General features: G+C 45.4%; 2 protein-coding genes across 5 annotated transcripts; one reads left to right on the forward strand and one right to left on the reverse strand.

The window, feature by feature from the left end:
* Nucleotides 1-39,330: 39,330 nt before the first annotated feature.
* On the reverse strand, nucleotides 39,331-86,980 carry CFAP58 (cilia and flagella associated protein 58). The gene is made up of 18 exons (XM_069978821.1): nucleotides 86,898-86,980; nucleotides 83,831-84,112; nucleotides 79,852-80,000; nucleotides 75,172-75,328; nucleotides 73,674-73,868; nucleotides 67,053-67,190; nucleotides 66,674-66,833; nucleotides 64,320-64,402; nucleotides 62,874-63,065; nucleotides 62,432-62,593; nucleotides 62,123-62,269; nucleotides 58,532-58,672; nucleotides 57,362-57,585; nucleotides 54,837-54,948; nucleotides 52,484-52,588; nucleotides 45,159-45,278; nucleotides 43,558-43,691; nucleotides 39,331-39,491 (listed from the first exon to the last, which is right to left on the reverse strand). Exons 1-18 carry the CDS (start codon nucleotides 86,904-86,906, stop codon nucleotides 39,371-39,373), a joined length of 2,631 nt encoding a protein of 876 aa, XP_069834922.1. The 5' UTR covers nucleotides 86,907-86,980; the 3' UTR covers nucleotides 39,331-39,370.
* Nucleotides 86,981-87,045: 65 nt separating this feature from the next.
* On the forward strand, nucleotides 87,046-108,711 carry ITPRIP (inositol 1,4,5-trisphosphate receptor interacting protein). Of its 4 annotated transcripts, none has more exons than XM_069978822.1 (3): nucleotides 87,046-87,125; nucleotides 90,949-91,104; nucleotides 106,716-108,711. In XM_069978822.1, the coding sequence occupies exon 3, from the start codon at nucleotides 106,723-106,725 to the stop codon at nucleotides 108,343-108,345; it is 1,623 nt and encodes a 540-aa protein (XP_069834923.1). In that variant the 5' UTR covers nucleotides 87,046-87,125; nucleotides 90,949-91,104; nucleotides 106,716-106,722; the 3' UTR covers nucleotides 108,346-108,711. The 4 variants fall into 4 exon arrangements, with proteins under 4 accessions (XP_069834923.1, XP_069834924.1, XP_069834925.1 ...); XM_069978823.1 differs by lacking the exon at nucleotides 87,046-87,125 and adding an exon at nucleotides 87,145-87,194; XM_069978824.1 differs by lacking the exons at nucleotides 87,046-87,125; nucleotides 90,949-91,104 and adding an exon at nucleotides 104,215-104,279.
* The last annotated feature ends 18,215 nt before the right edge of the window (nucleotides 108,712-126,926 follow it).

A 126,926-nucleotide genomic window follows, 5' to 3' on the forward strand; every position in this document is an offset into this window, starting at 1 on the left:
AGAGCTTTAATACAAATGTGATCCCTTCCTGAACAGAGATCCAGTGCAGATGTGATCACTCCCTGAAAAGAGCTCCGGGGCAGATGTGATCCCTCCCTGAACAGAGCTCCAGAACAGATGTGATCCCTCCCTGAACAGAGCTTCAATACAGATGTGATCCCTTCCTGAACAGAGATCCAGTGCAGATGTGATCCCTCCCTGAGCAGAGCTCCAGTACAGATGTGATCCCTCCCTGAGCAAAGCTCCAGTACAGATGTGATCCCTCCCTGAACAGAGCTCCGGGGCAGATGTGATCCCTCCCTGAACAGAGCTCCAGAACAGATGTGATCCCTCCCTGAACAGAGCTTCAATACAGATGTGATCCCTTCCTGAACAGAGATCCAGTGCAGATGTGATCACTCCCTGAAAAGAGCTCCGGTACAGATGTGATCCCTCCCTGAACAGAGCTCCGGGGCAGATGTGATCCCTCCCTGAACAGAGCTCCAGAACAGATGTGATCCCTCCCTGAACAGAGCTTTAATACAAATGTGATCCCTTCCTGAACAGAGATCCAGTGCAGATGTGATCACTCCCTGAAAAGAGCTCCGGGGCAGATGTGATCCCTCCCTGAACAACAGAGCTCCAGTACAGATACATACCTCCCAACCGTCTCGGTTCCGGCGGGACAGTCCCGGTTTTGGGGTGGTGTCCCGCTGTCCCGGAATGGCCCCTATGTGTCCCGCTGTCCCCCACCCCGGCCGGGCCCCAGCGTTCGCCCCGGCAGCTACCGCTGCCGGGTGCAGACTGGGGCCCTTTTACTGTGAGCGCTCCTAATGAGCGTATGCCGCTCCTGATGCTGAGGAGGCGATGCACAGGCTTCTGGTGCAGGCTTCCTCTCCCGCCCCCATCGCGGTAAGCCCCGCCCCCGGCATCCACCGCAGCGCTAACTAACCAGCAGAGTACAGCGGGCCAGAGGAGGAGAGACGCCATGGACAACTGGAAATATGGTAAGTGACTGACCCATTATACTTACCATATTTCCAGTTGTCCATGGCGTGTCTCCTCCTCTGGCCCGCTGTACTCTGCTGGCTAGTTAGCCTGGCAGTGAGCGCCGGGGACGGGGCTTATCGCGATGGGGGTGGGGCTTACCGGCTCATTCCCGGGACTGTTGGCAACTATGGAAGCCTGCACCAGCAGCGCCACGAGATTGAGTACTAAGAGGCATACTAAGGGGGTACTAAGGGGCATACTAAGGGGGTACTAAGGGGCATACTAAGGGGGTACTAAGGGGCATACTAAGGAGGTACTTAAGGGCATACTAAGGGGGTACTAAGGGGCATACTAAGGAGGTACTTAAGGGCATACTAAGGGGGTACTAAGGGGCATACTAAGGGACATACTAAGGGGTACTAAAGGGCATACTAAGGGGCATACTAAGGAGGTACTAAAGGGCATACTAAGGGGGTACTAAGGCGCATACTAAGGGGGTACTAAGGGGCATACTAAGAGGGGTACTAAAGGGGTACTAAGGGTGTACTAAGAGGGTACTAAAGGGCATACTAAGGGGGTACTAAAAGCCATACTAAAGGGGTACTAAGAGGGTATTAAAGGGAATACTAAGGGGTATTAAGCGGCATACTAAGGGGGTACTAAGGGAGTACTAAGAAGGTACTAAGGGGCATACTAAGAAGGTACTAGGAGGGTACTAAGGGGCATACTAAGGGGGTACTAGGAGGGTACTAAGGGGCATACTAAGGGGGTACTAGGAGGGTACTAAGGGGCATACTAAGGGGGTACTAGGAGGGTACTAAGCGGCATACTAAGGGGGTACTATGAGGCATACAACATACGGGCATGCTATATACCATGTGGGGGCTAAAAAGGAGGGGTTAAATTATGTGGGGGCTACAAAGGGGGCTATACTATGTTCTTTTTGGGGGTCCATTGCACAGGAATGGGGCCTATACTATATAGGGGCTGCTACGGGGGAGGGCTGTACTCTATGGGGACTGCTGCACAGGGGGAGGGGAGAGATGGCAAGAAATACAAAACTGTAGCAGAGAAGACGTCCCCTGTGAGTCACTGAATACCGGCAATACAATCACCTATAAGGTCAGCAGGTGCACAGCCTCATCTACCGCTATATGGTGACTGCTGAGGGAGAGAACTGCTCTGTGTATACTGGATGTTATGTAGTAATGGTATAAGGGGGATAAGTCACTATGTGGTGAAGATCTGGTGATATTATTTGTTTCTTATGTAATGGTAACAGGTGATGCGGTTATGAGGGGCGTGGCTACAGGGGGCGTGGCACATTGCCGTGACTGTCCCTCTTTCCTCCGCGCAAAACTTGTGAGGTATGCAGATGTGATCCCTCCCTGAACAGAGATCCAGTGCAGATGTGATCCCTCCCTGAACAGAGATCCAGTACAGATGTGATCCCTCCCTGAACAGAGATCCAGTGCAGATGTGATCCCTCCCTGAACGGAGATCCAGTGCAGATGTGATCCCTCCCTGAACAGAGATCCAGTGCAGATGTGATCCCTCCCTGAACAGAGCTCCGGCGCAGATGTGATCCCTCCCTGAGCAGAGCTCCAGAACAGATGTGATCCCTCCCTGAGCAGAGCTCCAGAACAGATGTGATCCCTCCCTGAGCAGAGCTCCAGAACAGATGTGATCCCTCCCTGAACAGAGCTCCAGAACAGATGTGATCCCTCCCTGAACAGAGATCCAGTGCAGATGTGAACCCTCCCTGAACAGAGCTTCAATACAGATGTGATCCCTCCCTGAACAGAGCACCAGTACAGATGTGATCCCTCCCTGAACAGAGCTCCAGAACAGATGTGATCCCTCCCTGAACAGAGCTCCAGAATAGATGTGATCCCTCCCTGAACAGAGCTTTAATACAGATGGGACCCCTCCCTGAAAAGAGCTCCGGTACAGATGTGATCCCTCCCTGAACAGAGCTCCGGGGCAGATATGATCCCTCCCTGAACAGAGCTCCGGCGCAGATGTGATCTCTCCCTGAACAGAGCTCCAGTATAGATGTGACCCCTCCCTGACCAGAGATCCAGTGCAGATGTGATCCCTCCCTGAACAGAGCTCCAGAACAGATGTGATCCCTCCCTGAACTGAGATCCAGTGCAGATGTGATCCCTCCCTGAATAGAGCTCCAGTACAGATGTGATCCCTCCCTGAACAGAGATCCAGTGCAGATGTGATCCCTTCCTGAACTGAGATCCAGTGCAGATGTGATCCCTGCCTGAACAGAGCACCAGTACAGATGTGATCCCTCCCTGAACTGAGATCCAGTGCAGATGTGATCCCTGCCTGAACAGAGCTCCAGAACAGATGTGATCCCTCCCTGAACTGAGATCCAGTGCAGATGTGATCTCTCCCTGAACAGAGCTCCAGTATAGATGTGATCCCTCCCTGACCAGAGATCCAGTGCAGATGTGATCCCTCCCTGAACAGAGATCCAGTGCAGATGTGATCCCTGCCTGAACAGAGCTCCAGAACAGATTTGATCCCTCCCTGAACTGAGATCCAGTGCAGATGTGATCCCTCCCTGAACAGAGCTCCGGGTCAGATGTGATCCCTCCCTGAGCAGAGCTCCAGAACAGATGTGATCCCTCCCTGAACAAAGATCCAGTACAGATGTGATCCCTCCCTGAACAGAGCTCCGGGGCAGATGTGATCCCTCCCAGAACAGAGATTCAGTGCAGCAAACTCTGTATGACCCAATCCTACATAGGAAAATCTTGCAGTGCCTAGAAATGGAGGAGGACACATTAAAGAGTTACATAGTAAAAGTTCTATACACCCCGGGTTACGGCCACATCTCATTGCACACGTCCGCTCCGCCGGTGTCAGTCCACACTGCTCTAGCTTTCTATTCATCAGTTCATATTCTGAATATGAACAATTTCTTTATGAAGGGACACGGTGGCTCATGGGTCAGCATTGGGATGGGCCTGCTGGGGGTTTTAGTTCTGCAGCCAGTTGTAGTCCCCCTCCCCCATCCATGCCCCCGGGCTTGGCTCCCTCCGTCCTTTTCGTAATTCCGGACAATTACAGTAACACAGAAGGTATAATCATTCCATCCAAATAAACACAACTCTAATGGCTCTTCCCCGATACATCCACCTCGTAAATGACTCATGGCCGCCATACGATAATGAATCGCCATGGCGAAATGTCTGCCGCTAATGAAATAGAATTGGAGCCTTTAGTGTTTCTGGGGAATGGATATTGTTCACTAATTATCCGGATTTGTGCGCGTCAAGATAAGAAACTAAAGAGAAATTGGAGAAAATGTCTATTTGTGCTTCTAAATGGCATTAAATGTGTCAAAGATCCCTCCGTCTTAAAGGGCCAGCGTCCCGAAAAGCCCCAAAATCTCCAGTAAGTAAAAGCGCTCATCCGGTAACGTGTTTATGATCTTTTCAATATTATATGACATCCAATAGTATATGAGTAGTCACCCAGCTTTCCCAGACCCCCCCATACATATAAGCCAGTGGTCCAGTCTTGCCTATACAGTAAGGGGCAGTATAGAATAGGTGGTCAGTACTGTATTAGCTGCTCTTGGGCTCCCCTAGTGGTCAGACCTGATCATTACTCCTCTGTTACTTTCTGTGGATTTGGCCCTGATATAATATTAGATTTATTACGGCTCGTTCATCAGGTAAATAGCAGATAATTCTGGGCACGACACGGGGATCAATGCGGCATCTCGGAGACGCGCTGGCACATCCTTTCCTGTATATTAGGAATACAATTATCTCTAAAAAGCAAATATACTCAGGTCGCATCTCATTTAGTCAGAAAGCGAGATCCCATTTATTCTACTGTGCAAAGATTCATTTCTCTTCCTTCCTGCATCTTATCCGCAATGGTCGCCCCATGGAAAGGATTTCTGTCATGCAAAGATCTGTAATTAGAGTCAGCAAATATCACCTCATGCATTGCATTGTGGGGGATGTAGTGAGGAGAAGGATGCAGTGCATTGTGGGAGATGTGGTGAGGACAGGGATACAGTGCATTGTGGGAGATATGGTGAGGAGACAGATGCAGTGCATTGTGGGAGATGTGGTGAGGGGAGTGATGCAGTGCATTGTGGGAGATGTGGTGAGGAGAGGGATGCAGTGCATTGTGGGAGATATGGTGAGCAGACAGATGCAATGCATTGTGGGAGATGTGGTGAGGAGAGGGATGCAGTGCATTGTGGGAGATGTAGTGAGGAGAAGGATGCAATGCATCGTGGGAGATGTGGTGAGGAGAGGGATGCAGTGCATTGTGGGAAATATGGTGAGGAGACAGATGCAATGCATAGTGGAAGATGTGGTGAGGCTGAGCCCATGTTGAACAGTAGAGTATCCAGTATTTCTGCCCCATTATAAAGCATTGGCAGTGTGTGGCTCCTCCCACTTCTGAGGTTCCACTACTAGACAAGCCTGAAGATTGGGCCCGATATGCTGGAGCAAGTCTGCACATAAAGAAGAACCCTGCCCTCTGCACCTCAGAGCGCCCCCATAAGCCATGGAGGTGAGTGCAGGTTATTATTTAATCCTCCCCTCCCTGAGGTTGTAGATAAAACCCCGCCTGCCCGGGGACTCCTTTAATTTTTTTGTCCATATATGGCTAAAAGTGCAAGAAAAGTGGTAGCACCGACCAATCGCCTTCATCTAAGCAGGAGTTTAGTTGGGTGTGGTTGGTAGAGGGGGTGAGTGTCCACACCAGGGCCTACAGTCTACAGGACAGAACAGCAAACCCAGTCTATTTCAGAATGGGTCAGAACATCCAAGTAAAACTTTGTTTTCAGCATAGTATCATCAAACTATGGAGTCTGTACTGTAAGAGCGGTCACACTATGGAGTCTGTACTGTAAGAGCAGTCACACTATGGAGTCTATACTGTAAGAGCAGTCACACTATAGAGTCTATACTGTAAGAGCGGTCACACTATGGGGTCTGTACTGTAAGAACGGTCACAGTATGGAGTCTATACTGTAAGAGCGGTCACACTATGGAGTCTATACTGTAAGAGCGGTCACACTATGGTGTATATACTGTAAGAGCGGTCACACTATGGAGTCTATACTGTAAGAGCGGTCACACTATGGAGTCTATACTGTAAGAGCGGTCACACTATGGAGTCTGTACTGTAAGAGCGGTCACACTATGGAGTCTCTACTGTAAGTGCAGTCACACTATGGAGTCTATACTGTAAGAACAGTCACACTATGGAGTGTGTACTGTAAGAGCGGTCACACTATGGAGTCTATACTGTAAGAGCGGTCACACTGTGGAGTCTATACTGTAAGAGCGGTCACACTATGGTGTATATACTGTAAGAGCAGTCACACTATGAAGTCTGTACTATAAGAGCGGTCACACTATGGAGTCTGTACTGTAAGAGCGGTCACACTATGGAGTCTATACTGTAAGAGCGGTCACACTATGTAGTCTATACTGTAAGAGTGGTAACACTATGGGGTATATACTGTAAGAGCGGTAACACTATGGAGTCTGTACTGTAAGAGCGGTCACACTATGGAGTCTATACTGTAAGAGCGGTCACACTATGGAGTCTATACTGTAAGAGAGGTCACACTATGGAGTCTATACTGTAAGAGCGGTCACACTATGGAGTCTATACTGTAAGAGCGGTCACACTATGGAGTCTATACTGTAAGAGCGGTCACACTATGGGGTCTGTACTGTAAGAACGGTCACAGTATGGAGTCTATACTGTAAGAGCGGTCACACTATGGAGTCTATGCTGTAAGAGCGGTCACACTATGGTGTATATATTGTAAGAGCGGTCACACTATGGAGTCTATACTGTAAGAGCGGTCACACTATGGGGTCTGTACTGTAAGAACGGTCACACTATGGTGTATATACTGTAAGAGCGGTCACAGTATGGAGTCTATACTGTAAGAGCGGTCACACTATGGAGTCTCTACTGTAAGTGCAGTCACACTATGGAGTCTATACTGTAAGAACGGTCACACTATGGAGTCTGTACTGTAAGAGCGGTCACACTATGGAGTCTATACTGTAAGAGCGGTCACACTGTGGAGTCTATACTGTAAGAGCGGTCACACTATGGTGTATATATTGTAAGAGCGGTCACACTATGGAGTCTATACTGTAAGAGCGGTCACACTATGGGGTCTGTACTGTAAGAACGGTCACACTATGGTGTATATACTGTAAGAGCGGTCACAGTATGGAGTCTATACTGTAAGAGCGGTCACACTATGGAGTCTCTACTGTAAGTGCAGTCACACTATGGAGTCTATACTGTAAGAACGGTCACACTATGGAGTCTGTACTGTAAGAGCGGTCACACTATGGAGTCTATACTGTAAGAGCGGTCACACTGTGGAGTCTATACTGTAAGAGCGGTCACACTATGGTGTATATACTGTAAGAGCAGTCACACTATGGAGTCTATACTGTAAGAGCGGTCACACTATGGTGTATATACTGTAAGAGCGGTCACACTATGGAGCCTCTTCTGTAAGAGCGGTCACACTATGGTGTATATACTGTAAGAGCGGTCACACTATGGTATATATACTGTAAGAGCGGTCACACTATGGAGTCTGTACTGTAAGAGCGGTCACACTATGGTGTATATACTGTAAGAGCGGTCACACTATGGAGTCTCTACTGTAAGAGCGGTCACACTATGGAGTCTATACTGTAAGTGCGGTCACACTATGGAGTCTATACTGTAAGATCGGTCAAACTATGGAGTCTCTACTGTAAGAGCGGTCACTCTATGGTGTTTATATTGTAAGAGCGGTCACACTATTGTACTGTAAGAGCGGTCACACTATGTAGTCTATACTGTAAGAGCGGTCACACTATGGAGTCTGTACTGTAAGAGCGGTCACACTATGGAGTCTATATTGTAAGAGCGGTCACACTATGTAGTCTATACTGTAAGAGCGGTCACACTATGGAGTCTGTACTGTAAGAGCGGTCACACTATGGTGTATTTACTGTAAGAGCGGTCACACTATGGTGTATATGCTGTAAGAGCGGTCACAGTATGGAGTCTATTCTGTAAGAGCGGTCACACTATGGAGTCTCTACTGTAAGAGCGGTCACACTATGGTGTATATACTGTAAGAGCGGTCACACTATGGAGTCTCTACTGTAAGAGCGGTCACACTATGGAGTCTGTACTGTAAGAGCGGTCACACTATGGTGTATATACTGTAAGAGCGTTCACACTATGGAGTCTCTACTGTAAGAGCGGTCACATTATGGAGTCTGTACTGTAAGAGCGGTCACACTATGGTGTATATACTGTAAGAGCGGTCACACTATGGAGTCTGTACTGTAAGAGCGGTCACACTATGGTGTATATACTGTAAGAGCGGTCACACTATGGAGTCTGTATTGTAAGAGCGGTCACACTATGGTGTATATACCGTAAGAGCGGTCACACTATGGAGTCTGTACTGTAAGAGCGGTCACACTATGGAGTCTGTACTGTAAGAGCGGTCACACTATGGTGTATATACTGTAAGAGTGGTCACACTATGGGGTATATACTGTAAGAGCGGTCACACTATGGAGTCTCTACTGTAAGAGCGGTCACACTATGGAGTCTGTACTGTAAGAGCGGTCACATTATGGAGTCTATACTGTAAGAGCGGTCACACTATGGAGTCCATACTATAAGAGCGGTCACACTATGGTGTATATACTGTAAGAGCGATCACACTATGGAGTCTATACTGTAAGAGTGGTCACACTATGGGGTATATACTGTAAGAGCGGTCACACTATGGGGTATATACTGTAAGAGCGGTCACACTATGGAGTCTATACTGTAAGAGCGGTCACACTATGGAGTCTGTACTGTAAGAGCGGTCACACTATGGTGTATATACTGTAAGAACGGTCACACTATGGAGTCTCTTCTGTAAGAGTGGTCACACTATGGTGTATATACTGTAAGAGTGGTCACACTACGGTGTATATACTGTAAGAGCGGTCACACTATGGAGTCTATACTGTAAGAGCGGTCACACTATGGTGTATATACTGTAAGAGCGGTCACACTATGGAGTCTGTACTGTAAGAACGGTCACACTATGGAGTCTATACTGTAAGAGCGGTCACACTATGGAGTCTATACTGTAAGAGCGGTCACACTATGGAGTCTATACTGTAAGAGCGGTCACACTATGGAGTCTATACTGTAAGAGCGGTCACACTATGGAGTCTATACTGTAAGAGCGGTCACACTATGGAGTCTATACTGTAAGAGCGGTCACACTATGGTATATATACTGTAAGAGCGGTCACACTATGGTGTATATACTGTAAGAACGGTCACACTATGGGGTATATACTGTAAGAGCGGTCACACTATGGAGTCTATACTGTAAGAGCGGTCACACTATGGTGTATATACTGTAAGAGCGGTCACACTATGGAGTCTATACTGTAAGAGCGGTCACACTATGGTATATATACTGTAAGAGCGGTCACACTATGGAGTCTGTACTGTAAGAGCGGTCACACTATGGTGTATATACTGTAAGAGCGGTCACACTATGGTGTATATACTGTAAGAGTGGTCACACTATGGAGTCTGTACTGTAAGAGCGGTCACACTATGGTGTATATACTGTAAGAGCGGTCACACTATGGAGTCTCTTCTGTAAGAGTGGTCACACTATGGTGTATATACTGTAAGAGTGGTCACACTATGGTGTATATACTGTAAGAGTGGTCACACTATGGTGTATATACTGTAAGAGCGGTCACACTATGGTGTATATACTGTAAGAGTGGTCACACTATGGTGTATATACTGTAAGAGCGGTCACACTATGGAGTCTATACTGTAAGAGCGGTCACACTATGGTGTATATACTGTAAGAGCGGTCACACTATGGTGTATATACTGTAAGAGTGGTCACACTATGGTGTATATACTATAAGAGTGGTTACACTATGGAGTCTATACTGTAAGAGCGGTCACACTATGGTGTATATACTGTAAGAGCGGTCACACTATGGTGTATATACTATAAGAGTGGTTACACTATGGAGTCTATACTGTAAGAGCGGTCACACTATGGTGTATATACTGTAAGAGTGGTCACACTATGGTGTATATACTATAAGAGTGGTTACACTATGGAGTCCCTGCTCTGCAGGAGAATATGTTGTGTTGATGGCCTTGTGTCTTCTTTCATTCTTACTATGTTACTATATAGGTAGATAAATGAGGATCTTAGTAAGATACATAATGAGGCTGGGTTCACACTACGTATATTTCAGTCAGTATTGTGGTCCTCATATTGCAACCAAAACCAGGAGTGGATTAAATGTGCATTAAATGGCGGCCATCTACTCAATTTCAACATTGTGTGAACAGAGCCTTTCTGTGTTTTTAATCCACTCCTGGTTTTGGTTGCAATATGAGGACCACAATGCTGACTGAAATATACGTAGTGTGAACCCAGCCTAAATCCCATACATTGTAGTGTGACGCGTTTTCCCCCTTTAAGAATCATTTAATCCACTATAAAGAATTCTTTCACAACAGAAAATATCAGCCCTGACTTATTCCGTAATCCACCAGAGTGTCATAAACCCCCTGAAATCCACGGCCATAAATCTGCGGAGATGTCTGGACATGAAGGTCAGCTGGGCTTCAGGGGACGCCTCTCTCCGCACACAGGTTATTGATTTCTTAACTTGGCCATGATGGTCTGATTTATCTCTTGTGTCGTTCTACTGTCCGGGATAGAAATCTTATTTACAGCATCTTGTTACTCACTCCAGGGATCGGGGTGTTGGCTGAGGAGCATTACCAGGAGGCACGGATTATAGCGGTCATAAGGATTGTGCCAAATATATGGCCGGACTGTATACAGGGGGACAAGTCACTGACACAATACAGAGATAGATAGATAGATAGATAGATAGATAGATAGATAGATAGATAGATAGATAGATAGATAGGAGATAGATAGATGATCAATATTTAACGTAGATTAAAACAAACCTCAGATCATATCTAAACTTATTCAGAACACAGACCAAACCCCTAAATACATATAAAAGACAAAATACAGACCCCAGAGCTTACCTTCTTACTAGACCTCCAGATTAAATGAGACACCGGACTACAGAAGTAATTGGCTCCAAAACTAAATGAGATGAGGCAGCCTTGACACAAACAATAATTTAGACCAAATACTACGGTAGAACTTAAAATTTATTCAGACCCCAGACCAAACCCCTAAACAAATACAGATAGCAGACCTAACAATAATTCAGACCTCAGGGGAAAAAAATGACTTATAGCAAAGCTGAAACAATGTAGTCAGACCTCATTCCAGACCCCAGAACTAACTCAGATCTTAGACCCAACCCCAGAACTAACTAAAATTCTAGACCAAAACCAAGAACTAACTCAGATACTAGACCAGACCCCAGAACTAACTCAGATCCTAGACCAGACCCCAAAAACTAACTCCGATACTAGACCAGACCCCAGAACTAACTCAGATCCTAGACTAGACCCTAGAACTAACTCAGATACTAGACCAGACCCCAGAACTAACTCAGATACTAGACCAGACCCCAGAACTAACTCATATACTAGACTAGACCCCAGAACTAACTAAAATTCTAGACAAGAACCCAGAACTAACTCAGATCCTAGACCAGACCCCAGAACTAACTCAGATACTAGACTTGACCCCAGAACTAACTCAGATACTAGACTAGACCCCAGAACTAACTCAGATCCTAGACCAGACCCCAAAACTAACTCAGATCCTAGACCAGACCCCAGAACAAACCACTAAATAAATTAAGACCACAGTCCAAACCACCAGATTTTTTCAGACCTCAGACCAAACCCCTAGACAAGTACAGTTACCAGATACAAACTTCTGAAAGCTGCATTAAACGAAAGATTAGGGCAGAGACAACAAAGTCAGACCCTAAACCAGACCCCAGACTATACCTCTAAATGAAATCAGACTCCAGAACAGACCTCTATAAGAACTTAGAACCCAGACTAGACCCCTAAATAAACTCAGATCACAGACCAGACCTCTTAAAGAAATCAGACCCCAGACTATACTCCTAAATGAACTCAGACCCCAGATCAGACCTCTAACTGAACTTAGACCCCAGAATAGGCTCCAAAATGAACTCAGACTGCAGACCAGACTATTAAATGAACTTAGACCTTATACTAGACTCCTAAATGAACTGAAACCCAAGACCAGACTGAACTCAGACCCCTTACCTCTAAATGATATCAGACCCCTGACCAAACTTCCAAATGATATCAGGCCTCCAAATGATATCAGACCCCAGACCAGGCCTCCAAATGATATCAGACACCAGACTAGACCTCTAAATGATATCAGACCCCAGACCAGGCCTCCAAATGATATCAGACACCAGACTAGACCTTTAAATGAATCCAGATCCCAGACTAGACCTTCAATGACATTAGACTCCAGAACAGACCTCTGTCAGAACTCAGACCCCAGACCAGACCCCTAAATGAACTCAGACCCAGAACAGACCCCTAAATGAACGCAGACCCCAGATCAGATCCCTAAATGAACTCAGACCCCAGACTAGACCCCTAAATGAACTCAGACCCCAGACTATACCTCTTATTGAACTTTGACCCCGGACTAGACCCCTAAATGAACATTATCTATTGCAAGTTATTGCATTTACTATTACTTACAAATAACATCTTCTTGCCGCCCCTCCTCCCCATAGGTGGCTGCTCTCTCTAATAGTCTAGCACATTCTACAGGAAGGCTATGTTCACACTACGTATACTTCAATAAGTATTGTGGTCCTCATATTGCAACCAATACCAGGAGTGGATTGAAAACACAGAAAGGATCTGTTCACACAATGTTGTAATTGAGTGGATGGCCGCCATTTAATGGCAAATTTTTGCTGTTATTTCAAAACAACGGCTGTTATATTGAAATAATGGCCGTTATTTACTGTTATATGGCGGCCATCCACTCAATTTCAACATTGTGTGAACAGATCCTTTCTGTGTTTTTAATCCACTCCTGGTTTTGGTTGCAATATGAGGACCACAATACTGACTGAAATATACGTAGTGTGAACCTAGCCGAAGCCTGTACGGGTGATTTCCAGTTAACATCGGGAACAGTAATCACTGCAGTAAATGAGAAAGAAAGAAGGAAACTATTTTCTTAGGAAAATTTTGTGAAATGAGGAGAAGCGGCGGCGATGAGGCGGCGTCTGCGGAGACGGATTCCGGACCGTTACTAATGAGGCTGAAATGATTCGGGGGGGGGGGGGGGGGGGGGGATCAGTGGAGATTGCTCATCAGGCCAGAAAAGCAGAAACTTCAACCATCATCATCATCCATAGAAGACAACAACCTCCATCATCTACACCAGTGTTCCCCAACCTGTTGCAAAACTACAATTCCCATCACGCCCTGACAGTCAAAAGTTATCAGGGCATGCTGGGAGTTGTAGTTTTTCAACAGCTAGAGAGTCACAGGTTATACTCCAATCACATCCAAAGCTGCATTTAGAATGGTTGAGATCTGTCAGGGCATGCTGGGTGTTGTAGTGCTGGTAAGGTGCAGGTTATACTCCAATAATAGATCTGTCAGGGCATGCTGGGAGTTGTAGTTGTGCAACAGCTGGAGAGACGCAGGTTTTACTCCAGTCACATTCAAAGCTGCAGTTAGAATGGGGAGATCTGTCAGGGCATGCTGGCATTGTAGTTCTGCAACAGCTTGAGAGTCACGGGTTAGAGCTATGACAGCATGACCTGTCCAAATTCAGGCTATTGTGAAATGTCAATTACCCACAATGCATATCAGCACTGTGTTCTGTATACAGACACTGAACCAGCAGCTGCAGGTAAGTGTATTGCCCAAGAAGACAGAACTATGATTGCAGCTCTGCAGGTGAACACTTTGCAAGCAGTTTCAATTGATCGTCTTGACTTTTATACTCCAATTACATCCAGAGCTGCATTCACAATTCTGCTGATTGCTAATGGATAAGGGTTTCAGTACTGCCCTGGCTTATTCCCATAACACTATGCTACCTGAATGACAATAGGGTGTGGCTTAGTGGAAATGGGTATGGCTTAAAGGGTTACTGCAATTGGTGTCACAAAGTGATATAGATTTGTGATGTACTTTTATTTAAAAATCTCCACTCTTCCAGTACTTATCAACTGCTGCATGTCATACAGGAAGTGGTGTATTCTTTCTATTCGGACACAGTGCTCTCTGCTGCCACCTCTGTCCATGTCAGGAACTGTCCAGAGCGGCAGCAAATCCTCATAGAAAACCTCTCCTGCTCTTTAGATTGGAAAGAATATATATATATATAATTTATTTTTTTCCCTGTACCCCCTTTGAGTTGCATCATGTTTTAAACTCCAGTCACATTCACAGCTGCAATCACAATTCTGCTATTGGCTTTTACAGTCAAGCTACTATAGAAACTACTATCTCTCACAATGTAAACCAGCACTACATGCCCAGTACTGACACAGGCCCAGCAGCTGAAATAGACAGGGAGTCCAGTGCAATAGCTTAATTTAATTGTAACATAGGCTATATGTAATTGTATACTCTAGTCACATCCAGAGCTGCACTCACATTTCTGCTGATAGCTAATGCAATCTTTTTATGTAGTTCTGCCAGACTCATACCTGACAGTTCAGCTGAGATTGCACAATAATTCACATTCTGGTGACACAGCATGTCAGACTTCTCTGGAGATCTGAAGAGAGCAGAACTGTGAATACAGCTCTGGATGAGAATAGAGAATACAGGATAAGTCATTTGTTATCAGTACAGGACGAGTAATTGAATTTTATTCCGGAATTACTTAACATTATATGTAGTTTATATATAGAAAGAAACTTCAGGTGTATGGAAACTTCATTGCTGTAATGAACACCCTCCAACAACTTTAACTGTCATTTCATATATTTAAATGATTTAAAGAGACAGTACATATTTTAGAGACTGTCCATGGCAGCCTTCCCCAGCCTCATCGGATCTTACACAACACGAGGGCGCACTTGCACTATTTTTAACAGGAAGAGTCCTTAGTGTAGTAGTCAAGGGGCGGAGTCAACATCTTATGGGTGGAGTTATACTAACACCGCAATATGAATTGAGTTCCGAGAAACCAATTCCTTCTAGAAATTAAACCAACTTGACTTAAAGGGGTACTCTGGCAAATAAAAAAAAATCTTTAAAATCAACTGGTGTCAGAAAGTTGTGTAATTCGCGTCCATTGAAAAATCTCCATTTCTCCGGTACTTATCAGCTGCTGTATGTGTGGTGTCCGCCGTGTAGGTACGGCTACAGTAGTAGTACTCGGCCAGTGATGGTATTGTCATGACGCCAGTACTTGTCCAGCACACAGGTGTGATGTTGGTTCCTGCTTTATGTGCACTGCGAGATAGGATACGTAGACCCTCTGGTAGCTTTGTCCTATCCAGGCTAGTTCCTCTGTGTATCAGAATACTGAGTAGAGTGGTTCTCGGTGTGGGCTGGGTTTATCCCCAACTTTTCTCCCTCTTGTAGTGTCTAGCACTGCATAGTGGAAATAGTGGATAGACTGGAGAAACTGGAGTGTTTCTGTATGTTTCATACACGTATGTCTCACCACCTCACTAACACACTCTATAGACTAGACTAGACTGACTTGTCCTGGCAGAGCCAGGTCCTGGCTTGGCTACAGCAGGGACGTCTGCTCTGTGTGTCCTCCTTCGAGAATCTGAGTAGAACTGAAGCTACACTTCCTCCCACCAAGTGACTACTTCCTACAGGGATGTGTAAGAGACCCTGTGAGTGGTGGAAAGGAATGTGTGCAAAGAAGAGAAGAGAAATGATAGAATAGAAGAGTATGTCCATTGGACAATAAGTACGGAGGAAACAGTAACCCTTTGTTAGCTACAGCTGTGTAATCCGTACAAGCTTACATACAAAACACTGACATCTTGTGGCGAAACTACAGAATGCTACCTTCATCCCCACTTAACCTAGAGAAGAAGCTTTTGCAACAGATGTGAAACACGAAACACCCGTGGTGGGACACCACATATGTCCTGCAAGAAGTAGTGCATTCCACTTCCTGCAGAACATTCAGCAGCTGATAAGTATTGGAAGACTGGAGGTTTTTAAATAAAAGTAGCTTACAAATCTGTATAACTTTTTGACACCAGTTGATTTGAAAGAAAAGAAAAAAAAACATTTTGCTAAATTACCCCTTTAAGCCCCACCCACTTCCACTAAGCCACACCCTCTTGTCATTTAAGGCACAAAAGTACCTAAAACACATAATATATGTGGTGCAAAGTATGAGCGCCAATTTTTCTAGTAATATATCCACCCCATTGCCCGCCATTAACTGCAACTGGTGCCAGTGTCACCTTGTTAACCCTTTCCCAACCGCAAGGTTTATGGTCTATGAAACGCGATTCATAACTGGGTTTACTTACTATCTGCAATTTTTGGCTTGAAAGGCGGCCAATTGCTTCGATGATCAACTACGATTGAAAAGTTCACTTAAAAACCACTTTCCCGAGCAGCCGAGAGGATTAATTTCTTGTTATGGCCGTCGTCAGAATCTGCTGTCAGATGGAGCCGCTCCATTAGGGTCGTCCTGAAGTCTCATTAATAACCACGGCGGCTTGGCAACACCTTGTGCCATCGGATGTGTCACCTCCTATTAAAGCTGTTTACTCATATGCTGGACATAATGAAGCTAAGTAATATTAGATTTGATTTACAAAGCGTCATAGAGCAGCACTGTAAACAACAGGACATCTCTTAAAGTGGGGGGGGGGGGCATTGGTTATGTTTGTGTCCTGAATCATTACAGGCTACTAGGTTGTGGTAAAATACTTAGGGCCCTATTCCACTGGATGATTATCGTTCGCATAATCGTTAACCATAAACGATCCAAACGATCGCTATTGCGAAAGACCTGAAATCGTTCGCCCATTTACATGGAAAGATAATCGTTGTCATCGCTATTGCGTTCGTCACTACTGCGAACGACTTCTTATTCAATGCGAACGAGCAACGATAAAAATAGGTCCAGGTCTTATTAAACGATCAACGATTTCTCGTTCGGTCGTAAGTCGTTAACTGCTATTCAAACGAACGATTATCGTTTAGATTCAAACGATTTAACGATAGTCTTGATACATTGATGTCTATGGATTTATTTTATCACTATCACTATCAGAGCAGTACTGGCGGTACTGCTGTCAGGGTACTGTTGAGTTCTCTCTACCAGTAACAATAGAACCATTTCTTGTAGAAAATAAATCTAGTGGAGGGGTAATGAGGGCAAATCTGGTTCCCAATATGGTGCCCTGTATTTCAATGACTGTTTACTACACTCTGATGGAAATTCTGTCACAAGATTCCCACTTGCCAATACTGGAGTGTAATGTGGGGGCTCTCCTCCGTATGTCCCATTCACTACAGTGGAGACTGACTGTACATGTGCAGCTATTGATGTGAGTCTGGACATGTTATAGTCACAGCTCCACCATTCATGGTTATGGACCCCTATCCCATCAGTGAACTATTAGCATCTATAGCTCTATAGATCGGACAGAGGTTCCCAACCACACAAAGCAAGAGAACCTGGTTTAAGCACCATGTACAGCGACCTCCCCATGTACCCAGACTGCCATGTCTTATAGACTGTCTTCATCTACTTTATAACTACCTGTTCCAATAGATTCTATTCACATCTTACCATCACCTTGTCCGATAACGGAGAGCAATAGACGGTAACCACCTGCCCACTGGTCAGTTCTTCCTGGCATCTTTACCAGTACAACACACAAGGTTTATTATTTGTCCATAGTATAGGTCTTATCTTGAGTTATATTACTATATATGCTGTATCAGTATAGGTGTTATATTACTATATATGCTGTACCAGTATAGGTGTTATATTACTATATATGCTGTACCAGTATAGGTGTTATATTACTATATATGCTGTACCAGTATAGGTGTTATATTACTATATATGCTGTACCAGTATAGGTGTTATATTACTATATATGCTGTATCAGTATAGGTGTTATATTACTATATATGATGTATTTTTATAGGTGTTACATTGTTTTAGGTTATTATAGACATTATATCAGTATATATGTTATATTACTATAGCTGCTGTATCAGTATAGGTGTTATACGATATATGCTGTTATATTGTTATAGGTTATTATAGACATTATATCAGTATAGGTGTTATATTACTATAGTTGCTGTATCAGTATAGGTGTTATATTACTATAGTTGCTGTATCAGTATAGGTGTTATATTACTATAGATGTTATATTATTATAGGTATCAAATTATTACTATATTAAACATATCTTAAATATATATGTTATATTAGTATAGGAGCTATATTATTATATATGTTATATTAGTATATATAGGTGCTATATTATCATAGATGTTAGTATAGGTGTTATATTATATATGTTATAGGTGCTATATTATTATAGATGTTATTAGCATAGATGCTATACTATTATATATGCTATGTTTATGTAGGTGCTATATTATTATATATGTTATATTAGTGTAGGTGCTATATTATTATATATGTTATATTAGTGTAGGTGCTATATTATTATATATGTTAGTGTAGGTGCTATATTATTATATTTGCTATATTTGTGTAGGTGCTATATTATTATATATGTTATATTAGTCTAGGTGCTATATTATTATATATGTTATATTAGTGTAGGTGCTATATTATTATATTTGCTATATTTGTGTAGGTGCTATATTATATCTGTTATATTAGTGTAGGTGCTATATTATTATATATGTTATATTAGTGTAGGTGCTATATTATTATATATGTTATATTAGTGTAGGTGCTATATTATTATATCTGTTATATTAGTGTAGGTGCTATATTATTATATATGTTATATTAGTGTAGGTGCTATATTATTATATATGTTATATTAGTGTAGGTGCTATATTATTATTATATATGTTATATTAGTGTAGGTGCTATATTATTATATATGTTATATTAGTGTAGGTGCTATATTATTATATGTTATATTAGTGTAGGTGCTATATTATTATTATATATGTTATATTAGTGTAGGTGCTATATTATTATTATATATGTTATATTAGTGTAGGTGCTATATTATTATATATGTTATATTAGTGTAGGTGCTATATTATTATATATGTATATTAGTGTAGGTGCTATATTATTATATATGTTATATTAGTGTAGGTGCTATATTATTATATATGTTATATTAGTGTAGGTGCTATATTATTATATATGTATATTAGTGTAGGAGCTATATTATTACACATTATATTACTATACTATTATCCAACCATAGTTAGGTCTGGTGACATGTTGTTCCTCCCATTAGCCACTAGGGGGAGCACTTCCCTATGATACTTATGAGAAGCTTTTAATCCCTCTCCAATGGATCTCCTGTCGCCTTAATTGAGATGTTCGCTTTTAATGTAACATCCTCGGCCGCTCTAATAAGGGTAATTTAGATAATTTAATAAAGATGCGGATTGAGATGAAAGTGGAAGGAATCCATTAAATATATAATAGTTTATTGTGTTGTTTATAAAGAGAAGAGGACTCCAATGTATGACATCACTAATCCGCAATGTGCTGCACAACAAGACGATGGGTGCCATCTCAGGTGAAGGACACAACGTTGTATCTCATATGAGGTGTATCCGGTGATTATAACTGTATTACACTCCCTAATGTACAGTGTATACCCCTGAGCTGACCATGACTAGTGGCCATAGGGTCACCATCCACCATGAATGGTCAGCCCCGCAGCAGCCTCTTACTCATTATCATTGGGGACCCCATGGCAAGTGAATGGAGTAGTGGCTGAGCATGGACACTGCCATTCCATTCCCTTATAGGACAAGGAATCTCCATTCTTGGTGGTGGTCCCAGTGGTCAGACTCCCACCGGTCAGATATATAATCAATCTTGGGATAGCCCCCTTAAAGGGCTCCTCTATTCACATCACTGCCCACAACTTTTACTATGGCTACTTTAAGGGTATGTGGCCTAAACCATCATTAGAGGTATACCCCGCCACCAGATGTGCCCCCATTATCAGTGTGACTAGAAACAGCTGGAGAGTGCTCCTTTAAATAACGCAAGCTGAAGAGTGTCCCTTTAAATAGTGTCAGCCTACAGAGTGCCCACATAAACAGTATCACTACAATGTAGCTGAGCTGCAATACCGCACACAAACAGAGGACAGCGGTGGCGCTCTTTTTGGAAAAAAGTACCCAGGGACAACTAATCCTGCATAAATGTGCCATTCCAAGTACATGTTATATAGTCAGGTCCCACACCTACTGTTATAGTCTCCTCAGGGTCCGGGTATAGACAGGTTGTCTCCTATCTACCTCACTGCAGCTCTTACTGCTGGATGGCTGCTGAATTACATGGTGGCCATGGTGACAGTGTACTCTAGGGTCGGTCATGTTCAGTCCTCCACAGGGCCGACTTAACAGCATTATGGGCCCCTGGGCAGAGGTGCAAATTGAATCAGGAGGAGGATGACTATATAATACACTGCTGTATACACTGAATGGAGATATATACACACTCAGGAGGAGGATAAGTATATAATACACTACTGCATACACTGAATGGAGAGATATACACACTCAGGAGGAGGATAAGTATATAATACACTGCTGTATACACTGAATGGAGATATATACACACTCAGGAGGAAGATAAGTATATAATACACTGCTGTATACACTGAATGGAGATATATATACACACTCAGGAGGAGGATAAGTATATAATACATTGCTGTATACACTGAATGGAGAGATATACACACTCAGGAGGAGGATAAATATATAATACACTGCTGTATACACTGAATGGAGAGATATACACACTCAGGAGGAGGATAAGTATATAATACACTGCTGTATACACTGAATGGAGATATATATATACACACACTCAGGAGGAGGATAAGTATATAATACACTGCTGTATACACTGAATGGAGATATATATGTATACACACTCAGGAGGAGGATAAGTATATAATACACTGCTGTACACACTGAATGGAGATATATACACACTCAGGAGGAGGATAAGTATATAATGCACTGCATGGAGATTATATACACACTCATACAGGAGGAAGATAAGTATATAATACACTGCTGTATACACTGAATGGAGATATATACACACTCAGGAGGAGGATAAGTATATAATACACTGCTGTATACACTGAATGGAGATATATACACACTCAGGAGGAAGATAAGTATATAATACACTGCTGTATACACTGAATGGAGATATAAATACACACTCAGGAGGAGGATACGTATATAATACACTGCTGTATACACTGAATGGGGATATATACACACTCAGGAGGAGGATAAGTATATAATACACTGAATGGAGATATATACACACTCAGGAGGAGGATAAGTATATAATACACTGCTGCATACACTGAATGGAGAGATATACACACTCAGTAGGAGGATAACTATATAATACACTGCTGTATACACTGAATGGAGATATATACACACTCAGGAGGAGGATAAGTATATAATACACTGCTGTATACACTGAATGGAGATATATACACACTCAGGAGGAAGATAAGTATATAATACACTGCTGTATACACTGAATGGAGAGATATACACACTCAGGAGGAGGATAAATATATAATACACTGCTGTATACACTGAATGGAGAGATATACACACTCAGGAGGAGGATAAGTATATAATACACTGCTGTATACATTTAATGGAGAGATATATACACACTCAGGAGGAGGATAAGTATATAATACACTGCTGTATACACTGAATGGAGAGATATATACACACTAAGAGGAGTTAGACCCCCGATCCCCCTCCCTCCCTGTTTACCAGTTCACCCAGGGCCCTGTCTGCATCCCTGCAGAGAGCACTCCCATGATTAACACCTTCCCTGCCAGCTAGGCTACCCCCTTGTATCAGCACATACTCACTCAAGCTTTGTGCTTCAGGCCTCCAGCTTCTCCTTCCTCTCAGGGCTCTGCTGGTGACCTCACTCTCCTGCTCCGCACGGGAATGCAGGGGGTGAGAGAGACCTCTAGTGACCGGAAGCAGAATGCAGCTTCCAGCCACAAGAGCGAGCTGTGCACAGCCCATATCTGCCATCGCTCATCAGGAGCACTCACGGTTAAAAGGCCAGGGAATATGTCACAGGGCAGGGGCCCCCTAGGACGCAAGGGCCCCCGGGCAGCCGCCTACCATGCCCAATGGGTAAAACGGCCCTGGTCCTCCAGGGGAAATGTCTTTCTCTACAATGACTCTATTTCCTAAATGGGTTAGTCAATATTAGAAAAACATGGCCATTGTCTTCCAAAAACAGCAGCCAGTTTGGGTGTGGGGTTTTTCAGCTCAGTTCCACTGAAGTGAATGAAATTGAGTTGTAATACCACACACAACCTGGGGATAGGGGTAGCGCTGTTTTTGCAAGAAAATATATTTTTTCCTCTAATCCTTGATAACCCCTTTAAAGTTATACAGGTGTGTAATTTACTTCTACTTTAAAGGGGTGCCGCAGTGGGGAAAAATCAAATCAACTGGTGTCAAAAAGCTATAAAGATTTGTAATTTACTTCTATTTAAAAATCTTCAATCTTCCAGTACTTATCAGCTGCTGTATGTCCTGCAGGAAGTGGTGTTTTCTTTCCAGTTGGACACAGTGCTCTCTGCTGCCACCTCTGTCCATGTCAGGAACTGTCCAGAGTAGTAGCAAATCCCCATAGAAAACGTCTCCTGCTCTGGACAGTTCCTGACATGGACAGAGGTGGCAGCAGAGAGCACTGTGTCAGACTGGAAACAATACACCACTTCCTGCAGCTAAAAAGTACTGGAAGACTGGAAATTTATAAATAGAAGTAAATCACAAATCTATATAACTTTCTGACACCAGTTGATTTGATTTTTTTCCCCACTGGAGTACCCCTTTAAAGGGGCATACCCATCTGGGGTAGTTATACCCTATCCACAGTATCGGGCATAACATGGGAATATCCCTTTAAGAAAAGATAAGCAGGAACATCTTGTGACTTCTGCCTGTGACAATGGACGTCCCCTCGATGAATGATTCATCTCTCTTCTCTTAATTGTGACACATGTAATCTCAGGACTTCTACTCTTTCTGGAAGTGACAGCTGCTTCTCGTGGCTCGGGCGCAGATCGGCGGCGGTGGCGGCGGGTTTACACAAGGCCAGGAGACGGCAGGAGGAGGAGGAGGGGAGCCTGTACTTGAATAGCAATAAGTAAGGGCGACGCAGCTCGGGGACTTTCAAAAGAAACTTTTCATGTTGCTCCCTGAGAAGCGGATGTGAAGTGATTCATGTGGAGGTGATTCCCGTCTTACCCGGATGGTGCCCATTCTCACACCTGTAAGAAACTTTTCTCTCCTCCGAGACGATGATGAGATTTGGAGAGCGTCCTTTAAGCGATCGGGGGCACTTCTTATCCGCTGACCCCGTCCTCTCTGTTCCCCTTTATTGACGTTCTCGGATGAATGTAACTCCATAGTCCGCTGGCTTTGTAGAGACTGATGTATAATTCATCCTATACTGAGGGTCAGTGAAAGAATGCAATCACTTAAAGGGAATCTGTCACTAGATGTATGATGCCTTAACTGAAGGCGGCGTAAACTAGTAACAGAAATGCTGAACAGATCGGTGTATTACTGACATCATTCTGCTCAGCCGTTCTCCTAATATGCAGGAGAATAGGATTCTTGCCTCACCCCTCCACCCACCCTCCAGACGCTGATTGACAGCTGATTGCCTATACACAACATGGATAGATAACTGCCAATCAGCAGCTGGAGAGTTTCTGCTTCTCATGAATATCGAGGACTACTGAGCTCGTGCACATAATGGAGAGGACTACTTATTGTCCATCTTATTCAGGAGGAGGTCTCTGCATCAGCTGCACAGAACAATGTAAGTGATACATCATTCTGTTCAGCTTCTCTGTCACTAGTTTATGCTACACTGAGATAAAGGGGAACTCCATAGCATCCTTGCGTATTCACCTCTAATTATCACGTTCTTGAATATTACACAGGAATGTGCTGGGTAACAGTTATAATCTGCATGGCTTTACACAGATGATGTCACCAACCAATCACCTGTGCTCCTACCTACAGTGGGTGGAGTTTGCATGCTGCCTGTGACACGCTGCATGCTGACGTGGGTAACCCTTGTCTATGTCTGAGATTCTTCATATCATCAGGACAGTGACCCCCCAATGAAAGGAAGAGGGACTGATCCCCAGTAGGACAAAGCTGCTAAGAGCCGAAGTATCCTACTGACTACGCTCGATAACCTTGGAAAATCTTGAGGATTTAGCTACGCCCAGAGACAGAGACCTGGGACTTGTTCTACCACCGAGCTGGTTAGGCAGAAGGTGTTCATATATACAGAGTCCCTATATATACATGCCTGTGGCACGCTGCATGCTGCTGCCTCTCCTGGGCCTCGCACCTGCGGATCTTCTACATCCTGATCATTCTTTTTTATGATTTGTAGAGTGTTGGCTTCTGATTTGCCAGGAGTTTATAGTAACTGAGTAATAGTGTTTGCTGTGATACAGATGTAGCAGAGCTGAATCATTACTCATCTGAATAGGTCAATGGCTCAATGTAATACAGGAAGCATATATAGCATTTCTATACCATATAGCGCTATTGTTACCAGCTGCGTGCCAAGTGACAAACTGGATATGACTGGTATTCAATGCAGAATACTAATGACAAATACACAATGCATCAGTTTTATCAGCTCAGTCAGCGTTCAATACACAAAGCGTTCTCATGACCTATGACCTGCAATACACATTTTATAACCAATAGGAAATGCATAAAATATTTTGATGACTGATACGCAATGCATATAGTATAATATACAATGCAAACAGTATACAATCCATGGTGTTTCTACCACCTAGGTAAAGTATCTGTGTCAGGTGCCACACACTCAGGGATGAAGCTGCACTTAGCACTCCTGCCACTTGGTGTCCCACTCTCTTTTCTTGTGTTAGGTGCACAGCTGCAGTGTATACAAGGTTATATGTGTGTTATGTTGACCAATCCTGGGTGCAGACTTCCTACCCCTGATCCACTCTCTATGGTCCTTCCTGTGACACAGCCCTATAGAGGAGGAGTTCCTGTTAGTAGGGTGGTTTTAGTCTGGATTCTATGTCTGGGATTCTTCATTTCGTCAGGACAGTGATCTCCAATGAAAAGAAGACAGACTGATCCCCAGTAGGACAAAGTTGCTAAGAGACGAAGTATCCTACTGACTATGCTCGACTACCTTGGGAAATCTTGAGGAGTTAGCTACGCCCAGAGACAGAGACCTAGGACTTGTGATACCTAACCTGGCTGTCACTGAGCTGGTTAGGCAGAAGGCGGTCATATATACAGAGTCCGTAAATATACGCGAGTACAAGGATCTTCTTCTTTCAAGTATCTACACTACAATCCTGGCAGAGTACTGCACTAGTTAGACAAGGGCCCCTACACGGGCTCTATACTACCCTCACACACAAAATCTTCCTTTTCTCTATCTTTTTTTGAAGTCTGTCTCAAAGTGTTCTATTGTTTGCACCAGCTGGACTGGACTCTGTTGCCGCCTTTGTGTCGCACCTGAACCTGCATCCTGACACTACACTTCACATTCTTAAAGGTCCAGTACCCAATTAATTGCCCAGAGCAACCAATCACAGCTCCCATAGCAACCAATCGCAGCTTCCATAGCAACCAATTACAAGTCAGTTTTCACTTTTAATGTTACTCTGACATGTGATTGGTTGCTATGGGAGCTGTGATTGGTTGCTATGGGCAGACAAAGCGATAATTCTTCGCCAATACACAGCGCACTCTATCACCGGTACACAATACACAGAGTACTCCCAGCAGATCGGTCAGAGCCCATGTGAACTCTGTCCATCCCCGATAGCATGTACAATGAGCAGCAGAACTGGAGCAATAGAGGAAGGTGTCACTCTAGTCTGATGGGTCACGTTCTCCATCATGTGGGCGGCCAGGTGTGTGAGGAAGAGATGGCACCAGGATGCATTATGGGAAGAAGACAAGATGGCGGGGGCAGTGTGATGGGCAATGTTTTGCTGGAGACCTTGGGGGAGATTTATCAGACATGGTGTAAAGTGAAACTGGCCCAGCTGCCGCTAGCAACCAATCAGATTCCACCTTTCATTCCTCACAGACTTAGGAAAATGAAAGGTGGAATCTGATTGGTTGCTAGGGGCAACTGAGACAGTTTCACTTTACCCCATGTTTGATAAATCTCCCCCCTTGTGTCCTGGCATCATGTAGATGACTCTACTTGTTGATGGCCCTTCACTATGGAAGCACCTACCCCTGAGGTTAGAGGAAAAGCCTGCTTATTTGATAGGCCTCTAACCAGGGCCGTCTTAACAGCATTATGGGCCCCTGGGCAGAGGTGCGAATTGCCCCCCCCCCCCCCCACCGGCGGCCGCCTCCGTCATCAAAACCCCTTTATCTGGTAAGGTATATTGCCTATAATAGTGATTGTCAAATATGTTGCACACATACAGTATATCACTATTATATGCAATATACCTTACCACCTATTTATCTACCATATAGATACAGGTATAAGGGTAGAGCGGTAGGTAGTTATATAGCCTATAATAGTGATATATGTGTACAACTATATATATATATATATATATATGTATATATATATATATATATATGGGGTACAGGTATATGTGGGGTATACAGGTGGTGGGTAAAAGCCTAAATAATATATATTGGTGCCCCTCTCTATATATGAGACATGTTGCTGTCCCTCTGCATATACGCCATGTTGTCTCCCTGTATACTGTATAATACTGGGAGTCTGTGTATACTGTATTATACAGTATACAGGGAAACAACACGGCTTATATATAGAGAAGGGCAAAACAACATGTCTTATATATACAGAGGGGCAACAACATGACTATTATATATGAGAACCATGTTGTTTCCCTGTATACTGTATTATACGATATACAGGGAAACAACATGGTTCATATATATAGAATAGGGCAAAACAACATGTCTCATATATACAGACGGGCAACAACATGACTATTATATTATATATGAACCATGTTGTTTCCCTGTATGTATACTGTATAATACAATATACAGGGAAACAACATGGTTCATATATATAGAGAAGGGCAAAACAACATGTCTCATATATACAGAGGGGCAACAACATGACTATTATATATGAGAACCATGTTGTTTCCCTGTATACAGTATACAGGGAAACAACATGGTTCATATATAATACAATAGTCATGTTGTTGCCCCTCTGTATATATGAGAAATGTTGTTTTGCCCTTCTCTATATATATGAACCATGTTGTTTCTCTGTATATTGTATTATACAGTATACAGGGAGACAACAATGGAGCGATATATACACACTCAGGAGGAGTATAAGTATATAATACACTGCTGTATACACTGAATGGAGATATATACACACTCAGGAGGAGGATAAGTAAATAATACACTGCTGTATACACTGAGTGGAGATTATATACACACTCATACAGGAGGAAGATAACTATATAATACACTGCTGTATACACTGAATGGAGATACACTCACCGGCCACTTTATTAGGTACACCTGTCCAACTGCACGTTACCACTTAATTTCTAATCAGCCAATCACATGGCGCCAACTCAGTGCATTTAGGCATGTAGACATGGTCAAGACAATCTCCTGCAGTTCAAACCGAGCATCAGTACGGGGAAGAAAGGTCATTTGAGTGCCTTTGAACGTGGCATGGTTGTTGGTGCCAGAAGGGCTGGTCTGAGTATTTCAGAAACTGCTGATCTACTGGGATTTTCACGCACAACCATCTCTAGGGTTTACAGAGAATGGTCCGAAAAAGAAAAAACATCCAGTGAGCGGCAGTTCTGTGGGCGGAAATGCCTTGTTGATGCCAGAGGTCAGAGGAGAATGGGCAGACTGGTTCGAGCTGATAGAAAGGCAACAGTGACTCAAATAGCCAACCGTTACAACCAAGGTAGGCAGAAGAGCATCTCTGAACGCACAGTACGTCCAACTTTGAGGCAGATGGGCTACAGCAGGAGAAGACCACACCGGGTGCCACTCCGCTCAGCTAAGAACAGGAAACTGAGGCTACAATTTGCACAAGCTCATCGAAATTGGACAGAAGAAGATTGGAAAAACGTTGCCTGGTCTGATGAGTCTCGATTTCTGCTTGAACATGACAATGAGTTCACTGTACTCAAATGGCCTCCACAGTCACCAGATCTCAATCCAATAGGAGCACTCCCAGTTAACGGGCCAGGGAATATGTCACAGGGCAGGGGCCCCCTAGGACGCAAGGGCCCCCGGGCAGCCGCCTACCATGCCCAATTGGTAAGACAGCCCTGCCTCTAACCTGTGTGACACCGATGCCCCTGTCAGTGCTGCTGACCTTTATATACTGATGAGCATTGGAGTTGAGCTGAGCAGATCAGGCATAAGCTATTGGCCCGGTCACAGCTGCGACCCTTGTGACTGCGATAGCGACGCCACTGCATGGAGTAGTCCCTATTTCAGGACAGGAGTGTAATGATATTATGGGAGTTACATAGTGGAAGAAGCAGCACAGAGTATTTCAGGAGAGGATTCTGCTGATCTTGTAGCGGGAAGAGACCTGTTTTTATTCAGTCCTCCTCTTGTTGTCTCCTTGCTGTGCGGCCCTGGATGAGCAGTACTGGCCCCCAATCCCTGCAGTGCAGCCCCGCTCCTTATCTGTGGTTCACACACACTCGTATACACAGCACACCGGGGTATTATTACAGCTGGAGCAGCCGGTGTATCCCCTGTGGCCCCCCCGGAGGGGCCCGGCGAGCACTCTCATTGTGCCAGTCATTCCTGTATATGTAATCACCGAGTCTGCGGGGAAGACGTCAAGGTGTAAATGTCGCTTATTTTTAGCGTCTTCTAATCCTTCTCCGGCATCTTCTCGCCTGCGTTCATTTATTCCCTATTTTAATGGATCATTAATTTAGCTGAGAATGTGAGGATCACCACTGCCAGCCACCGACCCCTTAACCCTGCGCTTACCAGGGACATCAGCATGGGGGTGAGGGACCCTGCGTCCATGGAGGATGGATCCATGCGTTATATAGACGGCTTGTAATCTGCAGGTTTAGCGCATTGCCACAATAACATCACTATACTATATATAATAATACGACCACACAGCAGTCACATAATTCCACCATATACCGCTAAATAAAATACCACTACACAATACTATCATCCTGTGCAAACATAATACTTTCTATAAAGTAATACCATCATGCAGTGCCCAAGTAATACCAATATATAGTGTCCAAGTGCTACCATACCGTAGCTAAGGAATCCCCCCATATACTGTTCAAAAATGTCTTCATATAGTGCCCAAAAAATACCACCATACAGTGCACACATAATACTGAGTACAATGATAAGATAATACCCCATGCAGTCCCAAAATAATATCATTATACGTTATCTAAATAATACCGTACAGGGGCCAAAAACTTTCCACTGCATTATACTGCTGATGCCATGCTACAGTGCTCAAATAAATAATACCAGCATGTAGTGGCCAAATATTATTAATAGTCTGTGATAAGAAATCATACAAGGACCTTATAATACCGTCACATAGCGCCCAAATGATTTTACAGTTCAGTGCACACATAATACAAACCCACAATAATTAAATAAACCACCAATTAATGTCCAGGTAATATCACAATACATTATCCAAATAGTGGAGATAAAGTATTACCATATAGTGATAAAGAATGCCATTGTATAGAGAGTAAATAATACCGCCACAGAGTGTCCAGATAATACTGCTATACAGTGATTAAAAGAGAAGTCCGGTGTCGGAGGTGGCTGAACATAACAACATGCACCTACCTCCGCCGTCCCCTACTCCGGTTTCCGGTCCCCCAACCGCAATATGGCCGCTGACTGGCTGAGCAGAGCTGACACGTCCAAGCCATATCCCCACTAAGACCAGAAAGCGGCCGGGGGACCGGGAACTGAAGCAGGGGACGGTGGACACCTGCGCTGCAGCCGGGGAGGTAGGTGCATGTTATGTTCAGCCACCTCCTCCCCGACTCCTTTGAAAAAAATGTCCGACACCGGACTTCTCCTTTGAGTTATACAAGTCTGAATATTATAGTATACAAATGATACCATTACACTGTGCTGATAAAGCACCATAACACAATGACCAAATAATACTGCCATATAGTAACAAAATAATATTCCCATACAAAGGGAAAAACACTTTGCCATATATTGCTGATTCGAGTAAATAGCAGCTCTATATACTGTAGGCTCTGCAGACCATACAAATGATCACAAGCCAGAGATCGCTCTTTTATTTCTTTTCCAACCGGCATTAACCACAACTTTTCTTTACAGAATCTGACAGAGAAAAAATGTAGGTTCCTTGCTTCAGAACATATAGTAGTTAGTCCACCTTTCTGTCCCCATATAGTAGTTAGGTCCCTCTCTGTCCCATATTGTAATAGGCCTCCTCTCTGTCCTATATTGTAATAGGCCTCCTCTCTGCCCCCATATAGTCGTTAGGTCCCTCTCTGCCCCCATATAATAGTTGGGCCTCCTTTCTGTCCCCATATAGTTGTTAAATCCCTCTCTGTCCCCATATAGTAGTTAGCTCCCTCTGTGCCCCATATTGTATTAGGCTTCCTTTCTGTCCCCATATAGTAGTTAGGCCTCCTTTCTGTACCCATATAGTAGTTAGGTCCCTCTCTGCCCCATATAATAGTTAGGCCTCCTTTCTGTCCCCCATATAGTAGTTAGGTCCCTCTCTGTCCTCATATAGTAGTTAGTTCCCTCTTTGCCCCCATATAGTAGTTAGTTCCCTCTCTGCTCCATTTTGTATTAGGCCTCCTCTCTGCACCCATATAGTAGTAGAGGCCTCCTTTCTGTCGCCATATAGTAGTTAGGCCTCCTCTCTGCACCCATATAGTAGTAAGGCCTCATTTCTGTCGCCATATAGTAGTTAGGCCTCCTCTCTGTCCCATATAGTAGTTAGGCCTCCTTTCTGTTGCCATATAGTAGTTAGGCCTCCTCTCTGCCCCCATATAGTAGTTAGCTGCCTCTGTGCCCCATATTGTATTACTAAACCAAAATTCTAAGGGCAAAAAGCCCAAAACACACCCTAGTTTGCTCTCCATAAAACATTACTTTTATTAGCTTAAAGTAAAATATAAGTAGGTACTTACATGTAGGTAGTTACATGTAGCTGCAGACTACTGACTATATTATCTAGTAATAAGACTATTGGTGATCTGATATGTTAAAAAAAGCACCGCATAGCCCCTCGACTAGTTTCGTCCAGTCATGGACGTCATCAGGAGGAGGGCAATCATTGTCATTGCCCTCCTCCTGATGACGTCAATGGCTGGACAAAACTAGTCGAGGGGCTATGCTGTTCTTAGACACCACCACACAATGCACAAGTGATACAGCCGTACAGTGCTTAAATAATACCGCCATTTGGTGTATAAATTGTACCACAATACAACAACGCCCAGGTAACTATCACCCAGAAGCTTTGCCTCTTTCATCCTCTGGATCTGACTACCTGTGTCTCCAGTCACTGTATTCTATGACAATGCTGAAGTAAGTGGCACGGCATGGCGGTATTAGTCTATATTTATATGTAAATAGCTGCTATGTAGAGGTCTTCTAGTGCATCTATGTATCTATTACCGTCTTCTATCATATCTCACATTTCTACTTTTCTGTTCTTTTTCTTCTTAGCGAAACCTGAAATAACCGTCTTGACTCGGATTTTCCTCTCCGTCAGGTGTCACTTATGTTTCCTTACTCGGCAATTGTATCTGTCGCCGTTTCCTCGCTCCTTATCTGACTCTCATGTCTGGCCCCCAAATCTATTTCTCTTGTCACTGGAGTTAATATAGTCAGAAAGAAAAATGAGCGCGACATCGGGCAGACGGCGGCGGCGGGCAGGCGGCGCTGACATTCAGCCTCGTGTAGAGCGCGGTTTATGTAATCGGCACAAGGAGACGCGACACCCAACAGATGGTTTATCAAACTTTTGTCTGTGACAGACAGGAGCCGAGCCGACCGTGTGACGGGGAAGGTGGAGAAAGACGGATTGTACCCAAAAACTACAAGGAGGTCGGGGGCCGAAAATCATGAACAGGGGAGCAAATAAGACAAAGGGGTAATTAAGGGGGTGGATGAGGTGCGAAAAACATGGCCACTCCCAAGGTCAAGTGGGTGGAAAGTGGGGCGTCCTTAGTGTTAGAAGTACTTATCAGCAGATGTATGTGCCGTGGCCCAGGGTGCTGTGTGATAGTATGCAGCAGGTGGGCTGGGTGTTTGATGGCTGGAACACTTGGGCACTTGTCATGGGGGCCAGGAGTGGTACGACCCACCCTCAGACACACTGCACTTGAAAAAGGGTGGCCCAAGGGGCAGGTGCGGCAACACAATAGCAGGAGTCCATCAGTTAATTAAAGGCAGATTTGACTAAGGAACTTCAGTGTAGAACTTTACTCTGACGGGATTAGTATAGAAGAAGGTGTAAAAGAAGAAAACTCGTACTCATGTATAGATATGTGTAGATATTTGACCGCCATCCGCCCAACCAGATCAGAGATTTCCAGGTTGGGTAGCACGAGCCCCAGGCCTTTACAGCTGGCTAAGGCAGACTTCCTAAGACCTCCCAGGATACTTCAAGATACTTCAGCTTGCTGCTCTTTGTCCTTCTGGGGATCAGTACCTTGCCTTGGTAACTGTCCAGAGAATATTGGAGAAGGCTCCCTGGTGTGGACAAGGTTTACCCTAGAGGGCGGTTACTCCTCCAGTGGGTTTAGCATTGCATACCGGAACAAGTTTTTCTCATCAGAAGAATCTCTCTCAAGGTGTCTGGTCCCTGGAATTACTGTAACTACCCTTTTTAAGGGTCACTGGGACTAACTCCTATTGGTGGGGCTGTGTAAGAAAGGAGAAGTGTGAGGGGCTAGAGTGGTGTGAAGCAGCTGCACCTGTGATTGGATAACCAGTGACAAACAGCAGCAACAGTTGACCCATTAGCTTCAGCTGTGCTCATACAGACAGTATAAAGGAAAAGTGAGACATCTAGTGGGGAAACCATAAATTACACCTTCATCCCCTTTGTGCGATAGCTGACAGAGGTACTTTACCCAGGTGGTGACTACATGTAACTGCAGCTCAGCTCTTGTCCAGAGAGGTCATGGCTGAATCCGGTGCTATAGACCAAGTGAACGGTACTGAGCAGGAGGCACAACAAAACTTATGGCACTGTGTCTAGAAAGCAAAAGACTCTGTAAGCGCCAGGAGTTTTTCATTCAACTTTCTAATGGGGGACGTTGGAATTCCCACAGATCAGGTATTGACCCTAGGCGTGCCATTGAGCATTAGTAACTCGGGGGCCCACGTCTATGTCCAATCTGATAATCTTATATGCAAAAGAACACTGCAGAGACCCCATCACATGTCTCGACGTCAGTGAACTAGCCAGACCTTACTCTGGGAGGGAACAACCAAGCCAAGGAATGTCTCCAATCAAGGAAACAACCCAAGCAAGGTATCCATCCACAGACAGCTGTTTTGGGGTATTTGCCCCTCATCAGTGTGGAGTAGGATTCTGGCTACTCAATCTGATAATCTTATCTGTAAAGATAATTATTAATCTGGATTCTTCTTAATGAAGAATCTCATAAGGGCCATATTAGATGGCCCGATATTTAGGAGCAAGCGAGCTCCAACCTGTCAGGTCAGCTTTCGCTTGCTCCTTGTTCCCCGCTGGGTGTCTGTGCTATTACATGCAGAGACATCGAGCGGGGAGGAGCGGAGGGAGGGGCTGCCCAGATGATCTTTAGATTGTTCGGGTGGCCCACAGAAGAGAGCAGAGGTCTGCTGCCACTGATCCCATTACTTGGAGTGACCGTCACTATCGTTATCAGGATTTTAGTTCATGCACAAAGCAACGATCCGCCGGCAGCGGGCATGTCGGATGATTTGTGCCTTTCTGCATAAGCTATTACACCAAACGATTATTGTCCAGAACGGTGGGTAATCGGCCAAGTACGGACAATAATTGCTTTGTGTAATAGGACCCTGAACATTTGTTGGCCGTTGTGGAGGAGACATCATGAAGTTGTGGCCGGGATAGAGCGACCCTAGCAGGCGGTATACGCCCCGGGCTTCCTGTTCTGCGTTCCGTCTCCCCTGTGCTCTTCTCCAGAAGTTGCAGAAAGTCTTGTGGATTCTTTTATTCCTGTGTAAATGTAATAACCGAGTCTCCGGAGCCCCAATTAAATGAAAGTCTTGATGTGGCTGGTGAATCCTCAGAAGCGACGTGTCACCTCATAAACATACAGCCCGACTTACATAATCCCTATTTAATTAGGTAAAGACCACATCATGCGCCTGTGATGGCGGATTTATCCTCTGACGCCTTTGTTTCCGTGTTCTGAGGATAATTAGAAGAATTTTTGTTTTATTTCGGGGCATCTGTCGCAGAGACTGAAGTCGCAGTAGACGCCTCCCGTTGTATTGTTATAGAACGGAGCTATGTTTAATAACCATGGCCTCCTATGACCCTCATCTCCTGGTAATGTTTTCCGGGGACTTAAGGTAGCCGTACACCTTCAATAACTGGCAGCCAAACAGTTATCTCCTACTAGGTAGCAGATTAGTCAGTGACTGGATTCTGATGTCACATGACCAGTAAGGTGAAGTCATACATTCTATCTAGCAGGTGACTTATTATTGGCTGGATAATAAATGTACATGAGACGCTTGATTTATTCTGCATAGAGCTGTGGGGTCACCCCGGGGTCACCCTGTGCGGTAAAATAAATGGGTGGCATTGACCATAACGGGTAAATCCACTTTCCTCCATTCATTTGCCGGGAACATTGTGTGATAGAGCCGCGTCCAAAGTCAGACACCTGAACTACACGTGAACCTTCTGCTAATCTAATGAAATCCCGGGGGAAAAGGACAATTATGAGCGGCCGGTGATATGAGTGGTGGTGGGCGAGTGATGGAGTAACACAGACGGAAGCCATGTGACTTGCTAAAAGCCGCTGCATTATTGTGAGGAAAAATGAGGAGGCTGCAGCGCTCTGTGAGATTACCCAACAAATCACGGCCGGTGACAGCCTCTCCACACCGCACCGTCTCAGGCTTCCATCCCGCTGTCTCTCCAGCGACAGCTCCAAACTACAAGATTTATACCTGGAACTTCTGTTTTAAAGGGAACGTGACCAATAAGTGGCTGGTGCTACAGGCCCCTCCCCCTTCCTGTGTATTAAGGGGAGGGGCAGAAGCATGTATTTGGTGATGTATGTGGGTGCGGGTGCAGACAGATTTGAGTCCTGTGCGTTCAGTGAAAAATAAAATACTTTACTGAATAAGGCTTGAGTTTAACAGTACACGTGATACAGTAGTGCAAATCTTAACACTGAAACATTGCTGACAGTAAGGTAGAACCAGTGCTTGTAAACGTAAGTGCTTTGTAGAGAGAAGGAAGAGGAGAGGAGTTGCCAGTGGAGCCATGCCCAATGTAGTATATGCGCTGTGCCGGAACAGGTGAAGAGGTAGAGATAAGAAGATACTCGTACTCACGGATGCCAGTTGTGTCTCTGAACCGAGTTACGAGATACCTGTCCTAGGTGGGTAATACGAGCCCCAGTCGTCAGTTATCTAGGTGTAGCAGGTTGCCAAGGCTTCCCAAGTCATCTTGTGCTGCGCAGTAGGATACGTAGACATTTTCCCTGGTAGCTTTGTCCTACCGGGGTCAGTTCCTCTTATTTCAGGAGACTGCCCTGCACGTTTTAGAAAGGTTCCTGGGGTGGCCTAGGCTTATCCTAGGTAAGCTTAGCACTGAATCTTTGTTCTAGTGTTTATTTGGAAAACTTTGCAAAGAGCTATTCCTTCACACATCTGTCCGTTGGGACCTCCGATTTCTAACTCTCTAAACTTCCTCCCACTAGGAACTAACTCCTCCTACAAGGGCTGTAACTAAACCCTCCTGTGAGTGGTGGGGCTGAGTGTGTGTGTGAGAAAAGAAGAGATAGGTAGAAGAGAACCAGCACCTCAGAGGGGTCAGCACAAAGCACATGGTACAAAAAATGAACCCACTAACTACTTCAGTCGTGCAATAAAGTTGATCTCCCACTTGCAAACCTGAGAGAACAACTTACTTGGGTGCTCTAGACAGCACCAGTGGTGGGACACCACACGGGGGTGGTGCTGTTCTTGCAAGAAAGCAAGTGGAGAAGTTGGATGCTGCCCTGCTAGGAACGCATGGCCTACAACTGTATTTATGTTTTCCAGGACTCCCTAAAGTGGCTTCCATCTTCTCCAGCCACCAGGAGTCATATGCTGAGCGTTCAGGTTCAGAGAACGTTGCCAAACCCAAACAGTTCTGCATGTCTGCACTAGTACAATATAAAGCTAAATAATTATGTAAAAATAAATATGGACTATACCAGAAAACAGCTATACCACCATATGCAGTAGAGTGTACTGTGTCCAGCTGTACTGTTTGTGCTGTGAACACTCCAGGGCTCCTAACCTTATAAATGTCCACAACAACGTAGTGACAGCGCGGATATAAACATATAACGTATAACTATGACTGAAAGCATCTGACCGGCGGCCATGACTGCAGCGCCAATAACCTGAAGACTTTATAGCACTTGAAGGGAAGATCTTACAGTGTGATGGACTATTCAGCTGAGCGGCCATCAATATTCTAAGACACGCTGAATCCTGGATGTCTCCTGTATATAGTGATATGGAGCATGCTGGTATAACCTGGGTATCTACTGTATTTAATTAAATTATATATGTACAGCTGGTATAACCCGGGTATCTCCTGTATATAATTATATATGTACAGCTGGTATAACCTGGGTATTTCCTGTATATAATTATATATGTACAGCTGGTATAACCCGGGTATCTCCTATATATATTTATATATGTACAGCTGGTATAACCTGGGTATCTCCTGTATATAATTATATATGTACAGCTGGTATAACCTGGGTATCTCCTGTATATAATTATATATGTACAGCTGGTATAACCTGGGTATCTACTGTATTTAATTATATATGTACAGCTGGTATAACCTGGGTATTTCCTGTATATAATTATATATGTACAGCTGGTATAACCTGGGTATCTCCTGTATATAATATACATGTACAGCTGGTATAACCTGGGTATCTCCTGTATATAATTATATATGTACAGCTGGTATAACCTGGGTATCTCCTGTATATAATTATATATGTACAGCTGCTATAACCTGGGTATCTCCTGTATATAAGTATATATGTACAGCTGCTATAACCTGGGTAACTTCTGATATAGAGTTTCCCAGCACTTTGCAGGTCTCGCAGTACATTGTGTGTTTGGAGTCTTGTGAGCTCTGATGTCCTCGGGTGTCGGCAGATGGAGTCACCCGCTGCTCATCCACCATTTCAGTCAAATTGCAGAGTAGTTTCAGCGTTTATCTCGGGGATGGTGACACCGCTCATGTCCTCTGTCGCTGACACTATGTATCCACAATTGCTACAAGCGCTTTGTGTTTATCTGCCCGCTCGGCTCCAGCCTCACAATGTAATGGTCGCACTCATTTAGATCTCAGCCGAGCAGCGCGTGGTGCAGATGTCTCGAGGTGATATCACAGTCTGCATCCAGCTGCTAACATAAGGAATCCCTCCCAGGCCTTAAGATGCATCTAAAACAGTATATACTTAATGGGATAATACAGCATTCAAAGCATACACTCAATTTCACTTTTTCCATAAGACTCAGGAAAAATAACATCCATCTTCAGGCGGCTGCAGATGTGTCTCAGATGTAGTGGAGCCAGAAATGTTGTAGGGAAGCTGCACAACTACACCTCTTCCTGAGGTGATGTCTTCCCCCTGCAGCTCCCCCTCCCCTCTCACAGCATGCAGTCTCACACACACAGACTGAGGGAGACATATTGCAGCTGCACACCCCCCCTCCCCCCTCTGCTGTTTTGCTGGAAAGTTGGTTGAAAGTTGCAGATGCATCCCTCTATCCTCCATCTAAGGCAGGAGCATGCCACTCCTGCCAATCCCACTCCTCTCCATCTAATGCAGCTGCATCCTTCTCCTCACCCTTCCATTTAATACAGTTGCACCCCCCTCCTCTCCCCTCCATCTAATGCAGATTCATTCCCCTCCCTCCCTCAATCTAATGCAGCTGCATCCCTATCCTCTCCATCTAATGCAGCTGCACCCTCCCCTCCATCTAATGCAGTTGCATCCCCCTCCTCTCGATCTAATGCAACTGCACCCCCCTCCTATCCCCTCCATCTAATGTAGCTGCATCCTCCTCTCCCCTTCATCTAATGCAGCGGCATCCCCCTCCTCTTCCCCCCATCTAATGCAGCGGCATCCCCCTTTATTTTCTCAATAAAAAACATGCTGCAAAATGAACAATTACCTTTATTTCTTTGGCTAACATAATTTTATTTTTTGCATTTTAGACTTTGTACAGGTCATAAATAATGATATGAGATTACCCAGCAGGGCGGCGACAAAGAGCAAACTCCGCTCAGGTTAAACAACATATGAGATCTATACTCTGTCCTGAGGCATGATGGGAATGACATTCACAGTAAGATTAAGGTAGTTAACAAAATCTAGATGGAAGACGGTAAGGAGTCCTCTGCTCTGGATTCTTGGTTCATCGTTAGTGTTAAGCGGAGATGCCAAACTGTTCGGCAATGTTCTCCAAACCTGCATGCTCAGCATATGACTCCCAGAGGCTGGAGAAGCTGGATGCCACCCTAGCCCTGCCAGGAAAACATGGGTACAACCTATGGCTCTATTTATGTTTTCCAGGACTCCCTAGAATGTCATCCAACTTATCTCTACAGCGCCACCACAGGAGAAATGAAGAGTAACACAATTCTCAGTGAAATCTATAGGTTGTCCGTGTTAAGTCCTATTACAATAGAGTGTAATGGCCTTTACCACAGAGCAGCACAAACTCCACAAAGCGAGGAGGAGTCCGATATAAGGTCACACAGGTATTTATTACATACAAATGAGGGATATTAGGCGGTAATCTTTGGGGCGTGGCTTAGAGGGAACCCGCCTCCTGTAAAACGGGGCATGTCTGATCGCTGCTGATTCAGAAAAGCCGCGTCTGTGTCCGCCATGCTTCTCTCCTTCTCCCTAAACAGAGACACAAGCACAATAATATCAGACAGCATGAAGCTTATAGGATATGGGTTTCCATGAAGTATTGTCCATTACAAGATGTCTCCTCTGCCTGCTGTGGCTACTACAGGGTGATGGAGACCTAGTCTATTATGCCCACTCATTTTTCTCAGGGCACTTCCACCAGGGACCCTGTAGCTGCAGCGGCAGCGCTGGACTGGGTGCAACTAGATGGATGAGCATCTTTTTTTTTTTTTTTTCATTCCTCATTTTCTGCTATACTTGAGTCTTAGTCCCCTGGTCCTTAGGTCTATAGTGTCCTGGTCCTGAGATGTATAGTCCTCAGGTTTTCTCATCCCCTGGTCCTCAGGTCTCTTGTCCTCCGGTCCTCAGGTGTCTTGTCCCCCGGTCATCAGGTCTCTAGTCCCCCGGTCCTCAGGTCTCTAGTCCCCAGGTCCTCAGGTCTCTTGTCCCCCGGTCCTCAGGTCTCTAGTCCCCCGGTCCTCAGGTCTCTTGTCCCCCCGGTCCTCAGATCTCTAGTCCCCCGGTCCTCAGGTCTCTCGTCCCTTGGTCCTCAGGTCTCTCGTCCCTTGGTCCTCAGGTCTCTCGTCCCTTGGTCCTCAGGTCTCTCGTCCCTTGGTCCTCAGGTCTCTCGTCCCTTGGTCCTCAGGTCTCTCGTCCCCTGGTCCTTAGGTCTATAGTGTCCTGGTCCTGAGATGTATAGTCCTCAGGTTTTCTCATCCCCCGGTCCTCAGGTCTCTTGTCCCCCGGTCCTCAGGTCTCTTGTCCCCCGGTCCTTAGGTCTCTTGTCCCCCGGTCATCAGGTGTCTTGTCCCCCGGTCATCAGGTGTCTTGTCCCCCGGTCATCAGGTGTCTTGTCCCCTGGTCTCAGGTCTCTCGTCCCCCGGTCATCAGGTCTCTAGTCCCCCGGTCCTCAGGTCTCTTGTCCCCAGGTCCTCAGGTCTCTTGTCCCCAGGTCCTCAGGTCGCTAGTCCCCCGGTCCTCATGTTTCTAGTCCCCCGGTCCTCAGGTCTCTTTTCTCCCGGTCCTCAGGTTTCTAGTCCCACGTCCTCAGGTTTCTAGTCCCCCGATCCTCAGGTCGCTAGTCCCCCGATCCTCAGGTTTCTTGTCCCCCAGTCCTCAGGTCTCTAGTCCCCTGGTCCTCAGGTCTCTATTCCCCCCGGTCCTCAGGTCTCTAGTTCCCCAGTCCTCAGGTTTCTAGTCCCCCAGTCCTCAGGTTTCTCATCCCCTGGTCCTGGCATTTAGCACCCCAGGCCTCAGTTCTATTCCCCCGGTCCTCAGGTTTCTCGTCCCCCGGTCCTCAAGTTTCTAGTCCCCCAGTCCTCAGGTTTCTAGTCCCCCAGTCTTCAGGTTTCTCATCCCCTGGTCCTGGCATTCAGCACCCCAGGCCTCAGTTCTATTCCCCCGGTCCTTGTCCTGGCCCTGCAGAGACATAACACTCTTGTTTCATGGCGCACTGATGCAGCATTGCAATGTTTTATGGATCCATCCAGCATCTTCATTTGCTGTGTTTCTGGTGAATACATTAAAGCCGCTGCCCCAGACTGTGATCACATAAGTAACAATTTGCCTTCCCGGGGTTCATTAATCTCAGCTAATAATCCCATGGTTTCCCTGTGAGCAGATGCTTTACTGCTGCCGCTGAGCACAGACTGGCGGATTCAATGGCTCCTCTCCCTGTGTAAGTGCACCGACTGCTGCACATCTTTCTGCAGCGGACACAATCTGGAGAACGTTCCTAGTATAGTGGATGATTTCTGACAGACTATTTCCCTACATACACATGTACAACCTCCATTGCTTCTATCCACTATTTACATCAAGAGGAACCCATAGAGCTGTATACAGGAGACCACACTGCCATATACAGGGACATATGTACAGGCAGCTTTAGCTGTGATTCCTCTATTGCTTAATCTGCTATGACATGTTCTGTGTCCTCCTGTTATCTCTTTAGGTCCTCCTGTCATCTCAGCGGGTCCTCCTGTCATCTCAGCGGGTCCTCCTGCTTAGCTTTTTCAACATAACTCCTCTTACTCTTTTTGCCCTGTCCTGCGCTAGGAGGAGCCACATTCTAAAGAAACCTTAAAGGAGAAGTGCTGACAATCTGTTGGTCACATGGCCTTTTGGTGTCTTTTTGAAGACCCGGCATTACTCCGCCCATCTGATTTATATTCTAACTTCCCAGGCTCCATTATTTTTACCTCGGCTACTCCACCCACCCGCAACTATTCCTAGATATGTACCAGGGTAATTTGGTTGAGAGTTCTACAATCTATTATGAGCGGTGGTCCCCTATACTGAGAATGGGAAGAAAGAAGATAGAAGGGTCAAAGAAATAGAAAAAAAAGGGTCAAAAGAAAGGGTGAGGCTAGAAAGAGGAAGAAAGAAGGGAAGAAGAGGAAGAGGCAAGGCAAGGTAGGAGGGACAGTGGAAGGAAAGAGAAGAGGGACAAGGAAAGAGAAGAGGGACAAGGAAAGAGAAGAGGGACAAGGCAAGGAGGAGTAACACAAGAAGGGAAGAGATAAATGACATAGGAGGGGGGAGGCAAGAAGGAGAAAAAAGAGGCAGAAGAAGGAAGAACAAAGCAAAAGAAGATGGACGATGGAAGGAAAAAAAAGCCAAGGGAAGAAAGAAATAGAAAAGGGAAGAAAGAAAAGCAAAAGGGAAGAAAGGGGGGACCAGGCTAGGGAGAAGGGTCTAGGCGATGGAAGAGGGCCTAGAGAAGGAAAACAAGACAAGGCAAAGTTGTAGGACAAGAAAAAGACAAGGAATGAGGGACACTGCTAGGAAGAAGGGGGAAGATGTAAGAGAACAGGGCAAGGGAGGAAGAAGGGGCAAAAGAAATGGACAAAGCATGGAAGAAGGACAATGGAAAGATGAAGTGGAAAGAGGTAAAAGACTAAAGGCCCAACACCTGGTGTCAGTATACAGTGCATGGGGGGGGGGGGTTCTCTGTAGTTTGGGTGCGATGGATTTCACTTGCCAACCCCTTTGTACTCTGAGAGATAAGCCAGTGCTAGAGTTGTATGGCTGCAGCTTACGCCACACCTCCCCGTAGGGAACACAGGAAGGCTCTGCCATATTTAGCCTCCATGTGTATGGAAAGGACCGAAGAGATTACTGTTGGCTCAATGACCATTGAATTATTGAAGGTGTATGGAGAGTACAAGGGAGGAAGGATATAACGAAAAGGAAAGGAGGAAGAAGCAACAGAAGGAAGACAGGTGCAAAGACAAGGTAAGAGAAGATAGACCATGGCGGGATGAAGGATAGGGCAATAGAAGGGACAGTGGTAGAAAGGAGGGGAAAGGGAAAAGGAAGGGGAAGAAGGGTAATCCTCTGCTCCTCCCCATACTCCAATCTGATCATCTACCCTTCCGTGGTTTTGGAGCATCTTTGTGCAGTCCAGGACAGGGTTAATCTGGTGATGACGTCTTCCCCTGCTAATTCTCAGCAAGCACACGTAAACTGCTATTAGTACCGAGAAGAACCTTAAGAGCCATATACGAGAGAAACTTCTCAGAAAGTGGAACAACATCTGCTGCCATTGTGCAGGAGCAGCACTAATGTTCCTGAGTGATGTTCTCATTGTGCCGCCATGTCAGCGCTTTCTGGCTGCCCCCATCTTTTCACAATCAAAAATGTTGGATTAAAGAAAAAAAAGAAGAACAAAAAAAATATAACAACAAGCTGAGGTTTTGTAGCGGTTCTCCTGGGCGCCGACGCTGAGCGCTCAGGCCATTAAACCCTTTAATCTTAGGGAAGATCAGTAGCGGCAGCTTCTATGTAACCGGTAGTGACCAGGCGGCTTCTGCTACCTGCACATGTAGGGAATTGAGGAAAATAGACTGGAAACTGGGAAATAAAGTGATCCAGGATATGTGATAATCTATAGATGCCAAGCTGAGTGACTGGTACAGGTTGTGGCTGAGAACACATAGGTGACCTGTAACATGATGATGCTATGGCAAGTTCAGGTGATACATGTGCATTTACCGCGGCTTGGTTAAGTGGTACAGGCGGCTTTTATATCTGACACTATGTGGACCCCCGGTACCTGGCCTGCTGCTCTTTCCTCTTCTGCGTCAGGTATTTCTTCTTCACGTTCTGCAGCTCGTTGGCCAGTCTCTCCACTTCGTACTTGTATTCCTGAGTCTGGGACTCGTACATGTTCAGTTCTGATGACAGAGCCTGCGAGGAGAGACAGACAGAACATGCAGGGGATAGCAGGGATGGCAGCCTGCAGCACCAAATGCAGCTCCACACTAAGGCCTAATTTACACGTCCATTGTTCTGTCCGCAATTGCATAAAACATAAACATAGAACATAAAACCTATGGTATTCAATGGCCCTGTTCACACATCCGTACGTGTATACGGGGCCGCAATCAGTGGCGCAAAAAATCTGGACATGTTGTAATGCGGACCGTTTTTTGCGGCAAGGATCGCTAGGGTAACGAAGTGGGAACGTAGTGCTCCGTGAAGCACGGAGCACTACAGATGCACATTCGTAGTGCGGGCTGCGGGTCCGTGGTCGCGGAGTGCACTATGGGTGTGTGAATGAGGCCTAAATGTTGTAGTTCATCACTAGAAGGCGACATAAAATGTACAATCATTTCCTCACGTCCCTTAGCTACATCATATGCATATCCTCCAGTCACATCCAGAGCTGTGTTCCCAATTCTGCTGCTACTGTTTAAATGGGGTTTACGATGATGAGACCTATAGAGTTGTATAATAATTTAACATATATTGGGAAATAAAGTGATTATACTACCTTTCTGGGGTCTTTCATGCTACTTCTGATGCAAACTATCTGCTCTGTTTTTTTCACTGCTCCGCTATGTGATTTTCTTCCTGTTATACACTCTAGCTAGAAATTCTGCCAAATCTATGTGCCTAAAAACACAGGAGCCTCCCATATTGGGGGGGCAGCTTTTTGCATTCACAGCTAAAGTGTACAACAGGAACAGAAAGTACATTCCAGGATGTAGAATAGGCAGGAAGTGGGGCTTAATTGATTAGAAAATTGGAAATAGGTTTCATTGTCAGACAACCCCTATTAAGGCTCTGCTCGCACTTGAGTTTATAATGGAAATCATAACTACGGTCAACTATCTACACTAGGGGGCACGTATGTAAACTGGGAGGCAACTATCTACATACTGGGAAGTGCATTTACCTACTGGGGAGCAACTACCTACAGAGGGCACTTATGTACCTATAGAGGCATTTATCTACTACCTAGGAAGCAACTATCTGCCTACTGGGCACCTATTTACCTACTGGGGGTGACTACCTGGTGGGGGGCACCTATTAAGCTATTGGGGGCACCTATCTACTTACTGGGGGTAACTGCCTCCTGGGGGGTATCCATCTACCAAGACGGGTATTATTAACATTAGTCGTATCTGCCTAGGACACCAAAATACCTTGTCCCAGCAATGTGGTTGCAGCTCTGGTTGGAAAAGAAAGAAATCCCACAATGCACTGCGTCAGAGTGCAATATATCTCATAAAGTAATATGTGTGTTAACAGACAGGGCAGAGAATGCAGCTCTGGAGTATAGAAGGCGATACTGCACAGATGGGTAATGACTGATGCACTGATGAAGCTTTTGCCAGCCATGGGGCCTTACATTAAGTTCCCAGCCCTCACCTTGAGTTGCTTGGTCTTCTCCCGCAGGGTCTGCTGATAGATCTGGAGCTGTTCGGCTGCTTCTGGCCCCGGCTGCCGCGCCAGGATGTGTTTTAGCTCCACGTACAGCTTCTCTTTTTCCTAAAGGACAAGGGTTACAGGACAGATTAACAATCACTGAATGAGTCCTCCTAAACCACCAAAAGTCAGTACAGTATTTCTGTGGCGGTCACTGATTGGAAAAGGGACGGTACTGGTTATCATTGAGGAGATCCAGCTATGGAGACCTGCAAGCAGTGCTCTATGGGAAAATATGCAAATTAGTTACACTCCAGAAAGGAGAAAGCTGTCTCTCTACTGCCACCTATAGGTGTTAAAGGGGTATTCCACTCAAACATAACTGTTGATAAGTTGCTGCCCATAGTAAGACTAACAATTCCTTTCATACTTGTTATTATCTATTCAGTCTCCTTCCCCCAGATCTGAGCTGCTGCTTTCTGCTGAAAACACAAAAACCTGTGTGTGAGCTTTTCTCTCTGTCTCCCCCTCCTCCCTCCTGAGACCGCTGATGTAAACAAGTACCTGGCAAGTACTTGGCCTTGTTTACATCAGCCGTCTCAGAGGGGAGGGGGAGGAGACAGAAAGAAAGGCTCACTCACAGATTTCTGTGTCTTTAGCAGAAAACAGCAGCTGAGAACTGGGGGAAGGAGACTGAATAGATAATAACAAGTATGGAAGGAATTGTTAGTCTCACCATTGGCAGCAACATATCAGAAGTTATGTCTGGGCGGAATACCCCTTTAACATAGTTAGTGTCCACCCTATAAAAGATCCTTGAAACATAACTAGGGATATAAGCCAATCCAGACTCTAATACTCGGCGGCATGGGGTCAGACATTGACTACCTACAGGTGGCACTAGAGAGACGGTTTTCTTCCTTTTAAAGGTAAGTTATTTTCTATACATAAGAGGCCTGGGGTAAATGTAAAGGGGTGACAACAAGAAAACAACCTTCCTGCCCCAACAGTGCCACTCTGGTACACAGGCTGGAGACCGCCGGTATGAGGGGACCCCTTTTTAAAGGAAGTAGTAGTGACTGCAAACTGTGCACCCCCTAGTGGTCAGCCAGAGACTTTAACATAGAGGACTCCATCAGTAATGCTGATTGTACACTTCTCCGCTTCTACTATTAACCTTTTTTTTTTATTATTTTTACATTCCGCACCTCTGGTGAAATATTCTAATTCCTACCCCTCATACCCAATACGCCTGGCACATTGTCAATCTACCACTCAGCACTTTATATATACACTGGCACCTTCATGCAATTTTTGCATCAAAGTCTAATTCTTCATAAAAAATTTATGTAAATTGATATTTGTGAATAAAATTTTTGCTCGAGCAAAAAATAAAAAAAAAAATACAAAATTTCCTAAAAATAAAAGTTTAAAACGCGCCCAGTTCATCTTCGCTGCTTACGCCTGTATTTATGTCTGTGTCTAAACCTTCATACAAGCGCCAGAACAGCCATGTGGCTGTGTCAGTACACTAGCACAAAGTATCAAACAGTATCGGAGCTGCTGACATCATAATAAATCATAATGCTGGGAGCTTTAAAGGTCCACTCCATAAAACAACGGCCGTGTACGGACGCAATTCTACAGACTTAGAAGACCTGTATATACCAGAGTCTCATAAGAAATACTCACCTGGGGAAATCTGAAGATCCGTGGAATGAACAGCTACTATGTGAAGGGGACTTTTTTCTTTTATAAAGTTTTTCTTCTAAAATAACAAAAAACTTTTCAGGCCGGGGAGACCTAGATCAACGCTAGGAAAATGGTTCTAAAGCCGCCGCCGCTCCCCTGAAGAAGATACGGCTGACAAGAACACTCCAGGAAACCGTCCATTAATCCCTTCACTTCTTGAACACGGCCCAAACATTAGATTTATTTGTGGGATTCTTGTGAACAATTCCACCAAACTAAGGAAGAAAGTGAAGCCGCCGGGGGTGGAAATGTCAGCCGCCTCTCCTCGCCAGCAACAAAAGAAATGGATAGTTCTGTATCTGTGAATTGCTGGCGGATGGTTCCTGAATCCACGCCAGTCCCTCCATTACGGCCCAAACAACGGCCTCTTGTAAAGCAAAGAATAAAGAAAAACAATTCCTCTATTTCTTGTATTACATGTATTCGGAAGATTTAAAGGGGTTGTCCAGAATAAAAAAATAAAAAAACAAAACACAGCTACTTTTCTGCAAATAGAGCGCCACCCCTGTCCTCAGGTTGTGTGTGGTATTACAAATCAACTCATGGGGGCTGACCAAATCTACTATTATGGTGTCAGGGAAAAAAGGCATGAAGATTTCAAAGGCCTGATCCTTTTGTTCCCAGGGGAGTCAGACTACCAGCAGAGGAGTCTGGAGGAGCACAAAGGAGTCTGGAAGGTACAGAGGTATATGAGGGGTCATCCTCTGGTATACGGGGGTCCTCCACTGGTATATAGGGGTCATCCTCTGGAATATGGGGGTCCTCCACTGGTATATGGGGGACATTCTCTGGGATATGGGGTCATCCTCTGGTATATGGGAGTAATCTTCTGGTATTTGGAGCCATCCTCTGGTATATGGGGGTCCTCCACTGGTATATAGGGGTCATCCTCTGGAATATGGGGGTCCTCCACTGGTATATGGGGGACATTCTCTGGGATATGGGGTCATCCTCTGGTATATGGGAGTAATCTTCTGGTATTTGGAGCCATCCTCTGGTATATGGGGGTCCTCCACTGGTATATAGGGGTCATCCTCTGGAATATGGGGGTCCTCCACTGGTATATGGGGGACATTCTCTGGGATAAGGGGTCATCCTCTGGTATATGGGAGTAATCTTCTGGTATTTGGAGCCATCCTCTGGTATATGGGGGTCATCCTCGGGCATATAGGCATCATTCTCTGGTATTTGGGGGTTATCTTCTGGTATATGGGGGTCCTCCTCTGGAATATGGGGGACATTCTCTGGGATAAGGGATAATCCTCTGGTATATGGGAGTCATCCTCTAGTATATGTGGGCCCTCTTCTGGTATATGGGCTCATCCTCTGGTATATGTTGGCCCTCTTCTGGTATATGGGCTCATCCTCTGGTATATGTGGGCCCTCTTCTGGTATATGGGCTCATCCTCTGGTATATGTTGGCCCTCTTCTGGTATATGGGCTCATCCTCTGGTATATGTGGGCCCTCTGGTATATGGGCTCATCCTCTGGTATATGTGGGCCCTCTTCTGGTATATGGGCTCATCCTCTGGTATATGTGGGCCCTCTTCTGGTATATGGGCTCATGCTCTGGTATATAGGCTCATCCACTGGTATATGGGAGTCATCCTCTGCTATATGGGCTCATCCTCTGGTATATGGAGGTTCATGCTCTGCTATATGGGGTATGTATGTATGGATGTACATTTGGTCATCCTCTGGTATATGGTGGGTCATCCTCTGGTACGTGGGGTATGTATATATGTACGTACATGGGGGGGTCATCCTCTGGTACATGGGGTATGTATGAATGTATGTATGTATGTACATGGGGGTCATCCTCTAGTACATGGGATATGTGTGTATGTACATGGGGGTAATCCTCTGGTTGTAAACAAGAATGTTCTCCTTCATTGACAGGAAGCAAAGATCTTATACACGCTGAGGAACTGAAGCACAAAGTCCATTAGAAAGTGGCAGAACATTTCATTATGCGAGGATTACGCTTCATGTGTAGTGGAGCGGCATTATAATGGGGGGAGGAGGGGGGTATAAAGCCACTTTAAGAAGCCTGTCCATAAGTAAGACATTGATTGTCAGGCTGTGCAGGAGAGGACGCCGTATAATCTGTGCACATGAAGAGGTGAGAGCTTTCCAGAGGAGCGTCCAGAAGGAAATGGCTTGGCAGAGACCGGGCACTTACCGTGAGATTGCACTTAAAGATGCCAACAATCCTACCGCGTAACAAAAGACGGTGGAGCGCAGTGATTTCTTCTAAACAAACCCTAATACTAATGGGTAATACGGGCAGAAGGGGAAGGCAGTGCCCCGCTGCAGCATCCAGCTGAAGAGAGAGAATGGAGGGAGTTGGCAGGGGGAGCCTTCCTTTGTGAAGGGCATCAGGCCTGTGCCAAGTTGTTTAATCCAACGCTCACTGTGCTAAAGTGGGAAGACGGAGACTGAAATACAATAGTCTGTGTTTACAGAGCGGACCCCCAGAGCGGCGTCTCGTTCTGCCACCGCGCCAGTCAAACAAACAGGCAGGAGGAATAAAGCGGGCAATGGCTCCCGTGCCAACTATTCAGAGCGGGGCTGCTGCGCACACTTCCCGCTTCCATCTCTGATGGCAGAGTGCACGCTCCGCTGATAACCGCTCAATAGCTCGCTGTGGGCCCGGTAGTAAAAGCCTTGCTCTTTTCTTCATGTTATTGTAGTGATCACAATGAGGCATCTGGACGCAGGTGAAGCCTTCACCGACATCCCGTCCACCAATGCGGATGGTGACGATTTCTTGGCTCTGATTAATTTTGCAGGTTCCCTTATCGGTGTGTTCTGGGTTATAGAAGTGGATGGAGGACACCAGTATAGTACAGGCTATAAAATATAATATTCTATATACACTGAATGGCCCCCTTCCAGTAGCAGGATGGACCTCTTGTGGTCTTCAGACCTGCAACAACTCACAAGGTCATAGATCCCACTTGGTGATGAAAGGAATATCGGCCCATGTGGACAGGATTAAATCTCAGTTACCGTATATTACATATTCTACATATATAACAGCCCGATCTACCTCATCCCAGAGATGTCTATAGGACTAAGATCTAGGACTGGGGAGTCAGCAAGAAGAACTCACTGTCATGTTCCTGGAACTAATCCATGACTATACAACCTTGTGCCTGGGACACTGTCCTGCTGACTGTTTCCTTCTGCCATAGGAGAAACTGGTGACAAGAACAGATGAACTTGGCTCCAATAATTAGATCAGTCCTCATGTCCAAATGTCCAACCAGTAGCCTGGGTGCACCAAGAATACATTCCCCGCACCATTACTCCTTCTCCACCGGCCTGACAGGAAGGACTCAGCAACTGCTGACTGAGAACAATCCTCACCCTGAGCATCATGCTGGAGACATCTGGATCCATCTGACCGGCCATGTTTCTATACAGAGATCTGGATCCATCTGACCGGCCATGTTTCTATACAGAGATCTGGATCCATCTGACCGGCCATGTTCCTATACAGAGATCTGGATCCATCTGACCGGCCATGTTTCTCTATAGAGATCTGGATCCATCTGACCGGCCATGTTTCTCTATAGAGATCTGGATCCATCTGACCGGCCATGTTTCTCTATAGAGATCTGGCTCCATCTGACCGGCCATGTTTCTCTATAGAGATCTGGCTCCATCTGACCGGCCATGTTTCTCTATAGAGATCTGGATCCATCTGACAGGCCATGTTTCTCTATAGAGATCTGGCTCCATCTGACCGGCCATGTTTCTCTATAGAGATCTGGATCCATCTGACCGGCCATGTTTCTCTATAGAGATCTGGATCCATCTGACCGGCCATGTTTCTCTATAGAGATCTGGCTCCATCTGACCGGCCATGTTTCTCTATAGAGATCTGGCTCCATCTGACCGGCCATGTTTCTCTATAGAGATCTGGCTCCATCTGACCGGCCATGTTTCTCTATAGAGATCTGGCTCCATCTGACCGGCCATGTTTCTCTATAGAGATCTGGCTCCATCTGACCGGCCATGTTTCTCTATAGAGATCTGGATCCATCTGACCGGCCATGTTTTTCTACAGAGATCTGGCTCCATCTGACCGGCCATGTTTCTATACACAGATCTGTGACAGTGCGCAGTGTGGGGAAGATTGACAGGCAGAGAGCCCAGTTAGCGTCTCCCTACTCGGATGACTAGTTGCTGCCCCTCTCCCAGCCTCGTGCGGCAGAATAAAAGTACCTTTTCTCCTTACTAAAGCTACTGCTGCCGCCGCAACTGGTATATGCAGCAAGCTGCACAGCAGCAGTATACTATGATTCTGGGAACCATATTGGCAGAATCGCGCTTATTCGTTCCCTTTACTGGATTTATAATCTGCCTCCATGGTTCTGCAGGCCCATCCACACTAGAATTATCACATGAGAGGAGCGGTTACCTTCCCCACACACAACAAAATCAGCCCACTCCTGTCCTGAAATACTCTGCGCTTTTCCTTATCTACTCTGAGCTGCTGTAAGATGTTACCACTTCAGCTATGCACTCCAACAGATCAATACACTCATCTCCTTAAACACTCTGTGCTGCTTGGGCACCTGCCACTCCTCACATGTAACTGTCAGTTTGTGGCCTCCAACAAGATCAGCGCACATCTCTCCTAAAAATACTCTGTGCTGCTCCTGTCCTGCTCCTTTCAATTTGTAACTAATTTTGTACCCCCTCCCGCTTGATATCAGCACTTTTCTTTCCTGAAGTACTCTGTGCTGCTAAGCACTCCGCTGTTCCCAATATGTAACCCTCACAGGATTAGCCCACTCCTCTCCTGAAAAACTTTGTGCCGCTGGGCACCCCTTCTCCTAAAACGCTTTGTCCTTTATCGTTAAAAATGTCAACAGAAGGAAAACCTTTAAGTGGGAAATGAACTCAATAAACACAACACAAAATACAAAAAAAAATACACAGAAAATACAATTTGCCTATATCCCCGGTGACTGAAATGGAACAATTACGTCTGCCGGAGCGCCGGGCCTTGGAAGAGTTTGCATAAGATTTGATAGAGTGCATTGATATCCCATCTCCAATCTGCTGCTCTCTGGTGACTGGGCCTCCTCAGATTCCCTCTCATCTGTTGAACCCTTGCGCCATCTAAAGGCCACACTGAGAATTACAGCCTATAGGAAAAATCCTGAGAACTTCAAAGGGAATCTGCAATAGTGCGGAGCGGCAATTACCTGACAAGCGGATAAAACGCCGCTCCGGCACCATATAGAGTTATCCTTTACACTCTGTCCTCTTGTTCGTGTTAACCCTTAAAGTGCACTTTTAACCCCTTCCCTGTTCATTGAGCCCTTAGAAGCCTAATCATTAGATAACATCACCAGTACGGTATGTCGGACTTCATAGAGTCCCCTGAGATGACGGACTGTGGCTATTCAATTATCCTGGCAGATCCCTGTAGGGTGAGGATCCCTCCCCCTCCCTATAGAACAGAGGCATAGTGTAAGATGTGAGGATGTCACAGAGCAGGAGACAACCAGATATCTAATAAACCAGACACATAGCAATGGGTGGAATACCGCCCTCACCTGCAGCAGCAGCTCCTTCTCCACCACCTCCTCAGTCTTACTGATCAGACGTTTCTGCAGAGTGTGGATCTTCTGAATCAGCTCGTAGGTGCTGGGGTCACTGGCCTGAGAAAAGAGATGCGCAATTCTCAGTTAATATATATATATATATATATATATATATATATATATATACAGTGGTACCTTGGTTTAAGAGTAACTTGGTTTAAGAGCTCACAGTTTTTCAAAATTGTGACTTGGTGTAAGAGCATTGCTTTGGTTTAAGAGCTCCCTGTACTGGGTGGGAGTGCGAGAGGGGGAGGGGCATGGTCTGCATAGCAAGGTCTACAGCCCTGTACTCTGACCCAGGAAGTCTCCCTCACCTTCCAAATCATGGCAGATCCACCTCAGGCTGGGGCTTACATCAGGGGACAGGACTGTGGGGGTAATCTCTCCATAGCGGTAACCCCTCTCTCCCCAGATAGAGAGTGCTGCATGTATGTGCCCACATCTGCCCTGCTCATTCCTTCATGCTCCCTGCAGTCTCTGTCCGCCCTTGTGTTTTCCATCCTCTCCATTACTGTACAGTAACTTATAATATCACATATTCAGCTGTTTCGGAATGTTTGTTTCATTTGTATTACATGTTATTCAGAATAATAAATAATTATTTTTGGAGTGTGGAACCAATTGTCTGCATTTCTATGATTTCTAATGGGAAAATTTGCTTTGGTGTAAGAGTGGATTTGGATTACAAGCACAGTCCTGGAACGAATTATGCTCACAATCCAAGGCACCACTGTATATATATATGAAACGTTTCCTCTATCCCAGGTGATGTCACTTCCCATTTCCCACTATAGGCGCTAACACCTCCTAAAGACTGTGACCTAATTATATCCGGACTCGGAGGCAGCACCAGAGCCAATGTCTCTGCACCTGTAATAACCTGCCAAGGAGATGAAACCTGCTGCCCTGTCCCACAATGCATCTTGTTTCTGAACCTCTCTGGTCTGTTCTAACCCGTCCATAGACAGAAGATCTGCCATCTGTCAATCATTAGTCACTGCAGGATGTCTATTTTATTGTCATGTTTTCTGGATCCATGTTTTTTTTATCTCCCCCGCCTTCTCTCGCTACGCAGCTTTGATTAATTAAGCTTAAAAAATCACTGTTGTTTAATTTTTTTTTTTTGCAGAAATCAATAGTACAGGCGATTTTTAGAAACTTTGTAATTGGGTTTATTAGCCGAAAAATGCATTTTTATCGTGAAAAAGCAGTTTGAAGCTCCCCCCCTGTCTTCATGGTTCTCTTATGGAGAGGGGAGGGGTGGAGGGAGATGAGGCACCAAAACAGGACAACAAAGAGTTAATTTACAGCTACATCATCGGGCTATCTCCTCTGACGCCAGCACTGACCTCTCTGATCTCTGAATACCGGCTTTCACACAGGTCTGCTATGTAATCCTTTGTCCTCTGCTCTCTGCTGGTGACTAATCTCCCTCCTCCCCCCTCCCCTCTCCATGGGTTACACAGGGCTCGATTGGTGTAAAAGAGTCGAGATTTCCTGATAATGAGCAGTGAATGAGAGGAGGGAGGGGGGTGGGGACCTGGGGAAAGTCTTTTTGAATGCAGATAATGACATATTTGCCTACTAAACTTAATTACAAAGTTTCTTAAAATCACCTGGACTATTGATTTTCGCAAAAAAAAAAAATTAAACGACAGTGACACTTTAAAGGGGTTGTCCAGATTTAGAGAATATTGTGTTTTCTTCTAAAACAGCGCCAACCCGCAGAAGAGTATAATAATGCTTCACTACAATGTAGAGATACAGTCTCACCTGACCCTCCTTACTCTGTTTAGTGCTAGTCTTCATGGTTATGACTTTCTATTCATGAACCAGGAAGATTAGTATGAACTGTAGCATCAACAGAAATTAGAGCCACCAGCTACTTATACCATGGAGCATAAGGACAGAGCTCTTCAGCTAACTCGCAACCCTTCTTTTCATGGTGCTGAGAAGGCTATAGACTGTAAGATCACACATCCGGTCTTAATATTTTCACCGGTGAAAAAAAAGGCAAACTTTATTATAACAACATGGCTGAGGACACGGACAGTGACCAGGATAAAGTGGATAAAGGAGCGCAAGACGACTGTCACCCACTGGCTATGTTGTTATAATATAGTTTGCCTTTTTCTTCGCTGGTGAGTGCCGCACTTGTATATATCGGTATGAGCTGTGTGTGTGAGATGCAGCACATCTCATACATAACGTTCACCAGTTAATTTCCAAACATTTTTTTTCCTCTGGAGAACCCCTTTAAGTTCTGTTCAATACAACAATTTGGAGTTCCCTGTAGATGCTTTACCTCCAGTTTTCTCCATCTGTGGACATTCATGGGGTTCTCCAGCTCCTCTTCCAGCGCTCGGCAACGCGTCCGCTCTTTCAGGAGCTCCTTCTGCATGTGATACACCTCTCGCCTGGACACAATCATACACAGTCAGTTATTATCACCACCATACAATAAGGCAGTGCTCCACAACCTGTGGCTCTCCAGCTAATGAAAAACTACAACTCCCATCATTTTGCAACAGCCCCAGGTTGTGGAGCACTGGCTGTAAGGAGATATGGGAAGAGTCAATTATTCACAGCTGGAGGAATAGTGGAACCTGGAACTGTTCTAATGATACAAAGAACCTAAAAAATGATCAAATACATTGGGAAAAAACTCAAAATCCCTTGCGGTGTAAGTTAAAGGGGTACTCCGCTGAAAATATTTTTCTTTAAAATCAGCTGGTGTCAGAAACCACCCCTCCGTCCCTCCTCCCCACCCTCTTCATCCTTAGGAATGCCACTAAAACATTTTCTCCATGCTGAACATTTGCACAGGTGTCTTAACGATCCAGCCCATGTGCCGGGCTCTCACAGCTGACAAATAGTAGGCAATCTGCCTGGAGCATTCCTAATGATGAGGAGGGCGGGGAGCAGGGACAGAGAGGTTGTACCAGCTTAATGCATACACAATCTAGGCCGCGGCCGTAGGGCACAGGGCTGCCAGTTTATAAGTTGTTTTTAGCACAATAATTGCATCACCTGCCGAACTGACCCCAGGACAGATCTTGGATTAAAAGCAGCTATCCGAAGGTACAAGTGGTTTGGGGGGTCAGATTGTGGGTACAGAGTCGCTTTAATACAAAGAAAACAAAATTACGGTAGGTGCCCTTTAAGAGTAAAAAGCAATGCACAAATCCTATATGGCAAGACTGCGGACTCTAACCGCCTGCTGTCAGCCTGATATGTGCTGGAAGGACACAGGGCAGGGATGCAAATCTGCTCTGCGCACTAATAATTCTGCATTTATTGCTCTAAAAAGCTGCCAGTAAAGTCTGAGCGAACAAGGTCCTGCAGGTGAGGTTACTGCGCACACCGCCCGCCTGGCTGCAGAATTATAATACCGCGGGAGGAGGCAGGGGGGAGAAGCCAATTATCCGGCTGGAGAAAGGTTGACTCTGCAAACGCTGCTTTATCCAGATGAATTATTTAGGTTGAGGCTTTTACCTCTGACACCTCTCACCGAATGTGAACAGCGGCCACGAATCATAAGCATCCAGTGTAACTGTACGAAGGGAATACAGGACAGCGATATAACACTACTCATCACCCCTGCACAAGGATATGTGATCGTAATATAACCTCTTATTACAGGAAAAACTGAGCATGATGTGAACACTCTCCACAATACAGGAGCACTATTATAGTAGTTATATTCCTGTATATAGCAGCAGTATTATAGTAGTTATATTCCTGTATATAAGGGGCAGTATTATAGTAGTTATATTCTTGTATATAGGAGAAGTATTATAGTAGTTATATTCCTGTATATAGGGGGCAGTAGTATAGTAGTTATATTCTTGTATATAGGAGCAGTATTATAGTAGTTATATTCCTGTATATAGGGGGCAGTACTATAGTGGTTATATTCTTGTATATAGGGAGCAGAATTATATTAGTTATATTCTTGTATATAGGAGCAGTATTATAGTAGTTATGCAATGGCAGAGTGTGGTCGGCACTGCCGGTGATAGTAGCGCTATGGAGCTGACTGAAAGGAATCAGACCTGCGTTTGCTGATGCAAAGGGGTGCTCCCAGAAAAACAGGACAGCATATGCAATAAAAAGTAGAGAGAGAGACTGGGGCACTCACCAGGCTTCCAAGCTTAGTTTATTGTACGATGCGACTTCAATCCATAGGTGAGGGAGGACAGATGGAGCAGCGGGCGCTTACACCCCCGGGACGACGTTTCACGCCCACTCGGCGCTTCTTCCTGCCGGGGAAGGAAGAAGCGCCGAGTGGGAGTGAAACGTCGTCCCGGGGGTGTAAGCGCCCGCTGCTCCATCTGTCCTCCCTCACCTATGGATTGAAGTCGCATCGTACAATAAACTAAGCTTGGAAGCCTGGTGAGTGCCCCAGTCTCTCTCTCTCTACTTTTTATTATTATAGTAGTTATATTCTTGTATATAGGGGGCAGTATTATAGTAGTTATATTCTTGTATATAGGGGGCAGTATTATAGTAGTTATATTCTTGTATATAGGGACAGTATTATAGTAGTTATATTCTTGTACATAGAAGGCAGTATTATAGTAGTTATATTCTTGTATATAGGAGCAGTATTATAGTAGTTATAGTCTTGTATATAGGGGCAGTATTATAGTAGATCTATTCTTTTACATAAGGGCAGTATTATTTTCACATACAATAGTAACCACTTGAATCATCTAAGTGAATAGTAAAAGAAAACAACATATACACGTTCACTGCTATTAGTGAAGATGATAAGTGACAGGACATATATTAGACCACTATCACCACAATGGATGGAGGCCTTAATACCTGAGATCTTCAACATTGGCCACCGTCTTGGACAGGATTCCTTTCTCCCGTCTCAGCTTCTTAATCTCCAGTTTGAGGAGTCGGACATCCTCCACCCTTTGTTTGTATTGGCTCTCCCCTTTGTTCAGGATAGACTGTTGGATTTTGATCTTTTCATACAGCAAAGCCAGCTCATCATTCCTCCGGACCAGCTGGGTGCCTAACATGTCCCTCTCACTGATCACCTAACAGAGGGAGAACATGGTCAATGTCAGAAGGAACATCAGTTACCTTTGCCGTATAGATGATGGCCCTTTTGAGTTGTCCATTTATTCCTATAGATGGAGGAATTTAAAGAAAACTGCCCCTAAAGGTGTCACCATTAAGCTAAGTCAAGCTTTTTCCATAACTTGGGAGTCCAGGCCAAGCAGGGTCAGGGAGACCCTTGTGCTAAATAGGTATAGGCCCTGGAGACAGAACCCATATCTATCAGATATTTAGGGCATATCCTGTGGATGTCTGGGATAGGAAAATTCACTGGGCTAATTTGTTCCAAAAGCAGCGCCACTCCTGTGCTCAGGTTGTGTGTGGGATTACAGCTTGGCTCCATTCACTTCAATGGAACTGAGATGCAATACCACGCACAATCTGAGGACAGGGGTGGCGCTGTTTTTGGTCTGTTTTTCTAGTCATGAATAATGTCCTTTATACCAGAGCATCCCCTAAAGCGTGATCCCCTAATAGAGTTGCACTACTGTGTTACTTCAGCCACTAAACAAGGCCCCTAAAAAAATCAATTCCTACATCACGTGACAGATTTAAGCCAATCAACTGTTTTAAAGGGATCATGTGATGCAGACTGTTTCTGAGGTGTCCTGCAAATTATGAGCTGCTGATTGGCTATATGGCATCATGTGATTTAATGATGATAACTCAGCCTCCCTTCTTGGCACTTTGGATGGCCTTATCTTTATAGGTCTGTTATGGTGATGTGTTCACTTTAACTGCATGCTCACTTTAACCTATAGCTCTCCAATTATTGCAAAATTACAACTACAAGGGCATGATGGGAGTTGTAGTTTTGCCACAGCTGGAGAGTCCCGAGATAGGGAAACCTATACAGAAGCCGTACAGGTATTTATAGACTGTGTGTTAGAAGAGGCTGCAGTGTGTAAGGGCGGATAACCGTGCCTGATCCAGCTCTTTCTTCTGCCGGAGTCGCTCAGCATCAGCATCGGAGATTATCTTCAAGAGTTTCCTCTCTTCGGCCTCCTGGTTTTCGATGAACTGTTTGGCCTCGATGCTCTGCTGTTTCATCTTCTGCAGCTCGGCCTGTGATAATAAATATAGATAATGTTTAGCTACACAGTAAAGCATGGAGGGGGTGCTGCTTGTCATTGAAGAGACATAGTTGGTGTATGAGAGGCAATGTCCCATGGGAAATAATAAGCAAATTAGATCTTCAGCAGAAGCAAGAAAACGGTCTCTCCAGCGCCACCTATAGGCAGCTTCCCTGTAAGTCAATGTTTAAGCAATGTTCCCACTATGTCCTTTTTGCAATGACATGATTTAGAGTCTAAATAAGAGCCGTATTCTGTAAATAAGGGCCGTGTTCTTGTGTTTTTTTCTTAAGATACAAGAATCCTGAATTGCAAAGCCACCTAGTATTGCAGATATATAAGTAGGCATATTTGCCATTCAGGAGTCTGGGAAAGCATAGTGAGCAATAGAAAACTGTCAGAAAGAATATCCCATCCCTTAACAGCAGAGGACGACTCAAGGACTGCATTCACGGTAATGACGGCAATGAATATAAAGACAAAGGCGTCTTTCTCCATGGTGCAGCGTATCTGGGCAGACACACGCCAGGCTGGGGTATTCAGCTTTCCAGGATGATGGAGACTGTGCAGTGTGCGGTCAGTGTGTCTCAGGAATAATCCTGGGGAGAGACAGGACTGCCAGGGGCAGTGACTAATGTGCTGCTGAGACTTGGACACTTTCCCTGCTAAATAATTGAGCTGCAGAAGCGTCGGTGTCAGGCTGATAGCGGCCGATCCCTGAAATGGCAGAGGAAATGAGATGTGTGCGCTGGCAGCACCTTGTACGCCGGGGAGCGGCCGCTGTGGATTCTCAGTGACTATGACAGGCCTGACAAATGAAGGGGAGATCGGCTTAAAGGCATCAATCGTCCTTTGCCTCGGCCGATCGATCGCTAATCTGTCACTAATGCAATGAATCTCTGACGAGAGCCAAAGTCATTGCTAGGGGGAGAGAGAGGCAGAGGGTAAGGTGATGGTGAAGGGGATATGCTGCAATAGAAGAAGTACAGGGGGGCAACCATTGGCCTCACTGTCATATAAAATCCCAGTATTAGGCTATGTTCACACTATGTTTAAACAATGGCCGCTATTTGACCCTACTATATAGGCCGCTGGAACACCATTTTATGTTATTTGGATATTTGGGTTTGCCTGCAATCCATTTATCCCTTGAACTCAGAACAGCCATACATTGTGTGAACAGAGCAGAACAACGGCCGTTCTCACTCTAGCGTCCGGAAATAACTGACATGTCAATTATTTCTGTTGCCATACCAAACAACAGCGGTTGTTCAATACAGTGTGTGAACAATGGGCGTTGTTCCCCATAGTGTTCAATACAGTTCTATTTTAAGACAAGAACGGCCGTTGTTTTAATCGCAAACAACGCCTGTTCTTGTCTTAAAAATATACTGTGTAAACATAGTCTTATACTGTACAAGGTAAGGGGGTGGGGCTCTGTTATACAATGGGGCTGAAGTGATGGGAGTTGTAGTCTTGCAACAGCTGGAAAGTCACGAATTTGGGAACGCTGCCGTAAAGGTATATACCTATCTGTAACACTTATATATACAGCACGTGTCTCCTAGATCAGGGTCTCGCCTCTGGGACCCCGTATCAATCTTCAGGTGAAATATGGAAAACTGAGTAGCTCCCATTGAAGCTAATGGAAAGTATGCACATTGCTAGCTGCACTTTTTATGCTGTTTGCACAATTCCCTTCACCAGCTTCAGCTGTTATTCTGTGAATATAAGTGTCCCAGATAGAATGGTGTGCACTCCGCTCCATTTATTCTAGACTGGGGGAATCTGCACTGCATGACAAAAACAGGGAGAACCTGAGCAGGGCTGAAGTGTGAACACAGATGAAAGAAGCTGAAAAAAAGAGAAGGTGTTAGATGTTCTCCATGGCCTCAGTATTTTCCAGCTGTCATCCCATTGACTTCAATGCACCAGACAGGAAAACGCTTCATCCCACGCGATATCATCACAATGAATGCCTTTGAGGAAATTCTGCGCAAAACTTAAAAAGGATATTCTGACAATGGACATTTATGACAGATCAGCGAGTGCGGCTCTGGTTTGGCTCTTCCGTGAACTCCCATTGACTATGCTGGAGAGAACAGTGTGCCTGTTCAGACCCCCCTCCCCTCCTCCATACCTCAGCACTGTCAGTCACTCTGAGATCACACCACCCCTATATATATGTATATATATATATATATAATAGAACAGTAAGAGACAAATCATTCAGCATTTATTACAAAGAATCAGATTACGGACATGTGTTCTTTATATTCCATCATGCAGAATAAAGAACATGTCAGTAATGTCATCTGCTGTATGGCTCGTCTGAAGTTCCCGTTCTATTGTATATACCTACAGTTATATGTATGGATATTACCCCACATGCTGTATATACAGTACGACTAGAATACCCCTTTAACCCCAAGGCAATATATGGCTTTTTGTCTGATAACTTTTTGATCATACTAGACAATAAAGCTGGAGGGAGCAGAGGACGAGCTGGGACAATTGATGCAGATTCTGCACTGTTATTCTGGTCACATTACAGTATGACATACATGGAAATGGTTCTGAAAACACGAACATCTATAGTCACTTATTGTATAGGAGCGAGGAGTCCAGGCTGTCTCGCGCATCAGGGGAGGGGCAGTGCTCCTAACGGTGCTCCGGACTGAGGATTAAACGACTAACGGCACAGGAATGGTGTTGAGGAGGAAGGTAAGAGTCATACTGTACAATCCTTCTCAGCACCCGGTGTGCATTAGGGACTAACTTGCTAAAAGTTCCCCTTTAACTACCTTCTGGGGGCATCTATTTAAGGAGAGGGGCTAACTACCTACTGGGGCATTTACTTAATAAAGACCAAGGATTACCTACCTAATGAGGGGATTATCACGTACAGGGGTATCTACACAATGGGGGATTGCCTAACTATTAGGGGTATATAATTAATGGAGGGTATTATCAAACTACTGGAGCAACTACCTAATGGGGAATTACCTGTCTACTAGGGGGCTTCTACCTACTGGTGTGCAGGTATTATTTATTAATTTTTTTGAATCCCAAACCTTTAGAAAATTCTGTAGGTGCCTCTGGTGAGCAGTGGTATATACAATGTAGGCATTGCCTCTCTCCTACATGCATAGGCCAGGAGTGAAAAGGAGCAATACTTTGCCTTGCCCCAGTAGTTGCAAACCTATACTATGCCTAGAGAACCCATATGGACTTAGATGCAGTATCATCAGGATGTTAGTAGGGGGAGGAATTCAGCAACAAGGAGCCATGCCCTAAGAGGGAAAGCACAGTGCCGCCAAACCTCCCTGCTCCAGCTCTGACTCAGGTCTCTTCCAAGGTCTAATAGAAGAGATGCAAACACACACTATGGAAGCCCCATATGAAATGTAAGTGACCTATGATCTACAGAGAGGGGACGAACCTTCAGAGCCTCCTTCTCCTTCTCTAAACGCTGGTGATCCAGATGGACCTTAACCAGCGCTGATTCCTTGGAGGAGATCTCTTCCTTCAGCTGGTCAACCTGGTGGTTCATGATCTTCAGCTTTCGCTTCATCTCGGTTATTTCATCCTGTGAGAAAGAAGCAGAAGAATTAGTTAAGTGGACCTCAGTGTGATGGGAGTAAAACATGGGCAAGAATGAAAGGTGGTAAATATGGCTCTCAAAGTGATCCCGGCCCCCTGTCTGTACGGGAGACGACTTTACTGTGTACGTTATAATGGGACATGTCACCTGAGCCTCGATGAGGTTCTTGCTGTACAGGTTCCTGTCAGATCTCACGGCTTCATATAAGTTCTGCTGCTGTTTAAGCTTGGTCTCTGCTTCGGCGATCTTCTTCTTATAATCAAAGATCTGCATCTCCCGTACTTTGATATCCTCCATGTGCTGAAGAACCTGAAAGACAAGGGTACAATAAAGTGAGTAACAGTTATATATATACATATATATATATATATATATATGAGTCCAAAAGGCCTGTTCATCCTGAGCCTCCTAGTTCATGAACAGAGTGATGGCAAATGGGTGAAAATGGGTGGGACATGTAGGTCATATATCCATTGTATTTATGATCTGTAAAAAATATCTCAGCCATCAATCCTTAAGTTTCACCTGGGCATAAGGGGCATTAGGTACCTGTCACCCAATATAATACCAACCCAGCGGGAATGCCCACCTTCTGGGTCAGCTCGCTGGCTTCATTGATGTAGCGGTCTCTCTCCTTCTCCAGCTGGTAGATGATCTTCCTCTGTTTCTGCGCTTCCTCCTTGTAGTTGATGATCTCCTCCTCCAGGTTCTTCTTGGATTGCTCGTGGAGTTTCACCAGGTTAAGCTGTTTCTGAGTGGCGTTCCCTGCTTTTTGAAGGTTCTAGAAGAAAATGAGACATGTATATATATGGGTGATTCCCCCCCCCCCCCATGGACTCAAAGATTTGCTTCAAATACTGTATATATATGCAATGTAATTAAACTTTTGACATGTCAGAAGGAAAAGTCAAAAGTTTTGATTGGTCAGGGTCCAAGTGGTTGGGAGACATCCATATGCAGCGTGCTCTCTCCCAGCTCTGTGTTATGTGACCGCATTATATAAGTCTATGGGGCTGACCAGGTCGGAAAATGAGACAGAGTCAGGAATGAACGCACTGCATGCAGACTTCTCCCGACTAGTTTTCCTGATCGACCATTGTCTGAAAAAGTGGACCGCGACCGATCAAAACATTTTTTTAATGATGGAGCCCATGTACATAATATGATTACATTATTCCCACAAGGACTCAAATGTTTGGTGGGCTGCATCTATTACTACAACTCCCAATAAATACCAGAATACATCTGGGAAATGAACCAAACATCGTCACTAGCTGACCAAATGGGCCATTGGGTGAATGGGGGCCTGTGCCAGTACACACAGGTATATGTCAGCATCCCATTTGGCTGGATTCCAATGTATATGAGTAGCTTAAAGTAGTTGTTCAAAATGATGCAAAAACAGCACCACCCCTGCTCTTAGGACGTGTGTGGTATAAGAGTTCAGCTCCATTCACTTCAATGGAAACGAGCTGCAAATCCTACCCCTAAACTGAGGACGGGAGCGGCTGCCACTTCAACTCCAGATTAGTCTGTTTTCCATGGTGGCCACATATAGACGTCATGTATATTGTAGCTTAGGTTTACTCTCCAGCCCTGGCACACAGTAAAGGCGTCTATACACATGGGAATAAAGTAAATAAAAATGGCCGACTTTGTCCAAAACTATAGTTTGTTAGTGAACTTTAACAACTAACGGATGACAGACCGTTCTCATCTGAAATGAGGTCGGCCATGTTTGAAGTTTTCATCCGACAGTCGCTTGTCTACAAATGGTGTTTTTGTGAAAGCACATACCCAGAGGGATCGTTCATCCTCTTCCCGGTGTCATTGATCATCTGAGCAAATGTAATGGTCAATATAGACTAAAGTGAGTAAAGCCGCGTCAGCGAAACCATCACTCAGCAGCCGATTGTCCGCTCAGCGGCCGCTCCGTCTCGTGTGTACAGCCACCTTTAATCTCTTCTCTCCTTTAATCTATTATCTATGAGTGATAGCAGCGGTCTTGGTGTTTCCGTGGTAACTGAGCGCTCACCTTGTTCAGCACGTCCCGCTCTCTCATCAGCTCCTCGGCGGCTTTCTTTTCCAGCTCAGCTTGTTTCTTTGCAGACTCCAGCTCTGGGGGGGATACAGACATATTATTAGTGTCAGGGCTGATAAAATGAGCTTACACTTGGCTATCAGCGGCCAGATTCCCTCCGTCAGCAGCTCCGCGCGCTTCACGTGTACTGTAACGGAGATGCTGCACTCAGTGACCTGGTGTATAACTACTGAACCACAGGAGATATTGCAGATCTGACCGCAGCAATCGATTTCTGAGACAATTGTGGTCTTCTCTGATCTGCTACATGACCACCTTCCCATTGGAAAAAGTTCTCCTTTCAACATGGCAGATTTCAAGATGGCGGCCATGTGCTGGAGGTAGCCTAGAAGATAGGCCCCTCTCCTATTACTTGCTGGGGTATCAGATATGTCCTTTTTCCCTTTCATTACTGAAATAAAAGGGCGTCCTGAGACTCCCCCTGTACACAAAGCTTCTTCATTACATAGTTAGTAGTTCTATCACTTTGTAATACATTCTGTGAAGGTTCTCATTACCTGCTTGTGGTCAGTGAATGGAAACATTCTTAAAGAGACTCTGTCTGCTGTCCTATCTAAGGGTGGTATAAACTAGTGACAGAGAAGCTGAACAGAATGATGTATCACTTCCACTGTTCTGTGCAGCTGATCCAGAGATATCCTCTTGAATAACAACAACAATAATTAGTCTTCTCCATTATGTGTGTGTGCTCAGTAGTCCTGGATATTCATGAGCATCAGCACATTTAGCCCACCAGATGGTGATTCTGAGTTGTCTATCTATACTGTGTATACAGTATATAGTGTGTATAGTCAGACAGCTGTGAATCAGCAGCTGGAGGGCGGGGGGAGTGGTGCAGCACAAAGTCCATTCCCCTGCATATTAGGAGAACGGCAGAACAAAATGATGTCAGTAATACACCAATCTGTTCAGCATTTCTATCACTAGTTTATACTGCCCTCATTTAATAGATTTCGGACCATAAAAGGTTAAAAAATAGATCAACAGACCAAATAGACCAAACTCAAAACAAGTGGGAGCATAGTCTCATGCAGAAAAAAAATCTGCTGAAAATATGGCCAAAAAAAAAATCAATGGGACCATAGGTTCTGTTTACACACAGTAAAGAGTACAGAAGATTTTAGTGTGAACAGAGCAAAGTCAAGCCAGGTGTTCACACTAAAAACGAAAAGAGTGTTTTCATTCACTGACAGCAAGCAACTAGTGGTGAAGCATATTAGTAACTTAAACAGCTCCTATCATTTAAAAAAATATTAAGGCTATGTTCCCACTACGTATAAACAATGACCGTTATTTGGCACTCAAAACAACGGCCGTTGTTTTAAATAAAAAATTGCATTGATGTCTGTGGGCAATGGCTGGAAATAAATGACATGAACATTATTTTGATGGCTGTAACCAAACAATGGCCGTTGTTCAATACATTGTGTGAAACAACGGACGTTGTTTGCATTGACTTCAATGCAAATCATTGCATAAAAAATACAGTGTGTGAACATAGCCTAAAACATTCAATATGTTGAAATTAAGTGATGTCAAAAGTTTTTAACAACAGGGGCTGAGACCTCCATTAATCACTAAAAAAATGACAGAAGTGTCACTGAGGGGTGATGATGTCATCCTGTAGTTCACAGGAAGTCAGCTGACCAAGGACAGACCACTTCCTGTGGGTCAAGCTGGTGATCCCGTGACCCAGATATAATAATATAATGCATGGATGTAGCTGTACTGGACTGAAGCAGATGGCACTGTAAGACTAGTGATGGTGAGTGTGCATTATGGGCAAAAAAAAATAGAGTGGTTCTTAAAGGGGTAGTTCAGCAAAAACATTTTCTTTAAAATCAACTGATGCAAGAAAATCACAGAGATTTGTAATTTACTTCCATTTAAAAAAATCTTATGTTTTCCAGTACTTATCAGCTGCTGTATGTTCTGCAGGAAGTGGTATATTCTTTCCAGTCTGGAGAGCAGCGGATTTCCTACTGCTCTGAACAGTTCCTGACATGGACAGAGGTGGCAGCAGAGAGCACTGTGTCAGACTGGAACAAATACACCACCTCCTGCAGCTGATAAGTACTGGAAGATTTGAGATTTTTTTTTATAGAGGTAAATTACTAATCTCTGGTACTTTCTAAAACCAGTTCATTTGAAAGATTTTTTTTCTTTTTGCTGAACTACCCCTTCAAGTATACTCTTTACTTCCATGAGACTAGTGCAGCTTATCACTAGGTTGTCACTATGTGTACAGTACAGATCAGTGAGGTTCTGCAGCAGCTCACAGGATTTACCTCTCTCCAGTCCTGCAATCTGGTTTTTCAGCGTCTCTCTTTGCTGCTCCACCTCAGTCTTCTGCTCCTCCATCTGTCTGTATTTCCTCTGGATCGATTCTCTCACCTTGGAAAGTTTGGAGATTTCCTGACGCATCTGACTGATCTCATCTTCTCTAGACTGGGAGTGATGGGAAAGAAGGAGATAAGATGAGCGGATGGAAATCTACAGATTATAGCTAAACAGGGGGGAAGTGGGTCCCAGCAGCACGACCCCCTGTCATCTGCAGACCCTCCTAGAAAGAGCAGAGGACCCCTTTAACACCCCCAACTTAATGACAATATAGTAAATGGAGGGAGGAGCCCTGTACATAGACATCATCCCCGGCTGTGCTGGTACCTTTAGTTCCAGTTGTTTCTGCTGGTTTTCCTGGGTCAGCTGCTCATTGCTGACGCTGTGCTGCTCGTTCTCCAGCTGCAGTTTGGTGTTTCGGACCTGGAACTGTTCTAGCTCTTTGGTTACTCTCTCATTGAGGATCTGCAAGAAATATAAGAAATGTAGGAAGGAGTAGTATCCACCTTATATATGTATAGCCTATCCACTCACTACCATATCTCCCCATGCTATAGTCACTCTTGCATGGATCCTAAGTAAAAGCCTGTATTACACTTAAAGAGACACCGTCAAAAATAATCTTTATATGATAATATGGGGTACAGGCTCCTGGGGGAGGACACATCACAGGGCTATGGGGTATAGACTCCTGGAGGAAGACACATCACAGGGCTATGGGGTACAGGCTCCTGGGGGAGGACACATCACAGGGCTATGGGGTACAGGCTCCTGGAGGAGGACACATCACAGGGCTATGGGAGTATAGACTCCTGGGGGAGGACACATCACAGGGCTATGGGAGTATAGACTCCTGGGGGAGGACACATCACAGGGCTATGGAGTATAGGCTCCTGGGGGAGGACACATCACAGGGCTATGGGGTATAGGCTCCTGGGGGAGGACACATCACAGGGCTATGGAGTATAGACTCCTGGAGGAAGACACATCACAGGGCTATGGAGTATAGACTCCTGGAGGAAGACACATCACAGGGCTATGGGAGTATAGACTCCTGGAGGAGGACACATCACAGGGCTATGGGGTATAGGCTCCTGGGGGAGGACACATCACAGGGCTATGGAGTATAGACTCCTGGAGGAAGACACATCACAGGGCTATGGAGTATAGACTCCTGGAGGAAGACACATCACAGGGCTATGGGGTATAGACTCCTGGGGGAGGACACATCACAGGGCTATGGGGTATAGGCTCCTGGGGGAGGACACATCACAGGGATATGGGGTACAGGCTCCTGGAGGAGGACACATCACAGGGCTATGGAGTATAGACTCCTGGAGGAAGACACATCACAGGGCTATGGAGTATAGACTCCTGGAGGAAGACACATCACAGGGCTATGGAGTATAGACTCCTGGAGGAAGACACATCACAGGGCTATGGGGTATAGGCTCCTGGGGGAGGACACATCACAGGGCTATGGGGTACAGGCTCCTGGGGGAGGACACATCACAGGGCTATGGAGTATAGACTCCTGGAGGAAGACACATCACAGGGCTATGGAGTATAGACTCCTGGAGGAAGACACATCACAGGGCTATGGGGTATAGGCTCCTGGGGGAGGACACATCACAGGGCTATGGAGTATAGACTCCTTGAGGAAGACACATCACAGGGCTATGGAGTATAGACTCCTGGAGGAAGACACATCACAGGGATATGGGGTATAGGCTCCTGGGGGAGGACACATCACAGGGCTATGGAGTATAGACTCCTGGAGGAAGACACATCACAGGGCTATGGAGTATAGACTCCTGGAGGAAGACACATCACAGGGCTATGGGGTATAGACTCCTGGAGGAAGACACATCACAGGGCTATGGGGTACAGGATCCTGGGGGAGGACACATCACAGGGCTATGGGGTATATGCCTCAGGGGACACATCACAGGGCTATGGAGTATAGACTCCTGGAGGAGGACACATCACAGGGCTATGGGGTATAGGCTCCTGTGGGAGGACACATCACAGGGCTATGGGGTACAGACTCATGGAGGAGGACACATCACAGGGCTATGGGGTACAGGCTCCTGGAGGGGGACACATCACAGGGATATGGGGTATAGGCTCCTGTGGGAGGACACATCACAGGGCTATGGGGTATAGACTCCTGGGGGAGGACACATCACAGGGATATGGGGTACAGGCTCCTGGAGGAGGACACATCACAGGGCTATGGAGTATAGACTCCTGGAGGAGGACACATCACAGGGATATGGGGTACAGGCTCCTGGAGGGGGACACATCACAGGGATATGGGGGTACAGGCTCCTGGGGGAGGACACATCACAGGGCTATGGGGTACAGGATCCTGGGGGAGGACACATCACAGGGCTATGGGGTACAGGATCCTGGGGGAGGACACATCACAGGGATATGGGGTATAGGCTCCTGTGGGAGGACACATCACAGGGCTATGGGGTATAGACTCCATGGGGAGGACACATCACAGGGCTATGGGGTATAGACTCCATGGGGAGGACACATCACAGGGCTATGGGGTATAGGCTCCTGGAGGAGGACACATCACAGGGCTATGGGGTACAGGCTCCTGGAGGAGGACACATCACAGGGCTATGGGGTACAGGATCCTGGGGGAGGACACATCACAGGGCTATGGGGGTATAGACTCCTGGAGGGGGACACATCACAGGGCTATGGGGTACAGGCTCCTGGAGGAGGACACATCACAGGGATATGGGGTACAGGCTCCTGGAGGAGGACACATCACAGGGCTATGGGGTATAGACTCCATGGGGAGGACACATCACAGGGCTATGGGGTATAGACTCCTGGAGGAGGACACATCACAGGGATATGGGGTATAGGCTCCTGGAGGAGGACACATCACAGGGCTATGGGGTATAGACTCCATGGGGAGTACACATCACAGGGCTATGGGGTATAGACTCCTGGGGGAGGACACATCACAGGGCTATGGGGTATAGACTCCTGGAGGAGGACACATCACAGGGCTATGGGGTATAGACTCCTGGGGGAGGACACATCACAGGGCTATGGGGTATAGACTCCTGGGGGAGGACACATCACAGGGCTATGGGGTATAGACTCCTGGAGGAGGACACATCACAGGGCTATGGGGTATAGACTCCTGGAGGAGGACACATCACAGGGCTATGGGGTATAGACTCCATGGGGAGGACACATCACAGGGCTATGGGGTATAGACTCCTGGAGGAGGACACATCACAGGGATATGGGGTATAGGCTCCTGGGGGAGGACACATCACAGGGATATGGGGTATAGGCTCCTGGGGGAGGACACATCACAGGGCTATGGGGGTATAGACTCCATGGGGAGGACACATCACAGGGCTATGGGGTACAGGCTCCTGGGGGAGGACACATCACAGGGCTATGGGGTATAGACTCCTGGAGGAGGACACATCACAGGGATATGGGGTATAGGCTCCTGGGGGAGGACACATCACAGGGCTATGGGAGTATAGACTCCTGGGGGAGGACACATCACAGGGCTATGGGAGTATAGACTCCTGGGGGAGGACACATCACAGGGCTATGGGGTACAGGCTCCTGGAGGAGGACACATCACAGGGATATGGGGTATAGACTCCTGGGGGAGGACACATCACAGGGCTATGGGGTATAGACTCCTGGAGGAGGACACATCACAGGGATATGGGGTATAGGCTCCTGGGGGAGGACACATCACAGGGCTATGGGGTCTAGACTCCTGGAGGAGGACACATCACAGGGCTATGGGGGTATAGACTCCATGGGGAGGACACATCACAGGGCTATGGGGTATAGGCTCCTGGGGGAGGACACATCACAGGGCTATGGGGTATAGACTCCATGGGGAGGACACATCACAGGGCTATGGGGTACAGGCTCCTGGGGGAGGACACATCACAGGGCTGGAGCCCCGGGGGACGATGACACATCACAGGGATATGGGGTATAGGCTCCTGGGGGAGGACACATGACATGGATGGGGCCCCGCAGGGGGGAAGGGGGGAAACATCACAGGAATATGGTATTCGGGCCTCAGGGAGTCAGAGCGGTGAGCACAGCGCCCCCTGTATCCTCCAGATTACACATACTGTAGTGAGCCCCCGGATAATGTTATAGCAGTGGGACGACCAGTCACTTGCTATGTATAAGTGTGATGCCACGTCTATGGTGGATGGCCGAGATACAGACGGACCTTAAGGTTTTGTCACGTGACGCCAGTGCCTGATGGGCATACAGGTGCGATGGCACCCCTGCTTTTTAAGTGTAAGACCGGTTGTACCCTTTTTCCCTGTGGTTGGTGTCGTGTCGGGTTGCTGCTGGGTCCCCTGGAATAGTGTAGTCACAGACAGGGCGGTGTAATGACCCTCCAGAAAAGTAGTAGGACCCGCCACCCACAGAAAGGGGAAATGTCTCAAGGTTGCGGTCTACGTGCTGTGCAGGTGGTAGTGAATAATCACAGACTCAGTTGATAACGATGACTTGGTTTACTATTGGCCAATATGCAGCAGGTAATACAGAAGTCCTTAGATACACCCTTGACAAAGTTCTAATAAATACTGAGACGTAAAATCACCCGATCTGAGTGATAAGTGTGGAGTAGGATGTAGTAGAGTTGGTACAGTTGTACTGAGGTAGTAGAGAGGAGGGTGAGAGTCTCAACCCATATAGTAATGTGCTCTGCCAGGATTTTGGAGTGTATAGAGAATACTTGTAGAAGTAGAAGACAACCTGTGGCCGCGTATTGACTTTCCTATAGTCTTAACACCGCCTCCTGCCCACTAGCGTTGGCTGAACTGTACTAATGGGTGACACAGGCCCCAGACCTTGTTACCTAAGACAAGCAGAGTGCTGAGGGTTTCCTGCTGACACTTGTGCTGCCAGATGGAGTTCATAGACTTTCCAGTAACTTTACTCCACCCGGATAAGTTCCTAGCTCTTTGGCTCTTTAGTGGATACTGTCCTGCACTGTGGTTACTCCTAGTCCACGGCGTGGGTTGAGATGATCTGTTGGCTAGTCCTCTCCTGAAGGGTTTATCACTGCATCATGCAGGGTACAGGCACTTCAAGAAAGAAGTTTGTAGGAGGGCACTGTCCTGCATCCTACCCATGCGGGGTACTGACTAAGACTAACTACTCCTTCCTCCTTCCCTTCCGACTCACTTCCCGCCCAGCGTGTAAGGTGCGCTGTGGTTGGGTGGAAAGAGTGCGACAAAAGAGCAGAAAGGCAAGAGGTAATAGGACAGAGGAAAGTAAAGATCCTACTGGTTCACAGAATCTGGTACACATAAACACAATAACCCTTTGAGACACTTCAGCTGTGCTGCTTTCATACTTCAATATACAACACAGCGACATCTAGTGGTCATCTTTAAATACTACTCTGGCTGCAATAAGAACACAAAAAGTACAGACTTTTACGAAGGGTGTGAACAGCAGTTACACCCCTAGTGGGACACCACAATAATTTCTTACGTTCATTTCAAAACTAAACTGCAGTTTCGGAGCATCTGGAGGATGAATATTTAATGCACATTCGCCAATGTGGCGTCTGCCTGTCATTGTAATCATGGTAAATGAGTGAGAGGCGGTGATGACCGCTGCCAGCTGTAGGGCAGGGGGGCGAGTGTGAGCAACCCGCTGCCGCTGTAATCCTCCCCGTGCACTCGGCTGTAATTAGTGATCTTTCCTGACGCGTCTGTAATTATTACTGCGCTAATTGCTGACATTTCTTCTGCAAAGTTTATCCACAGCAGCAAATACTTCCTCCAACTCTCTTAAAGGGATCCTGACCCTGCATTTTATTTCTAATTTCCGATCACTGAAAAATAAATCAACTTTCTTATGTAAAGTGGGTGGGATTTACTATTAAAGGGGAACTCCAGAGAGCAATAATTTTCTTTTCCAAACAACGCTTTAATATTGCTTTGTTTTCTCTCTCTCTCTCTCTCTCTCTCTCTCTCTCTCTCTCTCTATATATATATATATATATATATATATATATATATATATATATATACACACACACACACACATACTTTCAGTAAGTGGGGCAGTAGTAAGGGGCAACATGGGAACTGAATTTTATATAGTTTTTATACCGAAAGTTAAATAGATTTGTAATTTACGTCTATTTAAAAATCTCCAGTCTTCCAGTACTTATCAGCTGCTGTTTGTCCTGCGGGAAGTGGTGTATTTTTCCAATATGACACAACTGGGGGAAGAAGACTGAATAGATAATAACAAGTATGGAAGGAATTGTTAGTCTCACCATGGGCAGCAACATATCAAAAGATATGTTTGAGTAGGATAACCCTTTAAGAAGGCCCCCAAGGCACCAATCTGCCTCCGTCCGGCCACACAAAAAAGGGTTAACAATTAGCTCTCTGCCTCACTACCCTGAAAACCTCTGACCTCTGAGCTCCGGCAGAGGCCAGGGGTTATCAGCGAAGGAGAGAGCTAATTGTCTTCTGTATTAACCCTTTGTTTGTGTTGCAGCATGTAAGACAACACTGGGTCACTTACACACTGCAGTAAATAAAGGGTTAAGCAAAAGGTAGTCTGCTCCTGCACCTATATATATTACCATGAGGCTCCTAATACGCTGTTATAGGTAAATACAGTGGATGGACAGAACTAGCAGACATTGGCTTTCTCCTCTGAAAGTCACTGTTGTAACGGCACGCGGGATTCTGCTCTGGCCACAAGAGAATTTTTTTTTTGCCACATCACCAAAAAAAAAAAAAAAATTATATATATATAGTGTAGAGGGGCCCCATAAAGTTTTTTGCTATGGGGCGCCATGAATCCTAGCTACGCCCCTGCTCTGATCTATCCTAGAGGTCACCCGTAATGAAGACCCAGATAACAATTTTTCATTTTTACATCTCTTACCTTGTGCTCCTTCAGCTGCTGCTCCAGCTTCTGCAGCTCCTCTTTATTCTTCTGCAGCGTCTGCTGTAAGGTTCTGATCTCGCTTTGCTTACCCTCCAGATCCGACTGGACGTTCCGGAGATCTTTCTCCAGCTTTTCCTTCTTTCGCGCTTCCCGTGAAGCTTCGTTCTGTCGCACCTGGATTTCCTGCTGGAACTGGAGGAGGTGAAGGTGCGGATTAGGTTTCACATTATTATTCTCATACAGGATCAGTAATATAATGTATGCACATAGTGACCCCACCAGCAGAATAGTGAGTGCAGCTCCGGAGTATAATACATGATGTAACTCAGGATCAGTACAGGATCAGTTATGTAATGTATGTACACAGTGTACCCACCAGCAGAATAGTGAGTGCAGCTGCGGAGTATAATATATGATGTAACTCAGGATCAGTACAGGATCAGTAATGTAATGTATGTACACAGTGACCTCACCAGCAGAATAGTGAGTGCAGCTCTGAAGTATAATACAGGATAAGTGGTGCAATGTTTATAAAAAGTTACTTAAATCCCATGTAGATTAATTCTATATATAAGATGTCATAAGATTCAAATTCAGCATTTTCACAGTGCAGACTGCGTGTTTATGACAAGTACACCCAGCATCCAGTGACATCTAATGCTACAATGAACTGAATGGTGTTTCTATGAATTCCATTTACAGGATGACAGTAAAAACACATTTATTCTCTTTGTGTTCCTTTGGTTTTAGAGAGGATAAATGTTTTATACTGTCAGCGGGTGAAGGGAATTTCTAGAATTCCCATTCGTTTCACATTAACACTTAATAGAGCGCAAATAAAAACCATGGCATGAGAGAGTATTAACTCATGGCATTACAGAGTATTAACCGTAAGTACACCTTTAAGGTCCCAACACCTTCAATAACCTTCATAGACATGACCAAGCACATGCTCTCTATAGGGGGAGGGGAAGCCACAGCCAGACTGCTCTAGTGTCGCCTAGAGATGAGAAAATCTCGACCACACTTTGTCTGAATCTGTCCGCATTTGATTACAGGTGATGGAAGAAGTTGGATGCAGCCCTAGGGAGTCCTGGAAAACATGGAGAAAGCCGTAGGCTAGGGCTGTATCCAACATCTTCATCCAATGCTCGGGTTTGGACTTGGACTCTAGTGTCGCCTTATGCCTCCAACAACAAGAGGGTCCGTGAAATTCCATCACACCCAACCCCCCTTACCACTGACATCATCTCTCGGTGGACACTCAGGAGGCCCCCATACACCTTAAATCCTCCACCAGCAGTGGGTACAGACGACTTTAGAATAAAGTATACGGGTGCCTTACATCTCTGCCGTGACATTAACAGCTGACCATTATTGAGGGTTCTGCAGTAAGACCAACACCTGATTATTGGGGGGTTCTACTGTGTGTACACTTCATTTGTGTGTGTGTGTGTGGGGGGGGGGGGTTGTACCATGCTGTGGCCGGCCTTACCTGAGCTATATTCTGTTCGGCCTCCTCTTTTAGCCTCTCGGTCTCCTGCTGCTGGTTGATCGCTTGCATCAGGCTGTCACGTAGCTTCACCACTTCAGCCAGGAGCTGGTCTCGCTCTCTGGTCAGATCCTCCTTGATGTTTAGCAGATCATTCAGACTGAAGACAGACAGTGATGGGGAGTTACAGGAGGCTCACCTTTCACCTTAATACAAGTAGGGGTCTCATCCAAGGGTTAATTCACACATCACATAATAAGGGGGCAGCAGCAGCAACTACAGGGGTGAGGGAAGAGAAGTGCCATATATTGGTGCAGTTATGCTGGGTTTACACGGAGTGATAATTCGCCCGATCCTACGATGAACGATTTGGAAGTAACCTTTTTTTTTTTTAGAATGATCAGCGTTTAGACGGACTGATATATCTTACGGAAAAATCGTTTTGCGATCGCTTAAGCTTATCTCGCACATAAGTTAAATCGGTGAACGACTGTTTACACGGAAGAATCTGCAAATTCGATCGTTATCGTGCTAATTCGCACAATAATCGTTCCGTGTAAACGCAGAATAAGAGGCAGGCACTATATGAGCGACACCTAAGGCAAAGGGGCTAGCACTGAGGATGCACTGGGGTCAGCACTGACATAGGGGCTGAGGAGGTTACTGATATAGCGGCACTATGACTAAGGGCCCTATTCCACCGGACGATTATCGTTTTGATTATCGTTAAATCGTTCGAATCTAAACGATAATCGTTCGGTTGAAATGCAGTTAACGATTAACGACCGAACGAGAAATTGTTGATCGCTTTATAAGACCTGGACCTATTTTTATCGTTGCTCGTTCGCAAAACATTCGCAAATCGTTCGTATTGAATAAGACATCGTTCGGTCATTCGCAATAGATACGAACGCAATAGCGAATAAATAGCGCCGAAAAACGATCACAATTACGATCATAAGTAACGATTATCGTTCCATGGAAATGAGTGAACGTTTTCGCAGTAGCGGTCGTTTGAGATCGTTAATCGTTAACGATTATGCAAACGATAATCGTCCAGTGGAATAGGGCCCTAACACTGGGGTTGGCACTACTATAAGGACACAGAGGGAGACTGACTGGGGAACTGGGAACTTACTGAGGACTCTATTTACAAGTGCCACAGGGAAAGAGACTGACTATGGGACTTACTGGGGACTGTATTTACAGCTGTCAGTAAGGGAAGATACTCTCTTTTTGTTAGTACTTTATTGTATACTATTCTGAAAAATTACAATAAAATATTGTGGGGAAAAAAAGAAAAAACTTAAAGGGGACCAGTCCCCGCAGCTGCCGTGGTGAAGCCCGCCCAACCCCCCCCCCCTTGGAGCCCCTCATACTCTTCCCCCTCTCGAAGTCCCAGTCCCGCCGCCAAGAAATCCCCGTCGGAAGCACGCTCGCCAAAGATGAGTCCAACGCCCATAGAGAATGACTGCTCCAGTCATTCTCTATGGGTGTATGACTCATCTCTGGTGAGCACGTGCACGGATTCTGATGGGGATTTCTTGGTGGCGGGACGGGGTCCGCGACCTGGACTTTGAGGAAGGGGTAAGTATAAGGGGCTCCACTGGGGGGGTCGGGCGGGCTTCACCCCGGCAGCCGGGTTGACAGGTCCCCTTTAAGCTCCTATTACATGGGGCGATCGGAGGGAGCAAGCGAGGGTCAACCTGTCAGGTCGTTGCCTTTTATTACACAAATCGATTATCGTCCGTAATGGCCAAATACGGCCATTAATCACTTTGTGTAAAAGGGCCTTTAGGGTCCTATTAGACGGACTGATCAATAATTTAAAAAGTGTCAATCTACTAGATCGGTGCTCGTTTACTGAGCCTATTACACGACTCGATAATCGTTTAGCACGGGCTGTGTGTCAGGGACTACCTCGGCCAGTGATTGGCTGATCAGCCTGTCAGCTCAGAGTGTGCCGGGAAGCAAGTGAAGGGCAGGAAAAGACCAGGAGCATGGACAGGTAATGTATAACAGTTTAGTCCTCAAGACCAAATGACAGCCCTTATTCTAACAAGTGATCAATTTAATCAATAAATAGGTAAAAGGATACTGGTAGCAATATTCAAAAGTGAAATCAATATATAAATATAAAATGTAGCATGCAACAAAAAATATATTGTATAAAATACAAGCAATTAGGTGTAGGAAGGTCAGATAGTTGAGAAATAATAATAAATAATATATAGAATATACAAGTAAAAAATAAAAATAATAAATAGAAATATAGCTGGATGTTAAGATCTAAAAAGTGCTAATCGGTGCGGGTGTAGAGATTTCTCTATAATCTACAATGGTATCAGTCCATAAAATGAAAAATAAAAATAAAATTTAAAATAAAATAAAATAAAATTTTATGGACTGATAGCATATAGGATCAGTTGTTGCAATTCATATTGATTTTAAAAGTCACCTATTTTTCAACTTTCATCTTTTTCATTTTTTCATTTATTATTATTATTTTTTATTATTATTATTATTATTATTATTATTATTATTATTTTTTATATTTTTATATTTTTTTCAATATTTTTTCCATCATTCTTTTCATTTTCTCATTATCTGATAATTTTTTATGTTTTGAGCTCATTGTGCCTGTTTTGGGGGGCCCCCCACATGTGCTTCTATACCTGCGGCCACCATCACCGTCATCTCTAACACCCGATTCCCGGACGGAGCTGCCGAGAACGAGATCGAGGCTGTGACACTGCGCGCGCCAAATACATCCTCAGAACCACGAGGACGCGCTGCAGGACCGCTCGAGCTCAGGAACTGTCAAAGACCGGCCGCTGCATACTAGCAGAAAGAGAACGATACCATCAAACCATCTTGGGACGGGTGAAAGACGGTATATGCGCTATATCAGTACAACTTATTATTACTACGTTTGTTGTTATTTTATAATGACTATTTACATCGAACTGAGATAAATACACAGTAAAGTATCATAATGATACATTGAATGACTGTGCAGCTAGAAAGACCGCACCTAAATACAAACACAGGAGGACTACAAGTCCAAAGAGAACCGCAATTCTAGAAGGACTACAAGTCCAAGACCAACTAGCAAACTGCTAATTGATCCCATAACATAAGGAACTCTTGGAAACAGTGGCACACACGGACTAAGTGAGCGGCATTGTAGATTATAGAGAAATCTCTACACCCGCACCGATTAGCACTTTTTAGATCTTAACATCCAGCTATATTTCTATTTATTATTTTTATTTTTTACTTGTATATTCTATATATTATTTATTATTATTTCTCAACTATCTGACCTTCCTACACCTAATTAATTGCTTGTATTTTATACAATATATTTTTTGTTGCATGCTACATTTTATATTTATATATTGATTTCACTTTTGAATATTGCTACCAGTATCCTTTTACCTATTTATTGATTAAATTGATCACTTGTTAGAATAAGGGCTGTCATTTGGTCTTGAGGACTAGAATACCCCCATTTTATTAGTTGAATTCCCTATTTGCCTATTGCTAGGTTTAGGCAGCTTTTTAGTTAGCCTCAACTGAATCAGTGTATGATTGTGAGCTGCACCAGATTTTGTTTTAGGGTATAAACCCACACACCGTATATGCAGCAGATATGCAACAAATACGCAGCAGATTTGTTGGTACAGATTTGATGCTGTGTTCAGTTATTTAGATCTAATCTACTGCGAGTTTGCTGCGTATCGCAGCAGTAAATACGCTGCATATACGGTATGTGGGTTTATACCCTTAATGTATAACAGTTTATTCAATCATGTAGCGATGATTTTGATGTCAGACCATTTGACACTGGTCTCTATTACACAGAGTGATAATTGTCTGAATAGGCTTTTACTGGGGACTGTATTAAAAGCTGCCGGTGGAGGGCAGGACACTGACTGGGAAATTACAGGGGCCTATAATATTAAAGGGGTAGTGCGGCGGTAAACAATTATTCACAGAATAACACACATTACAAAGTTATACAACTTTGTAATGTATGTTATGTCTGTGAATGGCCCCCTTCCCTGTGTCCCACCACCCCCACCCGTGTACCTGGAAGTGTGGTGCGCTATACATACCTGTCACGTGCCGACTCGTCTCCGATCTTCAGTCAGAAATGTCGTCTTCGGACGGCCCAGCCGAATCCCTCCGAGCGTCCTGAGTGCCGTCCGCCCTCTTCAGCGTCATCAGATGCTCAGCCGCGATTGGCTGAGCACAGTTATGCTCAGCCGCGATTGGCTGAGCACAGTTATGCTCAGCCAATCGCGGCTGAGCAGCCGATGACGCGGCAGAGGGCAGCCGGCACTCAGGACGCTCGGAGGAATTCGGCCGAAGACGAAGACGAGTCGGCACGTGACAGGTATGTATAGCGCACCACACTTCCGGGTACACGTGCGGGGGTGGTGGGACACGGGGAAGGGGGCCATTCACAGACATGACATACATTACAAAGTTGTATAACTTTGTAATGTGTGTTATTCTGTGAATAATTGTTTACCGCCGCACTACCCCTTTAACAGCTGCTGAGAAGGAGAAGATATTGACTATGGGAATTACTGGGGACTGTATGTACAGCTGCCAGAGGGGACAGGACACTGAGTTATACAGACATATATACATGAATGTTTATGAGCATCTTGCCTGTGCTCTTGGCCCACAGATATCCCGGACCCTTGCTCCACCAGTTTGCTCAGATTGTTGATTTCCTCCTTCAGGGAATGAATAGTTTCTTTTGCTTTCTGTTCCTTCTCGTAGGCCGAATCCACCATCTTCCAAGCTTTTTCTATCTCCTGAGACGCATTCAAAAGACAGATATGAAGAGGTCAAAATAATCACTAGTACAAATAAATGTGAAATATTTTCAGCTCATGGAATCCCCCTCTAAATCAGATCACACTCTATACACACAACAGTAATAACAATGCCTAATCTGTGAATTATGACTGGATGATTTCCTTCCTCTCTACAGGTCTGATCTGCCCAGAATGTTGTGTATCTATGTCAGACTCTAGAGGATTCCGCCCTCTGACTCTGGAGCATTCCACCCCCCTGACTCTAGAGGATACCCCCCCCCCCCCCCCCCCCCCGCTGATTCTAGAGGATTCCGCCCACTGACTGTAGAGGATTCCGCCCACTGTCTCTAGAGGATACCACCCCCTGACTCTATAGGACGCTGCCCCCTGACTCTAGAGGACCCCGCCCCCCTGACTCTAGAAGATTCCGCCCCCTGACTCTAGAGGATTCCACCCCCTGACTCTAGAGGATTCTGCCCCTGGTTGACATGTTGTATTTTTAAGGATATTTTGATAGATTTTCAGCTGCTCAGAGAACCAGATTCTTAATTTCCGCGCTGCCCCCTCCCTTTCCCTGTGATTTTTTTTTTACTGTCACCTCGCCTGATGGCGCCATTATTTCAGCTCCCATATCAATGCCTCCTCTTATTCCCACAATTACTACTCTGGCGATATATAGAAGAGAAGATTATGAAGTAGGACAATGATAGCCGCCGCCATTATACCGGTGATTTTAATCCTATTAGTATTCTGTAACATCTGAATATCATCAAAATTAGAAATCAGCCGTGGCTGGAAGCGGCAGCAGCGATGGCGAGCTCATCTGGCGGGATAACTGTGATAGCTGCGCCCTCCTCTTCATGTCCTGTAGGTTTCATTAGTCTCTCTGTAATCCGGGGAATTAACATTCCCATCACCTGCGCCTGGCGCTCATCTGATGGCTTCCTGCACCCAGGGCATTTTACATAGAATTACAGAGCGGAGGGAAATGTGATTTCATTTCCAGAGTAACTAGTTAATAGTTTTGTGCACAATAAAAAAAGCACAAAAAAAATGTCATCTCCCGCTGCCGGCGCAATATGGGCTTTTAATGGGAGAACCTGCGGAGTAATTAAATATGAGACGTCCGGGAGGACGAAGATAAAAAGATGTCACCTGGAAAATAACACCAATGGCTGGAAAACAAGAAGCAGAAAGATGGAGGAGGAGGGTGGTGATGGGCACCATGGAGTATATGTGCAAGGAACTGCTGTATCTTAGCTAGTCATGTGTGATACTGTCTGCTGAGGTGTTCCTGAGCAGATGTATTCAAGCTCATCATATGCAATACTGTCATCTAAGCTGTTATAGCTAAACCTATGATGTGTGATACTGTCTGCTAAGCTGATGTATCCAAGCTGATCATATGAGATACTTTCTGCTTAACTGTTATACCTAAACCTATCATGTTTGATACTATCTGCTAAGCTGATGTATCTAAGCCTATCATATGCAATACTGTCTACTGTGCTGTTGTATCCACCTCTATGAGCAAGCTTAGGTATCCAAGCTGCCTTACATTATACTGTCTGATGAGCTGAGGTATCTGCCTATCATGTGATACTATCTATCTGGCCAAAGTATCCAAGTAATAATATATGGTTGTGTGCTGTGATACTTTCTACAGAGACCATGTAGCTAAGCCGAACATATGTGATACTGAGCTTTTGAACTTAGAGCGATTCAGTAGCCACAATCTGACCCCCCCCCCAAAACCCCTTGTATCTACAGATAGCTGCTTTTAAAGAGGGCGGGAAGAAGGGATGGAGGGGTGGTGCAAAGTTAGGGCACAGATATTCTAAGCCACGGCCATTGGGCACAGGGCTGCAAGTTTAAAAGTTGTTTCTTAGGACAATAACTGCATCACTGGGAAAAACTTAGTCAACTTTGGGATCTTCCTCCATCTCAAATTCTTCAATACTATCAAATTAGAAGCTACTATAATTCTCTAGTAAAAAATTTTGCCTCCGTGAAGAGAAGCAATGGTTTAGATGTGTTGGTGGGTCCTCCCTCTCGCTATGATAAATTATCAAATATATATGCCTCCCTAAAAGAAGTGGTACTATTTCATACTTCTCAGAATCTGTTTAACCATTGGAGTACCCAGTTACCCTCACCTTCCCTACGATCGCAGCTTCTTACAGGTCTGAAAATCATACGTACTATTATAACTAGCGAAGATTGGAGAGAGATGCATCTACGTCTCTTACACAAAGCCACTTATGCTTTCAATATCCCTTACGCTAATCCTCCCCCGAACTATCTCCGCTCATGTCCAAAATGTGATCTACACAATGCCGATTTATACCACTGCATATGGTCATGTCCATCTATTCAGCCAGTGTGGACCGAAACTCTATCTTAGATCAAAACTATTTTTGAAAATGATATACCATTAGAACCTTTGCAATGTCTGTTCCATAATATTCCTCTTTCTTCTGATAACCCGTCTCTAGGGGTCCTGACTATCCCCGGTCCTCACCTATATATACTCTCACTCAAAAAATGTATATTACGACATTTGCTGGAGAAGGACCCACCAACACTATCCGAAGTTATGGAACAAATTAAATTATTAATGAAGTATGATGTTCCCAATGCATTAACGGGCACAGAAAATATAATAGGTCTTTTATTTCTACTTTTGAACGACATTCGTTGATGCAAAAATTTCGACATACACGTTGGTATTATACTCAGGAACTAGCAGGTTCTCTCGGAAATCTAAAGTTACCATAGTTTAAACGCTTACGACCTGGCTGGCTGGCAAACCCCCTCCCCCTTTGATTCATATTTCCTTTTAATATGATTTTTATTTTTATAATTTTTATGATTTATATTATATATTATGCTTAATTTTTTTTGCATATAATTTTATGATGAGTGTCTAATACTATACTTTAAATATTTTTTAAAGTCAGATATATGTTTTTTATATCAACGATTCTACAAATTGCTTTGTGTTCAGATTTTCTTACTGATCAATATGATTTTATTTGGTTGTATACAATATCTCATGCATACATACTGTATACAATATAATAAATTTGTATGTTATTTCCATTTAACGACTAAAATTATTAGGATTCCTTACTTCATATACATAACTATAATCTGACTGTTTCTTTACTTCCTATTTGTCTACCGCTGACTGTTACCTAAGTTGTCATTATATATCATAACAACAATGTATATTGTTACATTTATATATTCATAATTATTTTATGTGATATTATTCTAATTGAGTGTTTGATGTCATTGGATACTCTACATTATTTTTATTCTTTATTCTTACAAGTACTATATTGTATTATATTCTGAAAATTTCAATAAAATGTTGTGAAAAAAAAAAAAAAAAACTGCATCACCTGCCAAACGGACCCCAGGACAGATCATGGTCGAAAAGCAGCTATCCGAAGGTACAAGTGGTTTGGGGGGGTCAGATTGTGGGTACAGAGTCGCTTTAAATATCTAAGTCTATAATGTGTGATACTGTATACTGTTGTAGCTAAGCTGATCATGTGTGAAACAACCTGCAGAGCTTCTCTACCTAATCCTATAATGTTAACACTGTCTACTGAGCTGAACCAATGTATCTAAGCCGGTTAAATATGATCAATTCTTAATCTAACATTATCGGTTTGGTGTGTACTGCAATCTGGTGTACCTCCCCCTGCCATGCTGCCTGCTCATCTGGTGTATCTAACCTCACCTTGTGTGACCGCTGTGATACTGTGCAGTGTATCTAAGCCTGTGATATGGTCTGTCTGTAGTGGAGGAGCTGTTACCTTCTTCAGGGATGCAATGGTGGACTGATCCTCCTGAGACAGCTTCAGGGCGGTGGCCACTTTGGCGGAGTTGGCCACGATCTCGGCGTTCAGCTCCCGGCATTTGCCCATCAGGCGTTTCTCGTTCTCGTAGGATTTCTTCAGGACCCCGTGGAGCTTCTCGTACTCAATCCGGAAGCGGTCCAGGCTCTTGTCTCCCGTCAGCTCGTTTAGCACCTCCTGGAAGTCTTTCTCCAGGGCCTCAAAGGCGTTTTCATCCATCAGGCTCTTCTCCGGCTTTTCCTAATAAAATATTATAATAATAATTATAAGGGGGAGAGGAGAATAAAATGTCATATCATTGATAGGACCTCCAACGCTACCCTGTGGGCCCTGGCTGGACACCAGGGATCAGTGGTGGCATCCAAGTTTAACTACAACTCTCATCATGCACTGAAAGCTGATCATGTCTGATACTATCTACTAAGACCATGTAGCTAAGCCGGGATTGATGCCCTCTCAAGGGCAGAATTATTAAAACATGGCCGCTTTCTTCTAGAAACAGCACCCCTCTTGTCCAGTGTTTGGGTGTGGTATTGCAGCTCAGTCCCTTTGGAGCTGAATTATAATATCGCACACATCCTTATGTTGGTTTTCCTACCAATAACACTTATCATCTATCCATGAACGATGAGTGTCTGATCTGGCGGCAGATGTTGCACTTGGCTAGCCTCAGCCTCAGTCCTCTAGACATAAATGTTGTGGTTACACACATGGGCTGCTGGTGGGAAAAACTGTTTAAAGGGATTGTTTACCAAAAAAAAAAATTCTTTCAAATCAACTGGTACCAGACAGTGCCAGAGATTTGTAATTTACTTCTGCTAAAAAAAAAAATCTTCAGTCTTCCAGTACTTATCAGCTGCTGTATGTCTTGCAGGAAGTTGTGTAATCTTTCCAGTCTCACACAGTGCTCTCTGCTGCCACCTCTGTTCATGTCAGAAACTTTCCAGAGCAGCAGCAAATCCCCATAGAAAACCTCTCCTGCTCTGAATAGTTCCTGACATGGACAGAGGTGGCAGCAGAGAGCTCTGTGTCAAACTGGAAAGAAAACACCACTTCCTGCAGGACATACAGCAGTTGATAAGTTTTGGAAGACTAGAGGTTTTGTAATATAAATAGATTACAAATCCCTGGTACCAGTTGATTTGAAAGAATATTTTTTTTGTTATTTGAAAGAATATTTTTTTGTGAACTGCCCCTTTAAACTACCTGGAGTGGAGATTTCTTCGCTCTGGGTATTTTTAGCGGAAGCCTGGCGGTCATACTGACAGTTGACACAGGAGCATGGCATATCCTTATTTCCACAATGATGTAAAAACGGCCTATTGGCGGGCGCTATGGGGGGGGGCATATGAACCTCCAGCCTTGATAAGTCTGCCCGGCTGCCCTTGGTGCTAAGATGTTATTATAGGATATCCCTTTAACCCTGGGATATCACTATCTGTCACCTGGTGGTGTCCTGGACTCCTATGGGCGCTACCAACTGAGCTCTGTATGGCATACATTATTCACTATGGAGCTGGAAGGGTTAATGAATAAATATTTAAAGTGGTTCTTACTGCAGATCATCTTTATAGGGTATAAAGTATAAGATATCACTATAGTATAAAGTATAAGATATCACTATAGTATAAAGTATAAGATATCACTACGTAAGTGTCTGACCTATGGCATCCTGAGAATGAGGGGTACATGTCGCAGTCTTCCATGCACAGTGGCGCCCCCTGGCTGTACCTCTGCCCCTGATCACTTGCATGCAGTCATAAAGCAGTTGCAGCAGTGCGGGAATCATGGCACTACATTGGCGCTGCTGCTGGCACTACATGGCACTACATTGGCGCTGCTGCTGGCACTACATGGCACTACATTGGCGCTACTGCCCCTCACACTACATGGCACTACATTGGCGCTGCTGCCCCTCACACTACATGGCACTACATTGGCGCTACTGCCCCTCACACTACATGGCACTACATTGGCGCTGCTGCTGGCACTACATGGCACTACATTGGCGCTGCTGCCCCTCACACTACATAGCATTACATTGGTGCTGCTGCCCCTCACACTACATGGCACTACATTGGTGGTGCTGCAGTCCCTGGCACAACATTAACTTTACGGCACTACATTGGTACTACTGCCCCTGGCACTACATGGCACTACATTGGCACTGCTGCTGCTGGCACTACATGGCACTACATTGGCACTGCTGCTGCTGGCACTACATGGCACTACATTGGCACTGCTGCCCCTCACACTACATGGCACTACATTGGTGCTGCTGCCCCTGGCACTACATAGCACTACATTGGCACTGCTGCCCCTCACACTACATGGCACTACATTGGCGCTGCTGCCCGTCACACTACATGGCACTACATTGGCGCTGCTCCTGGCACTACATGGCACTACATTGGTGCTGCTGCCCCTGGCACTACATAGCACTACATTGGCACTGCTGCCCCTCACACTACATGGCACTACATTGGCGCTGCTGCCCCTGGCTCTACATGGCACTACATTGGCACTGCTGCCCGTCACACTACATAGCACTACATTGGCGCTGCTCCTGGCACTACATGGCACTACATTGGCGCTGCTGCCCCTCACACTACATAGCATTACATTGGTGCTGCTGCCCCTCACACTACATGGCACTACATTGGTGCTGCTGCCCCTGGCACTACATAGCACTACATTGGCACTGCTGCCCCTCACACTACATAGCACTACATTGGCGCTGCTCCTGGCACTACATAGCACTACATTGGCGCTGCTGCCCCTCACACTACATAGCACTACATTGGCGCTGCTCCTGGCACTACATTTTCACAGACTCCACATCAAGGGCACAGATTTCAAATATGTTAGAGAAACGCAGCGTGTGAACTATGGAATGGACTGCCATTAAAAAGAGAGGGGGCAGAGTCCAAGAAACTGTGAACATAGCCGCACATAAGGCGGGCAGTAGCTGCGGCACAGTGCCCCCCCCCTGCCCCCCGCTACCGGGCCGCCCCCCATCTCTCACCTCAGTCATGATGCCCTGTCTGTATTTTAGTGCGAGTCTTGTGCGCGTCCTTCTGTAACCAGGCAACCGAGTATACGCATGCGCAGACGGCGCCCCGCCGGCAATCACGTGATGAGATGCGTACCACGTGATAAAATTCAAGAGCCATCATTGCGCTCTGGTACCAGTAGAGGTCGTTGCGGAGCCTCAGCTCACCAGCGGAGTCCGGCTAATGATTTTGATCACGTGGTGGGTACCACGTCACGTGACTCCTGGTTGGGAGTATATATGGCATATACAGGGGTCGGCTCTTTACTAGTAATAGTTATTATTGGATTTGCAGGCTGTTTAATAATGTAATATGATGTCCTTGGCTGTCAGGGCATGCTGGGAGTTGTAGTGTTCAACAGTTGGATAGCTGCAGGTTGGGGAACATTGCTGTAGGGTATCGTAACCATGGAGTGGGCTCAGGAGCTGACAGTCATTGCCGATTACAGGCAGTAAGATGGCCGCTGCCGGTCATTTCACGTCTCTGATCGCCTGATATCACCTCACACCGCACAAAATGTGGAATAAAAAGTGATCAAAAACTCCCGTCAACCTTAAAGTGGCACCGATAAAACATAAAGATCAGTGAGTCCTCCGCTGCTCTCTACACCCAGCGGTCAGATCCCCTCCACAATCTCACACAAGATGGGGGATAGGTTTTTTAAAGGGGGAGTCCGGCAAAAATGTTTATTAAAGTATTGTATTGCACCCCCCCCCCCCCCCAAAAAAAAGTTATACAAATCACCAATATACACTTATTAAGGGAAATATTTATAAAATGGTTTTTTTTTCCCCTTACTACTGCATCAAGGCTTCACTTCCTGGATAACATGGAGATGTCACTTCCTGGATAACATGGTGATGTCACTTCCTGAATAACATGGTGATGTCACTTTCTGGATAACATGGTGATGTCACTTCCTGGATAACATGGTGATGTCACTTCCTGGATAACATGGTGATGTCACTTCCTGAAAAACATGGTGATGTCACTTCCTGAATAACATGGTGATATCACTTTCTGGATAACATGGTGATGTCACTTCCTGGATAACATGGTGATGTCACTTCCTGGATAACATGGTGATGTCACTTCCTGAATAACATGGTGATGTCACTTTCTGGATAACATGGTGATGTCACTTCCTGGATAACATGGTGATGTCACTTCCTGGATAACGTCACAACCTGACTCCCAGAGCTGTGCGGGCTGTGGCTGCTGGAGAGGATGATGGCAGAGGGATGCTCAGTGTCCCTCCAGTGCCCTGTGTCCCTCAGTGTCCCCCTGCCATCATCCTCTCCAGCAGCCACAGCCCGCACAGCTCTGGGAGTCGGGCGTGACATCACCATGTTATCCAGGAAGTGACATCACCATGTTATCCAGGAAGTGACATGACCATTTTATCCAGGACCTGACATCCCCATGTTATCCAGGAAGTGACATCACCATGTTATCCAGGAAGTGACATCACCATGTTATCCAGGAAGTGACATCGCCATGTAATCCAGGAAGTTACATCACCATGTTATCCAGGAAGTGACATCACCATTTTATCCAGGACCTGACATCCCCATGTTATCCAGGAAGTGACATCACCATGTTATCCAGGAAGTGACATCACCATGTTATCCAGGAAGTGACATCACCATGTTATCCAGGAAGTGACATCACCATGTTATCCAGGAAGTGACATCACCATGTTATCCAGGAAGTGACATCACCATGTTATCCAGAAAGTGACATCACCATGTAATCCAGGAAGTGACATCACCATGTTATCCAGGAAGTGACAGCACCATGTTATCCAGGAAGTGACATCACCATGTTATCCAGGAAGTGAAGCCTTGATGCAGTAGTAAGTGCAGGGAAAAAGCACTTTATAAGCATTTCCCGTAATAAGTGTAAATTGGTGATTTGTATAAATTTTGGGGGGCAATACAAAACTTTAATAAAAATTTTCGCTGGACTTCTCCTTTAACCCTTAGACGACCCAGGGCGTATAGTTACACCATGGAAGTATGTCCCCAGACGACCTAGGGCGTAACTGTACGCCCTGGGTGTTTCTCCCGCTATGAAGCGTGCTCCGGAGCGGAGCGCGCTTCATAGCAGGTGGGGGCGGCTGCAATCAGCAGCCGGGACCTCACCGGTAATGACACGCTGCAGCGATCGCGCTGCCGCGTGTCACTAACTCCTTAAACGACCGCGGCGTTTAAGTGTAAGTGACAGGGGGAGTCCCCTGTCACTTACCGATCGGGACCCCCGCAGTGTGACTGCGGGGGTCCCGATCGGTAAAACAGACCGCCGGAGGTCTCTCACCTTCCTCCGTGCGGTCCGATCGGCGATCTGCTACACTGAGCCTGCACAGGCAGGCTCAATGAGCAGATCGCCGATAACACTGATCAATGCTGTGCCTATGGCATAGCAATCATCAGTGTAAAAATAAAACTAGTGTATGTAAAAGTCCCCCAAAGGGACTTCAAATGTGTAAAAAAAAAAAGTTAAAAACACTATTACACTACCCCAAAACCCCTCCCCCAATAAAAGTTGAAATCACCCCCCTTTCCCATTATATAAATAAAACATATAAAAATAAATAAATAGATAAACATATAATATACCGTAGCGTGCGTAATTGTCCGATCTATTAAAATATAACAAGCGTCATTGTGATCGGTAAACGCCGTACACGAAAAGAGGGGAAAAAGTGCGCAGATTACCGATTTTATGTTACATTATATATAAAAAAAAATTAATAAAAAGTGATCAAAACGTCCGATCTTCACACATATGGTATTAATAAACACTAGAGATCATGGCGGAAAAAATTACACCCCAAACAGCCCCATAGGTGAAAAAATAAAACCGTTATAAGCGTCACAATAGGCCCATTTTATTTATAATTAATTGCCAAAAAAAAGGATTTCATTTAAAAAAAATATATAACATTAGAGAATCTGTGTAATCTGCATATGGTTGTGTTCGGGCTGACCTATAGAGTAATGGTATCATGTCGCTTTTACCATATAGTGCATTACGTAGACACAGGAACCCCCCAAGTTACCATATTGCATTATTTTTTATGATTTCAGCTATTTATATCTTCATAAATAATATATTTGGGATTCCGTCATACATGTTATGGTAAAATGAATGACGCCATTACACAGTACAACTATTCCTGTAAACAACAAGCACTTACATGGCCTGTAGATAGAAAACTGAGAGTACTAGAGCTCTTAGAAGGGGAAGAGGGAAAAACGAAAACACTAAGATCAAAATTTGCGCGGTCCACTGGGTCATTTTGGGCCTGGTCCTCAAAGGGTTAAGACCCTATTTGGCGTAACGGGCGATAATCGTCTTGTGTTGCTACCATCTGCTATGGGCTGCCTGGACGGTCACCCAGGCAGCACCCACTTACCCGCTTGCTGATGCTGCGTGTAATAGCGGCGGCAGCGACCGGGGAACAAGGAGCAGGAGAGCACTGACAGCCCTCGTTTACCCCTCACAGTCGCCCCGTGTAATTGGGGCTTTACTTTGGGATCCGGGTGCACACATAACATAATTGCAGCGAATTTAACACTGCAATTCCCGGTACCGCCAGTTTGAATGGTTTTATATACTCACAGAGGAATTGTCACCCCGCAGGGAGTATGTCTGCGCTCCAGCTTGCTTCTGGGGCTCCCAACATCCTGACGTCCCACTCAGCCAATCAGAACTCTACCCCGCCACACCCACTGATTATAAACACTGATTTATAAAAACATGGCTGTACTCTACCGGAAACATCGCCACCCCTGGCCACAGTTTGTGTGCGGTATTGCAGCTTAATTACATTGAAGTGAATGGAGCTGACTTGTAATACGACACACAACCTGAAGACGGGTGGCGCTGTTTTTTTTAAAAAAAATGTGTATATTTTTTTCTAATCCTGGATTTCCCCTTTAACAACGCTGCTGTTTTAGTGGTTTTTGCGCCTAAATTATCATTTTTCTTATAATTTATTGTATTTTTCTCCATTTGCAGTCTATAACCAGCAGCCCATGTACCACCATCCTCCTGTCCATTCATACAGACGTCTCAGCCGGCGGTCTCTGGTCATGTGACCCATTATCCCGGCTCAGGAGAGGATTGTGCGGCCATGTGATTACCTACACCCTCCATATGTCATGAGAGACTCAGGTAACGTCCCGGGACCCTGATAGAAAGAAAACCTTAAAGGGAGGGTTGGGGGGAAGGAGCCGTCCTGGAAATAGTTAAAATCTTTGCAGTTTACACTTTAAGTTAAAGTTAAGTGTGAACTTCTCCTTTAAATCTCAGGGACTTAAAGGGGAAGCATCTGCTAATCATCCCTCTTTGCTTCCTGTCACATTGCAGTCTGCAGTCTGGCAGCTCGGGGGTTAAGTAAAGGTCTCTTTCCCGTGTAAGCGGCTGGCTGCGCTCTATTGAGCGGGTGAGTCACTTGTCTGCGGCCGTGCTCTTGCCTTTGTCTCGGCTTCATTGTTGTCTTTGTGTTACCGAGGCCTCGGTAAGTTTGTGCCCCCCCCCCCCCCCCCCCCCCCCCGTCAACTCTCTATAATAGGAAGCTGCCACAATACAGGGAGGAGAAGGCGACATTTAGGGATTAGGTAACAATTCAAAGGGGGATTTTAAGCAATGGAGGAAGCGGCATACACCCTGTCCATGTGCCGCCACATGGTAGCCCAGGTGTATAATAATGCTGGTGATGATGTCACTATGCTCCGCCCACTTAGGTTACATATGGCCATGTATGATGCTGACCATAGTGACCGTCACTATCAGGGCACTCACTCCTCAGGCCTAGAAGCCTACCCCCATACGGCCCCCTCACACTCCCGACACATTTCCTCTGCTTTACTAGACTCTTCAGGGGAAGTGAGGGAACAAAGGAATAGCAAGTACGTAAAACAAATAGGCAAGTAAAGAGATATCAGGTGCAGTGGCATCCCTCATATACAGCCTGTGCGGCAGCGTATCGGGCAATACACAACTAAATTCAGGCTAAAGAAGTTATCCAGCATTAGAAAAACATGGCCGCCGGCCGCTCCTCGCTCTCATGTCTTTCCTCTTTGCTTCGCCAGCCCTGGCCCCCCCGGACAGGGAATCCCTCGCTTTGTAAACTCATGTCTGACACACAGAAGAACGCCAGCTCACGGGGGCACAGGCGCTCACACAGTCTCATCGTGTTTGGCATAGAAGCACTGCAATACATGTTTATCATAGACGCCGTAGGTCGCCATTAACCCCTTTATGAGCAGAAAGAAAGAAAAAATAGTGTTGCAGCTAGTACATGGTGCAATGAGACACATGGAGGCCGGACATGACACATCTGTTGTTTCCATAATAATAAATGGAGCACCTTGTGTAATCCCATGTGTCTCCATGGTTACAGACTACAAACAAACCAGATGTGTAGTCTGATTCCACAGTCATGTGTTACTTTCTATTACCAACGAGCGTTCCATGGGCTTCAGCAGGGGGTCAACTCAGCGATCAGTGGTTGTGGACATACAACATTCTAATAATTGCTGCCGCTAGGTCGCTGTGTGTGCCGCATTCTATACAACGTTTAGACACCACGGCACAAAGAGGAGAGGCAGGGGGTGACGGCAGGAAAGAGATATTTGCTGTTTGTTCAGGAGTCTGATCAGGGATAGGATAAAGGAGTCTGCTCTGGGGCCTGTATTTATTTGGGCTATGAATTATTAGGGATCTGCTCCAGGGTCTGAATCATTAGGGGTCTGCTCTGGGGTCTGAATTATTAGGGGTCTGCTCTGGGGTCTGAATTATTAGGGGTCTGCTCTATGGTCTGAATTATTAGGGGTCTGCTCTGGGGTCTGAATTATTAGGGGTCTGCTCTGGGGTCTGAATTATTAGGGGTCTGCTCTGGGGTCTGAATTATTAGGGGTCTGTTTTGGGGTCTGAATTATTAGGGGTCTGCTCTGGGGTCTGAATTATTAGGGGTCTGCTCTGGGGTCTGAATTATTAGGGGTCTGCTCTGGGGTCTGAATTATTAGGGTTCTGCTCTGGGGTCTGAATTATTAGGGGTCTGCTCTGGGGTCTGAATTATAAGGGGTCTGCTCTGGGGTCTGAATTATTAGGGGTCTGCTCTGGGGTCTGAATTATTAGGGGTCTGCTCTGGGGTCTGAATTATTAGGGGTCTGCTCTGGGGTCTGAATTATTAGGGGTCTGCTCTGGGGTCTGAATTATTAGGGGTCTGCTCTGGGGTCTGAATTATAAGGGGTCTGCTCTATGGTCTGAATTATTAGGGGTCTGCTCTGGGGTCTGAATTATAAGGGGTCTGCTCTATGGTCTGAATTATTAGGGGTCTGCTCTGTGATCTCAGTTATTAGGGGTCTGCTCTGAGGTCTGAATTATTAGGGGACTGCTCTAGGGTCTGAATTATTAGGGGTCTGCTCTGGGGTCTGAATTATTAGGGGTCTGCTTTGGGGTCTGAATTATTAGGGGTCTGCTCTATGGTCTGAAGTATTGGGGGTCTGCTCTGGGGTCTGAATTACTAGGGGTCTGCTCTGGGGTCTGAATTATTAGGGGTCTGCTCTGGGGTCTGAATTATTAGGGCTCTGCTCTGGGGTCTGAATTATTAGGGGTCTGCTCTATGGTCTGAATTATTAGGGGTCTGCTCTGTGGTCTGAATTATTAGGGTTCTGCTCTGGGGTCTAAATTATTAGGGGTCTGCTCTGGGGTCTGAATTATTAGGGGTCTGGCTCTATGGTCTGAATTATTAGGGATCTGCTCTGTGGTCTGAATTATTAGGGGTCTGCTCTGTGATCTCAGTTATTAGGGGTCTGCTCTGGGGTCTGAATTATTAGGGGTCTGCTCTGGGGTCTGAATTATTAGGGGTCTGCTCTGGGGTCTGAATTATTAGGGGTCTGCTCTGGGGTCTGAATTATTAGGGGTCTGCTCTGGGGTCTGAATTATTAGGGGTCTGCTCTGGGGTCTGAATTATTAGGGGTCTGCTCTGGGGTCTGAATTATAAGGGGTCTGCTCTGGGGTCTGAATTATTAGGGGTCTGCTCTGGGGTCTGAATTATTAGGGGTCTGCTCTGGGGTCTGAATTATTAGGGGTCTGATCTGGGGTCTGAATTATTAGGGGTCTGCTCTGGGGTCTGAATTATTAGGGGTCTGCTCTATGGTCTGAAGTATTGGGGGTCTGCTCTATGGTCTGAATTACTAGGGGTCTGCTCTGGGGTCTGAATTAGGGTTCTGCTCTGGGGTCTGAATTATTAGGGGTCTGCTCTATGGTCTCAATTATTGGGGGTCTGCTCTGGGGTCCGAATTATTGGGGGTCTGCTCTATGGTCTGAATTATTAGGGGTCTGAATTATTAGGGGTCTGCTCTGTGGTCTGAATTATTGGGGGTCTGCTCTGGGGTCTGAATTATTAGAGGTCTGCTCTGGGGTCTGAATTATTGGGGGTCTGCTCTACGGTCTGAATTATTGGGGGTCTGTTCTATGGTCTGAATTATTAGGGGTCTGCTCTGGGGTCTGAATTATTAGAGGTCTGCTCTATGGTCTGAATTATTGGGGGTCTGCTCTATGGTCTGAATTATTAGAGGTCTGCTCTATGGTCTGAATTATTAGAGGTCTGCTCTATGGTCTGAATTATTGGGGGTCTGCTCTGTGGTCTGAATTATTGGGGGTGTGTTCTGGGGTCTGAACTATTTTAGGGGCTATACCCTGGGTTGTATATTTATGTATGTTTGGACTGGAGTCTGTATTTATTTAGAGTTCAGCTCTGGAGTCTGAGTTTTTCCCTGTATATTAATGTACTTGTGCATTACTCGTTTTTAGCCCTTTAAGGACGATAATTGAATAATTTATTTCCCCAATGCTAAAAACTTGGGAAATCTCATCCTAATTTTATGGGAAACTTTGGCAAAAGACATTTTCATTGTACATTTTATGAAGGAATCTTTCGGCCTGTCCATAGGTGGCGCTGTGTGCATTGGCTGACAGGGGGATGGAACATAGAGTTAGTGCCCAAATCCTCTTATAATAAATGAATATGTGTCACATGACCCCGGCTGTGGCTGGATTCTCACATATATCAGATATTCATCAGTATTGTGGCTCTGTACTGGATTATCCCAGACCTTAGATTGTTTCCCAGGGTTGCAGTTCTCCCTAGTGACACTAGATGGCAGTACCTCACCGCTCACACCGTATACCTTCCTCATTACTGATCCGCCACATTTCCATCTATTGAGTCATTTCTCCGCAGAGTAAACAGATGGCCGCCGCGTATTTATTTTCCTGATTTTTCACATTTTTTGTTTTGTTTTGTTCTCACGGATACATTTTTCATGTGTAATTACATAACAAACCGCTTACTTGTGTGGATACATCCTTCATGTGCCGCCATTATTTTCCCCGCCATCTTCTGTACCGCCCCCCCCCCCCCCACCATCCGCATTTATAGAGATTAATATTTCTGTGCTGCGCACGACGCTTCCTGAGGACGAAAATAACCGAGAAAAAATGGCAAATATTGTTACTGAGTAAGAACACGGGAGACAGGAAGACGGCAGGAAACCAGGGAGGCAACCGGCAGCCATGTGACACACCGCCATATGGGGCCACGCCAGCGCTCAGGGGGGCAGGGACGGTACCAGTCTCTGTCATAACACATTAGGGTATCACAGGCTCAGGGATAAAGCGGCAAATGTCCGACCCTCCACCACCTCATATAGTCCAGGCTGTGGAGGTCCTCCCAGGTCACTGCATGGCGCTATATGGAAGCTGCTACCATGTGTTCACTGTATAGCTCTGTTATATTGGCATTGTATGGCACTCTGTGGGTACAGTACGGTATTGTTATATTGGCACTGTATGGCACTCTGTGGGTACAGTACAGTATTATTATATTGGCACTGTATGGCACTCTGTGGGTACAGTACAGCATTGCTATGTTAGCACTGTATGGCACTCTGTGGGTACAGTACAGTATTGTTATATTGGCACTGTATGGCACTCTGTGGGTACAGTACAGTATTGTTATATTGGCACTCTGTGGGTACAGTACTGCATTGTTATATTACCACTGTATGGCACTCTGTGGGTACAGTACGGTATTTTTATGTTAGCACTGTATGGCACTCTATGGGTACAGTACAGCATTGTTATGTTAGCACTGTATGGCACTCTGTGGGTACAGTACAGCATTGTTATATTGGCACTGAATGGCACTCTGTGGGTACAGTAGGGTATTGTTATATTAGCTCTGTATGGCACTCTGTGGGTACAGTACTGCATTGTTATGTTAGCACTGTATGGCACTCTGTGGGTACAGTACGATATTGTTATGTTAGCACTGTATGGCACTCTATGGGTACAGTACGGTATTGTTATATTAGCACTGTATGGCACTCTGTGGGTACAGTACGATATTGTTATGTTAGCATTGTATGGCACTCTGTGGGTACAGTACGGCATTATGTTAGCACTGTATGGCACTCTGTGGGTACAGTACAGCATTGTTATATTGGCACTGTATGGCACTCTGTGGGTACAGTACGATATTGTTATGTTAGCACTGTATGGCACTCTGTGGGTACAGTACGGTATTGTTATATTAGCACTGTATGGCACTCTGTGGGTACAGTACGGCATTATGTTAGCACTGTATGGCACTCTGTGGGTACAGTACGGTATTGTTATATTAGCACTGTATGGCACTCTGTGGGTACAGTACAGCATTGCTATGTTAGCACTGTATGGCACTCTGTGGGTACAGTACGGCATTGTTATATTAGCACTGTATGGCACTCTGTGGGTACAGTAGGGCATTGTTATATTAGCACTGTATGGCACTCTGTGGGTACAGTACGGTATTGTTATATTAGCACTGTATGGCACTCTGTGGGTACAGTACGGCATTGTTATGTTAGCACTGTATGGCACTCTGTGGGTACAGTACGGTATTGTTATATTAGCACTGTATGGCACTCTGTGGGTACAGTACGGTATTGTTATATTAGCACTGTATGGCACTCTGTGGGTACAGTACGGCATTGCTTGCTATTGTTATAGCCACTTTTTTATGTGATATCTACTTTCTCCACTAGGTGGCACTGTCCATATGAAATTATTATACAGCTACTAGTAATACAGATGAAGTGGATACAAGCAGCGCCACCTGGTGGAGAAAACATGTAGTTTCATTTTAGAGCAAAATAAATTCATCCTAAGTGTGCCACCTACAGCGGGTACTGATACAGAGAAAAATCCAAGCTTACATTATCGGAATCGGACCAGAGCAATTTATTATAGAATACACTAAATGGGGTGCCTTATACCTTTACAGTGTTTCCCAACATGGCTCTTCAGCTGCTGCAAAACTACAACCCCCAGCATGCCCTGGCAGCAGAGCTGGAGAGCTGCAGCCAGGGAATGTGCATCCGAATATACATATACATAGTAATCTATACACTGGCCATGTATGGTTCGTGTCTCTATAAGCCCATAGCACTGCATTGCCCTCACTAGGAGCCACATTCCAGGCGTGTCTATGTGATAACAGAACATTCCGGAGTGCACAGTGTGTCCGGAGATCCTGGAGAAGCTCGGTGACCTCTGTACTGACCGCTCCGTGATAGGGTGGACCTATTTATATCCGCCTTCCTGTATACAGATATCGCCTCTCTATGAATATACACAGACAGAGCCATCACACGTGTATGGTTGAACCATCGCAGAGCTCAGCTGTGCGGGTTAAGCAGAGCCGGGCACCACTGAGTGCCAATAACTACAGCAACAAGCGTGCCCAGTACTGGCAGCCGCCGGCTCTGTGGAAAAATAAAGCGCTGCGAGCCGGTGTGGATTTCTGCTAGAATTTCCGACGATTTTCTGGCGTGAATTAAAGTTAATGTGTTGGGGAGGGAGAGGGTCAGGAATGGTGAAAACGGGACGTAATATAATTCTTTGTTTCGAGGCTAAAAAAGTATAATGATCAGATATTTTTGACAGCTGAGGGTTTGTTACACTTATATCTGGTCTGAGGCCACTTCTTACAGATAGGGTGCGTGTTCAGACTATGGAATCCGCGCAGATAAGTTCCGTCGGATTCCTATTTGCGGCGGTGCACATTTCCGCCAGCTCCATAGACACCATTCTATGGCCGGGTGGATACCGCCGAAAGAACAGCGGAACGCGGAATCTGCCCAGCCATATAATGGTGTCTATGGCACGGGCGGATATGCGCGCCACCGAGAACAAGTACGAGCGACGGAATCGGCCGGTACTTATCCGTACGGAATCCATAGTCTAAACCCACCCAAACAGATCCTGGCCAAACCTGATGATCTGAAGAGAAAGCAGCAGAGATCAGTATGAGGCTTTCACCTCTGCATCCCCATAGTTAGGGCCCTATTCCACCGGACGATTATCGTTTGCATAATCGTTAACGATTAACAATCTCAAACGACCGCTTTTGCGAAAGACCTGAAAAAGTTCACTCATTTCCATGGAAAGATAATCGTTACTTATGATCGTAATTGCGATTGTTTTTTCTTTTGCGAATGACCGAACGATGTCTTATTCAATGCGAACGCTTTGCGAACGTTTTGCGAACGAGCAACGATAAAAATAGGTCCAGGTCTTATAAAGCGATCAACGATTTCTCGTTCGGTCGTTAATCGTTAACTGCAATTCAACCGAACGATTATTGTTTAGATTCGAATGATTTAACGATAATCTGAACGCTAATCGTCCGGTGGAATAGGGCCCATAGGCTATCAGTGTTATGGTCCTTTTACACGGGACGATTGATCGTTCTATTGCGAATGACCGAACGATGTCTTATTCAATGCGAACGCTTTGCGAACGTTTTGCGAACGAGCAACGATAAAAATAGGTCCAGGTCTTATAAAGCGATCAACGATTTCTCGTTCGGTCGTTAATCGTTAACTGCAATTCAACCGAACGATTATTGTTTAGATTCGAATGATTTAACGATAATCTGAACGCTAATCGTCCGGTGGAATAGGGCCCATAGGCTATCAGTGTTATGGTCCTTTTACACGGGACGATTGATCGTTTGTTTTTGCACGATAACGGTCAAATTCGAACGATAATCGTACGTGTAAACGCAGCGAACGATCAAACGTCGAGCAGAAAATCGTTCATTTTGATCTTTCAACATGTTCTCAAATCATCGTTGATTTGCAGATCGTTCCGTGTAAACATTCTTTTAGCGATTTCACCTATGTGTGAGATAGGATTAAGCGATCGCAAAACGATCGCATAGCGAATTTTCCGTACGATGTATGGTTCCGTCTAAACGCTGATCGTAATAAAAAAAACATTGTTCTTTCAAAATCATTAATCGTGCGATCGGGCGAATTATCGCACCGTGTAAAAGTACCATTAGAGATGTGTGAGAGGTCAAGGCTCAGTTCACACTATTGTCAGCTACTATTGACACCCAAAGCCTCACAAGTCTATAGCACAGACGTGTCAAACCCAGGCCCTCCAGCTCTTTTAAAACTACAATTCCCATCATGCCTGGACAGCTTGAGCTTGACATCCCTGCTCTAGAACATGTCAAAAGTTTTTTTTTGTTGTTGTTTTTTTGACAGGCACACCTTTTCATCTGGCCTTTTTATACGCTGTATCAGTGCAAGTAAAATGTCTGGAATACAAATAAACTTCACAGAAAGTTACACCGATTTGTAAATTACTTCTATTTTAATAACTCAAGTCTTCCAGTACTTATAAGCTGCTGTATGTCCTGGTGTATTCTTTCCTGCCTGACACAGCACTCTCTGCTGCCACCTCTGTCCATGTCAGGAACTATCCAGAGCAGGAGAGGTTTTCTATGGGGATTTGCTGCTGCTCTGAACAGTTCCTGACATGGACAGAGGTGGCAGCAGAGAGCACTGTGTCAGACTGGAAAGAATACACCACTACCTGCAGGACATACAGCAGCTGATAAGTACTGGAAGACTGGATATTTTTAAATAGAAGTAAATTACCAATCTGTATACCTTTCTCTAACATCAATTGAATTGAAATGTTTCCATTTCTACTCTGTTCAGATTTTCATCCTGTAAACATGAATCCTCCTGGTCACTGACAGCAAGCAGAGATCCTTAACATGAGGAGTAATTGAGGCAGAACGGATATTAGAAAGTCGCAGAACTTTCCTTTATACTAGTATGAGACTTAACTAAAGGAAAAGTGTAAACCACGACTGGAGCCATAAAGCGTACAGAAACGAGAAAACAAAGCGCAGAATAGAAGGGGTACTGTGCCTTTAAATCGGATACACAGTGTACGCTTGTTAACCCTTCTCCTCCCAGCAGCGCAGGATTCCCATCATTGAGAGCTGTTTACAAAGCCCGGTCTGTCTAGACACAGCAGTGCTTGTTCTCTGGGCACCATACAGATGTGCTGGTTCCCGCTCTAGATTTAAGGAGGCACCAGGGAGATGTTGGCTGCTCCAATACCGCACTACTGTGCCCATCTACCCATCTTAGAGGAATGTCATAGTGTGTGTCAGAGGTCGGATACATTTAGGCTACTTGGTATTCTGTTCTGTGAGGTTACATTCACATTATGGACAGTGAGATCCGCAACAATGTTGCAAATAGTAATTGTTCTCTGACTTCTTAAAGGGGTTGTTTTCTTTCAAATCAACTAGTGCCAGAGATTTGTAATTTACTTCTATTAAAAAATCTTCAGTCTTCCAGTACTTATCAGGTGCTGTATGTCCTACAGGAAGTGGTGTATTCTTTCCAGTCTGGAGAGGTTTTCTTTGAGGATTTACATTTCTTGACATGGACAGAGGTGGCAGCAGAGAGCACTGTGTCAGACTGGAGAGAATAGAACACTTCCTGCAGGACATATAGCAGCTGATAAGTACTGGAAGACTGGAGGTTTTTTAATAGAACAAAATTACAAATCTTTGTCCCTTTCTGGCACTGGTTGATATGAACTATCTCTTTAAACAGAGTTGTCTCCAAAACTATATCCCCAGGTTAGAGAACCCTGCATTAGACTAACCTGTGGCTATCAGGGTATGCTGAGAGTTGTAGTCCTGCAATGGCTGGACAGTCACATATTTGAGGACACTTTAACCAAGGGACCTACAACTTGGCATGATGGGAGTTGTAGTTTTGCAAAAGTGGGAAACCCTCAGGTTAGGGGACATTGCTCTAAATATGAGTTATTACTCGGTAACTTATATCGGAGTTTTCCAGCCAGGACGGGGTTATCCTTTAAGGCAGCGGTCATCACATTCTGCCTTGGAAGGCGGTGAGGATGAATCTCCCCCGGTCCACCTTAAGAGGGACCATACAAAAAGTTGAGCAAGTTTTTTTTTTTTTCTTCGTGTGTCAGTGATGACATTCAGGAAATTGTGAGACAGAAACAAGGAGGAGAAGCAAAGAAGAAGAGGGGATCGTGGACAGTGAGGGGCCACAGCCTCCCGCCAGGAGCCCGGATTACAGAACATGGTGTAAGCGAAGGGCTCGGCTCCCCGGAGAAGTAAGTCTGTCAGCCTCCATCTTCTTCCCATTAACTAAATAATGGCTGAAGAAGCCGAGACTGTGAGGGGGAGAACAAGTGGTAATTAAAGGGGAAATAATCAAATCTTTTACTTAAAGGGGAACTGCACTGATGCTTGGTTATGGTCCCAAACCCTCTGCGCCATTCTGAAATTTAGATCACATGTCCTTGATGGCGAAGCGTGACTATGACAAACTCAGCTCTGCTACATCTGTACAGTGAGGGAGAAGCGTACAGCTGTGATCATCTGGTTTTATGTTTAAGCATTAAATCTACAGACCTGTGCAAAACTACAACTCCCAGCATGTCCAGGCAGCATAAGAGCATGCTGGGAGTCGTAGTTCTGCAACAGAAATGACCAAGCCAAGTGTTGGGGTGAATCTCTTTGTTGGGGATTCTATAAGTCAGGGTACAGAGCAGGTGCAGAACTACAACTCCCATCAGGCATACACAGCTGGATGTAGTCAGTCTATGATAGGAGTTGTAGTTTTGCTGGAATGGTTCCGCTCACTACGGCAGCCCAGGACTGTCACCGGCAGCCACTATACAGATGCCAGCTGCTGTAAGGGGCATGGCGTGAAGAAGTTGGCGGCAGTGGTGTCTCGCGCCCGCGCTGAGGTCCTGGGTTCTTCCTGTCGTTGCTGGGTGGATGAAACCTCTTCCTCCTGCAGCAGGTTACAGGTTGTCTTAAAGGGACAGTACAGAGATAAATGAGGATACAGATATCAGTATCACTCCCTATTGTTCTCTATCAGCCAAAGGGTTCATGTGGGGACGGCTTCACCAAGGGTGGAAACCAACGATTTCACATGTGGAATGGCCCCCTAAGCTTAGCAAGGTTGTAAAGCAGGGATGGGGAACCTTCGGCCCTCCAGCTGTTGCAAAACTACAATTCCCATCATGCCTGGACAGCCGAAGCGGGGATTGTAGTTTTGCAACAGCTGGAGGGCCGAAGGTTCCCCATCCCTGTTGTAAAGGATTAGAAACCATGGGGGAGATTTATCAAACATGGTGTAAAGTGAAACTGGCCCAGTTGCCCCTAGCAACCAATCAGATTCCGCCTTTCATTTTCCAAGGAGTTGTGAGGAATGAAAGGTGGAATCTGATTGGTTGCTAGGGGCAACTGAGCCAGTTTCACTTTACACCATGTTTGATAAATCTCCCCCCCTGCCTTCTTCTGGAAACAGCACCACTATTCTCCTCAGTTTGGGTGTGGTATTGCAGCTTTGTTCCACTGAAGTGAATAGTGATGAGTTGTAATACCAGGCCTAACCTGAGGACAGGGGCGGCGCCATGCTCTTGTAATCCTTTACCAGGATGGCTTTTGTCCAAAACCACTGCCATAGCTGTTCACGGGTTATATGTGGTAGGACAGAGCAGCCCTATTGCCTTCATGAAGTTACAATACCAGACACAGCCCAGGGACTGTTCCTAAAAGCTATGTGATTCTAATCCTGGACAACCCATTAAAGGGGAACTCCGGTGAAAAAATAGCTGGTGTCAGGAAGTTATAAAAATTAGTAAATTACTTCTATTAAAATCTTTAGTCTTCCAGTACTCATCATCTGCTGTATGTCCTGCAGGAAGTGGTGTATTCTTTCCAGTCTGACACAGTGCTCTCTGCTGCCACCTCTGTCCATGTCAGGAACTGTCCAGAGTAGGAGAGGTTTTCTATGGGGATTTGCTCCTGCTCTGGACAGTTCCTGACATGGACAGAGGTGGCAGCAGAGAGAAAGAATACACCACTTCCTGCAGAGCATGTAGCAGCTGATAAGTATTAGAAGACTTAAGATTTTTTAGTAGAAGTAAATTACAAATCTCTGGCACTTTCTGGCACCACTATAGCAGCACAAACCTTCCTTTGGATTCTACACTGATACATTGTGACAAACCTCAGTGGACTGGACTACGGTTACTGTCCCTTTAAGGGCGGAGGGCGTAGTGGAAGCGGCACATGTCTGTACTATTTGTGTCCTGTGATCGGAGCGACCTCGCGCTGACTTCCCACGTCCTGCTCCGTGATGGATCTCAGGAAGGAAGGAAAGTGAGGAGTGGATGTCATGGCGGCCGCTGATACCGATGCTGCTTGGAGGAGTTGTTCGCCTCCTGATTACGCCTCCTCTATCCTTGAGTAACATACAGGTTACTGATATATAGGGGGAGAGGTGGCCGGACTTCTCTAGCACTTCTTATACCTGAAGAAGGACAGAGGGCCGGACACCCTGAGGGATCTGCCAGCAGCCATTCTCTATCATAGGGGAGGCAGTGTGTGACCAGTGGGATACCCGTCCCCAGGACCACCACAAGTAAAGAGCGGAGCACACAATTCCATCACTAAAGTGCCCAGCACAGCGCTGTCCATGCAGGGTGGTTGTCCCCGGTACTGCAGTTCCTCCATGCACAGCCCAATGCTCTTTCATTGGATGGACTTCTCTGATGTGAAGGGGTCCAGCTCTGGGGGTTAGGGCCCTATTACACTTAGTGATTATCGTTTAAAGATTCACTATAACAAGGTGGCTGCACAGAGCACTGTGTCAGACTGTAGAGAAAACACCACTTCCTGCAGGACATACAGCCACTGATAAGTACTGGAAGACTGGAGATTTTTAAATAGAAGTAAACTACAATTCTTTTTTGTGAACTAGCCCTTTAAGGTGCGTTCCCTTTCTCCAGCATGTAGATGGCAGGACATTATGCATGTATCAGGGTGGAGGTGACGGGGGACACACCCTGATAATTACTCCGGAATATTTATTGTGTCTCTGCGAGGAGTAGACACGGGCAGAGGTGAGATCAGACGCAGCGACCATCAGGTAACGTCTCCCCTCTTACTGACGGACACTCGGAGCGCTCTGTGGGGACACTTCTGCTGGAGGGGTATGGACCAATGGGATCTCTGCGTTCACTTATAAACCTGGTACTGACATATGAGGGAGGGATGTCTGTGTCTGTGGCGTGATGTTCCTGTAGGAGCTTGGGCTGGGTTCACACTTACATCAGAGCTCAGGTCGGGGAGTTCCGTCATAAGTTCCATGGATTTTGCAGGATCCTACAAGCTGTAATCCTGCAGGATAAACAGACACCATTGTAGTCACTGGGGCCCAGCTGGGTCCATTAGTGTCCATTCCTGAATGGACCGTCCATCTCTGTTCTATGGCGCTGAACGGACTCTGCGGCAGAGACCCTGAAGTGTAAGCCCAGCCTAAGAGGGTGATGAAAGATGGTGATACGCTGAGCAGACAGGTTAAAGGGGTACTTCATCAACAAAAAAATCAGATCAAAGTTATATAGATTTGTAATTTAATTTTATTTAAAAATTTCCAGTCTTCCAGTACTTATCCGCTGCTGTATGTCCTGCAGGAAGTGATGTATTCTTTCCAGTCTAACACAGTGCTCTCTGCTGCCACCTCTGTCCATGTCAGGAACTGTCCAGAGCAGCAGCAAATCCCCATAGAAAACCTCTCCTGCTCTGGACAGTTCCTGACATGTCACATGACCTTAAAGTGTTTGTCCAGTCTTGTCACATGACCTTAAAGTGTTTGTCCAGTCTTGTCACATGACCTTAAAGTGTTTGTCCAGGCTCATATAAACAAAGTTTTATCACAGTTTCATGAAATGTTCTGCAAGATTTGGATTTGCTATGAGTGAATAGGAACACCTCAGGAATAAAATCCTTCTGACTGGTGTCACTCACACAGCTGGATTCTGTTACAATGTTATCTATGTGGGTTATAAATACAGTATAAGTCTCCTGTGTTCAGCTCTTCTGCAGCGCCACCACAGGGGACATGAAGTATTGCAATTGGTCATTAGGCTTTTTATGTAAGTTATGGATATGAAGGGTCCTACAAAGACAGGAATCTCGTATGAATGAGATGATTGAGTATTTGAAAATGTATTTTGGAAACTGGACAATCCCTTTAAGGACTCTGGTGTTGGACATCCTGGAGGACAGACAGACCCCATAATGCTAGGAATATTCCCATATAATGTCACATACAGGGGGTCCTCCTCAGGTACGCAGGTGAGTGGTGAGAGGGCCGCAGCCTCTCCCTTCCTGGAGCCGGACCAAGACGCTGTGTATATTCTGCAGAAGTAGCACTGAGGAAGCCCAGGGTGTATGCGGCTTCCTGCAGCTCTACAGCAACACACAAGATTAACATCCAGTTCCGTATTAAGCTCTAAAAGCCTCCATAACTCGTAATGATGTCTATATATGAGGGAAGGGGGGGAGGGGGTTGTAGTCTCAGACAAGAGTTGGTTTTATAATATATCATGTACAGACAAAGGGCAGCCATGAGACACCTGGGGTATACATCTAGGATATGTAGGGGGTATAGAACTACAGACTAGTGACACAGTACAGGTCAATGATATGCTGACACCTGGAATACAGGATAGTGACTGTGACACTTGGGGTACAGGATAATAACACACTGACACTTGGGGTACAGGATAATGACACTTGGGGTACAGGATAGTGACACTTGGGGTACAGGATAGTGACACGCTGACATTTGGGGTACAGGATAGTGATACTTGGGGTACAGGATAATGACACTTGGGGTACAGGATACTGACACTTGGGTACAGGATAATGAGACACTGATACTTGGGATACAGGATAGTGACACTTGGGGTACAGGATAATGATGCTGACACTTGGGGTACAGGATAGTGACACTTGGGGTACAGGATAATGACTCTTGGGGTACAGGATAATAACACTTGGGGTACAGGATGGTGACACTTGGGGTACAGGATAGTGATACTTGGGGTACAGGATAATAACACTTGGGGTACAGGATAATAACACTTGGGGTACAGGATGGTGACACTTGGGGTATAGGATAGTGATACTTGGGGTACAGGATATTAACACTTGGGGTACAGGATAATGACACTTGGGGTACAGGATGCTGACACTTGGGGTACAGGATAATAACACTTGGGGTACAGGATAATAACACTTGGGGTACAGGATGGTGACACTTGGGGTACAGGATAATAACACTTGGGGTACAGGATGCTGACACTTGGGGTACAGGATAATAACACTTGGGGTACAGGATGATGACACTTGGGGTACAGGATGATGACACTTGGGGTACAGGATAGTGACACTTGGGGTACAGGATGATGACCTTTAGGGTGTAGGAGGATCACACACTGTCTTTTTTGGGCACAGTATGGTGTTTTCTGGATATTTGGCTTCATAGATAACATCTTTCTCTTCTCTTCCTCTTTAGGAGCACAATGCATTCTGGGATATTTAAGGTGTGTCTGGTGGTGGTGACCGCAATTGTCAATCATCCGCTCCTCTTCCCAAATAACGACACAGCTCTTCCTGCTAGTGATGACCTTATTGTGGAGAAGTTACGGGAGAGAGAAGAAAACCTCAAAAAACAGCAACTGGAACTGGAGCAACTTTTATCATATCATGGGACACCAGCAGAGGGCAACACCGAGCCTGAGAGCAAGGCGTCTGATGAGGGATCAGGGTGGGACTTGTGGAGCACGGTGTCCATGGTCATATTTCTGATGATTGAAGTATGGAGACAAGACTTTAAGGACAACAACTCCCATGAGCAAAACAAAGAGGAGGATGACCTGGTGTTCATAGGGAATAACTGTCATGGTGTGTCTCTTCCCAGTAAGCCAATGCTGGCCATCTTCCATGACCAGTACATCCGAGCCACTACCCATGATGCAGTGCGAAGCAGAGAGTTTGTGGAAGGTTTTGTAGATGACCTACTTGAGGCGCTAAGGAGCCTGTGCAATCGCGATACCGACATGGAGGTCGAAGACAGCATCTGCATTGGGAGTATGTACGAAAACTGGAGGGTCAACAAGCCTCTGATATGTGACCTACTGGTGCCATTTGCACCTCCAGATCCATATCACTTCAGGTGCCAGCCGTGGGTCTCTGATCCTTCCATCGGTCCAGACAAACAAAGCTATGGAACCATTCTTGTCTGCGGTCCAGACGATGAACCTTCCGGTTGTGTATGTGACAGAAAAAGACTTGGAGAAGATATGTTATGTCTCCTTCACAATCCGACCAACAATACAAGAGTGAACAAGGACGTGAATCTGCTCTGTTCTAGAAACACCAACCACCTGGACATTGACCAGGTAACGAAATGGTTCCAGACAGCCGTGACCAAAGCGTGGAGCAAAATTTCCCACAAGTATGAGTTTGAGCTCACCTTCAGCAACTTGGACTCTCCTGGAGCTTTAAGAGTCAAATTCAAGTCTGGTAAAGTCATCAGCTTCAATATAACGCCTGTGGTTCAGTACGAGGACACAGATCTATATTTTATTTCCCATTTTCCCAGCATGCCACGGGAAGACCTCTCCAGTATCTACTGGATGATATCCTTTGCTGTCTATGAGAGACGGTTTCTCAAAGACTTTGCGAAGAAGCTTCCAGACAATTCGTGCCACCTCAGTTGCCTACAGATTATGACTTTCCTCTATTCCAAACAGTGTCACATCACCGGGCCGAGCGGTCTCACTACGTACCACCTAAAGACAGTCCTTATGCATCTTCTTCTAAGCCGACCCTATTCAGATTGGGGCAGTGTCTTGCTAGAAGACCGCTTACGGGACATGTTCAAGAGCTTAGAGAAAAGTCTACTGGAGAAAAAGCTTCACCACTTCATGGTTGGGAACAGCAAACTCCCAGACACCGTGAATCTTCCCGAACACTTTCGAGTAGCAGAACCTGTTAACCTTTTCCGTTCCTTTGTCCTAAACAGGAACCTTTATCAAAAAACTCTGTCCATGTTCTACGAGATGTTGAAGAACGCGACTGTTGTCATCAATGAATACAGCCTCCACCTGCCCAATGGAAACACCAACAAGCCTTCCCATTGACCACCTTCTCATCTCCCAACCACAAGAGTGCTTTTATATTTCCTCCAAGGATGGGTTCAAGTCTTCAGAATTCCATAACAGATTTATAATAAAGAATTATATTTTGTACAATTAAGCAAAGTCCACCATATTACTACCGATCAGCTAATGGCCAGTATAGCTTTATACATTACAGCATACATTCATTCCTCAGATGCTGACCTGTGTTGTGTATTCACATCTCATCCATGGCCGTGTGCAAGAAGGTTACCAATGGGTCCGCCATGCCGCATTGACTTCTACAAGTGTTTTTCTATGTCCATCTACCATGTTATTTATTTATTGTTAATACTTTGGTGCCTTTTACATAAAAGCTCACTGATAAAACTTGAGGTGTTTGCTGTAACTATTCAGATTCTTGTAGCCTGCAATAGACAGATAGGTCATTGTGTAAGATCTACTACAGCTATAGGCTATGTTTACACTTTGTATGACAACGGCCGTTCCGTGACCTAGCCGGGTCACAGAACGGCCGGTGTCAGAAAAGATCATCCCGGTCAGTCCTGCAGTACCGGTCGGTTGATCTTTACTGCTGCTGTATTTGGGTCCGGGGCATCCGTGCGCGCCCGCATCCGAATTCCCTGACGCACACAATGGAGCGTGTGGCCGGAGTTGCTCGCTCCATTGTGTGAACTGACGGGGTTTTGACATGTCAGTTTCCTGCAGCGCCGCTACGTATCCCAGCTGGAGTGTATACTATGTGTATACACTCCAGTCGGGATTCCCTCAGTAGCAGCACTACGTAAGTACCGTAGTAATCACGGCCGTGATCACTACTGTACTTACGTAGTGTGAACATGGCCATATGGTGGATTGTCCCATTAAAAGGGTATTCCCATCTCAGTTTGCTCATCTCTGGGAGTCTGATCGCTGGGACCTCCACCAGTCCCTAAAGCAGGGACAAAACTGTCCCAGGAATTCGTGTACCGTGTATATATGCGGCCAGCTCTCCCTCATTCTCTTCTCTGTGGGGCCAGTGAATATTTCTAACTGCTAAGCTCAGAAATGTTTGGTGTTCCCACAGTGAGATGATGGGGAGAATTTTTTGCCCGTTCTCGGGGAGCAGTGGGGGTCCCAGCAGTTTGACCACGATAGAACGACATGGCATGAGAATAGCTCTTAAAGGGGTTTTTCAGCCTTTTTTTTTCTTTTGATGACCTATGCTCGGTATAGACAGGGGTGTCAAACTGGTGGCCCTTCAACGATTGCAAAACTACAATTCCCATCATAGCTGAACCACAAAAGCTGTCCAGACATGATGGGAATTGTAGTTAGGAAACAGCTGGAGGGCCACCAGTTTGAGACCCCTGGTATACACCATTAATGTTTCAGTGGGGGTCCGGCACCCTCATTTATAAGAATCTGTAAGTTTTGGGGGGCTTTTGCTTCTCATCACTACAGAACACCTATAAGACTCCTTATACCAGCTTGGTGGTCTCCCAAAGGAGACCTCCTCTGATTGATGTCAAAGGCCTCTCTCACAGCCAGCCAGTACCTGGCTGTGTATTAGAGGCAGAAGTCCAACATAGTTGTCTACAGACAGACAGCTCTTCCTTCTAGGTAGGACTGATATTTCTGATATTACTATTCATGTTTTATGACTTATTAATATGTCAATCACTGACTTACGTCCAATAGGCGGCAGTAGAGAGCTCTTTTCTATCTTATGAAGAGATTCTTTGCATTGAAAGATGCTGTCGCAGGGTTTATTCTTGCAAAAGTAGATATCTGTCATATCCAGTATGTAAAAAGTAACTGCCCCCTGCACGTCACGTCTAAAGTAGCAGCTCAGACCAGGAAGCGGCAGCAGGACGGGAAAACGGGACAGCACGATCCGGGACCCGGCACTAAAATCGGGGAGGTAAGTGACCGGTAGCCTCTATATCCACCCCTTTCCCGGCCATACAATAAAAATAACTCCAGCCCAGAGTACCCCTTTAAAGGGAATCTGTTTCTAAGTTTATACTGCCTTAAATGAGGAAAGTATAAACTAGGGACGGAAAAGCTAAACAGATTGGTGTATTACTTACATCATTCTGTTCAGCAGTTCTCCTAATATGCAGGAGAATAGGCTTCATGCCGCACCCCTCTCCCCACCCTCCAGCTGCTGGTCGACAGTTGACTGGCAATACACAGCATGTATAGATAACTGCCAATCAGTAGCTGGTGGGTGGAGTTTGCTGGAGCTCATGAATATCCAGGGCTACTTAGCTCACACACATAATGGAGAGGACTAGATACTTCATTTTGTTCAGTTTCTCCGTCACTAGTTTATGCTACCCTTGAATAGGGCAACATAAACCTACCGACAGAGTCTCTTTAAGTTTATATTCTCTTACAAGGGTTGTCTTCTGTAGGCATCCTGTGCTCATATACGGCATGATATTAGGGTTCAAAGTGGGGGATACCCCCTGTATCATATCTAGATGCCCTATGACACAGCAGGGAAGATCTCTTTGCCTAAGAGGTGTGAGATTCAATTGGCATATCCTTTCTTCCTAGAATTCCCAGTGGAGCAGCAATGGCCTGTAAGTCTGTGGTGTCTGACCGGTCACCTGCTAAGTTGTTCCGGGTGACGCCACTTCTATGGTGGTTGGTCAGTGGAATATAGCTCAGACGGTTAGGATGTAGTCGTGACGCCAGTGCTGGTTTAGTACACAGGTGTGATGGAATACCTGCTTTTAGTTTTTTGTGGCTGGCTATATTGATCCCCAATGGTCGGTGATGTACCGTCACCCACAGAAAGGGGAAAATGACCCAAGGATGGTGTAGCCGGGGTGTAGGTGCTGGTGTAATTATCACTGAGTCCCAGTAGAATAAATAACTTGATCTTTACTGGCAAGTCTCTTGTAATACAGGATAACGAGTGACTGTTGAGATACAGACTTGCGTTAACTGAATCTGTGCTGAGAGATGATAGTAGTGAGGTAGAATAGCAGTGCTGGTTTGGTTGAGTAGAGAGTTCAGAAGAGTGGAGAGGAGTTTGTTGGGAGAGCCCCAACCCAGTTTAGTAATGTGCTCTGCCGGAACTTTGTAAGAAGATATACTTGAAGAAGAAATACTTGAGAGAAGAATACTTGTGCCTGTGTTTCAACCTTTGCCCTTCTGCCCTGCAGTGTTGGGGTATCCATCCTACTAGGGTGATACAAGCCCCAGTCTTGGGTACCTGAGTTGAGCAAAGTGTCCAAGCATGTCCTGGTGTCACCTGCGCTGCGAGATAGAGTACATAGGCCTTGACCATGGCTGCTTTGCTCTATCCGGGTCAGTTCCTCAGTCTCGGATAATGCCCTGCACTGTATAGAGATGTTTACAGCGTGGGTTGAGGTGTGCTCTGACTTGTCCTCCTTAAGTGTTTAGCACTGCATCTTGACTAGAAGTGTAGCTTTTGAGAAGAAAGTCTCTGTGTTCTCCATACGTGTCTACTAACACAGTTGGTCTGTCCTGGACAGGGAACCTGGCAGAGCCAGGCTCCTGGCTAAGTTCAGCAGGGATGCCTGATCTGTGTCTCTTGCTCCACTGAGAATCAGAGGGAAACTGACTAAGTGTGTTCCTACACTTCCTCTCCCCATGTGACTACTTCCTGCATGCAGGAAAATCACTACTTTTTTGGCGCAATTTAGCCCAAATCAGGGCATCATGACTTTATCTATCCTGTACTATGAACACTACGCTTGTGCTTCCATAGTTACAGTGGGGTTGGGGGGCCCAGGCTTGGTGAACAGCCCGGGGCCTATGGTAAAGTTAATCTGCCCCTGCCTACAGGGTGTATCTAACAGCCTCTGTGAGTGGTAGAGAAGAGAGTGTATAGAAGAGAAAATAATAGATATAGGTAGACAAAGAGCAGCATCTCATAGGTGGACAGAAATACAAAATACAATAGTAACCCTTGAATGACTACAGCTGTGCAACATACAAAATAGTACATAGTGACATCTTGTGGTAAAACTTGAGAATACAACTTCATTACCACTTTACTCTTGAAGTACAAGGCTTTACGAGAGGTGTTCAAACTAAAAACATCCGTGGCTTGGCATACATCCCTATTCAATGTTCTAAGACTCCAAGATAGAGTGAGACTTGACTTGAAGGGACATCACTTTGCCTAAGAGGTGGGAGAGCTATTTTGCATATCCTTTCTTCCCAGAATTCCCAGTGGGGCAACAATGGCCTGTAAGTGTTCACATGTCTTTATGATGGACTCTCCTTAAGGGGAATCAGTAACCCTTGGATACAGCAGGAAGACATGCTACATCTAAGGGCCCTATTCAACCGGACATTTATCGTTCGCATAATCGTTAACGATTAACAATCTCAAACGACCGCTATTGCGAAAGACCTGAAAATGTTCACTCATTTCCATGGAACAATAATCGTTACTTATGATTGTATTTGCGATCGTTTTTTCTTCGCTATTGCGTTCGTATCTACTGTGAACGACTAAATGTCTTATTCAATGCAGACGATTTGCGAACGTTTTGCAAACAAGCAACGATAAAAATAGGTCCAGGTCTTATAAAGCGATCAACGATTTCTCGTTCGGTCGTTAATCGTTAACTGCATTTCAACCGAACGATTATCGTTTAGATTCGAACAATTTAACGATAATCTGAGCGATAATCGTCTGGTGGAATAGGGCCCTAAGTAGTTCCTACTCTGGCCAACCCAGACCATCCATGCATTAAATGGAGATCTCCCTTGACCTAGGATGATGCCTAACCAGAAGAGGCTTCCCCTGCAGAGAGCAGCTGACCGCCACCGGTTACCATATCTAGGTCAGGTATTTTTGGATCAGGAGTAGGAGTAACTTTTTTTGCATAGCTGCAAAATTCAAATTTTTTGTGCATTTCAACATTTGTACCATGTAAAGGTTGAAAAGATGTTTCTCTAGGAAGTTCCTCATGCTATACAGAGGGTTTTATTATAACCCACAAGTCCTATAACAAGGAAGAATCACACCCTGGTATTACACATTATTATCCATTAATTACGGACCACTGGGACCCCAGTAATCTCATGGACCAGAAGCTCCTGTCTGAATGGAGACATAGGACGCTCACTTGACCGCCACTCTATATTTATTGTCTATGAGAGTGCTGGGTTGAGTGCTCGGCAATGAATGGTGCTGCAGTCGAGCATGTGCAGCTCCATTCAGATGAGATCATTTGGGAGTCCTGTTCATGGGATTGCAGGGGATTTTTGGTGGTGAAACCCATTGAAGTCTATGGCTCTCAATAACATTTTTCACCTTAGGTTCAGGCTCTTGTCCTGGTGATGCAGTACTAACAGGTTTGGCAACTCCGGCTAACGTCACACGTCATAAGCTCTGAGGTGAGAGGCTAGTGACAAATATGTCCTATGTCATAGCATCTCTAGCACTGGCTTAGTCCTTGGCAGGGACTCCTTTTAGAGCTTTTTCCCCCTTTTCTTTTACCTGCACTTTTTACAATTCCCCCAACAGATGGACCTTTCTTACCGGCTGAAGACATAGGTCTGGCAATCCGGAGAGTCGATCCTGGAGCGGGGCATCATAGAGATAAACCTCAGTCACTAGGAATCTTTTTGTGAGGTTGATGAGCTGCTTGGCATCCCTAGGGTCTGCACCACCCTCTTAGTCCATGATCTGTGTGTATAAAAGGGTGTGGATCATACTGACATGGCAGTTTCGTTTACATTTAACTTCTGGTTGTGGATGCCCCAGCTCAGCGAAAAAGGTGTTAAGTGAGGACGCACAGCACCGCCACTTAACCCCCTGCGGGCCAGAGAGTAGGTAGTGATCTATACAGACCACTGCTTACTGTTGAAAAGGAGAACAACTGCAGCAGCTGAGCGCGTCCTCCTTTTACTAAGGTTTCACTCTCTCTTTCACTTTTTAGATACTGTCATCCTGAGTAGTGATGAGCAAATGACAGAAAATTGTCCGGATTCATCCGTATGGCCGAATCTAAACATTCGTCATTCAACTCCCGGCAGTTGTTTGCTGACCTAGATAGTCCTGGAAACATGGATACAGCCATAGACCATAGGCTGCATCCATGTTTTCCTGGCCGCCCTAGGGCAGCATCTAACTTCTCCAGACGGAGTTGAATGCCGATTGTTTGGGTTTGGCCACACGGCGGAATCAGGAGAATTTTCTAACGATCGCTCATCTGTAATCCTGAGGATAATGTCAGATTTGGTGGACTACATCTATGACTGGCGAAGTATGGGAATGTTTTTATTTCAATAAAAAAATTTATCTGGTGTGTTGTTTTTTGTTTCTCTTTTCAATATACTTTCCAGGCTTAGTAGTGGAAGCTGTCCGAAAAAGCCAGGTACCAGTCCCGGAGTGTCACACATGGTGCTCCTGGTGTGGAGGAGTAGCAGGCTAGTATTTGTAGCCTTGGTATAAATGGCTCTTCCTAGCCTAAGGGCCCTATAACCGGCCAATTCAGCAATAAATACAACGATAAAGACAGCGACCAGTCGGTGACATCAATCATCATGTCTTTTGGTCCAGACTTAAAATCATCGGCCGCCGACTGCGCATCACTCCATTTAATAGTAATATGCGGCTGACGCTGATGACTGTAAAAAAAAAAAAAAAAAAAAGATTTATACATAACCTCTTCATGCTCGCCAGTGTCTTCTTTTCTTCTCCCCGCAGCCGCTGGTGCAACTTCAGGGTGGTCTCTGAAGTGACAGGCTGCTCAGCCAATCATTGGCTTAAAGGGGACCACCATGGTTAGTGATTGGCTGACCAGCCTGTCACTTCAGAGACCACCCTGAAGTTGCACCAGCAGCTGCGGGGAGAAGAAAAGAAGACACTTGGGAGCGTGGAGAGGTAATGTATGAACCTTATTATTTTACACTTTTAGGCTATGTTCACACTACGTATATTTGAGGCTGTATTTGGTCCTCAAGTCAGATCCTCATAGCAACCAAAACCAGGAGTGGATTGAAAACACAGAAGGCTCTGTTCACACAATGTTGTAATTGAGTGGATGGCCGTCATTTAATGGCAAATATTTGCTGGTATTTTAAAACAACGGCTGTTATATTGAAATAATGGCAGTTATTTACCGTTATATGGCGGCCATCCACTCAATTTCAACATTGTGTGAACAGATCCTTTCTGTGTTTTCAATCCCCTGGTTTTGGTTGCTATGAAGCCTGAAATATACAGCCTCAAATATACGTAGTGTGAACATAGCCTCAGGCTATGTTCCCACTACGTATAGAGAATGGCCGGTACCGGACGGATCATCTTTCAGCCGCAGGGTTCTAATGGAGGCGCATCAGCGCGCGCCCGCATCACAACCTCCCATAGCACACAGTGAAGCGAGCAGCCGCAGCCGCTCACTTTACTGTGTGAACTGACAGGGTTTCCTACGGCCGCAATTCACTGAATTGCGGCCGCAGAAAACTGACATGTCAGTTATTTGCGGCCCCGTGCAGGATCCCAGCCGGAGCATATACGATGTGTATACGCTCCGGCCGGGATCCCATAGAACAATAGGCATTGTTTACCCGTACAAAGTACGGGCGTTGTTGCTGATGGCACCAACGGCCGTACTTTTACGCAGTGTGAACAAAGCCTTAGGCTAGGTTCACACACAGTATTTTTGCTCAGTATTTTGCCACCAAAACCAGGAGTGGATTAAAAACACAGAAAGGTTAAGAGTCCTATTTCACGGGCCGATGGGGGCCCGATCAACCATGTAAACGAGTGCCGATCTGCTTCCACGGCCCCATGATTGTTGAGCGAGGGCTGCAAGGACATTGTTACTGATGTCCTTGCAGCCCTTGCACCAAACATTACCTGGTAGGACTTCTCCTCCGCTCCGTCTTCCTCCCCAGGTCCAGTGGCGCATCAGCAGCTCCGGAGCGGCCTGACTGAGCAGTCAGACCGCTCAGCCAATCACTGGCCACGGCAGTCCTGGCCTGTGATTGGCTGAGCGGTCTGACTGCTCAGTCAGGCCGCGCCCGAGCTGCTGATGCGCCGCTGGACCCGGGGAGGAAGACGGAGCGGAGGAGAAGCCCTGCTAGGTAATATATGCTAGGCTTCTCAAATCGTCGGTCGCCTGCCGCGCCTGCTATTCCACCATAGCGATGTGCGGTGGGGGACCCATGATTTTAGGTCTGGCCCTAAATAAACGATCAGCCGATGACACAATCATCGGCTGATCGTTTTCTCTATTCCACCGAGCGATAATCAACCAAATCGGGACGATTCCCTGGAATAGGCCCCTTAGTTCACACACTATCCCTTGACAAAGCAATGAAACGCGCGTAGGGTGAGTAGGTGAGAGGGATGTTTGTACATGCATCCACTAGTATAGCCAGGGCTGTATTTGCCACTAGGCACTCGTGGTCCGGTGCTTTCGGTGAGCTTCCGGCGGGCACACAACTCTATCACAGGCCGGAAGCTCACAGCTGCAGCCCCGCAGTCCTTCTCTCCCGCTCAGCAGCGACGCACGTGACGTCATCGCGACGAACAGGAGAGAAGTTCGTGCACCGCGGGACTGCATCTGTGAACTTTCGGCCTGTGATAGAGGCAGTGTGTGCCCGCCGGAAGCTCACTAGACCAGGACCTGGACCCGGACCCGGCCTACCTGCCTCTGCTCCCCGGCCGCTCCCTCTTCCCCCAGTCTCTTCCCAGCCTCTTCCCCAGCATCCCCCCAGCCTCTTCCCCAGCATCCCCCCAGCCTCTTCCCCAGCATCCCCCAGCCTCTCCCCTAGCACCCCCCACGCATCCCCCCCAGCCTCTCCCCCAGCATCCCCCCGCATCCCCCCCAGCTTCTTCCCCAGCACCCCCCCAGCCTCTCCCCCGGCACCCCCCCAGCACCCCCCACAGCCTCTACTCCTGCATCCCCTGCACCCCCCAGCCTCTCCCCCAGCACCCCCCCAGCATCTCCCCAGCACCCCCCACAGCCTCTACTCCTGCATCCCCTGCACCCCCCAGCCTCTCCCCCAGCTCCCCCCCAGCACCCCCCCAGCCTCTCCCTCTGCACCCCCCCAGCCTCTCCCCAGCACCCCCCCAGCCTCTCCCTCTGCACCTCCCCAGCACCCCCCAGCCTCTCCCTCTGCACCCCCCCAGCCTCTCCCCCAGCACCCCCCCCAGCCTCTCCCTCTGCACCCCCCCAGCCTCTCCCCAGCACCCCCCCAGCCTCTCCCTCTGCACCTCCCCAGCACCCCCCCAGCCTCTCCCTCTGCACCCCCCAGCCTCTCCCCCAGCACCCCCCCAGCCTCTCCCTCTGCACCCCCCAGCCTCTCCCCAGCACCCCCCCAGCCTCTCCCTCTGCACCCCCCCAGCCTCTCCCTCTGCACCCCCCAGCCTCTCCCTCTGCACCCCCCTGCCTCTCCCCAGCCTCTCCCCCAGCAACCCCCCGCCTCTCCTGCACCCACCAGCCTCTCCCCTGCACCCGCAGCCTCTCCCCCTGCACCCCCCAGCCTCTCCTCCTACACCCCCCAGCCTTTCCTCTTGCACCCCCCAGCCTTTCCTCCTGCACCCCCCCAGCCTATCCTCCTGCACCCCCCAGCTTTTCCCCCTGCCCCCATCTTCTCCTCCGCCTGTCCCCACTCTTGCTCCCCCTGCCACCCCAGCTTCTCCCTTGCCCCCCAGCTGCTCTCCCTTCCCCCCAGCTTCTCGCCCTGCCTATCACCCCATCTTATCCTGCCCCCTTCTCCTCCGCCTGTCACCCCTTCTGCTCCCCCTGCCACCCCAGCTACTCCCCCTGCCCCCCCTCTTCTCCCCCTGCCACCCCAGCTGCCCCATCTTCTCCCAGGCATCCTAGCTGCTCCCTCTGCCTCCCCAGACTCTCCCCATGCCCCTGCCACCTCTAGCTGCTCCCCCTCACCCCAGCTGCCCGCCTGCAGACGAGTTTTGGTCAGAGAAGTCTTCATGATGCTGCGCCAGATGGAGAAGAAAGCAAAAAAGTGAGCGACGCCAATCGGAGAAGATGTCACCTGTGAGTCATTAGTAACTGCACTGTAATCACTTCTATCGTGTGCAGAGCCTGTGTATCATTGGGTCAGTGTATTGTTTGCGGTAGTGTACGGACACAGCCCTGCGGTCACTACAGTACACTAGCGCAAACTTTTAAACTAGGACCCAACTACAACAGCTTCAGGCACTACAACTCCCAGCATATCCTGAGGGCTGCAGACTGTCAGTAAATGCTGGGAGTTGTAGTGCCTGCAGCTGTTGTAGTTGGGTCCTAGGTGCAATATACACTGGGTGCTTTGTGGGAGATCAGAATACAGAGATCTGTGGGGGCTCAGTGCAGGGAAGTGACCCCAGAACATCACTAATAGGGGATAGGGGGAGATGTTTTTGTTCTATTCCCTATTAGTGATGTTCTGGGGTCACATCCCTCCACTGAGCCCCCACAGATCTATGTATTCTGATCTCCCATAACGCCTCCAGGACCCAACTACAACAGCTGCAGGCACTACAACTCCCAGAACAGTCTGCAGCCCTCAGGATATGCTGGGAGTTGTAGTGCTTGTAGCTGTTGTAGTTGGGTCCTAGGTGCATCATACACTGGAGGCTTTGTGGCATATAAGAATACATAGATCTGTGGGGGCTCAGTGTATGGAAGTGACCCCAGAACATCACTAATAGGGGATAGAACAAAAACATCTCCCCCTACAGCCCCCACAGATCTATGTATTATATGCCACAAAGCATCCAGTGTATAGGACCCAACTACAACTCCCAGCATGTACTGACAGTCTGCAGCCCTCAGGATATGCTGGGAGTTGTAGTACAGTGTAGACAGATGTATTGCTGGACCTTCAGGGCTGATGGTTGTCACCCACAGATTGCAGCCACCAGGAGCCTCTGCACACAGTGATTTATTATAGGGTTGTCTTCTCAGAGACTACAACTCCCAGCATACCCTGAGAGCTGTATAAATAGAGATGGTTCTGAGAGTTTTAGTTCGACTGAAAAAGGGATTTGTCACAGATACAGATGAATCCAAGAAAGGACGGGGTCAACGTGTCGTGTCTCACTGGTTCTATATTGGTGGGCCCCAAGGATCATTTCCTCTGGTGGGCCCCAGGTACCCCAGTCCCACACTGGACAGAAGCGGTCCCTGAACTAAGACGTCCCCGGCCTCTTTTTTGTTACATTGCTTTCATTTTTGTTTACTTTTCCTTTGTGGCTTGTACTTGCTATTTATTCAGAACCTTTTGGTCCTTATACTATTTTCATTATCATCCTTTGTTTGTAGATTGCCCCCCTTGATTTAATCATTTGCTTTTCATTATCTTTTATATTTTGAGCACCACCTACTGGTGGCTGCATGTACTGTTACATACATATACAGCGGTGCCTTGGATTATGAGCATAATTCGTTCCGGGACGGCGCTTGTAATCCAAATCCACTGTTAAACCAAAGCAAATTTTCCCATAAGAAATCATAGCAATGCAGACAATTGGTTCCACACCCCAAAAATAAGGATTTAATATTCTGAATAACATGTAAGACAAATGAATCAAACAAAGAGAAACATCAGAATATGTGATGATATAAGTTACTGTACAGTAATGGAGAAGATGGGAAACACAAGGGCGGACAGAGACTGCAGGGAGCATGAAGGAATGAGCAGGACAGATGTGGGCACATACATGCAGCGCTCTGGGGAGAGAGGGGTTACAGCTATGGAGAGATTACCCACACAGTCCTGTCCTCTGATGTAAGCCCCAGCCTGAAGTGGATCTGCTATGATTTGGAAGGTGAGGGAGACTTCCTGGGTCAGAATACAGGGCTGTAGACCCCGCTATGCAGACCATGCCCCTCCCCCGCTCCCCCTCCCACCCAGTACAGGGAGCTCTTAAACCAAAGCGATGCTCTTACACCAAGTCACAATTTTGAAAAACTGTGAGCCCTTAAACCAAAACGCTCTTAAACCAAATTACTTTTAAACCAAGGTACCACTGTATATATATTGTTGAACATGTGCAATATATGATTATATGAAATTGATATTTTTCTGCCCCCTCACTATATTTTGTGTATGGTATTGTCTTTATGTCTCCATTTTAATGGTTTTAATCTTTGAATTAATAAAAGATTATTTGTTACATTTGTTGATTTGCATCTTTTGTGCATAAGGACACAATATTTTTGGGAATTTTTATTTTATTTTATTTTTTTTCTTGTCATCTTATGTTCACACACTTGAAATTGAGTGGATGGCCGTCATTTAATGGCAAATAACGTCCTGTATTTCAAAACAATGGATATTGTTTTAAAATAACAGGAAATATTTGCCATTAAATGGCGGCCATCCACTCAATTTCAACATTGTGTGAACAGATCCTTTCTGTGTTTTTAATCCACTTCTGATTTTGGTGGCAAAATACTGAGCAAAAATTCTGTAAGTCTAGCCTTAAAGTGAGGGCTGCATGGACATTGGTAATGATTATATATATATATATATATATATATATATATATACAGCCCATGCTGCGTGATAATCGAGCCGTGTAATAGACTCAGTAAACAATTGCTGATCTGGCAGACCGCCGCTCATTGACATTACTAATCCCCCCATATAACACTGCACTGATACTACTCGGCAGAAGCAGAACAGGCTGATTGGTTCATGTTCTTGGATCGGTATAACACACAGTTTAAAGTGTTTATTCTCAGAGTCTAGACCTCATAGTTCTAGAATTTTCTAGCACACCCTGTAATAGTTGGCCTGGAGGGTTCTCTGTCAGTGTCCCTGATTCCTCCCTACAGTCTGACATTACGGAGTGCGCTGTGTTGATCCTCATTTCCTAGTGAACCAGTATGACACATATGAGATGATTCAAAAAGACGGAAAGGTTGTGTGGCGGCATGTTCTCCTGTTCTGCTGTGTGTGCGGTGCACAGGGCTGCGGGTCAGGCTTATATAGACAATCAATGGCTGCATCACCCTGGGGTGTAACCTGAGGCTTCCAATGCAAAATCTATAGCAGGGCCCCCACCAGTCACATCCTATACTGGTCTTCTTTGACTTCTTGTACCTCTTTAAAGTGTCACTTTCTTTTAAATTTTTTTGCAGAAATCACTAGTCCAGGCAATTTTAAGAAACTTTGTAACTTTGGGTTTATTAGCTAAAAATGCATTTATATCATGAAAAAGCAGTTTGAAGCTCTCCCCCCTGTCTTCATGATTGTCTATGGAGAGGGGAGAGGTGGAGGGAGATGAGGCACCAAAACAGGACAACAAAGAGTTAATTTACAGCTACATCTCTGGGCTATCTTCACTGAAGTCAGCACTGACCTCTCTGACCTCTGAATACCGGCTTTCCCACAGCTCCCACTGTGTAATCCTTTGTTCTCTGCTGGCGACTAATCTCCCTCCTCCCCCTCCCCTCTCCATAGGTTACACAGGGCCCGACTGATGTAAAAGAGTCGAGATTTCCTGATAATGAGTAGTGAATGAGAGAGAGGGGGGGGGGGGCCGGGGAAAGTCTTTTTGAATGCAGATAATGGCAGATTTGCCTAATAAACCCGATTACAAAGTTTCTTAAAATTGCCTGGACTATTGATTTCTGCAAAAAACAAAACAAAAACAAAAAAAAAACAGTGACACTTTAAGCTCCAGGGCCTAAGATTGGCTACATATTATATACCGCTGCCTGTAGGCAAAAGATTAAATGTAATATCCACCCTGTCATACCACCCTGTCCAGTGTCCCCTAACCTGTTGCAAAACTTCAACTCCCATCATGCCCTGGCAGCCTGTAGATGTGTGATGCATGATGGGTGATGTTGTTTTTCATCAGGTGCAATGCCACAGGTTGGGGAACACCGGTTTATAAGGAAATAATTGCATCTGGATAGGAGCATATTACAGGAAAACTCACTGCCCGCCACCCTGAATAACTATATATGAGCACAGTTATAGGAGCGCTGGATGCAGCTATTATTTACACAATGGATTTCAGTATCATAAACTCACTTTATGGCACTAATATTTTGTGCACCGTATAGAAGTATTAGTTATACACTGTACGGTACTATTAATTGCACAATGTATGGAGCTATTTTTACACACTGGCAATATGTTATGGGCACTGTAATGCTATTATTTACACACTTTATGGACCATTTTTTGAGCACTCTATGGTACTATTATTCATGCAATGTATGGCACTATTATTAGAGCACTGTATAGTGCTATTATATTATTATTTTCTATTGGAATTTGCAAAAAAAAAATGAATACAAACATTGCTGTGAAAAATTGCTAATGTTAAGGGCCATAGACGCTGCTTGAAATTCTTTATTTTATAAATATAAATTATTTATTTTGAGCACTGTATAGCACTATTATTATGAGCAGAGCACTGTATAACACTATCGTTTAGAGCACTGTATAGCAGTATTATTTTGTGCAGTGTATAGCGCTATTATTTTGAGCACTGTATAGCACTATTATTATGAGCAGAGCACTGTATGGCACTATTATTTTAAACACTGTATAGCAGTATTATTCTGAAGATTAGAAAAATATGAAAAAAGGACCGCTTACGGCGCTGTTCCACGTTAAAAAAAACCCATTAAAGATTTAATTAAAAAGCACAATACGACAAATAAAAATATTTGTTTCAGAGCCAGAACGACTCCTTCTTCAGGTAGGCGCATATATTCAACTAAGTCATGGACCATATTTATAGGAAATGACATATGAACATAGGGGGCGGGTACAATCCCAGCTGGCAATCAGTATAACGGAATCAAAATGAATAAAAAATAAATAAATAAATAAATAAAAAGTAAAAAAAAAAAAATTATAATAATAAATTACCATGTAAATAAAAATAAATGAATATAAATGTAGCAAACAATAGTATACTATCTCACAAAACAACAACAGAAGCAAAAAAATATTATTTTGAGCACTGTATGGCACTATTATTTTGAGCATTGTATAGCACTATTATTTTGAGCACTGTATGGTGCTATTAGTTGGAGCACTATATGGCACTATTATTTTGAGCATTGTATAGCACTATTATTTTGAGCACTGTATGGTGCTATTAGTTGGAGCACTGTATGGCACTATTATTTTGAGCCCTGTATAGTACTATTATTTTTAGCACTGTATAGAAGTATTATTTTGAGCACAGTATAGAAGTATTATTAATGCACTGCATGGCGCTATTATTTGTGCACTCGATGGCACAGAATTACAAAAAGAGCTCCATCAGGAGCTGCAGATTTCGTATACAGAACCACAACTAAGCAATATTATTTGGCCACAAACACCCTATAAGCAGAAGGCGGAGCCTCTAAATTCTTTGGATTTTCCCAAGACTTGGCACTTGCTGGTGGTTTCCTCAAGGTGGAGCTGTTTGTATTGTGATTTCCTTGTGACAAACCTGCTGGGCAGCCCGGAGAGCGGTCACTTCTCACAGGGGAAATGTCTCACATATTTGCAGATTCTTCCCTGGCGGCTGTAAGTAGAGAAGGAGAAATACTGTGTGTGATGTCTGTTTACTCCAGATCTTATACTATATGTCCTCCCGCTGCCGACATGCACTCTATGTCTTATATGTAGAACAGGAATAGCGGTCACTATTGTCTTCTTCTGTTTCCTTCTTAAGGCTCCTTTGACAGGAAAAGCCCCTTTATCTCGGTGCACGCAGCAGCGATACGCTCCGTCGCTGACTTTCTATTACATTTTGGCTTTTTTTGTATTATACGTTTTAATATATGTTAATATTCCTTATGTCTTACTTTTATTTATTTGGAACTGAACCCATAAAATCTATTGTCACTATGTTTCCTAACTACTTCCCTTCCCTGACGTAATAATTCAGAATCCTTGGGGAAGTTGAAGTACCCATTACTGTTCCCAAAAACTCACTGACTGTAAGGGTATGGCCTGGAACGTATAGAATTACCATAAGGAAAATATTCAGCACTATAATATATACAATGTGGAAGGGAGTAAGGTAATTCTGCTTTGTGTGGCTGTACCCTCACCGGCGGCCTATCCTCTGCCGTGATTGCCAGGTATGGAGAGTATTTGCATGTCTCTGTGCAATGGGAGAACAATATACTGGTATGCATAACTACACAGGTATAGTAAAAACACAAAAAATAGAAAGTGCTAGGATACAAATGTTAAATAAAATACAAATTGAATACATAAAAACATAGTTTTTAACTTAAGTTTGTATTCCCAAAACAACATGCACTATGAATATACCGTACAGTGGTGACAAAGACAATGGGGTAGGAACAGGAAAGACAAAGTACAAAAAAAAAAAAACAGCATGTCCAACACTGTGCGGATATCAGTCACTGCAACGGAACATCCGGGATAAATTACTATAGAGTATAACAAAGTATCCAAAGTGAAAGGTAAAATACAGGGGTGGGTGACGTGGCCATAGCAGTGCCGCATTTCTAAGGAACCGACATGAAGATTTACAGGATTTTTTTTTTTTTTTGCCTCTTTCCTCAGGGCTCTTTTCTTCTATAGAAATACTTACAGAATATATCTCCAAGGAAATCCAACATAATGATGACTGAAGAATCTAATGACATGTGCTAAAAGAGAGAAACATGAGGGGGATTGTTCTCTGGAAGATTGTTCAAGATTTCTGTTATTTGACCATATTGATAATATCACTATAGTACAGGAATTAAAGTGACTGTACCCCCAGGCCCAGGCTGAAGCACTGGAGGTGGGCCGGAAGAAACTCCAGTCCCTCCATGACGTGACTCCATTAAAATCAATGGAACCCTATCATAGAGGGGCTAGGGTTTCCTCCCACTAAGGGTGGGTCGGCCCACCTCCAGTGCTTCTGCCTGGGCCTGGGGATACAGTCACTTTAAAGGGGTACTCCGGTGGGGGGGGCTTTATTCCTATCTGGTCGGGGAGGAGGTGGCTGAGGGCAACGACATCCACTCACCTCCCCGGTTCCAGCGGCCGGTCCCGTATCGTTCCCTGCTGCCCGGCCTGCTCAGCCAGTCAGTGACAGAGGTGGGATCCCGCCTCCATCACTAGCTGGCTGAGCGAACTTGAAACGTCACGTCTCGAGCACGCGACAGAGACCAGGAAGCGGCCGGGCAGCAGGGAATGAAGCACCGCTTTTTCAGCTGGCACCCTGTCATTTCAAAAGGCAGCACACAGGCATCATGAGAGGTTAGAGATAAGAGGGAAGCCTTGATTTACCTTTCAGGTGCAGTGTGGATCCTCTAGAGGAGACAGCAAGCTCCAGGTTCTCTCTCCTGTACATAAGAATAGATAAGTCCCTTCCCTTTTTTTTCCCTGGGATAAGGAGTCAAGCAAATATGTTACTGATCACACAGGCTCACATGATGTGCAGGGAAGTTGCTTAACCCAACAGCGACCATGTATGTACTGTGCAAACAGCTCCTTATATCTCAGCTTGCTTATCTGAACATGGAGAACAACATAGAAGAAGGAAGATATTGAGCTGAAGTTTAGTCAGAGCTGAATTCTCACGTTTCCCAGAGAAGCAATATGGCCACAGCCCGTGATGGCTGAGGAAATGACCCAATAAACATACACGCTAAGTGACATTATAATAATCCTAATGATCCGATACTTATCATGGGTGTGAGGCGCAATGTCCTGGCTTACAATTACGGCATGGAGAGGGAACACGACACATATTTATAAATCACTGACCTGATTACAGAATCTATAGCTAAAACAATGGGTGAATATAATGATATATAATAAAGAACTCTAAAATGCACATTATAATAAAAATGGAGAGCGTAGCTATAGACAGTTAGCAGTATGCTACAAATATTAAAGGGGGACTCCAGTGATTTTATTTCTTTCCAATTAAGTGGTGTCAGAAACTTATACAGATTTTTATTGTACCTCTGTTTGAAAATCTCCAGTCTTCCAGTACTTATCAGCTGCTGTATGTCCTGCAGGAAGTGGTGTATTCTTTCCAGTCTGGCACAGTGCACTCTGCTGCCACCTCTGTCCATGTCAGAAACTGTCCAGAGCAGCAGCAAATCCCTATAGAAAACCTCTCCTGCTCTGCACAGTTCCTGACATGGACAGAGGTGGCAACAGAGAGCACTGTGTCAGACTGGAAAGAATACATCACTTCCTGCAGGACATATAGCAGCTGATAAGTACTGGAAGACTGGAGATTTTTTAAATATAAGTAAATTAAAAATTTGTATAACTTTAAAGGGGTTATCCAGAATTAGAAAAAGCACAGCTACATTCTTACAAAAACAGCGCCACCCCTATTCCCAGGTTATAATGGGTATTACAACTTAACTCCATTCATTTAAGAGGAACTGAGAAGAAAAACCCACATCCAAACAAACAACGCTTCCTGCAAGACATACAGCAGCTGATAAGTACTGGAATATTTTTTTTTCACCTGAGTTCCCCTTTAAGGTACCACCAAAGAGTATGAGAGTTTACCAAGTCAAACCCATGCACTGCAAATATGCTATCCATATTTTAAATAACCAACATGTCAATTTGTGACACTGCAGAATTTTTTCCATTAACCCTTTATTTTTAGGGTATATTCACATGCTGCTGATTTG

The sequence above is a fragment of the Dendropsophus ebraccatus genome, chromosome 8, assembly GCF_027789765.1.
Source record: "Dendropsophus ebraccatus isolate aDenEbr1 chromosome 8, aDenEbr1.pat, whole genome shotgun sequence".
Classification (NCBI taxonomy): domain Eukaryota; kingdom Metazoa; phylum Chordata; class Amphibia; order Anura; family Hylidae; genus Dendropsophus; species Dendropsophus ebraccatus.

Bases quoted from the DNA above. Each gene is read 5' to 3' on its own strand.
- CFAP58 (XM_069978821.1), bottom strand. The intron at 62,270-62,431 runs GTGACATGTCCC...TCTTTCTCACAG, and splicing joins AGAACCTCATCGAGGCTCAG to GATGAAATAACCGAGATGAA. The intron at 43,692-45,158 runs GTGAGGGCTGGG...CTCTCCTCGCAG, and splicing joins AGAAGACCAAGCAACTCAAG to GCTCTGTCATCAGAACTGAA.
- ITPRIP (XM_069978822.1), top strand. From the start codon at position 106,723: ATGCATTCTGGGATATTTAAGGTGTGTCTGGTGGTGGTGACCGCAATT.